The 119,867-nt window shown below is 32.9% G+C and overlaps 10 protein-coding genes across 11 annotated transcripts; 6 read left to right on the plus strand and 4 right to left on the minus strand.

Annotated features, from left to right (window-relative positions):
* Window positions 1-10,901: 10,901 nt before the first annotated feature.
* LOC123921337 (transcription factor HEC2-like) lies at window positions 10,902-11,768 on the plus strand. Its single transcript, XM_045973828.1, has one exon. It carries the CDS (start codon window positions 11,004-11,006, stop codon window positions 11,766-11,768), a length of 765 nt encoding a protein of 254 aa, XP_045829784.1. The 5' UTR covers window positions 10,902-11,003.
* A 9,193-nt stretch (window positions 11,769-20,961) lies between these two features.
* On the plus strand, window positions 20,962-26,119 carry LOC123921339 (heterogeneous nuclear ribonucleoprotein 1-like). 2 transcript variants are annotated; one of them, XM_045973831.1, is made up of 14 exons: window positions 20,962-21,097; window positions 21,297-21,436; window positions 21,726-21,815; window positions 22,267-22,332; window positions 22,437-22,502; window positions 22,646-22,731; window positions 22,874-22,919; window positions 23,132-23,186; window positions 23,864-23,940; window positions 24,058-24,199; window positions 24,315-24,442; window positions 24,511-24,615; window positions 25,082-25,252; window positions 25,841-26,119. In XM_045973831.1, exons 2-14 carry the CDS (start codon window positions 21,416-21,418, stop codon window positions 25,901-25,903), a joined length of 1,116 nt encoding a protein of 371 aa, XP_045829787.1. In that variant the 5' UTR covers window positions 20,962-21,097; window positions 21,297-21,415; the 3' UTR covers window positions 25,904-26,119. The 2 variants fall into 2 exon arrangements, with proteins under 2 accessions (XP_045829787.1, XP_045829788.1); XM_045973832.1 differs by having other exon boundaries at window positions 20,981-21,436.
* A 258-nt stretch (window positions 26,120-26,377) lies between these two features.
* LOC123921338 lies at window positions 26,378-29,056 on the minus strand. Its single transcript, XM_045973830.1, has 4 exons — window positions 27,979-29,056; window positions 27,322-27,664; window positions 27,062-27,143; window positions 26,378-26,797 (listed from the first exon to the last, which is right to left on the minus strand). The coding sequence occupies exons 1-4, from the start codon at window positions 28,667-28,669 to the stop codon at window positions 26,585-26,587; spliced, it is 1,329 nt and encodes a 442-aa protein (XP_045829786.1). The 5' UTR covers window positions 28,670-29,056; the 3' UTR covers window positions 26,378-26,584.
* A 16,101-nt stretch (window positions 29,057-45,157) lies between these two features.
* LOC123921340 (zeaxanthin epoxidase, chloroplastic-like) lies at window positions 45,158-52,072 on the plus strand. The gene is made up of 16 exons (XM_045973833.1): window positions 45,158-46,134; window positions 47,603-47,765; window positions 47,926-48,000; window positions 48,490-48,590; window positions 48,709-48,824; window positions 48,925-49,136; window positions 49,676-49,767; window positions 50,138-50,252; window positions 50,365-50,468; window positions 50,552-50,597; window positions 50,731-50,795; window positions 50,900-50,986; window positions 51,120-51,171; window positions 51,276-51,364; window positions 51,455-51,539; window positions 51,684-52,072. The coding sequence occupies exons 1-16, from the start codon at window positions 45,626-45,628 to the stop codon at window positions 51,765-51,767; spliced, it is 1,995 nt and encodes a 664-aa protein (XP_045829789.1). The 5' UTR covers window positions 45,158-45,625; the 3' UTR covers window positions 51,768-52,072.
* Window positions 52,073-60,161: 8,089 nt separating this feature from the next.
* Window positions 60,162-61,106, minus strand: LOC123922781 (keratin, type II cytoskeletal 2 epidermal-like). Its single transcript, XM_045975471.1, has one exon. The coding sequence runs from the start codon at window positions 61,104-61,106 to the stop codon at window positions 60,162-60,164; it is 945 nt and encodes a 314-aa protein (XP_045831427.1).
* Window positions 61,107-64,124: 3,018 nt separating this feature from the next.
* Window positions 64,125-65,784, minus strand: LOC123921341. The gene has a single exon (XM_045973834.1). It carries the CDS (start codon window positions 65,565-65,567, stop codon window positions 64,362-64,364), a length of 1,206 nt encoding a protein of 401 aa, XP_045829790.1. The 5' UTR covers window positions 65,568-65,784; the 3' UTR covers window positions 64,125-64,361.
* Window positions 65,785-90,133: 24,349 nt separating this feature from the next.
* Window positions 90,134-95,255, plus strand: LOC123924761 (heat shock factor protein HSF24-like). Its single transcript, XM_045977729.1, has 2 exons — window positions 90,134-90,856; window positions 94,494-95,255. Exons 1-2 carry the CDS (start codon window positions 90,653-90,655, stop codon window positions 95,058-95,060), a joined length of 771 nt encoding a protein of 256 aa, XP_045833685.1. The 5' UTR covers window positions 90,134-90,652; the 3' UTR covers window positions 95,061-95,255.
* A 2,323-nt stretch (window positions 95,256-97,578) lies between these two features.
* On the plus strand, window positions 97,579-98,187 carry LOC123922783. Its single transcript, XM_045975472.1, has one exon. The coding sequence runs from the start codon at window positions 97,579-97,581 to the stop codon at window positions 98,185-98,187; it is 609 nt and encodes a 202-aa protein (XP_045831428.1).
* A 900-nt stretch (window positions 98,188-99,087) lies between these two features.
* Window positions 99,088-99,708, plus strand: LOC123922784 (ethylene-responsive transcription factor ERF109-like). Its single transcript, XM_045975473.1, has one exon. The coding sequence runs from the start codon at window positions 99,088-99,090 to the stop codon at window positions 99,706-99,708; it is 621 nt and encodes a 206-aa protein (XP_045831429.1).
* A 1,305-nt stretch (window positions 99,709-101,013) lies between these two features.
* Window positions 101,014-111,612, minus strand: LOC123881579. Its single transcript, XM_045930298.1, has 7 exons — window positions 106,321-111,612; window positions 105,985-106,235; window positions 105,799-105,910; window positions 103,590-103,788; window positions 103,103-103,444; window positions 102,301-103,016; window positions 101,014-102,045 (listed from the first exon to the last, which is right to left on the minus strand). The coding sequence occupies exons 1-7, from the start codon at window positions 111,169-111,171 to the stop codon at window positions 101,392-101,394; spliced, it is 7,125 nt and encodes a 2,374-aa protein (XP_045786254.1). The 5' UTR covers window positions 111,172-111,612; the 3' UTR covers window positions 101,014-101,391.
* Between the last annotated feature and the right edge of the window lie 8,255 nt (window positions 111,613-119,867).

The raw sequence follows: 119,867 nt of genomic DNA on the forward strand, positions 1-119,867 counted from the left end.
TTGTTTTAACATAAAAGTTGTAGATCTTTGTCTTATCTTTTCAACGCAAGGTCACGAGCCTCAATCGGATACTCGTAGCTCTAGTTATGGCATGTAGAGTGAGAATAGGTCAAACTGCTATTTATTCATGAAAGGGTAAATAGGGTTTTACCCCCCCTTCGATTTTTAAAATATAAGCTTCCACTGTGAAATCTAAGCATAGATTCATGACCAGTGTGAAAAATCAAGCGAATTTGTGTATTCTTTTGTAATTTTTGAGGCCGGTTTGAGTGTTTTTTTGTGAAAGCTCCATTGGAGCTTCAATGGTGTGTTCATGGTAAGTCCATTGAAGAAGATGAAGAAATGGAGAGAAAAAATAGTTGTTGATGGTGTATTACTAGATGTGGTAGACATTCAAAATCCAATGGTTACTATTTTGATAAAAGAATCAAAGGTTAAGATTAAATGATTTATTAAGATCTATGGTGGACCACATGTAATGTTGGTCAACTTAATATATTTGGTGTTAATAAATTAACGGAAGGGACCAATGTGGCAAACGTGATATCAATAAGAGATCAATTCGGACCTTTTTTTTTCTCTTTAAAAGACCATTATGAAACTTAAAATGTCTTTAAGGAACCATTTAACTAAATAATCTTTTTTTTCTATGTAAATTTTGTGTGCTTCTGTATCATTAGGCACACCTAGTGCTTAATGATCAATGCATTTCTGATGCATTTTTTTTATCTTTTGCTACGGCAATTATATAATTTCTCCCATCATTCTTAGTGTTTTTAAAGTGTTTTTAAAGTTTAGTTTAGTCTTGCTTTTATTTTGTTTTTGTTACTTATTTCATGAAGGGTAAATAGGGTTTTACCCTCCTGCAAAATAGGCCAGTTTTGCGTTACCCCCTGCAAAATTCTTTTTTGTGATTACCCCCTTGTAAAATGAAAATTCCATCATTTACCCCCCTCAGTCGATAACATGGATGCTGACTAGACAAAATTGATGACGTGGCACGTACAAGTGGAATTAATTTATTTTATATTTATTTTTTTATTGTCAATTCATTAATGAATGTATAATTATTATTTTTTTAATTAAAAAAAAAAAACGATAGTAATTGGGGTTGAATGTTCATCTTCTTCAATATTGCTATAATTTCATCCTTCTCTCTAAAAAAATCAAAAACAACAAAAGTTATTCCGTCTCTAAGAAAAGAAAATCAATCAACACACCAACATACTCAACACCTAAATCTTCATCACTTACTTATTCATCATCTTCAAACTCAAATCTTCATCACTCAAACTCAAATCATCTAAACCTGTCATCTTGAACGAACCAACATAAACCTTCATCGTCACCTTCGCCGAAACCCACAGAAACCTTCATCATCACCTTTGATTTTTGTTTTCAGATCTGGAAAATATTCATTAAACCTAAAGTGCCGGAAAATATTCCTTGTTAACACAAAAAAGTTCATCAAACTGTAGATCTGGAAAATATTCATTAAACTTAAATTAATAACTCAAACCTTCATCCAAGAATTGAAGAGTTTTGGAAAGTTTAAATTTTTTGTTACTTTTGCTTAGTTTTGTATCGTATAGTTGTGGTTATACAAGAGAAATAATTTAGGGTTGTTAATAAGATGTGAAATTTGAGAGAAATTTGGGTAAGAAGATTTTGTTGATTGTGTGGGATTTGATTTGTGATTACACCGAGAAGAAGAAGAACAAGAATGTTTATAAATAAATTCTATTAACAATTTTTTTTAATTTCTTTTTCTTTTTGAAAAATTAATAATTATATTAAGTTATTTATCTACGTGGCACAAAAACTTTAATAAAAAATGAATGAAAAGCCACACATGCATCCCACGTCATCAATTTTGTCCAGTCAACATCCATGTTGTCGACTGAAGGCGGTAAATGATGGAATCTTCATTTTACAGGGGGATAATCACAAAAAAAAAAAATTACAGGGGGTAACACAAAACTGGCTTATTTTGCAGGAGGGTAAAACCCTATTTACCCTTCATGGAATAGGTAACGAAAACAAAATAAAAGCAAGACTAAACTAAACTTTAAAAACACTAAGAATGATGGGAGAAATCATATAATTGCCGTAGCAAAAGATAAAAAAAAAATGCATCAGAAATGCATTGATCATTAAGCACTAGGTGTGCCTAATGGTACAGAAGCACACAAAATTTACATAGAAAAAAAAAAGCTTAATTAGGTAAATGGTTCGTTAAAGACATTTTAGGTTTCACAATGGTCTTTTAAAGAAAAAAAAAAGTCTGAATTGATCCCTTATTGATATCACGTTTGCCACATTGGTCCCTTCCATTAATTTATTAACACCAAATATATTAATTGGACCAACATTACATGTGGTCCACCATAGATCTTAATAAATCATTTAATCTTAACATTTGATTCTTTTATCAAAATAGAAACCATTATATTTTGAATGTCTACCACATTTAGTAATACACCATCAACAACTATTTTTTTCTCTCCATTAAATAAGTAAACAATCCTATAGTTTTTTAGAATTTTCTTTTTAGTCTCTAAATATTTTTTTCGCACTTTTTCGTCCTTGAAGTATTTCATATTATGATTTTTTGTCCTTACTTTTCATTCAACTTGTGTATATCATTCGAAATTTTTTTTAAAAAAAAATATACGGTCATGTTTAGTACATTATATGATTTTCTCTTGCAAAAGTTTAAATTTTTTTAATAAGAGATGAATTAAATATGAATTTTTTAGTTTCTTGCACATAAAAATTCATAAATAATTCATCTTATGTTAAAAAATTCTAAATTTTTATCAAAGATATTCTTATAATATTATAAACATGAATACAAAAAATCATTCAAAAATGTGAAAGTATACAAGAGTTTGATTAAAATTAGGGACCAAAAGTTGTGATAGAAAATTTTCCAGGGATCAAAAAATACGAAAAAATATTTAAGGACTAAAACCGAAATTCTTGAAAGGCTTAAATGGTCTTTTGGTCCCTGTAAGTTGGCGTGTTTTTGTTATTAGTCCTTATATCTTTTTTTTTTAGCAATTCATCCCTGTATGTTAAAATCTTTTGGGTTTAGTCCCTAAAGCTAAAATCCGTAGGAAAATCCACAGGAAAACCTGCGGATTTTCCTTTGAATGTTCCTGCAGATTTAAAATCTGCATGTTTCCTGCAGATTTTTCTACGAATTTTAGCTTTAGGGACTAAAAGCAAACACACGTCAACTTACAGGGATGAATTCCTCAACAGAAAAAAAAGATATAAGGACTAAAAGCAAAATACGCCAATTTACACGAACCAAAATATCATTTAAACCTTCTTAAAAACTATAAGAACCATTTACTTATTTAATCCCTAAATAAGAGAAATGTTATTTGAACATCAATTTTTGGACAACTTTTGACAACATTCTCTCTCATACTCACATTACATTCTTATTCTCTCTCTTCCTTTTTCTCTCTCCATTGCTTTTATCCAATAGGAAATTGGGAAATAAAAAGTGTCCCAAAGTTGTCAACAAATTGATGTTCAAATAACACTCCTCCCTAAATAAATATAATTACCCACACTTTTTTGAAAGACAACATATGTGCACCTTTTCATAACTCAGCCCATACTAAAATCCAGATCAAGTGGGCCGACCCTTTTGGTTAGACCAAATTATACACTCAATTTATCCAATCAACAAGGAAAAATTCTCAACCCACCCATCATGTTTCTCGTTGACCCCCTAGCACGCAAAAAAAAAATTCGGAAAATACATTCCGAAATTTTTCAATGTAATTTTTTTCAGTGTAAATAAATTTACACTAAAAAAATTCAGAAAATGTTTTCCGAATTTTTTTGTGCGAAAAGAGAAATTCAAAGGGTGGGTAGAGAAATTTTCATTAACAAGACTAACTATTTACATACTCAATTCAGTTGTTTATATAAATGTCAATATATGACATCATCAAATTTATTTTTTAATATAGTCTAATTGTTAAAAATTTCACACTAAAAGTGGACAAGTAAAATGAACGGTTTTGGTTCTAATGAATTGAACGGTGCTGCACCGTCAACAAAACTAGTTGAGCTACAAGAAGTTACTACCGCAATAGTGTAAGTGAGAACATGACATTGACACCAACCTTATTTAACATTTACTACTTTATAGTTGACTATAGTACACTGTCAATATCGGTTGAAAATTTACACATTGGATATATTATAGAGTTTAACCGGCAGTTAACATCTAATAAGAAATCATCACTCTTTTCATATAAGTGATTTTAAAATAATCATATATGAGTGGGGTGATGTGTCAAATTGATGAATTTTCATCGGATATTTGTGTAAAACTGTTTTACACTGATCATGCATATCTATTAAATCCTATATTATAAAAAGTACACTTTTATTATTAACTGACTTTCATAGTGATAGATCATAGATGCTTTTTATTTACTACTTTTCTTTTTCATTTTTTATTAATTTTTCTTTTCTAGACATATATAGGGTTTGAAAAAGGTTGCTTTATTAACAATTATGATCATATATAAAAATAATAGCCAAACAACCTGAAATGTTACTTCTTCACTTTATCTTTAGATTTATGCAATTTGTGTGAAAGTAAGTAAAATTGTTGAATCACATTTAATTGCTAGAGATCATATATGAATCAATGTAGTTAAATGCATGAGATGGGACCACTTTCTTGTTCAAATTAAAATATAATAACATCTTATCTTCTTATCTCCTTTCTCTTTTATATCATACAATAATTAGATCAATTTCATCTCAATCTTTGTTTTAAATATGCTACATATAAAACAGAACATTATGTCTATTAGGTTTTCCCCTGTTTTCTAACAGAGCATAATCTTTCTCCCACCTTCCAAATGTGTCCCCACAACATATTACAAGCTAAGATTTTTAGTTTAATTATCTACATAGAGAGACAAGAATCTTGTGAAAGCATGAGAAACCCCAAGATTTGTACTACTAGTAGCAATAGGGTTTTGCATCTTATACAACAATAAATTTCCTCAAATTAGCATATATTTATTAATGGTGTACAGTGTACATATCATTCTTTAATATTAGTTTAAATAATTATTGTTACTATGTTATTGGTACGAATTTCAGTGTTCACCATTCTTTAGCGGTGAATCGCATATTAGTATTTACTGCTGTGAGAGTTTCTCACGATTTTTCAGCGTAATTAATCTCAGCCATTAAATTCAGATCGGACGGTACATATTAAGTACACAGTTAAATAGTTTAATGTGTTGATTCAGATTGGACAGCCCACAGTTGTAAATACCTCACGTTGACTAATTTTTTTTTCTAAAAGTTGTAGAATACATTAGAATAACCTAATTTTCTTTAAACATGATGTTAATTATCGAATCTCTTACCACTTTAATTTAAGTGGTTCAAATATCTTATCATTTAAATCAATAAATTGTAGATATATAAACTTTTTTTATCATCATATATATAATATTATGGTTTAACTACACATTTGGTCTCTTACGTTTATTTTAGGTTTCAATTTGGTCCCTTACGTTTATTTTAGGTTTCAAGTTAGTCCTTTCCGTTAGTTTTGTCACTAACACCGTTTGAACAGTACACGTGTCAGCGTGTCAAAGTGCCACGTGTCAGTCCACGTATGCAAATTGACTGCCACATGTGACAAAATTGACGGAAAGGACTAACTTGAAACCTAAAATAAACGTAAGGGACCAAATTGATACTTTTTAAACGTAAGGGACCAAATTGAAACCTAAAATAAACGTAAGGGACCAAATGTATAGTTAAGCCTAATATTATCTAATTCAAATATCAATGGATTTTGATTAAAAATATAAAAACCATACATCAAACTTGAAGTAGAGTTAATTATATAATATATATGCAAAAACATAATGCTATGTGCCTTCGTGTGTTTAATTTAAGTACATGCATATGCATGAATGCAATATATAGCTTAGATATAAAGTACAAAGAAGATTCGGAGAATTGAAGAAAAAGAAACACGGTGGTTCAGATTGTACTTGGATTGTGTAAAAAAAAAAAAAAGATTGTACTTGGACTGACGAATTATTTATGTTCAAAAAATAATTGAGTTAGCAGTACTGTTGCACACGTTTGTGTAACCAAAAAGCTACTAAAAATGCAAAAGTTTATTACCATTATTTTGTAATTTTCTAACTCTGAATAAGACTGGCAAAACAGTTAGTCGTACCAACAGCACTGACAGTTGTAACATATTTACTCTTTTACTGGATAAGTGAATATATAAAAATAATATTCTTTCGGATTTTGTATATAATAAAAAAAAATTAATTTTTTTGAATAAACAATGTATTTAAACCATACCAAATAATAATATTATTATTTTGAGTTGAATTCAGATTTTGAGGAAGAACTCATGGTGATGGTGAATAAGCGTAAAGAATGCTTAGTGAATGAAGGTGGAGATTAAAATCCGAGGTGGAGATGATGATAAAGGAGATAAGATGTATTTGCAAATACTCTGACATCCAAATCAACATAAGCTTGAAGTGGGTGAGAGAGATTAGAAATAAGACATATTTTACGAGGTTGTGAATAATATTTATACAGACACATAAAATAAGCTATTGACGCAAAAAATAAACTATTGTGTAATAAATGGAGAAATTCTTAGAATTGAGTTTTGAGTCTAACTCATCCTTATAAAACCGGCTTATAAGATGAGGATTGTCTTTACTTTATAAACACTTAGTCATGCTATCTCTCAATCGATGTGAGACTTCTTAACAGAAATTGTTGCGGGCTATTGAGCTATTATAAGTCATATATAGAGGATTTGAGACTTGAGAGAAAGTTCTATTCAGTTTTTGTCTCTACCAAAATAGGCCTAAAATATTACTGAATTGGAGTTTTGACCATTTCAGAACAATTATAATTTGTCATGCACCTTTATTATAAGTGTATAGAAACACTTTTATGGGCACAAATACAATTATGTAAAACTTAGTTCAGCATATTATCCTTTTAGAAGAAGCTTTACTGTGATTAGACACGACACGACATAATTCATCCAAAATTTCAAAACATTAAATTTATAATATTTCTCATCAATATGTTGTTTAATCTCAATTTTTTTATTTAATGTACGACTTTAAATCATATTTGACGTATTAGTAGTAAAACTACAGCTACAGTTAAATTTGTAGCAATTAATATATAGTATATGATGAACAGCAAGCATGCAACATGCAGGCTCCGGTCAGCTGCAATGTAAGGAAAGGAGGGACCGCAGGCATTAACAACTCACCACCACCGCTACTTCCCAATCTACTTCGATAAACGTTCTCTCATGATAGAGTGGCTAGTTGGCTTGCAGTAGTTATTACTCAGGATCCAACTCATTGCACATATTAACTTTCTCATTGTAAGAGTAATCATTGTGTTGCAAGATGTTGTTTGCTTACAAATGTGAAAAACTAAAATCGTTTTTCTTTTGTAAGAAAAATATTTGTTTAGTAGTATGAATTTTGCATGATTAGCTGTATAAATTGAATCATCAACCTTCTTTATTCAATTTATAACTTCACTTAACCATTCCACTAATTATTACAACTAATATTAAAGATATATCAAATTAATAATACTAACTTTATTGTTAAAATTAACCCTACTTAACTAAGACATGAGCTCCCGTAGTTAATGAGCTCTTTTTAGAACACATTGTTTAAAATCTACGAGTTTGATTTCTGGTGAGAATAAGTTTTTAACAGACATTATTTATCTCATGGCTAAACTTTGCATTATCGGAACCTCATTTTTCTAATAAATTTTTTTATCCCTAACTAATTTTTTTCTTTCTCGGAACCATGCATGGCCTGAATGTGAACCAAACATACACTAGTAAGTTGTTTCTAATGTTCTCCTCTATTTATGGTCAAGTAAAAGGGAACAGAGCAAGATCTGTACATTCACAAACAAAAATAATTTAGATTGAGGCAAACACAATTGATAAAATGTAGAAGAGAAAAGATTATTATTTCAATTAATAATGAAAATATTAATTATTTTCTTTGCTTTTTTACTTTTTATTATTTACCAAGACTATTTATCCGTGCATATGCACGGGACACAATTATTCAATCATATAACACGTTCAAATGACACAACTATGATTTTTGTTATTGGTATTAGGTTTTCATTTTTGTACGTAGATGCAGTGCTGTATATGTGTGCCTAAATTTAAATTTGGTTACACTTGTGCTCATCCGAACAAATTAATCAATATCTCAAAAAATTGTTTACACATTGTTGGATATGTCTTGAAATCTCGGTAACAAGAAGTCAAAGTTTTCAAGTTGTTGTTTTTTCCGCCCCAGGCGGAAAGATTTTCGCCCCAGGCGGAAATCTGTGTGCAGGAAAGTAAAAGTTTATGTTTTTCCGCCCCAGGCGGAATTTCCTACACCTCGGGCGGAAATACGTGGATTTGTTATTTTTTGTGAAAAAAAATCTTATCTTAGAGGGCACTCTGACTTGTATTTGTTTTATTTTAAAATAGATTTGTTAATAGTTTTTTGGCATATATTTTTCTATAAATAGGGATCACTTTATTCATAGAAAAATTGAGAGAGAAAAATCATGTAGAGACAAGGATTAGGGTTTGTCACCTCACAAGGGCTAGGGTTTTAGAGAGGAAAAAGAGTTTTCTCTTGGTACAACTCTAGGGTGGGCGAACTATCTTTGTGGTAAACCTTGAGAAATACTTATCAAATTGAGTCTCTTGGCCACAGGAAGAGATTCAGGTTTTTGGTAGGATTAGGATTATTCCTTGTAACCCATTTGGGAATTTCTTTGTAAAGTTACTTTTTGATATAGTGGAACGGAGGGGCTGTTCTCTCCCCCAAACTAGGTCATTATTGGACCGAACTAGGTAAACAAATTATTAACGAATTCACAACACACATAAATATTAGGATGATGTCTCACATAAAAATCTTAAATGTAAAAAATATTTACAAAAATATGTGTGCATATAATAGAATGACTTGAATTCATATTCTTTTTAAGAGGGTAATTAAGCTAGTTATTTACCAAATTTAAAATTATTAAAATAAATGATAGCAACCAATGGTCCACCCTACTAACCGGTTATATACAGTTGATTATTTCTTCTGTCTCAAATCTTTAGTCTTTTTATTATTTTAGTTTTGTCCTAAAACTTTAGTCCTTTTAAGAAACTAATATACATTTAGTGATACTTTACCATTTGTACCCTTAATAAAGTTAAATCATTAATTAAATATATTTTCTCTTACTTAATAAAGTAAGGGTAAAAATGACTTTACTTATCATTTCTTAATCTCCGTACAAAACTCCAAAATGACTAAAATTTTGGGACGAAGGGAGTAATTAACAATTGAATTGATTTGTTATTTAAATTCTTACTTTGAACTATTTTTTTTGTCAGCAGGTTTTAAATTTCACCCATAAGATGAATAAGTGATATGATCGAAATTTGAACTTCAACTTCCTACATATATATATAATATAATGTCTACTAACTGAGTTAAACTCACGTGACACTAATTTGAAACATTTTTATTAGGTTCATCTTCAATATTATGTTTTTATAATCAATATATATTCATATATAGTTAGGTCAATTTGACACTATATCTTATCTTAATCTCATCCTTTTGTGACACTTTCCGTTGGTGACGGAATAGTAACCTAGAAGTTTGTACAGTATTTTTTTTTTTTTAACTCTGACAAATGTCATGTGAGTGTGGGGTCCACTCTACCCTTTTTATAAAACAAAGTAGTAAAATTTCATTACAAAGCAAAGAGTTTTCAGTCAAAAGAAAGAACACATTAACATGTAAATTTTGAAACCTGGTTCATGCACCAGCATTCAACCAATCTTTCTAACCCATCCATTATGTGGTCCCTCTTTTATTGTCAACCATTGATCTTAAATGCTTCTACCTTTGACCTTTTTTTTAGCTATATAGATAGATAGATCAATGGTGGATTTGTAATTAACCCTTCTTAGACGTAACCCCACACATCATGGGCGGTTTTGATCCATCGGTGATAATAATAATTGTTAAATATATTTTTTATAGGATTAGTTTTCACGGTTGTAGGTGGAGAATAATCTAATAAAAATTTACTATAAAGTTTACTATAATTATGATTATGGAGAGAGTAGTCTTAGTGATATAATTTGGGATTCAAGTATTATGATGGATATCTAAAGTTCATTTTATCTATGAATTTTCTTTTACTATTTTGCTAAATCACTTCATTTTTATACCTATATCATGAAATTAATTATATCAAATGGTAAACTAATCGAAGCTCATAAATTCGTTGAATTAAATTTGGTTTAGTGGTGAAAATTTTTGAAAGTATATTAGAGATTCTAGGTTTGACCCTCAAACTGAAATATATCACTCCAAAAGTATAATTCAATAGTATAGATTTAGACAAAAGTTTCACGCATTTACGAAACAACACATTCATTTGTAGTTGTTAAATAAATATCGAACAATCTAAATTTTAAGATCAGATAGATCTTATTGCAATGAACACGGATATATTAAATACATAATGGTCAAAGATATCAACTATATTAACTATAGTAAAACTTATTTCCAATTGTACCCTCCCTAACAAACAAAAACAAGTAACATTTTGTCTACAATAAAACTAATAATAATTTTGGATGACAAGTTGCTATAAAAAGGCCTTCCACTTACACTGAGCCTGCAGGCAGCTATAGATATTGTTGTTGGTCGGTTATCATAATACATAATCTATCTTTCTATCTTCTGCACTCTCACTCACCTCATTCATTCTACACTTATAATATTTTTATTTATATATTCTTTCACTCCCTTATCTTTCTGATCAAACAAACCCTACTTTCACACCCTCCTCTGCACCTCCCTCCCATACTCTGCACCTCCCTTTTCTCACCATCATTCATGGATGTAGACATAGTGAAAACTTCTAGTGATGGTAGCATGGACATGATATCAATGATGATGCAAATGGAAAAGTTTCCTGATCAATTCTCTGAACCTTTTTACAACATTCCCACTACTTACCAAGAAATCATCACCACCAACAATAACACTGTTCCATTATTTAACCAAAATGCACTATCATCTCATTCTCCACAAACTTTGAATAATATTGATCAAAATCTACACTCCAATGTCAACTTCCAACAACATTTGAATATCTCACCATCAACTCTTCAAACCAACTCTTCATCATTTCCTTACTCGAACTACTCGAATTCTTCTGATAAGAAGAATTCGATGGCAGCGATGAGGGAAATGATATTTAGGATAGCCGTGATGCAACCTATACATATTGATCCGGAATCAATTAGGCCACCGAAGAGAAGGAATGTGAAGATATCGAAGGATCCACAAAGCGTAGCAGCGCGACATAGAAGGGAAAGGATAAGTGAGAAGATAAGGATATTGCAAAGATTAGTACCTGGTGGAACAAAAATGGACACTGCTTCTATGTTAGATGAAGCTATACATTATGTGAAGTTTTTGAAGAAACAAGTTCAAACATTGGAACAAGTAGGTGCTAATAATAGATCATCACAATTGTCACATAACATTGGTGGTGGTGTTATGAACAATTTTAATGTGAATTATTCTAGTTTGATGATGAAGGGTTGTCAACCTTTTCAAATGGTGGGGTCTACTTCTAAACAATTGCTTAGCTAGGTTGATGAGAAAATATTTGAAATTAAAATGTATTAAGATTTAAGACATGTGATTTAATTTGCTTAATTGTTAATTTATGATGTAGTGTTAATTATTGGTGCATGGTTTTTTTTTTTCCATGTTTGTGATTGTAATTTCTGATTGATTAAAAGGGAGCAGAAAGAAATGAAGTATAATTGTAATAAGCTATGTTCCACATTTTTATTTCATTGTTTATTTTTAAATTTTAGTTTCATGAGATGGCTACATTGCATTGCACGCATCCACACGTTAATGTAATCAATGAAAGAATGTTATTGTAGTAGTTGTACCAAATATAATAAAATTTTATAAAAAGATCAAGAAAAAAATAATGTTGAAAAATAGTTGAGGTTTTAGACTTTTAGTGCATAAAATAAACAAATAGATGTGTATTTTCTCTAATTTATACAGCTATTAAACACGATGTGTGTTCAAATAATTGGGGTTTTAGACTTTTAGAGTAGTATTTTCTCTAATCTAGCTAGTTCCGGTTGAATTGGAGATGGTCAACACAATCTTCAAAATTATTCTTGTAGCAAGGGGAAAGGGGACCATATATAGTACGTTTTATGAGCGATGAACCTAGGGGTCAGCATTTAGTCAAAAAAAAAAAACCTAGGGGTCAGCATGAACCCGAGACACGACTCGAAACCGATATAACCGACAACACATTGAAGCATTCTGTCGGGTGCGGGTCGGGTCTCGGGTCAACAAATTACGAAAAACCGGACATGAACGGTTGCATACGGGCAGGTGCGGGTCTCTAAAATTCTATCTCTCCATAACCGAAACCGACCGAACAATCATTAGATGCAAATTAATTTTTTTCCTTCTCTCCCTTTCAATCTAATATACTCTTCTCTTTGTTATTTTTATTCATCTTTGATATAAGATAAAAATGCTATATTTTACAAAATTAATAATACGGTGATAAAGAAGGTGGGAAAAATATTCTAATATATATTCTAGATCTATTTTAATTTCTACGTCTCTTCTACTTGATATTTTATTGTCTTTAGATCTACATATTGAAATAAAGTAACTGCATCTAACCCTCTTTGTTTTTTAATTTACTTCGTCTATCTTTTGTTGCATTGTGTACGAGGTATTAAACTATTCGAAAATTAGGAATTTTTGGATAATGGAGGAGTTTTAGATATAAACAAAGTTTCGATCTAAACCGTAATAACCGACTCGTTCAACCCGCCACCCGTATGACCCGAACCCGAACAAACCGAAGATATAGACGGTCGGAATTGGGTCCATATTAAATGGTTGCGGTTTTTATCGATTTAGTGATTTTCGATCAGAACCCGACCGAAACCGACCGATGCTCACGCCTAGATGAACCTTTAGATTGTTTGTATATATGGTCTTTTATGATTACAAGAGAACTATTTCTGTTTGAATATAATGTACTAATAATAAAGAGAAAAATTCGAATAAAAATTATTCTCTATTTAAATTTTAAATAATAATAATAATAGTCATTTTTATAACCAATACTATGTATAAAAAAATTAGCACAATAATAATAGTTATAATAATAATAATAATAATAATAATAATAATAATAATAATAATAATAAAAATGAGCATTTAATTGATCTATTTAATTAAAATTTTGAGGCCTCCATAAATTGGAGGTCCGGTGTGTAGGGCAGCTGCACTTATTTGTGGCCGGCCTTGATGATTATATATGTGCATGTATTTTTATTTTTATTTTATCATTTTTGGTTTGTGTTGAATATCCATTGTGCTCCCTCCTCTTAATTCAAAATTCTATTTTTTTACGGAAGATGTTTAGACTCGTCACACTTTATTGTTGGGAGCATAACCTTTGGTATAAGTGTCAAAGGGGTGGTCGTCTGGAAGGGTATCATCATCCTTTTTTTTTCTTTTTCTTATTCTTCTTCATTGGGTGACGAATGTTCGGATTTTTTTGTAGTACGAGCAACTTGAAGAAGCCTTTAGTAGCGACATTACTTCCTCCATATTTCAGCGTGGGAGGATTGTAAGTTCCATCTATTCTTAGGGTGATTTTCGAGCCTCACAGAACGATCACATACAGGTCAAATTTGTCTACCAATTTGCGAGGAGCTATATGCTCCCGTCAAACTGTATTTTACGTCTGACGCGCCACTAAACTATTCTATATATATTGGCCAGTTTAGACAAAATTGTTTGAATTTTAATTTTTTGGTCTACCAGTTTGCGAGGGGCAAAACCCCTGTCGAATTGCAAAATTTTCAAAAATTTTCGTAGTTGTTTTCCTATGAGTATGCTCCTCGCAAAATGCAATTATCTCCCATCGCTTTGATTTAGGAAGGGTTTAAATGGAAGGGTTTAAAAAGGTCTCCCCGTCTATGCCCCTATTCATATTGAATTCTTTTGTCTAAAACATCCTTTAACAAGTACTTACATGCATGTGAGTAGTGTGTAAACATTCTGAAATCCGCTGTTTTCATTTCGAAATTTTACCCCATATTCTAAATTTTGTTCTATAAAAGAAAAATGGATTCTTTTACAAAAAATTATTTGATTTGGTCGTGGTACGTACGGAGATTTGGGTAAGATATAAACTTATTAATTAGAGTACTAGTACGTATCATCTTCTTGTTAAATTTGATTTGCTTGATCTAATTAAAATAAAGTATTAATGATTTTGGAGCTCGTACGTATGTAATCATAAAAGTCAAATACTAGTGTATTTTAGACATAAAGTTGTAATAAAAGACACTATCCTTTTATTATATATTATCTTCTCTTGTCTCTTTTGCACCAGCTATACAACCCATACTTCTTTAGTTGTTCGATCTTTTGCAAAGGGAGAAGTAGGTTGCCTCCTGCAGCAAGGTCGAATAATTTACGTGTTCATGTTCCAAGGATCATGCCTCAAGAAATATATCAAACCAATATTTTTTAAAAATAAATAAAAAAATTCTTAATGATCAAGCTAAGATAAATAAAGGGTTAAATAAGCTTGTAATATCAATAAATATATCATATTTTGTTTTTGGTCATCTAAATTTTTTTTAGTAAGTTTTGATTCTCTAAATATGTTTTATCGGAATTTTTAATCTCTATTTTTAAGTTAATTCACGTGGACCTTTTATATTTTTTAATGAGAGTTTATATTCATGTTTGTAATATTATAATAATTGTTTAATAGAAATTGAATTATATATAAATTATTAAGCACAAAAAATTTAAAAATACAAAGCACACTTATAAAAATAAATTAAAAACTTTTTTTTTATATAAAATAAATTTTGGATTAGAAAATATTGTCTCAATCCACAATAAAAATCATAAAATTCAAAGCACACTTATAAAAATATTTATATTTACATTCCTCCAAAAGCACTAATTAAACTTGAGACTTTTCAAATCTTTTTGTATCATTAGATCAAGCTTTAGAGTTAGGTCAATTTTTTAATAAATAAATAAATAATTCTCTTAATGATCAAGCTAAGAAAAATAAATGAGATATAGTGAAAATATGTGAGATATGGACAAGGCACAATTGATCTAGATAGTGAATTCGACCCATGTGAGATATTCCACTAGGGTCCCGACACCCCAAAATTGAGATGAGATTTTTAATTGTTTTTATTTATTGGAGAATAAAGACTAAAGAGCAAATACCAATCTACAACCTACAATCATCTGCATGCATTATCTCTACGCATTCTTTGGTGCATTGTATTTGAATCCTACTCTGACAAATTCTTCTTTCTTATCATTCTATTCCAATTCATATAACCATTTTCTATATATAATGTATATATGCCACAACCACCCACTATAATTTTCTTACTAATTAATTAATATTTATTTATTGGATTAAAAGCACAGTATTGTTCTATGTTTCAATGAATACATATCGACATAAAGGTTAAAACGCACCTAACTAAATATAATACATGATGATTTGATTACTTTTGAGGATAATATATGAAAACAACCAACTTTTTAAAAGATATATGATTTAGGTAATTAGATTTTTTTTAGTATATTCAAATTCAAACCGATTTAAATTGAAAAGAGAAAAAATGAAATCTTGAATTTTAGTCAGTGTAATGTTTTTTTCTGGTCATAAAGATGTAATGTTTTTGTTGATTGGTTGATGGCACGAGAAAAGTGATTTTGGCTTTGTTTGATTAAAAAAAATGGAGAATTAACAAGTTAGCCGATAGTTTATTGTTTATGGCCGATGTCTGATAGATTATAGCTAATTAAAATGTTTAGTAAAATTAATAGTTTAACTAGCTGATAATTGTATAATGACATTCTTAATAATAATAAAATTTATGCTGTCAAAAAATTAATAATAATAAAATTTATACCGTATCTCTACTACTAATAATAATATATTAAAATTGATTACCACCAAAGTTACTAATTTATCCTTATTACTTTTAACCACGTTGCAAGTTTTATATCCTTCATTGTAATTTCACTAAAAAAATTTAAAAAAAAAAAAAAAATATATATATATATATATATATATATATATATATATATAGAGAGAGAGAGAGAGAGAGAGAGAGAAAGAATATAAGATAAATAAAAAATAAAGATGATATGCTTAAATATATAAACAAAACAGATTATAGATTGGAACAAAACAGAATAATTTATACTCATAAAAATAACAACAAAACAGATTAATACGATCAACTCAATAATCTATTAAAAGAAAGAAAAAAAGAATAAAAAATGAATTAAAAAAATTATAGAAAAAATAAGATGAATATGCATAAAATTATGAATATATAAATAGAAACAATGTTTTACTATTAACTATTAATAATAATATAATAAAGTTAATTATTATCAAATTTACTAAATTATCCTAAATATTTCTAATCAAATTTCTAATTTTTTATTAAAAAATATACACGGAACTATTATTTGTGATGGATACATAAAAAAATGGATAATTTGTCATTGATAATTATAATCAAATTTATTCATTTAATAAATTTTACAAAAAATAGCACAACTCCTTTTTTCGGGTCTCTTGCTTTTGTGCAAATTTTTATTTTAAAATTTCTTTCTTTATCCTTTTTAAAAGCGTTTCATAGTTTTTAATTCAAAAACATGTTATTTGTCAAAAAAAAAATCAAAAACATGTTATAATTCATTCATATATTTGAGTCTAAACTATGATTGTATGATCATACAATTTTTAAAAGATCAATTTTTAAAAATTATATATTTTCCATATTATAATGAACAATTTTTTTTTGTTATTATATTATAGATAAAAAAAGTTATCACTCATTTTAAGAATTAGTGTGACATTTAAAGTAGATTCTCTTATTACAACACTTGCGTTTGATTCGTAAAGACCGTACAGAACAGCACAAGACAAAACAAGATAATATATAACAGGACAAATCTATATCAGAGAGATATGAGACGATAATATTTTTATATTCAAAAATAAAATGAGTATTTTCGTATTTTTTACAGTTGTACTGTGGACAATAAGTTTTTGTCCTGTCGCTTCCTACCTAATTTGTCCAGTCCCATAGCCATTTTCAAATCAAATAGGGTGTAACAAAAGTTGTTCAGTCCCCTGTTTTTTAGCAGATCAAACACAATAGTTTAACAATATTATATAACAAATTTTTAAATATTTTATTTTAAATAAATTTTCTACCATAATATAATGACAAACTTAAATATCGAATAAAAGTAAATGACCCGTGCAAATGCACGGGTCTTTAAACTAGTTTAAGATAGTAATTTAAATTTATTAATGTAATATATCATTTTTTTGACAAAAATGATTATATCATTCATATATTACTCCCTTCGTTTCAGTTTTTTTAAGAGTCATTTTAGAATAGTAACACTAAATTAACAAAGTGTATTTTTGCACCTTATCTTTCTATTATACCCTAATTTTAATTGAACAATATCAAATGATTTTAAATTTTTCTAAATTTTTTATGGATGATCTATATGATATAAACTTTCAATCCAACAATAAATTTTATAAAATTTATATTCGATAGATCACTTGTCCACGCATTAGCCCTAAATGAGATGTCAATATTTGGTATTTTCATGAATATTTGAAAGTTAGCTCTCAAATTAAAGTGGGCAAAGCCAGAATCTCAGGTGTGAAAGATACAATAGATAATTAGTGGATAGGGTTTTAAATTGCTATTAGCACCCCGTCCCCGAAAAATGCTATTATGTAAAAAATCACATGATAAATGAAAAATCATACATTTAATTTGATGAATATCTCTCTCACACACATGCACACATCACACTCAGACAACAAAATCATAAATGAAAAATCAAATATATGTAAAAAATATTTATTTATATAGACAAAAAGAGGATAAATGTAGCATATTGTAATTCCAGGCAAAAAAAAAAAAATCTCAAATCACATATTTCTAGTAAATGAAAAAGAAGATAGTGAAAAATTCGAGTGAATGATGATCTTCTCTCTAAAGACTAATGATGTCTATAAGTTATGATGTAACCTACTATAGCGATGACAAAATGAAGTGATCTACTATGTTTAGGCCCACCCCACTTTTATATGTCGAAAACAGGTAAATCATGACAAACCTACTTATGAAATAGATTTAAAAATGCCACCGCCTTGCCCCTTGGCGAGGCGACCCATCAAATAAATTTTTACATTTTTATTCAAATGAATCATAAAAGTTCATAATTGTTGTTCTTATGACCAATAAAAAAAACATGGGCTAAATGAAGATGTCGAGTTTAAAACATCAACTCAACCCGTCTAAAATAGTGGGTTAAATGGCCTGACCCATCAGACTAAACCTGTTTTGTCGCCGTTACAAAAATACTAGTAATAAATTTTCAAAAATATAATTTCATGGATAAACAACCATTTTTGTTTCCGCATGTGAAAAACGGTGTATCAAGATTGAAAATACATACTCTATTTTTTTTTTTTTTGGGTAAATAGGTTTTTAACCTCGTGCAAAGTAGGCGAGTTTTGGTTTACCCCCCTACAAATTTTATATTTTTGGATTACCCACCTGTAATGTGAAGATTCTCAGGTTCACTCCCTCATGAAAAACGTTGACCTAAGATTCCCAAAAATGACGAAGTGGCATGGTCAGTCAGGGGGTAACCAAACTCGCTAACATTACAAGGGGCAAAATGACAGAATCTTAAGTCAACATTTTGGTTATTACATCTTTTTTTTTTTACTCATTTAAATTCTCAAATGTATTTTTCAATTTAGTGTAGGCCTGATTGTGCTGTGAGATTTTTATGTCTGGCTGAATCAAGATATGATTTTACATTTACAATTAGGGGTGTACATGGGTTGGGCAAATCCGGTCGACCCGGTCAAACCCACCCAACCCAACCCAAAAAAGTCGGTTGGGTCGGGCAAGTGGGTGGATATGGATTTCAAAAATGAAAAACCCATTAAAAAAATTGGGTTTCGGGTAAAACCGGACCCAACCCAAAAAACCTACTAACCCACTAGTGCTATGTTTCTTGAAATTTTTTTATGAAAATACTAAAGATTTTTTCATTTGATTATTAAATATTTTTTATATTGAAAATGAGTTATATTATTTTTTACGAAAATAAAAATGATTGAATAATTTTTATAAACAAATATGATAACTTGTCGCATTATTTTTTAAAAATTTAAAAAATTTGAATAATTTTCATAAACAAATATAGTGATTCATGGTTTAGTCATTTGATATTAAAAAAAGCAAAAAAATCATTTGGATAACACGCTATCCAGCCCGTAAATTAGTAGATTTACACACAAAAATGGGTGATTATTTTTTATAGTGAAAAAAAGTTACCCTATTTTTCAAGAAGATACATTGATTGAGTTATTTTTTATGAGAAAATATGACGATTCAATATTTAGATATTTAATAAAAAAAATAGAAAAATAATTTGGGTAACCCACAACCCAACCCAATCCAACCCGGAAATTAGTGGATTTACCCAACCCGGCCCAATGTTATAACGGGTTGTTATTTTACTAAACCCAACCCGGAGTACCATATGTGGTTTGGGTTTTGGTTTTGGCCAAACCCAACCCAATCCGGCCCACGTACACCCCTATTTACAATAATGCTACAAATACAAACTTCTCAAAATCACAACAAAAACATGAAACCAAACATCTTATTAGTCTATAAAGTTTAAAAACATCTTATTGGTTGTGCTATGAGATTTTTACGTCTGGCTGAATCAAGATATGATTTTACATTTACAATGATGCTACAAATACAAACTTCTCAAAATCATAACAAAAACATGAAACCAAACATCTTATTAGTCTATAAAGTTTAAAAATAGAAGAGACTTCTAAGATTTGTCAGCAATTTCAATACATCCAAAGACTATAATGACAACACTGTAAAACAACTGTAAAAAATTGGGTTAACATATTTTTTTGTCATCTTAAATATATTAACTTTCATCTTTAGCTTATCTAAAAAATTTCCTTCGAACTTTGATCTCAATAAATTTTTGATTTTTTTAATTTTAGTCCTTGTTTATTTTCAAAAATTCATATAATATGTTCCAAATATCTTTTTTGATGACATATCATTATTAAAACTTTTAAAAAAATATAATATGTATTTTAACAATTTAATCTTTAATTTAAAATTATAAATTAATAAATATTAAAAACTAAATAGCTAATGTTTTAAATTAATAATTTTTTTAAGATCTTTCTTAATATGTCATAAAAAATTACTTGAAAGTTGAAACATATTACATAATCCTTTTTTTTTAAAAAAAATAGACTAAAATTTAAAATAAAGATTTTTAAAGGATTAAAGTCCGAATATTTTTATTTTTTTGAATGCATTCGAAAACATTTCTTTAAAGAATTAAAATTGAAAATATATGTAGAGAAATATTCCATAGAATTAAAATTAAATATTTAGTTGTTCATACACTTGCTAGGGCGGTCAATGTTTGGGCTAGTTTCCATAGATTTAAGATTATTTTATGTATTGAACATTTATTTGTTAATGATATGAATTAAGTTTGTTTGGTTAAAAAAAATAAAAATAAAAAATATATATATATAGAGAAATCGAAAAATAATTCAACTCGGGTTTGCAAAGCCCCGGTTAATTTCTAAGCCGAACCGTTTGGACCGGTTCACTACTAAGCCGAAGTGGATGTGTTGGCACAAAACAAAACCTGTTACCGTGAGACATGCAGAGGGAACGAGAGAGGGAGTGGCATGGAAATAGCGAGCGTGTTCTTCGATTAGGGTTTTGATTTTTCCCCCAATACTAAATCCCAAGGTGAGTGAGTGCGTAATAATCCACTGATTTCATCTCAATTATTGCTTTTTTTTTTTTAATTTAATTTTCTTCTTTGAGTTGCAAATTGAAACGCAGTTGATTTGAAGCCCCCTTCAAAACCTGAAAATTTTCATCTCGTAAATGATGATAATGATGAAGAAAATTGTGTGTGAGATAGAAGTGTTTTTGTTATGTGCAGGGAGCGAGTGTGAGGGATTTAGAGAGAGAGGAGTGGAGAAGAATTCGAGAGAGATTTTTTTCCTATTTATTTTTCAATTTTTAGGGATTGCGTTTCCTTGATCCTTATTCAAATTTTCAATGGAGGAACGAAAGCTTGTGGTTAGTTATATTTATATTAATTAATTTTCCTATCAATTGAATTAATCAAGATATAGAACATCTTGTTTTTATTGTTTAACACACTCCAACACACTCTCTTTTATTGTTTGAAATTCACATGAGTCTCATAAAAAAATGTGGACCCATATAATTTTTATGGGACCCATATAAATTTTAACCAATAGAAGAGAGTGTCTTAGAGTGTGTTTGTTAAAGAGTGTGTTGCTAGCACTCCTCTTTTTAAAAAATACAGATTTAATTTACCTTGTTCATGAAATTTGAACCTTAGGTTTTGGGTATTCCATGGGACGTTGATACTGATGGCTTGAAAGAATATATGAGCAAATTTGGTGAGCTAGAAGATTGTATTGTTATGAAGGTTAGATATTGATTGTTTCTTTTCATGTTTAATTCATGATTTGGTCTAAGGTTCGATCCCTGACAGATACTTATGGAAAAACAACCCCTTAAATGAATCTTAATTACTTCGAGGGAATAGTCTCTGCAATTGCGTGCGGAGGATACCTTGGTTTACCCCAAATACCGTGGAACTACATTTTCATGCTCCATTATTCAAATGGTTCTGCATGGATTTTGGAGAGAATGTGACATGCCTATTCATGTTTCATGGTGCTACACAAACAGAGAAAAGTTTAAAGCTAGAAATAATAGAAAAAGAACAGAAAATAACTAATTGTTGTTTGATTTATGACATTTTCTGTGAAATATATACAACATTGGTTTAGCGATTGTTTTACAATGTTAATTGCCTCTTTATTTTTAAACTTAGTTTTGTGGAGGCACATTTTAATCTATATTTTTTATTTTAGGAACGGTCAACTGGCCGGTCGCGCGGTTTTGGATATGTTACATTTGCATCATTGGATGATGCTAAGGTAACTTCTCTTCACACTCAAAAACATACATAGCTACTATAGCTAGTATATGAGAAGGTAGCTTGAATATGCTTAATCCCAATTTGCGTCACTTGTAAATGCAGAGTGTGCTATCTAGTGAACACAGTCTTGGCAACAGGACGCTGGAAGTCAAAGTGGCCACACCAAAGGTTTTAATGCATGAAATTTTAAATTGTGTTTACTTACTTCTAGTTTAGTTCATGGCTAGTCTACTTTTAAGTTAGATGAGATATGGTGAAGATGTTGTTGATTGTACTACTGATTCTTGGCATGCTTTCGTTTTAAATTGAAGGAGGAGATGAGGGCACCAGTCAAAAAGGTTACCAGAATCTTTGTGGCCAGGATTGCACCATCAGTAACAGAAGAAACTTTTAGGAGGTATATTGAGTATCTTCATTAAAATAATTGGGAGTATTTTCTTCTTTGGGGATATAGTCTCATATAGTCTCTGATGCTAAGATAACGGATGCATTAATTTAACATATTTCTTTTTCTTCCTCTTATTTTGTTTCCCTTGCAGTCATTTTGAGAAATATGGTGAAATAACCGATTTATACATGCCAAAGGTACTTTCCTCACTTTGATGTTCAAACAAGTAAAGTTAAAATGCTGGTGGTATGTATTTATGCATGCCTTGTACATAAACACATAAGTGACATAACATAATGTTAATAGCAGTTGTTAGTTATACAATTGCACTGCATTATTATGCTTGTGTTAATTTTGTTGAAATTTATATATTTTTAATTCTAGATAGTTTATCATTTAATTCCAACAGGATCGAGGATCAAAAACACATCGCGGAATTGGTTTTATAACTTTTGCAAGTGCAGGTTTGACCGTCATTATCTGTCTGTGTTATAACTATCTGCATATTTTAACTTGTGGATTTGTCATAGCTTAATTATCCTTGAATTTTATTTAATTTTGATTTTGAATCATAGATAATTAACTAGTATTAGTTAATTAGTTAACTAGTATTGTGATTATCATTGGCAAAAGACAATTTTGCGACTACTTCTGAGTTCTGTGACATGGCTGCTATGCCTTTTGTCTCTGTCTCTCTATAAATAAAAAAATAAAACAGAGGATGTATCATTAATATTCCAGCAACTATTTTCACTGGACTTGAAATTGATTTTTACCAACAGACACATGTATTTTTTGTTAAAGTTGAATTTTGAACTTTATATTTATTTTATGGGACATATTGTTGCTTTTAGAATTATAAGTACAACTGTACAAGGTACTTTGTCAAATTGTACTCTGTATCGCTCATAAGAGTCAGTTACTTCCCTCTGCATTTGGAATATTTATATTTCATATATAACTTCGCTTCTGATTATTTCAATCTATAAGTTTGCCTATTTATTAAAAGTTATTGGGATAGCTTTCTCTAAGTTTTCTTGACTACAGATGAATTGTAACAGTTCTTGTTTTGTTTTTCATATTTTGCTTTTCCCCCTGTATTAATTTCTGTAAGGCCTATAAGGAAGATATTTGTTTGCAGATTCTGTAGAGAACTTGATGAAAGAAACCCATGAACTGGGAGGTTCTGATGTGGTGGTTGATCGAGCAACACCTAAGGCAAGATTTTTTAGAGCAACTCTATTACAAAATAACAGTTTGATGATGGAAAGATAGACTATTGTACATGCCTTTTCTTATGACTTTTGCAAATAAGATATTATGTCATTTTGGCAGGAAGATGATTTCAAGCCAATTGGCAGAACCAGAACGACACAAGGAGGATATGGTGCATATAATCCATATAGTTCTGCACCAACTAGATATGCAGCACTTGGTGCTCCAACTATGTATGATCATCCTGGTTCAATTTATGGAAGTAAGCATGGAAACATTGATATTAAATTAAAATTATTATGTACCAATTTTTATTTATTTATTATTTATTAATTCTTATAGTTGCTGCATACTGACTGTTTTAAATGGTAAATTAGGGTCAGAACCTGTTCGTGGAATGAGCAAAAAGATTTTTGTTGGTCGTCTTCCCCCGGAGGCAACCACTGAGGATCTTCGCCTGTATTTTGGCAGATTTGGCCATATAATAGATGCTTATATACCTAGGGTAAGATTTCAAATAAAACAAATACAAGTGTTAAAAGCTGGATAACCCATCTGTCTATTTTGATCTAGGATGTCAAGAGATCTGGTCATAGAGGTTTTGGTTTTGTGACTTTTGCGGACGAGGGTGTTGCAGATCGTGTCTCTCGGAGATCTCATGAAATTTGTGGACATCAGGTACTTTAATTTTTTATTTTTTGTTGCTGTGCATTATGACCCTACTTGGATCTATCCTTCCTTTTTTCTCTTTCCCTCATTTGGAAATGAAAATGAAATAAGTCGATGTATTTAAGATTCACAACCCTCCCCCCTCCTTAGTCCTTACCACTTGCAGTGATCTACTTGACATTATATCAGTATGCAGTGATTGCACTGAATCATAACAGACATGTACAGTAGACCTACATGACCTGTTCATGCAGACTCCTTCTGACCTAGCATCATGTCAAAAATGTCCAGTTGAAATCCAATGATGGTTCTGTTTGTTGTGTATACTTGTGTATTTAAGGCTGCATAAATTCATTCTTCTGAAACTTGACTTACCATGTATTCCTTATTTCGTATAAACTTGTGTACAAGAGCGTGTTTGAAATGTATACAAGTGTTTATAAATGATTTTATTTCTTTGCATCATGCTCTGCAGGTTGCCATAGATTCAGCCGCCCCTCTTGATGAGGCAGGGCCCAGTGGGAACACTATGTTGAATAGCATGGATACTCTCAGGGGATATGGCGGACCTGTGAGGCCTTATTTTGATCAAAGTCCTGTGAGGCCACCTTATGGGAGAATGTACGATAACCTGGACTTCGATGATGTGAGTATTAGACTATATAGATTCATTTTTATTATCATTTGCATTGCTGAAAAAATGTGATAAATTGATAGAAAGCTGAAGAAAACTTGAGAGATTTGAGAGAATCTGAAATTTGTACTTTCTGAACTCTGAAGACCTAGCTTGCAACTAATTACATAGCACAGTATTTATAGATTCAAGTTGATGGTTGTAGTTAACATTTAGACTCTGTTACTGACAAATATACTTTTTTTGGTAAACATAATTAAAGAGCAGAAATACAGATTGACAAATATACTTATAATACACTTGAATGATTTTATAATTGGTAAGAAATTGTAAATTAGGTTATTTGTCAAGCATTTGCCCTTTTTTTGGAATCTACTAGACCCTTACTATGTATTGTTTCCTGTTGTACTCATCTTGCAATTAAACTGTAATGCTTGTGTTTTTTTATCATTATTAAAAAGATGGATGATATATATTTTTTGAAGTGTTCCTTGGATGTAAAAGAATGGACAATAAAATATTGGAATACTGAATCTAGTTCCATGCTTCTTGCTTTTGGTTATTATTCTTATTTTTTGTTGCTATTTGTTTATTTTGCAGTGGAGTTATGGAGTTGCTAGTAGAAGACCATCAAGAGCAGATTGGAGATATAGACCATATTAGGAGGGTATGGTTTAATTGGCTGCAATGCATTCCAAACGCTGGGTTCCATGAACTGCTGTGAAGGTCTTCTATTAAGAATGGTTTCAAAAATTTATCAGTACCAAGCTGGATTTTAATTTATACATTGTAAAACCAAATAAATTATTTTTTTGCCCAGCTTTAATCTTGTATTCTTTTATTGGTTTATAAGAATTTTTTGCGGATCCTCTTGCATGTTGTCTTTTTGCCAGTTTAGTAATTATCCAATTTATACTCAAACTAGTATTGTGGTTAGCGACAAACCTTAAGAACTTGTGCAACATAAATTTTTTAAAACGTTATTATTTCCAAAGAAAACCCGCCGTTGCTGGTAGTGGTTAGAGGTACACTTCCCCTACTGCCATCTATGGCAGCACATTGTCAAAAACTACTGCTGATAGACTTGTGTAGCGTGTCTCGATCAACAGGGTGAGTACTTGCACGCTCCAATAAACATGTTTATCCATAAAGGGTGATGTCAAAATATTTATAGAAGAAAGTCCGTCCACATAATTCACTGTGCTTTATATATACAAACAACTCATAACTAGGTACAAAGAATGATGTAATGAGAGCTTTCTAACACATGCCAATTACATCAAATGGCATTAAGACAATGCAGAATATTCTTTTATAACCTGGTCAAAACAACTCTCAATGACTTCAGGCATGTACATGGGAATGGCTGGTGAAGCAGCTGCCTAAAGATCTTATCTGGGCATATTTGGGGAATGAAAATACTTTGCAAATCTTGGAAGCTTGATGGTCCTGTTGTACAGGTGTGATGCTTCTCATACTTTCTGCTTTCAACTGTGCCCTTCTAAGTTTCTTTAGAATTTTATCCATTGTTGAGGATCTCTTCTTTTCCAATTTCATCTGTGTCAAACATTATCATGGTCAGAAAGATATTACAAATGCCCCTGCTGTTGTTATGAACACTCACTGCATTTATATTCTTAGCTTTATAATACTGCAGTAATAATTTGACTGATAATAGGGTGAAACCACCTATTTGTGTCTAATTCTTAGCTTAATCTTGCTCTTAATCATTATATGAATACAAATTTGTGTCTAATTCTGAACACTAGATATCCTTGGTATTATAAATTAAAATAAACACATTGTAATGAATAAAAATACCTCAAGTTTCCTTATTTCAGCTTCTGCCTTTGCTTTCTGCAAATTCTCCCACGCGATGATTTTGGCTTCCTCTCTCTGTAACCTACGCCAAAAAAAAGAAGCTCATGGATGAATGGATAAGTAAACCAATCCCATTATCTGGGGTGAGATTCAGATATCTTGCCAACGATGATATATATAACTGAAAACACAATGGTATGCATTTGCAGCCTCAACTGTAAGAGTTTCAGAGTATAGTATTTGGCATTTATGAGACATACTTGGAAGTGTCCAAAGTTGACTCTTCAATATCCCAACATGAAACTTGAGCATCAACACCACTCTCTCTCATTTCTGTTCTATGCATTGGGACATTTTTTGTCACTTTGGCTCCATGTCTCTTGGATCCCCTAGTAACAGTGGCTTGACTGTCAACTTCCACATCTCTGACTTCTAATTTAGGATAATGGCAATATTCTTGATATATGGCCAAAGTTGCAGCAGACTTTGGAGATAAATCTGCATCATTCTCTGTTTCTGTAGGACTCATTTGAGTACCTTTATCACATCTTGGAACAAGAGACATCTCAGTTTCCTCATTATTCATTCCATCATATTCCTCATCTGTAAATTAAAATAACAGAAAAAAATTTAAATATGTAGATTGTTGGATCTTGGACAGTGTTGTCAAACAGTGTCTATACCATTGCAGAATTTAAACAAATCACTATTGCTTCACAGTACACTATTTAGTACAAAGTGTTGTTAAAAATAGTGATTATAGCACTTGCAATTCTTAAAGGAATTTGTTCAATTTGAACAAATTGCTATTATTTTGCAATTGGCTACATTGATCTCAGATGTCAACATGTAATAGTAGTATATAGATGTCAGCTTGTAAATATATGAAATTTACTTTTGGTAGTATTTATTATTACCTTGAGAAGTAGGAGATGAAGGGTCACACAGCAAATCAGATTCAGAACACATGTGTCCAGTAGACATTGATGAATTCCTTACACCATTCTGGTTGAGCACAGGACTAGAATATTGAATTCCATGGTCAATGTCATAACCAAAAACTGTACCATGTGGGTCATCATCATCATAATGATGAACAGAAACAGCAACAGGTGCCAACACCCCAGTTGAAAAAGGAGAACTAACCATTAAATTCCTCACAACAAAACCTTGTCTAAGTTGTGTACCTGATGGTGAATAATTTGAGTATAGAGCCATTCCAGGAGGAGGAACAATTGGACCACTAATTGATTTGGGTCTACGTTGTTGATGTTGTTGTGTATGTGAAGTTCTTCTGCTATCAGTATATGATGCTGAAACTGGACTACAAATCCATCTTTCAGCTTCATCCCATTTTGAAGGCATTGTTCTTCCACCACTGAATGGTGTTAAACCAGACATAGTGTGTCTTCTGCTGCTGTTGTTGCTGCCTGCATGCTTTGATACTCTCTCTGAGCTCCACCCTTTGTTGTTCTCATACCTTCTTGTTCTGTCCCTATAATATGGTGCTCCTGGACTTGGGAAAGAACCCATGTTGGAGGAAACTGAAGCTGAAACAGAAGCAGAAGAGTCCTTCTTGATGTCACCCAGTGAGTTTGAGAGTTCCATTTGGAGGTTACCAAGCACACAGTAATTTCAGTACTAAAAAGGAAAGCTAGACTTATTTTGGCCCATCTGCTCTTGTTTCTATTTTATTTGAAGAGAGATACTAATAATACATTATGTAACACCTTTCATTTTTTTTAAACTCGGTATCCGACTCAAAAACCCGACTAATCTAAACGATCCAATTTCATTGTCTTCTTATGGTGGTCTCATTTAAAATCAGAGTTTAGCTCTATATGGACTAGCCTATAAAAATGGTACTATGAAGAATTAAACCCGAGACCTTTAAAGAAACACACTCCAAGTTCTCAAATCAACACCACCAAACCAACCACTAGGCTACACATTCCATTTTATTCGTTGAAAAGAGTCTTTTTGAGAGTGGTTTGATGCTTGATATGTAACTTTTTCTTTTTTACTTTTATGTGAGGTTGATATATCATGATGTACTTAAATCTGAAAGATTCGTTTTACCCCCAAAAGGAAAAATGTAAAATTTTGACCAGTCATGGAGCATGACTCAAATTCTCAAACAAAGTTAAGTAGAGTAGTGGTTATGTAAAAAAGTATAAAGTGAAATACTAAGTGATTAATAAATTTCACTAAAAAAAAGAATTGTTTGCGAAAATTTAAGTTTGATTATGTATTAAATAATTTCTTAGCCAGATTTCAATTACATCGCTATCTATTTTTCCAGGACTAAAGAATTAAAAAACAAAAACGAAGTACAGTGCCTAATAGTGAGATTGTACCTAAAGTTAAGACTACAAGAACTAGAAAAACAGCTGGTGCAAAATCATTTTATTATTATTAATCATAGATTCATATGGTTGGTTATAGTAAATTATTCAATATTCATTTATATAAGTTCCCTTACCTCTCAGCAAAAGAAAATTTAAAAAATAATTGTTGATATTTTGTCGTGTTGCTTTGATCGGTGGTCGGTTTAAAGTAACGTTTTGTGTTGGGTTAGGGTGGGGGGACATTCTAAGAATGCGGACATGTTATATATTGAGAGGAGACACATCACGTTAGACCATACCCCAATCAATTATGCATTTTGTTTTAGGATGAGAATGAATACATACATTTGATGAGTAATATTTAGGAAAATTGCCCTGAAATTTTATTAGGTACCCTCAGGATAAAAATGTAAGAGATTGAATCTCTAACTGTCAAGGAGTAATACATATGACCTCAAACGTTCTAGATCATGTTCAAAATTACTCCTTTATAGAGGTTTTTCATGGAAGTCAATGACATACACACCCTTAACATTTGTGGGACAGTTAGATTCATCTCAACGACTATTATCACTTTTAATGACAACTACTGTTAGCTAGCACAGACAGTTATAACTTATAACATTCTTCCCTTATATAAGGGCAAGCTTTGACACAATATATACAATTCAATCATTTTTCACTTTCACTACTTTAATCATATACTGACTCAAACGTTAAAGTATTTACGTGTCTTATAGATATCTTCTCCACCATGAGGCACCATACCTAAAGTCTATCACCAACCATTTCAGATATTAGAATCAGAGTCATCTGATTCTACCTTGCGCAGATAACTAATTATTTAAAATGTTCAAATTTTTACCACTTGAATCATTATTATATTGTTGGTGAAGTGATTTATATATTTTAATTTCTTAAAATTATGATAAGGATATGATGTACAAACTGAAGTGATTGCTCCTATATGTAAATCTTAGTTTGTTTTTGACAGAAAATGTAAATCTTAGTTGAAATTTGTAGTTATTTTCATAACTTATTGGAGTTTTCTAACTTAGACCCTAGTTAGGTCTAAGTTAGCAAGGTGCACCTTTTCAATTGGACCAAAATACCCATTTTTTTTAATTAATTAACCAAAATACCCATCAATGGACGCGGATCCAGTGTCACGCGCGTACCGAAGGACCATGGTTACAGACCGTTGATTTCCATCAGACAGCCAAGATCTGATCTCATCAAGACTGTCTGATCAATCCGACAGCCCAGATCATCCTGATCCATCAGATTCCAGCGGGTGCGCCACACTGGATTACACCCTGGAGAGAGAAAAATTTGCTTTTTAAAAGTAGGACACGTGTCACACAATGGTTGGCTGGGCGTGATTTTTGTTCATTTAATACTTTGAACTCAATTATTTCGTTGTAAATTAATTTTTTATTTTTTATTTTTTATACCAAAATTCATAATTTTTTTTTCTACAAATAGAGACTTGGTTCGTTTGATTTGGACACCGAAAAAAAAAATGCAATTTTTCACTACCTTAATCTCATTTTTTGTCTACTAAATACGTTACTTGTGTGTTGTAATTTAACACGCACCACTCAACCAACTCACTGAAACCATTATACCAGGAAAATAGTAGATAATATTCTGGAACTTTTGGTATATTTTATGAAATTTTTGGAGACCTGAAACTATTTTTAGTTAATTAAATGAGATAAAACGGTAATTAAAAACTAGTGTTTGCTTTTGAAACCATTTTACTGGTAGAATGGTTGCACATAGTTGTATTCTGAAACCATTTTACTGGTAGAATGGTTTCAATGAGTAATTTATTAATTGTGTTTGCTTCTGAAACCATTTATCTGGTACAATGGTTTCAGAGAGTTGTAATCTGAAACCATTTTGCTGGTAGAATGGTTTCAGTAAGTTGATTATTAGTTATTTGCTTCTGAAACCATTTAGCTTGTAGAATGGTTGCACATAGTTGTATTCTGAAACCATTTTACTGGTAGAATGGTTTCAGTGAGTAATTTATTGATTGTGTTTGCTTCTGAAACCATTTATCTGGTACAATGGTTTCAGAGAGTTGTAATCTGAAACCATTTTGCTAGTAGAATGGTTTCAGTGAGTTGATGTAAGGTAGTGAAAAATGAGATTAAGGTAGTGAAAAATTGGGTTTTTTTTTCTGTGTCCAAATCAAACGAACCAAGTCTCTATTTGTAGAGAAAAAAAAATTATGAATTTTGGTATAAAAAAAAAATAAAAAATTAATTTACAACGAAATAATTGAGTTCAAAGTATTAAATGGAAAAAAATCACGCCCAGCCGATCAGACAGCGACACGTGTCCTGCTTTTAAAAAGTAGATTCTTCTCTCTCCAGGGTGTAATCCAGTGTGGTGCATGCGCTGGAATCTGATGGATTCAGATGATCTGGGCTGTCTGATTGATCAGACAGTCTTGATGAGATCAGATCTTGGCTGTCTGATGGAAATCAACGGTTTGTAACCATGGTCCTGCGGTACGCGCGCGACACTGGATCCGCGTCCCTTGATGGTAGTTTGGTTAATTAATTAAAAAGAATGAGTATTTTTGTCCAACTGAAAAGGTGCACCTTGCTAACTTAGACCCAACTGGGTCTAAGTTAGCAGCCCATGATGTACAAACTGAAGTGATTGCTCCTATATGTAAATCTTAGTTTGTTTTTTTGACAGAAAATGTAAATCTTAGTTGAAATTTGTAGTTATTTTCATAACTTATTATATGATTTTAATTATAAAAAAGAAAGGATTAGGATGTGGACAAAAGCACCGTGAGACATATTATTATTCATATATTATAGACTCCCAAGACGACCCACCCTTCCATTTGTCATATCTTATTTAAATTGCAAAATACAAACGTCCTCACATGCAGTGGGCCTCTTAAGCTGAGATTTGGTTAAATTTTACACTTAAATTTGTTTTTCATGTGATAGAAGTTGACATAAAATAGTAAGAGTAAAAATTCGTTCACTTGAAACTCAAAATCATTTGCTTAATAATTATTTGGCTTAAGATTGCATTATTTGCATATATTGAACTTGATTTTTGACTAAAATAATCAAGTTTACTTATTTTTTGGGCAAACACTTTCAGATTACTTAAGACTAATTAATATTTATCCTATGATCCGGAGGAGGTAAGACAAACAAAAATATTTGTTTAATAAGTGTTTGATTGATTAAGCATTTGAAGTATTTGAATACTACTAGTATATCCACCGCAATTATTTATTAATTTTAGTCTAAAATAATGTGTTTTGATCCGTTTCAAAAAATAATGTGTTTTGAAACGTGTGCTAATTTTTTTATAAATGGTCAGTTTTGTCAAACAAAAGGTATACATAAGTGGCAAGTGTTTAAGGTGTTTTGCATATGAATTATATATATATATCTAAAAAAAATTAAAATTGACATATCTAATGTAGCTACAAGTTGGGTGAATTCTAAGGTGTTTTTCAGGTTGAATGATTCAAATTCATTGAAAGGAGTCACTTGCTCCAACTATACTAGGATTTGAAATGCCAAACTATGCAACAAAAAGTATGTACTAGCTTTAATGTTATGCTAAAAAATACAGTTTTGATTTTTTTTATTCTATGTTAAAATTGAGATATTTAATCTCTTGCTTCATTCTACTTTCAATTTTGATGGTGTGTCATATCATTAATGACATAACACTTTAGACTATGCTTATGTAGCTGTGATCTCTTTTTCTTTTTCTTTTTTCAATATCTTAAACCAGATTTATATTTACTTAAATAAAACATAAAAAAATTTAAAAAAAAATTAAAAATTAAATTAACCTTCATCTTCATGAACCCTAATCTAAGTAAATAACTTTTGTACAAAAAAAAGAGAAAAATGATTTTTTTTTTTAAGGAAGAGAAAAATGACATGACATAGAAAAATAGATATTTTTATTAAATGCTAATGCTAATATAAAATTACTTTAAAGTGACAATGCATTAAAAATATTTTGTGACAGTTGACAAAAAAATATATTTTGTCACATAATTTCTCCTCTTATCACTAACTCACACATATCTATCATCGATCTTTCATAGTGGAAGGTCAAATACAAGTGTGTTGGTATAATTGTGCTCATCTAACAGTCAACTGTTAATCTTTTATGGTTAGCAGAATCTGGATCAAAGTCCTAGAATCCATGGATTTTGCGACTTTGCTTACTCTCAAGGATCTGAATCCTAAGTGAAATCTAAAAACAGAGTAAAATCCTTGCAAAATCGCTGTAAAATCTGCGATTTCGTATGGATTCCACCGATTCTGGGCTTTTTTATTTGGGTAATTTTGGAATGGGTAAAGACAACCCATTTCAGTTTTTACTATATATTTGTCATCTTACATATATATTTACTATTATGTGTTGAATCCATCGATTTTCGATTATGCGATCTTGATTTCCCCTTTCGATCCCACAAAATTGATTGAGTAGAATCCTTGGATTTTGGCTGCGATTTACGATTTTTCGATCTTACTATCCTCTATGGATCTAAAGCAAAATCCCGAGTCTTTTACCTTCATATTCTCTAGGTGTGACTTTCCATTGAGATTTATGGAAAAGAACTCATTGTGGTAATCCTCCATAAATATGCTTTTGAACAAAGCTACATTTTCATGACTTAGTAAACTTTTCAAAGGTCCAACCTCTGCCCCAAATTTTGGGTTGAAGAATGTAGCAATAGATATTCTATTTCTCTGTTCACTACAGCCCTGTGCTCTATGCTGGTCTAAACACCATTGCTTATAACCAGTAGTACAAAATTATCATGCTAGTATATTTCATGAAAAATGTACCTTATTAAAATAAAACTTAGCCAAAATTGTTCCTACCAAGAATCAAATTCGGGTTTTCACAGATGATTCGTTCCAGGAGAAACTCATTAAACACTTGAGCCAAATGCCTTAGTTATTAATATACTACATTTTAATAATTATGAACATTGAAAAAAAATTGAGACCTAGCTAAATAATTATTTATTATGTATTAGGTTAATAATTAAATCCGATTAATTAAATTATCTTGAATCAGTTAAATTATATTATTATCCAATAATTTAGTAAATTAATATGAAATAACATTATACAAAAAATAAAACTAAATTAAGATAAAATAAATAAATATTGGTTTATTTAGTTGAAGCATTTTTGCACAAAACATACTCTAATTTTTATTGTATTCTCTAATTATTTTCATTGTAATCAAGAGAAGAGGATTTGATAATTTTTTTTGAGAAAATAGAAAATACACTGACAGTGTAAAATAGATTTACATTGACATGACATCCAATGTCTTGTATTCCGTCAAATCACAAAAATATTTTCAACTTACTTGTATGACATTATAAATTGATGATTTTTTATTGGATAATCGTGTAAAAATATTTTACACGGTAAGTGCATATTCATTAAACTCAATTTTTTTTTCCATTTTATTTCTTCTCATAATAAAACATGTTTATATAATGTTATCAAAATAGTATAGACAGATCCCATCCAAGGAGGGATTAGGCCCTGGAATTTGTGGAACAGAAGTCGGCCCAGCAAAATTTTGTCCCAAAATCATTTAATAGGACACTCCCCCTTTGATGTATCTATATATATAAAGACAGCACCCCCTTTAGCGTTATTTGGTTTAGTATTTTGTAAACAAGACAAGACATCATTTCCATGTGAGGTGGATCATCAACATGATGAAACATGAGTGTACTTTTAGCATCTGGAATTCCTCGGTCACCTCCTGAAATGACCAAACTAACCCTCTCGCTTTCTAGGATGTGATCGCACTTTTCGCACTCTAAGTAGCGAGTGACAATATTTTTAGCTCAAACCCAACGTATGCAAAAAATCATGAAAAAAGGAGTTTGCATTCTAGAAAGCGAACTCAGTTTGCAATTTGCTATCTAGAAAGCGAACTCTCTTTTTCATGATTTTTTTCATCTAGGGGGCGCAAACGTTAAGTTTGAATATAAAATATTGTCAGTCGCTATATAGAGTGCGAACTGAAACACAAACCGTAAATATAACTATACTGAATTGTTAATTTATTCGATATGACCAACTTTACATTTATACTTGCAATAGACATGTATCAAGGCTAGAAGAGTTGATAAGTTTGTCAGAAAATAGAAAATTAGGCGAATGAATGATTCACACTTTAACTTGCGAACTGTGTTTCATTCCAAGTTATTTCATGGGAGATAAGAGAAGGTTGAAAAGAACAAAAAAAAATTATTTTTATAAGGTTCACATCCTATATGATTTTTGTTATTTACGCACTCACTTTCTATGCGGAGGGGTAAATTCAAAATATTATGGGGCACGCATGTATGACAGGGGTGTGAAAAGTAAAACTCATGAAACATATATTGGCCCAATTTCAGTTATAAACATAGGATCGATTAAAAACATCGGTTTAGGTTGGCGTTGGTGGCAAAGGTTATTTGTGTGGGAGGAGTTATTAGCAGAATGTTGTGTTGGATGGATGATATTGTTTTGCAGGATAAAAATTTTGATTTTTTTTTTCCTACGCGAATAGCATCTAGACATCAGGAGACAAAGCAGACTTCGTTTCATCATTTGTCTATATCTCTTTAGATTTTAGCTCCATAAGAAAGACCAAATAATCAACATTTTATAGACCAAATAAAACTTTGTCAATAAAAATTAAAATATTAACTCCATATACATTAAATATGAATTTAAATAGATTCTATTGAAAATATAACAACGGGTAAATCAAATATGAATTTTATGTTTAACGGATAAAAATATAACATGTTTTATGACTTTTAAGAAGAACCTTATTAGACCCACCTACAAGAGAGAAAATGAAATGTAACAAACCTCTCCATAGTGTCTCCAACATTAACAACAAAAGCATTTGGGAGAAAAGTCACAATCCAATCCGTCTATTCCATTAACTTGATGAAGGATGGTTATGGCTGAGGCATCAGAGTGGATAGCATGAAATCCTCACACTTTGCAAACCATCACCAAATATCTCATCCACTTCCTTCATTTCCAATCCAATGGCTTTTCCTAATAAGCTAAGAATTATCATGCCAATTTTTCTCATTTCTGAGAAGTATGTCTCCAAAATATCCCTTCAGATAAATATTGCATATATAGATATTGTTAGTTACCTAGCCTATATTTGGTATCGCGGTGGATAGACCAAAATCACGTCGATCCACCATATAATTTCATATAAACTACACTATGTAGCTTTTAAAAAATCACAGTGGATCACAGAGATTCTGACATATCCACCGTGATACCAATATTATGTTGATTCGAGTAGAATTATATTCTAATCTTGTAAGTAGGGTACGGTGTTCGAGTTCAACTAAACACATAACATTAAGAGTGAAACTATAACGTAGTTAAAAAAAGAAAAAAAGGTACTCGGCTAGTGCAATTGCGGTTGCGACTTTGCAACGTCTCTACGAGACTAAAATTTAACGGGTAAGTGCAATTATGCATGCATCCGTCATTCAATTAACCATGTTCTTTTATGCAATATGACTTAATACTATAAAATAGAAACAGATACTTTCTAAGCTGAAACCTTCTAATAAGCTATTCATCCTCCCTCAATTTTGTAAGTACCTTGATACTATAAAAAAGAAACAGATAACTATATTTTTGCAAAATCTAAAAACAAAAAAAAAAATTATGGGCCCTAAAATATTTGCGGAGATTAAAATTAGATTAAAACCGTGTAAAAAAAAATTATATTAAAACTTATATTTTATATCAGCTGAATTTTTTTTAACAGCGAATATATTATTAACCAGGTCTCTGCACAAGACGAACAGAGATCGGTAAAAAAGTAACTACATAACAGGATGCCGTATATATGCGGAACGCCAAAAATAAACACCAAAACAAACACCACCTAAAGAGGTTCACCTCCTAATCCCAAAATCAGAAAGGCACCCCTCAGATTTCAGGTCACCAAAGACACCAACCCAACCCCAAAGTTGTCACTAGATCAACACTAACTCCTGATCTCGAATCAAAAGTGATCGGCCCATCAGAATTCAAAAAACAGTTCATTCGAGCTAAAAGCTGGTGAGACAACGGTAGAATGAGAACCTAAACAGATAAGTCTCAGCTCGAAGATACCCTATATTTCATACGAATTATAAGGACATGTATACATAGAAGATCATATATCCTTAAAGAAACCCCATTCTTGGCATGCTGTGAACAACTTCTGAAATCCCATTTCTTGATGGTGTCCATCACACCAAGAACAGAATGATCAGTGCTTCCAAAAACACCAACATTGTTTGATGCCATTGCTCTCAAAGTGATCAAAACTTTGCATGCCATCAAACGGGTGGAATATTGTATCTATTTATTTAAGTGGAATGAAGATGCATTATTATGGATCCGTATTTACCGTTGTCAATTATTGACGCAGTTTCATGCTGTAGTGTAGTCAATCATGACCATTTATTTGAGATCGGATGGTTCGGATTTAAAATACAGTCTTATAAAGGAAAATGATTTTAGCCGCCAATCAGAGATCGGACGACCAAGAACAGTTACAAGTAAATCTGATTCTCATTATTATTGATAAGTTTGTTCCTATTTTTCTATTTAATTTTTTTTTGTCACAAGAGAGAAAATATTATTCTATGTAATGATTATGCGCATGGAAAGACAATTAAAAAGTCATAGAATTTCCATGGTGTGCAGAGGGGGTCGTTTGTTGCACTTTTGTTTTGTAGTTCATCTTTTATTGATCTCTGTTTATCTTGTGCAAAGACCTGATTTTTTATTAATAATATGTTTGTCATTAAAAAAAAAAAATTGTCAAAAAACAAGAGGGACAACATGCCCCAAATAACTAGCGAGACAAACGGCCGGAAGCACCTATTTTGAACCCTTTGCTAATTTAAGCGTGTTGTTGCTTAAACTTGTTCTTCTTTTGTGCTCTCCTTTAGCCACGGACTATTTACCACAGTTGGACTATGGATAACCTTTAGATCTAGTTAATGGTAGGATACATAAAAATTCAAACTGGTTGGTTTAGAGTGGTAATGCTTGTGTTGATTGATAGTAGTAAATTAAACTCCATTTCCCATTGTTTTTTGCTTTACAACTTTATCTCAACAAATACATAATTTTCTTAAATAAAATTCAATCAACTTAAACCTCAATTTGCAAAACATAGAATTGGAATAAGGATTTAGTGGAAGAAAAAAATGAGGAGACCTGGAATTGAAGGGTTACAAATAGTTGTTAGATGAGAATGAGTGTAATTTTCCTCAAGTTTTATGGTTTTCCAGGTAGTTTGTAATTAAGGGCTTAGAAACGAATTAGCCACGGTCTAACCATGGTCATTTGTCCGTAGCTAAAAATTCAGACTACTTTTCTCAAATTTTTAGGTATGGTATTCATCTCCGAAAACCTTTAAGGGTCTGTTTGGTAAAAATAAGCTATAAGCTAGCTGATAGCTGAAAAGTTAGCTTATAGCTGATAGCTGAAAAGCTAACTTATTGAAATTAAAGTGTTTGGTAAAATTAGCTTTTAAAGTGGTTATTAAATATAAAATTACATAATTGATAGTGGGTAGTTTATTTTTTAGAGTGGGTAGTTATTAAATTAAAGGGTAAAAATGGAATAAAGTGTAAAAAGCTATAAGCTATAAGCTCAAATACTACTTGAAATAGCATCTGAAAAAAAGCTATAAGCTAGTACAAAAAGCTTGTTACCAAACACCTCTAATTTTTTGAAACAAGCTTATAAGCTCATATAATAAGCTATAAGCTAGCTTATTTGTGTTACCAAACAGAGCCTATGGCACCAGAAAACTTATCAGGATGAACAGGTGTAATTTTAGAAGGTTAAAATGGATATTTTTCATGGTGTGTGAGAGTAGAGGGATAATTGTAACGGTATGAGGATACTTTTTCTGGTAGTTGTAGTGGAGTGAGTACTTGACAATTGGTCTGTATGTTCTATGCTTGCTTAATTTTATTTATGGACTATTTTTTTTCGCGCCTTCTGGAAATTCTCGTTTGTTCCCGAAAATTTTAAAAATACTTCTCTCACTGTCTAAGTAGTGAACTCAGTTCACATCATAGGATGCGAACCTTGTAAAATTTAATATTTTTGTATCTCTCACTCTTTCTTTGTTCCTATTTGATAAGGTTCTATGATGCATACTATTTTTTTCTTTTCTAGATTTTGCGCCACCTAAATTTGGCTGTCTGTGCACTCCTACCTCCTTTATCACTGAATCCTAAAATGCGAAACGATTTTATTTATTTATTTTATATATTTTCAACTTTTTGCTATTTACAAATCGCATCCTACATTGCAAAGGGGATATGATTGGAAGGTCGGGGGTGTGGGATTCAAGGGAGCGAAAACAAGGAATTCAATTTATTTTGCCATTTTCAAAATAAAAATAAAAACGGCCCATTGCTAGCTAAATAGTAAATAATCCAAAAGATATTCTCTCTTCCGATCCGCGTGTTTCTTTTATACCCCTTGAATTTTTAATTTTATTCTTGTAAAAAAATTCGGTTTTTAGAAACCGAATTTTTTCTACAAACCGAATTTTTTTTGCATTGAAAAAAAAATTCGGTTTCTAAAAACCGAATTTTACTCTAAATTTGTACTAAAAAAATTTGGTTTTTGCGAATCGAATTTTTCTCCTAGGACAAAATTAAAATATTAGGAGGTATAAAAGAATCACGGGAATCGGAAGAAAAAACATCAATCCAAAATGAGAAATGTTTGTCGATTGAAGAGATCCATTTCATTTATACTTCTAAGCTACCCTTAAAAAAAACATGAATTTTTCAAAAACACTCTTTATCCCAAAAAAATTAAAATCTTTTTCTAAGCTACCCTCATGCCAAATTACCCGAAGTTTTCTTCAAAAAGATTCAGTATGAATATTGGAAAAAATATGACAATTTTTTACTAAATTAATGACAAATTTTGTCTTTTACTAAATTAATGACAAATTTTGTCTAGTATTAAAAAGCAATTTTTTAACAAAGAAGTCACAAAATTAATTAAGAAACTGCCTGATTTTTCCAAAAATGAAATCTCCGGTATAAATATGAATATTCTAAAACCTTAATTTTTTCACTAAATTAATGTTCAAAAGATCTATTATATGATGTTGTGGTGGCTTATTGGTTTCCTCGTTCCGAAACTCTGGTAATTTTTAGATTTGTTGAAATTAGCGGATTTCGAGGTTTTGAGTTTGTCATCGGTGCTAGTTGATATTTTTATCATTGTTGATTCATACTGTTTTTTTTTTTTATTCTCGTCATTCTCTGGATTGACACTAGACCGACTTACTCGAAAAAGTCATTACTTGTTGCTCTTGTAGGGAGTTATAGGTTCTTGGATTCGTTTTGTTTTTTTTATAAGCAAGGTTAGTTGTTAGTATTACAATGTTATGTCAGTTTTTTCTCCTTTCCCAGGAGTTGAACCCTAAACCTTCTACTCTTTAACCCTAAGCTCAACTAGCTTAATCAGTTGAGCTACTCATCCCACCTCTTGAATTCGTTCCATGTTGATGGCTGCTTCATTCATCGGTTATTATATCCGATTAATGTCAACTAGAGGCTTAACTAATGTTAGGATCTTTAATACTACCTCCGTCCTTAATTATAGACCCCGTTTGACCACTGCACGTACGCCAGTGCACAATTTTGATCACTAATATTTTTAATTGTTATTAGTAAAAAGTATAAAAATTTAATATTTTGAAAATACTCATCAAAACAAATTGAACAAGATCTTATATGCTAATATTTACATTTATATATTATTAAAAAATACGGTCAAAACAAGACAAATAAACAGTACATTTTTGTCAAACAAGATCTTATAATTAGGGATGTAGTACTTAGTGTTCTTTTAACTTAACTAGAACTTTGACCCATGCGGTGCATGGGTCTAATTAGGTGTAATATGTAACAATAAAAAATAAAATACAAAAATTCTAAGAGCATTTTCAATAAGAGTAGTATAGAGAATTTCATGGACTAATTATTCTATATTTGTTTATGTGTTTATTTTATATTTTATATATTTTTTAAATAATTTTGGAACCCCATTGTTTTGTTTACTTATTAAAAAAAAATTGCTGATAACTAAAGGTTAAAAAATTGATGATAATTAAAGGTTAAAAAAAAATTAAAGACATAATCAAGAACATAAACTTAAGTAGACATCCATAAATAAATAAAAATTGTGATTAATTCCGCCGTTCAAATTTATTGAAGACAGGGTTAACATATTAGGATTCCTAAATTCTTTCATAATTGAAGCATATGTTTTAGCGGTCGAAAGGTTTTATTGTAAGTAAGGGATGCAGGTTCGATGACAAATCTGTATTTTTTTAATATAAAGCTGCAATAAAAAGAAAGAGAAAATGAGAGGGGAAAAAATTTGGGGAAAAAATTTGGTTTAGGGTTAGCTTATGTTAGCAAGCTTATAATATAAGAGATTATCGGTTTTTAATTGTTTAAATTGTGCAATGAAAATTGATGGTGCTTAATTGTCGTATGAAATCTTTCCTATGAAAGTTGATGAAGCTTAACACTTTGTGGACATAATTTAAATCACAATTGGTCTGCTAGTGCATATTGTATCAATTGATCATCGGTTAATATTAAATATGCAATGTTAAAATCAAAATAATGAATGTGATTAATGACATGACTATAGTTGTGTTTGATTGTATTGCAAAAAAAATTGATTTAGCAGAATTGAGTTTGATAATAACTTTCCAAATTACACGTGATAATAACTTTCCAAATTTCACATGATAATTATTCTCTAAATTTATGATCCGGTAGAAAAAAAATCATTGATCAGGAAAGATATAAAAATATTTCGTGATGAATAATATAGTCAACAATAATTTTGATATGATATACTTTTAAAATTGATGGTGCTTATCAATTATTGCACATAATTTTAATTACAATTGATATACTTGCCATAGTGGTTGGAAATATTGCCTTGCATTGATGGGTTGCGAGTTCGAATCATAGTCAAGACAAAATTGTATTATTTTTTAATAAAAATTGCAAGATAAAATGGAGGGAAAACAGGAAAAACAAATTAGGGTTTAGAGTTTGCTTGTGTATACAAGTTTATAATATAAAAGAGGGATATTTATACCAAAACTTTTATTTTATAAAGATAAAGATAACGTAAATTAATCCGGTAATTTTGTATTAATTTTTGTAATATTTTTTTTCCAAACAAATTGTATTCTAGAACTAGAATGAAAGGCATTCATAAATTTTGGGGTAGGCGTATAATTGAGATGCATGATGAGGTAAAATTTTCCCTTTTTCTTCTTCTTCAATTGATTTGTTTTTATTCCAAAATTCAACATGACTTGTTTTTTATTCCAACCAAAAAAAGAACAAATAAAATTGAAAGAATGGATAAAAACGTCCTTATCCATATTTAGGCAAAACATCAGAAGCAAGCAAGCCAATGAAATTTGTTATTTTGATTTCGCGGTAGAAATGAATCCTGTTTGGGATTATTCGTACGTGGGTAAGCTTACAACATTCAACCACAAATTTAATGTATGATCACAATTTTAGGTACAAAAATACTATGTGTCTCACACCAACAGCCACTTAAGTTTAATCAACCCTTGATCGTTATCAACGTTGCCGGATGCCGGTGGATATATGCTCTTTCTCACTTACACATTCCACGTCTCTTTATTTACTATCGACATACAATATTTTGTATTTTTAATTGTGAAGCATACACCATTTCTTAGTAAAAAAATTGAGAATAATTTATTCAATAATCAATGAAAATTACCCCTTAAAATAGATGTACATTTGGTATTCACTTGTTACTAATGAAAACTTCACCTTAGAACTAGATTGGTTGCTAGTAGTAAACGCCATTAGTGATACGTCCATCAACAATTTAGAATTTAGCTGTATTATTCATTCGTGTAAACAGCTGTTACGCAATCATCCAAACTTTGAGATAAGTTTTGTAAAGAGACAAGCAAATTTTGTTGCTCATTCTTTAGCAAGAGCGTCAAAATCGTACGCTTGTTCTCAGACTTTTGATTACAGTCTATCTTGTATCACCACTACTTAGATTAATGAAATAATATGAATTTGCTTGTGTCAAAAAAAAAATGAAAACTTCTCCATAATGAAAACTAGTGCCAACATGGAAACGTTCTTGTATCAAATATATTTATACATTTAACCGTCCGGAAACCTAAACAATGTAAGACTTCAAACAAACTCTAACAAGTTGTGTTGTTACTAACACCACAACTACATATTCAATAGTTCACACCTGCATCATAATGACGAGCACCAAATCCAAATTTCGAAAAGGAGAATGAAAACGGCCGCCAACATTGTAACAAATTCACTATCCAAGCTCATTGACCAGCAGTAACTAGTAAGCAATCACAGTTATTTCTAACCAATCAGTCTGAAGCATCGATATGAGGATGATGAAGAACCTGCAAAAACCCTTCAACTCTTCCAAGAAATCAACACATATTCGGCTCAAAATAAAACTAGGACATCAAAACGAAACCATCAAAAGCTACGGCGGTAGACCGATGCAAACAGTTACAACCCCCACTAACCTAGGCAACCCTCAACTCTTCAGCGTTGCGGAGAAGATCTGAACTTGATCCTAAAGAACTAGAAATCCACAAAATTTGATCCATCCATGAACATAGAGGGTATAAGGGTATAAGAGACAGTCGATGCGGTGCGATGGTGGTTAAGTTCACGACCTCTGTTGGAGTTGAGAGAGAGGTGAAGCGGAGGGTGGAGAGATGACCACACCTCGTCGCCTCAACTGCTGACCTTAGCTACATCTTGACAGTGAGACTTTGGATGTGAAAGGGAGGATGGAGAGGCGGTGGTGGTTGAAAACTAAGGTCTTAACCGCTGGCCTTAACTACATATTTTGTACGATGTCAAATATGATGTTGATGTATTTGGTCTAAAAAATGGACTAGATACATTAATTATTCTATGAATTAAAAAATAAAAAATTTGTTATATAAATGACTAGAGAGAGTATTTTGAATTTCTTAATGTATACAAATTTAGGCACGATAGAAAAAACCATAAATAATAGGCTTAATTAGTTAATTGGTCCCTTAAAGACATTTTAGGTTTCACAATGGTCCCTTAAAGAAGAAAAGGTCTGGATTGGTCCCTTAAAGAAAAAAAGGCACAGATTGGTCCCTTAAAGACATATATGTTTGCCATATTGGTCATTTCCGTTAAATTTTAACTCCAAATATAACAAAAAATTCAAATGGTTAAAATTTTAAAAATTAATAAGGTTTTTGGTGAACCACTTACACTTAATGACATCCACAATTCAGTCAACTAAACTAACATTTTTTTGTAAAAAATTGACGAAAAAGACCAATTGAGAAACAAATGTGTCTTTAAGGGACCAATCCGAACCTTTTTTTCTTTAAGAGACCATTGTGAAACCTAAAATATCTTTAAGAGACCAAAAGACTAATTAAGCCTAAATAATATACCTCTAATAATACGTGAACTAGATTACTTCATCAATAGTCAATACAGGGTGAAAGTCCAAATTAGATTTTTCTTTTAAGAGATAAAAGATCAAATTAGATATTTAATTATTAGTTTGAAAATTAGAGCACCAAAGAGAAAAGACTTACATGGGAGATTGATTTGGACATATTGGTGCTGATATTTGTGGCCTGTAACTGCAAACCACCAATTCTATTATCCCTTATTTTATATTAGTGCCATCCCTTGTCAACACCTCAACCTCTAATTCACCCAAAAATTTAAAAAAAAATTAAATTCACCAAAAACTCCTTCAACCTCTAATAATATTTATTCTTTTATTTATTTTACAATAATGATTGTACATCACACATATATTTCTTCTATTTTTCACACTCTTTTTTCTGTTTTTATCTCTTCTTCATTCTTTCTTGAGCATTTGCTAAATTCTTCATCAAACTATTTAATTTATGCAAATCACTCTTTGTGTTTTGATCCTTTGATCAGACACAAAGACACACTTAAAAACTTGAACTTGTCTTTTCTTGTTTTGTGTTGTGTTCTGTTGATTCCTAACCTTTGTGTTTGTTCAACTCAACCATGGCTTCTACTTTGTGTTACAACTCACTAAATCCATCAACAGCATCTTTCTCAAGAACCCATTTCTCAGTTCCAGTTAACAAAGACTTTTCACTGGAAAATTCTTCACCTTTTCATAGCTATGGAAAAAACAGAACAAAAAAACAGAGGAAAAATGTGTTTGTGATGCATGTGAAAGTGAAAGCTACAGTAGCTGAAACTACTACATCATCATCATCTTCAAAACAAGCTGAGAAGAAGAATCTTAGAGTACTTGTAGCAGGTGGTGGAATTGGTGGATTGGTTTTTGCTTTAGCTGCAAAGAGAAAAGGGTTTGATGTGATGGTGTTTGAGAAAGATTTGAGTGCTGTAAGAGGAGAAGGACAATATAGAGGACCAATTCAGATACAGAGTAATGCTTTGGCTGCTTTGGAAGCTATTGATTCAGATGTTGCTGATGAAGTTATGAGAGTTGGTTGCATCACTGGTGATAGAATCAATGGCCTTGTTGATGGTGTTTCTGGTTCTTGGTATGCTGAAATTTAATCCACACAATATATATCTCTTTTCAATTTTGTATTATTTATTTTTATTTGGTATTTTGTGATTTAAGTCTAAATTTGGATTATTTTTTCTTAGGTTACCATAAAATAGTTTGGTTGTTTGGCTTTTTTGGTTGTGTATTAAATAGAGGTCAGTGTAAACATTAGAAGCTTCTAATGATTATATTTATGGTTTAATTAGTCTATTGGTCCCTTAAAGACATTTTAGGTTTCACAATGGTCCCTTAAAGAAAAAAAGGCTCAGATTGGTCCCTTAAAGAAAAAAAGGCCCGGATTGGTCCCTTAAAGACATATATGTTTGTCATATTGGTCCTTTCCGTTAAATTTTAACTCCAAATATAACAAAAAATTCCAATGGTTAAAATTTTAAAAATTAATAAGGTTTTTGGTAGACCACTTACACTTAATGGCATCAACAATCCAGTCAATTAAAACTAACGTTTTTTGTAAAAAATTGACATAAAGGACTAATTGAGAAACGAATGTGTCTTTAAGGGACCAATCCGGACATTTTTTTCTTTAAGGGACCATTGTGAAACCTAAAATGTCTTTAAGGGACCAAAAGACTAATTAAGCCTATATTTATCAAATAGTGGCTACAACGGCGCTATAGTGTAGCAAATTTTGAAAAAATTGCTATTGTTCTGTGATACACTATTTAGTACAAAGTGTTGTCAAATAACGCCTATAGGTGACACAATAGCACTATAGTGTTGCGGAATTTGAACAAATAGCTATTTTCTGCATCCTGCATAGGCAAAGCAAAACTATTTTCAACTATGGGACTTATTAACACACCCCTTCGCGCCCAGCTATGGGTTGCTTATTATTTCTGTGACTTATGATGTGGATGTTGTGATAGGAGCTGGATTAGATTGTATTTCTTCTAGGGAATAATTTGCAGCCTGGGGCATCGGTATAAATGGTGGATGAGCCAATCAGAAACCTGATAGAAGGCGGTCTAGCGGATCATGGAGGAGGCTCTCGTTCCATCTTAGATTTTTATATTGGGCCTGACTCTTTATAAAAATATATTCAGGCCATGTGGCAACCGATGTCTGACTTCTTAACATGGACAATTGGTTTTGATACCTGTTTGCCATGATTGGCTGGCATGGCTTCATAGATGATAGCTGATACTATACACTTTGTGTGGTTCGAAACGTTTGGTTAATCTGAAACTTTGAAATCTAACAGCAGCAGATGAATAGTTCAGAGTTGTCATTGCATGGAAATTTTTTACGATTACCATTTTAGCAATGTTTGTGTTAGTGATCCTAGTTAAAATTCTCATCAGATTGGTTACACTTAGAAAGTACATCTGCCATTCTTTATCAAACAACGATGTTGTTTCAATAATTTCGAAGTTGTCTACAATTTCCTTTACTGGATGTTAATATTTGGTACCACGAATTAATGTCTAATTTGTTATCAGGTACGTTAAATTTGATACATTCACTCCTGCAGTGGAACGTGGGCTTCCTGTCACACGAGTCATTAGTCGAATGGTTTTGCAAGGGATCCTTGCTCGTGCAGTTGGGGAAGATATCGTTTTGAATGCCAGTAATGTCGTTAATTTTGTGGATGATGGAAACAAGGTAACTACAAAAGAATGCTTTATGTTGAAGATTCTCCTCATATGTATATTCTGAAGCTTTTATTTCATTCTTCCTGTATATGCATCGGTAGACTAAAATAAGATTACACATCATTTGATTTAAAATATGTTACTCTTTTAATCGAGCATGCGAATTTCAGGTAACAGTAGAGCTTGAGAATGGTCAAAAATACGAAGGAGATCTATTGGTTGGAGCAGATGGTATATGGTCCAAGGTATTGTAAGCTTTTCATTGACTCCGATCGTATTCATTAGCCAATACTTTTTCTGATATTAAAGTAAATGTAATACATAGCATAAGACGTTACATTGGAGCTCGCATTTGTTTGACTTGTTCTTCTGTTTCAAAACTCTTTTATGTTATTCTACTGTTAGTGGGATGTCTATATAATCATGAATTCTGCACTTAGGGTCGGTTTATATTGACGTATTCGAACTTATCTACTGACATAAGCACTTGTGAGACTGTGAAGGAGAGCTTATGAAAACAGATTATGACATGTTCATAAGTTGTTTTCAGCTCATTTTCATAAGCTCTCTAAGATATCTTATGAAAACATCTTATAGCTTACATGAAAACATTCTGACTTTATTTTATCTTTTGCTATATAAACATCTTATACATAAGGACTTATATAATAAATACTTAATTAAGCTATTTATCAAAACAAAACCTTAATGTTATTGTATTCTTTTGTGAATAGGTAAGGACACAGTTATTTGGACAAACAGAAGCTGTTTACTCCGGCTATACTTGTTATACCGGTATTGCAGATTTCGTGCCTGCTGACATTGAATCTGTTGGGTATGTTGACCATATAGTTTTGTATCCGTATTTATCAGTTTTCTTTTACCTGTATTATATTTTTGTTAATATCACTTATATCATGTCTAGAAGCTTACTTAAACTTTTCTTTGGGAAGGTATCGAGTATTCTTGGGACACAAACAATACTTTGTATCTTCAGATGTTGGAGCTGGAAAGATGCAATGGTATGCATTTCACAAAGAAGCTCCCGGTGGTGCTGATGTACCGAATGGTATGCATTTGTTAGAATTGCAGCATTTCCATCCTTTGCTACATGGGAAGAAGCTAAACCAAACCATCATATTAATCTCTTAATTCGTTATGCATTGTAGGAAAAAAGGAAAGGTTGCTCAAAATATTTAAGGGTTGGTGTGATAATGCAGTAGATCTAATACTTGCTACAGATGAAGAGGCCATTCTGCGTAGAGACATCTATGACAGGATACCTACATTTAATTGGGGAAAGGGCCGTGTGACTTTGCTTGGTGATTCCGTCCATGCCATGCAGCCAAATATGGGCCAAGGAGGATGCATGGCCATTGAGGTATATATTTCTCTTATTTGTTCTCTTTGTCTCTTGATCATGTCGTTTTTAATACGGATTTTTTTATTGTTCATTGATTAGTTTCAGTAATATCCTATATTTTCAGACCTAATATACATATCAAGTTGTTCCTGATTCTGTGGACTTCGGTATTTCAAGGCTTTTCTTTCTCTTAACTTTTTTTCCTTTAATTTTTCAATCATTCTTTTCTTGGCTAGGCTGTTCAAACATACAACTTCTTTCAATATATCTGATGGATACAGAGCTTTTTTATTAAAGTAACACTAATGATCGTTTTACAACTGTCTCCGAGAGGATTTGAATTTTGTCCATTTATGTTACAAGGTCAAACTCTTACTAGTGAGCTGACATCTCATGAACGATGGATACACAGCGCTCACTGAAACATTCATAAAATTAAATTGTTTTCTGCATTTTGACCTAAGAGAAGATGGAGATCAACAAAGTCAAACTAGTTCGCAATCAAACACTGAGGTGAAATCGCTTCCTAATTAAAGTTTATTTTATCATTATTACAGGATAGTTATCAACTAGCATCGGAGTTGGACAATGCATGGGAACAAAGTATTAAATCAAGGAGCCCAATTAAGGTTGATTCAGCCCTAAGGAGGTAACATACCATATGCTTTTCAAATATGCTAACCATTGAAATAGTGATTTTGTTGACTTGATTTGAATCGAGAGATGCTTTCACATCCTATGTATCAACGACACTTTAGATTGAAGCCATGTTTGGTGTCCAACACGACACCGCCACATGTGATTACTTTCAATTACTTCCATTTTTTCAATTTATTACCGGCGTTGATGTGTTAGCGTCGTGTCTGGTGTCCATGTCTCTTTCAGTACGTCATAGTTCACATTAACTATGGTCCAATAGTTAAACTAGCATTATTTTCGAATAGGTTGATTTAATATTCTCTTTGGTGAGGTTACTAATGGTGCCTAACTTTGTTTCCCTTTTCCGTGAATGCTTACAGCTATGAAAATGAAAGAAAACTACGAGTTGCGGTTATTCATGGGATGGCTAGAATGGCAGCTCTGATGGCTTCCACTTACAAGGCATATCTTGGGGTTGGTCTTGGTCCTTTGGAGGTAGGAACTTAATTTTTTTACAAATATATTAGAAGATGAAGAATATAGTGAATTTGACTCTTAAAATTGACACGCTTCCGAAATATTCACTGTTTCCTTTCTTTCTCTGTAGTTTTTGACCAACTTTCGTATACCTCATCCTGGAAGAGTTGGAGGGAGGTTTTTTGTCGACATTTTGATGCCGTCTATGTTGAACTGGATCTTAGGTGGAAATAGGTAATGTGAAGATAAATATTTCGCATAATAAAATATAAAGTTGTGCAATTTTATTAACATGAAAGTAAATGCTACTTTTGCAGTGACAAACTTGAAGGCAGACCACTAAGTTGCAGGATCTCAGACAAAGTACGTTGCTCAAATATAGTTTACTTTTATACTTTGCTGTCGAGAAAAAATTGTATCTGGTAATTTATATGGTTATTTCTATTAGATTTGTCGTGATCTTAATGCTAATAGGCTGTTATTTATTGCAACGCAGGCAAATGGACAATTGCGCCAATGGTTTGAAGATGATGATGCACTTGAGCGTGCTATTAATGGAGAGTATGTCACTGACTAAAATATGTTTGAGTATCATCCTTTACATATTTTTAACCATAACTTAGGTAAACTAATGTATATATCTATCATTCTTGTTTGAATTATAGGTGGTTTTTATTACCATGTGGAGATCAAACAGGTCTTTCAAAACCGATACGTTTAACGCAAAATGAGATGAAACCCTTCATAATTGGGTAGGTGTACTTACGTTGCAGTGATCTTAATTTTTGGTCACCATTTAGTGTGCATTGTTCCATTCACAATTGTTGTGACATATATCTAACTTTCGCTTTCATCTCAGTTTCTGATATATTTATGTAATTGCAGGAGCGCAGTGCAAGATGATCAAGGTAGCTCAATTACAATTGATTCGCCCGAGGTAGAACAGTTTATCTCCACCTGAATTAAACTCGGTTCCATGCTTAATTTTATGTCAACATCATGCAAAATGATCAATAATATCTCTCTCTCTCTTTCTCTAAGGTTTCTCCAACGCATGCTCGGATTTACTATAAGGATGGAGCCTTCTTCGTAACTGATATGCGGAGTGAACATGGCACTTGGATCGTCGAGTAAGTAAAATAAATGGAAGCTACTATAGTTTACTTATAGAGTTTTAATTCTTGAAAAGGTATTTAATATCATTTATCATTATGTTTCAGTATTGAAGGAAAGCGATATCGGGTACCTCCAAATTACCCTGCTCGTGTCCGTCCATTTGATGTACTTGTGTTTGGTTCTGATAAGGTAGGTCACGATCCCTTTAGAAGTCCGTAAAAGTAGAATCACTTTTCACATTAGACATATGCTGTGAAGCACAAACACAGACACAGGACACGACACTGGTAATCAATTGTGCATTACTTAGTGTAACATCGACATTTTTTGCAGGTTTCATTTCGAGTTAAGGTGAAAAGTGCTGCTCCAAGCATCTCTAAGAAGGAAGAAGAGACACAAGTTTTGCAAGGAGTATGATTGATTATGTTCAATTACATTATTTAAGTTACACAAAAGTTACACAGCACAAATTTGAAGTTGTAGAAATTTACAAAGTTACACACCTATATGGAATTTTAAGGGAAATTATTGAGTAGAAATTGTTTCCTATAAGAACTCCATTCAATTATAATATGACTCATAAACTTGTACATGTTGAATGGAGTGACCATGGAAGGCAGTGTATGTATGTAGCCAAGAATTTCTCAGACTTATAATTGTGATTTACAAAATAGAAATGTATATTTTTCAATGTAAAAAGAGTAAATTCAATTGTCTGCAAACTTCTTTCTCACTCTTTGGATATATTCTCTGTTTACCGGGTAGGCTTAACAACTTATTGGTGCAATGTGTTAAAGTGACATATTTTGGGAGAGAGGGAGTAACGGTTACAGGTACTTTCGGCTTGGAAGACCTTATTCTTGCATTTGTAGTTTTTTTTTTTTTTTGTAAATTCTCGTTGTCCTACGTCGATGACTAGGCAATAGTCTAAGTGTCAATATTCTAAGTATTGAGTCAAGTGTGAAGGCAAAATTTTTATGTTTTTGCATGCGCGCCTAACATCTTTATGTAGTTTTGTAGGCGAAACCTTAATAGGCCGTACTCTTCCTGCTACTGAAATATACCTCAAAATTAAAAGAAAAAACTCTAGCTCAGTAAAAGATCCTTAATAGGCGAGCGAAGACGGCGGTTGCAACCTCTAAAAAAAATTGTCATTTCATATTTTAGGGGTCTTTTTAACTACTATTCTCCTAATTTGAAGTCACATGCATTGAACAACATTTCTCTATGTTTTGTTCTATCTCATCTTCGTTATTATGTTTTGTTGAATTCATTGGTTAAGTTAGGATGAAGTTTAAGATGAATTGATGTAGGGTCCTTCTTCTCTACCTTTTTTGTTAGATTTGGATTGATGAATGATTCTAGCTTATGTTTAATGCTATTTCATGATTGACATATCACTGTTTGATAGATCATAGGCATGATTCTTACTTGAGAAACGAATTAGAATTCATGTGAATCATGTTCACTATAGAGACAAAAATTGGTTTATTTGCATGAAAAAATGAGGTATTAAGCAATGTAACTTAATATTTCGTCCGGCTTTTATAATTAAAAACATGTCAATTTAACTCGGTTGGTATGAACATTGCATTTTATATATAGAAGCTGGAATTATAAGAAAATAATATAAAAACCAAGTTTCCAAGACTAGGCTTGCAATGCAATGCAATGCATGAGAAAGAGACCACTTTTGACATCCATGCTTCACCACCACAGTGAATGGCCATCTCCATCACATTATTATTACTGGCATTAATAAATTTCTTGATCAACGGCTGTGATGAGAATAGAGAAAAGTCTAGATGCAGCACCCTGGACACAAAGATGGAAGATCAGAGAAGCCCATAATATTGTGATTAGTTAGTATTAAATGCAATGCAATGCAATGGAAGGGAGAAGGGATGGATGAACATGACTGACCTTGGATTACTGACCAAGATTCACGGTTGGGGTTCACCAGCATTTATTGTCATCTCTATACAACTACTAACCAAGCATGGGATAATCGGAGTTCAAACTCCAGTTCTCTGTATATATAATGCAATGTCTTGCCAACGAAAATTTTACTTTTGGACAAATTTACATTGAGAACATTTTTAATGGTTTTTGTTTAAGAACTTATTTGAATTTTATATACTACGTACGTATTAATAACTACTCTTGTCATATCCCGTTATCATAGTTCAGTAAATAGGAATATTACATTTTATATATAAGAGTTGAAATTTAAACCGAAAATCTCCCATTTATTCACCTCAAGAGATGAATTTCTAGCTATTAAACTACTTGGAAAAAAATCGTGTATTAATAATAACATGATACATTATTAGGTAATGAAAAATTAATAATAATATTGTACATTATTACGGTAAAGTTTCTTCAATAGAGAAAAAATAAGTTCGTTCTTAAATTTATACATTCAATAAAGCTCTAATAAAACATTATTTTTAATATGCATAAAAATAAATCCAATAACAGTTAAATTAAGACAATCCTTAGAACTACACATATATATTGAATTCAGCTTTATGGAATGTTTTGATAGGTGTCAAGCTCACAAGCGCTCATAGCAAATCCTTACTGGACAAAATGCCAAAAACTTTACTTCTTCTAGCCACATATTTGAATGTTGTTTCCCCCTTTCATATCCTTGCTTGTTGGGCTAAAAAACACAAGTTCAATCCTATTCGGCTCAGTCCAACAAACCCAAACAAAAGAGAAAAAAGAAATCGCTAGGCAGAAAATATCAGGTCGCGTCACTTTCATATGTCTCTCTCAAAGCAAAATATTGCGGGCACTACTCTGATGGAGCTACTCTGTTATTTTTCTGTTTTGTTGACTGAATTTCAAAATTCAATTTCTCCCCCTCTTTATCAATATCAAAACTCACTTTCTTGATTCCTTCGAACTTCTCTCTCCAGGAATCAACCCTCTTGGATGGCACAAGCCAGAATCTCCAAAGATTCCAAATTGCTTCTTCATCTGTTATTTCATGATTTAATTTCATCATCTTATTTATATGAAATGTTTAACTTTCTGTCTATGTTTGCAAATTAGGTTCTCTTCTTGATCGAATCCTCCGACCTGTATCAAGACTCATCCCACAGGTAATTTCAGTTTCGTTCATTTTCCAAATCCCTAACTTTCTTCAATCACAATTCTAATCTTCTATTTGTTTCCTACTTCTTTTTTTATTCTCTCATTAGAGGCAAAATTTTCATTCATGAAACCACGAATGAAGGAACGAGTTCTCGCATGACACAATAAGTATGACACAATAAGTGAGAGAGATCCAAAATATATTTCACTTTCTTGCTTTTATTTTCTAATAATTTCTAGTTTTTTCCCTCACTCTTTATCCACCAATAACTATTGATTTTGTTTCCCCACATGTTCCAGAAATGCTTTATGAAGTAAATATTTAGCAACACTTTGTGCCCAATTCACTCTTTAGTAAAATTTTACTTTTTTTTTTTAAAAAAAAAAAACAATTTAGTTATAATTTATTTATTTTAACATACACGAACACACGCACGCACACAGACACAGACTAAGTAAAAAAAAAAATTGATGCACCTAAAATTTTAGTGTCTTATGCAATCGTTGCTTTCGAACATTTTCCGGAATCATTGATCGCCTGAAATGGAGTTGGCCACAGTGAAGTTACTAGCCTGATTATAATTCAACAAATGGTAGCCTGGCCATTTCACTCAATGTTCTATATTTGCTCTTGGTCCACAATTATTATATTATATTCTGCATAATACAATGTATCTAAATATTCGAGAGACCCTTCCCACTTTAACCACCCTTGCGGGATCACCACATCACTTATTGCATGAAAACTACTCTTGAATATTGCTTCCATGTGTTGGCGCAGCTGAAGCTTTAGGTTTCGATCACTTTGGCCTGCACAGGCCTAGCAAGCAAGCAGGCAATCAAGGAAACACGCGCGCGCTGCACTGTCACTTTGGCCAAGCCAATGAGCACAGTTTCTGCAGGATCTACAATCCTTGTTGCTGCAACAATGGTGAATGAATGGAAAGAAAGAAAAGCACTTGCTTAACAGAGGAAGAAGAAGAAGATGATTAGGAAAAATAGAATCAGTTTTATTCATCCACAATGGGGAAAAGTAGTTGAGTTACAATCACTAATCATGAGCCAATTATTTATACTAGATCATCACAATGGTTGATGATTCTCTTAGGCCCTAACCAACTAACAACTTCCTAACTGACTCTAATACACTCTAACAACCTAGGTAAAACAAAACTAACTGAATCTAACAAACTCTATTAACAAACTTCACTAACAAACTAACTAACTTGCTTAAGAAGCAATTAGTTACACTTCCACTTTTGCTAGCTTGCACACCAAGTCAGCTTATGCACAATATGAATTAGCCATCTAGAGTCCTCTTAGATTCAACACACCCCCTTAATTCATGTTGTCCACTGTCTCAATTCCCATTTCACTTCTCAATTTTTCAAACACCTGCACTGTTACAGCCTTGGTTAACAAGTCTGCAACTTGCTCATCACTTCTGCAGTGCATTAGGGCCAGGTTACCATTGCTTACCTGCTCTCTTAAGTAATGGAACCTTAGCTCTATATGCTTGCTTCTTCCATGAGCAATAGGGTTCTTTGCAAGATTGATAGCAGACACATTATCAATCTTCAAAGTAACAGTTTCACACCTGTCCTAACTGATTTCCTCAATTAGGTTTTTCAACCAAATAGCTTGACAAGTGCTGAGTGATGCTGCTATGTATTCAGCCTCACATGAGGATAAGGCCACTACAGGTTCCTTCTTTGAACACCATGATATTGGTGATCCACCATAGAAAAACATATAACCAGCAGTTGATTTTCTATCTTCATGATCACCACACCAATTTGAATCTGTATAGCCCACTAGTTTGCATTCTTTGTCTCTGTCACTTGCAGGGAACATAACACCATAGTTTATAGTCCCTTTCACATATCTAAGTATCCTTTTTACTGCAATCAAGTGTGAACCTTTAGGCCTTTCCATGAACCTGCTAGCAATCCCTACACTGTAAGCCAAGTCTGGCCTTGTATTGAACAAATACCTCAGAGAACCAATCAGCTTTCTATAGAATGTAGGGTCTACATCCTCTTCTTCTGCACACTTAGTTAGCTGTGACCTTGGCTCAGCAGGTGACAATGCAACATTGCATTTGTCCATCTCAAACTTCTTCAAAATCTCTGATGCATATCTAGTTTGGTGCATTAAGATTCCTTGCTCATTCCTCAGAAACTCAATGCCTAGAAAATATGTCATGAGGCCTAAATCTGTCATTTCAAACTCTTCCTTCAAGTCACCCTTGAACTCACTAATATAAGATTCATTGCTTCCTGTGATAAGCAAATCATCTACATATAGACAAATTATAATAACTCCTTTTGCAGCATCTTTCTTGACATACACTCCATGTTCTGTGACACATTTCTTAAACCCTATTTCATTTAAGAACTTGTCAATCCTTTTGTTCCAGGCTCTTGGAGCTTGCTTCAGACCATAGAGTGCTTTCTTAAGCTTGTACACCTTAAGCTCTTGACCTTTCACTTCATAACCAGGTGGCTGGGCAACATACACTTCCTCTTCTATAGGACCATTCAGAAAGGCTGACTTCACATCCATTTGATACATTGGCCAATCATTTAGGTTAGCAAGAGCAGTTACTAACCTAATTGTTTCCATTCTAGTAACAGGTGCAAACACTTCATCATAGTCAATACCTTCTTTCTGAAGAAATCCCTTTGCCACTTGTCTTGCTTTGTATCTGGTTATTTCACCCTTTGAGTTCACTTTCAGCTTGTAAACCCACTTCACATCTATTGCTTTCTTTCTCTGTGGAAGATCCACCAGCTCCCATGTTTGATTGCTTTCAATTGAATCCAATTCTTCTTTCATAGCACCTCTCCACTTTTCACTTTGTAGAGCACTATGCACATCAATTGGTTCAGATTCAGCCATGAATGCTAAATGGATCAACTCACCATCACTGTTCACTTGACCATCTGAGTTCATTTCACACTCTTGTAATCTTGCTGGTAGAACTCTAGGCCTATTTGATCTTCTCACCTCAGGCACTGGCTGATTTACTTGTTCTTCACTAACTTCTTCAATCATCACACTAGTTGACTTCTTTCTGTCATTAGTGTTCCAGTCCCATTCCTTAAGTTCATCAATTATTACATCTCTACTGATCACCACATTGTTGTTGATTGGATCATAGAGTTTGTAACCTCCAGTTGAGTGATAACCAACCAATATCATCATTGTTGACTTATCATCCAGCTTCTTCCTCAATTGATCTGGTGTGTGTTTGAAAACTAGTGAACCAAACACTCTCATATGATTCACATTTGGCTTGTGTCCTGACCAACATTCTTCTGGTGTGATACCCTTCAATCTCTTTGTAGGGCACCTGTTCAATGTATAAGTAGCAGTAGAAACTGCTTCACCCCATAACTCCTTAGGTAAATGCTTTCCCTTCAACATACACCTCACCATATCCATAATTGTTCTATTTTTTCTTTCAGCAGTCCCATTTTGCTGTGGAGTATATGGTGGGACTATGTCATGCACAATGCCTTCACTGTCACAGAATTTTGCAAATTCATGTGATACATACTCTCCACTAGAGCTGTCAAAATGGGCTAGCCCGAATGGGCCGGCCCGCTAAGCCCGATTTTTTCCCGGGCTCGGGCCTTGAAAATCCTAGCCCGAATTATTTCCGGGTTTTTTAGCCCGGCCCGACAAAGCCCGATTAAAATATGGGCTAGCCCGAATGGGCCGCGGGCGGCCCGCAAGCCCGAAAAAATTAAAATTAAAAATAAAATATAAATATAAATAATTTGTTTCGGATGATTTGAAATTAGTTTGTAATATAAATTATAAAATACCGTCCGCTACTTAAGTAGCAGGAGTAAAAATAGGGCACCCAAGAAACTCGTAGGTAGCAGATGAGTAAAAATAGGACGCGCGAGAAACTCGTACGTAGGGGATGAATAAAAATAGGGCGCGCGAGAAACTCATACGTAGCGGATGAGTAAAAATAGGGCGCGCGAGAAAGTCGTAGGTAGCGGATGAGTAAAAATATGACGCGCGAGAAACTCGTAAGTAGCGGATGCGTAAAAATAGGGCGCGAGAAACTCGTAGGTAGTGGATGAGTAAAAATAGGACGCGCGAAAAACTCGTACGTAGGGGATGAATAAAAATAGGGCGCGCGAGAAACTCGTACGTAGCGGATGAGTAAAAATAGGGCGCGCGAGAAAGTCGTAGGTAGCGGATGAGTAAAAATATGACGCGCGAGAAACTCGTAAGTAGCGGATGCGTAAAAATAGGGCGCGAGAAACTCGTAGGTAGTGGATGAGTAAAAATAGGGCGTGAGAAACTCGTACATAGTGGATGAATAAAAATAGGGCGCGCGAGAAACTCGTAGTAGCGGATGAGTAAAAATAGGGCACGCGAGAAAGTCCTAGGTAGCGGATGAGTAAAAATATGACGCGCGAAAAACTCGTAAGTAGCGGATGCGTAAAAATAGGGCGCGAGAAACTCGTAGGTAGTGGATGAGTAAAAATAGGGCGCGCGCGAATTATATAATATTTATAGCGGATGAGTAAAAAATAGGACGCGCGAGAATTATTAATGCTATTTATATAGTTGAGTTTGAGCACTAAAAGTAAAAAAAAAAAAAAAAAAAAAGATAAACCGGGCCGCCCGAAAGCCCGACTACCCGTACCGGGCCGGGCTCGGGCACTAATTTTGGTAGCCCGTTTTTTATCCGGGCTTTTTAGCCCGGCCCGACGAAGCCCGAAGCCCGACCGGGCCGGGCCGAAATTGGCCGGGCCGCCCGTTTTGACAGCTCTACTCTCCACCCCCATCTGTTCTTAGGGTTTTGAGCCTCTTACCACTTTGTCTTTCAACTGTAGCTTTAAATTTCTTAAAAATTTCAAACACATCACTTTTCTTACTTATCAAGTAAGTCCATAGTTTTCTGCTAAAGTCATCTATGAAACTTACAAAGTACCTGTTACCTCCAATTGAATTCACTTGCATTGGACCACATACATCTGAATACACCACTTCAAGTACACTATTGGTTTTACTTGCTGTATGCTTGCTGAAGCTCCCTCTGTGCTGCTTTGACTGCACACACTCTTCACAGACCTCTTCAGGCACTTGCAGGCTTGGCAAGCCTGTCACCATCTTTGATTTTTGCAGTAAGCTGAGGTCCTTGAAATTCAAGTGCCCCATTCTATAGTGCCATCTCCATTCTTCTCTGCTTGATGCAGTCATCAAGCACTTGTGATTCATAACATTGAGCCCAATCTTGAATGTCCTATTCTTTGACATTTCAGTTTTTAACATCAAGTTACCTTTAGTGTTGTACACTTTCAGCAACCTATTCTCCATTACAATTCTGTAATCTTTCTCTAGCAATTGGCCTATACTGAGTAGATTACATTTCATACCTGGTATGTACAATACACCAGAAATCACTGAACACTTGCCATCCTTTCTTTTGATGGTTACATCACCAATAGCTTGTACTGCAAGGCTGCTATTGTCTGCAAACTTAACATTGTGATTCTGAGTAGCCTTTAGGCTTGTGAACCAATCTTTCCTCCCTGTCATGTGTGTTGTACATCCAGTGTCAAGATACCACTTCTCTTGAAGGTCACTTTCATCTTTTGTAGTTACAAGAAGCATAACTGAGCCTTCATCATCATCATCATCATCATTTCTAGCCATTTTGGCTTCAGCATCACTTGATTCCTATCTGAATCTACATTCATCTGCAAAATGACCATAATTTTGGCAATTATAGCATTGAATGTGTTTCTTATCAAACTTGCCTCTTCCACCTCTGCCACCTCTTCCACCTCTTCCACCTCTTCCACCTCTTCCACCTCCATTGTAACCACCTCTACCACCATTGAACTGTTTCTTCTGATTTCCACCTCCTTTGGTATCTTGACTCTCTTTTCCATTTCCATTCTGATAACTATCTTTTCCCTTATTGCCTTGCCATTTTCCCTTTCCTTTCTTATTCTTGTTACCCTGCTGAACTTGTAATGCTACCTCACCATTGGATTTATCAGAATTTCTCTGATTCATCCTTTGCTCATGTGCTTCTAAAGACCCTTGCAGTTCCTCAACCTTGATACTGTCAAGATCCTTAGACTCTTCTATAGCAGCTACCACATAGTCAAACTTAGGAGTTAAAGATCTCAATATCTTTTCTACTCTCATTGTACCAGACACAATTTCTCCACAAGCTTTCATTTCATTAACTAATTTTGCAATTTTAGTGAAGAATTCACTTACAGTTTCTTTCTCTTCCATTTGTAGTTGTGCAAACTTGCTTCTTAGGGTTTGTAGCTTCACTTTCTTCACCTTCTGATCTCCAGCATAAGCTGTAGCCAAGATATCCCAAGCTTGCTTAGCTGATTCACAGTCTCCAACCTTTTCAAAGATATCAGGGCTTACACTTTGATGAATTATGAACAATGCCTTGTAGTCTTTCTTCTTCAATTCTTTGTGTTGTGTTCTTTGAACCTCTGTTGCACCTTCTGTAAGTGGTTCCACACCACTAATCACTTGTTCCATCACATCTTGATAATTGAACAGAACTTTCATCTGTTTGCTCCAATTATCATAATTCTTTCCATCCAAAACTGGAAGATTCGCAGGGAATTGACCATTGTTAAAGGTTGCCATGGTTAAAGCACGAACCAGGCTCTTGATGCCAGATGTTGGCGCAGCTGAAGCTTTAGGTTTCGATCACTTTGGCCTGCACAGGCCTAGCAAGCAAGCAGGCAATCAAGGAAACACGCGCGCGCTGCACTGTCACTTTGGCCAAGCCAATGAGCACAGTTTCTGCAGGATCTACAATCCTTGTTGCTGCAACAATGGTGAATGAATGGAAAGAAAGAAAAGCACTTGCTTAACAGAGGAAGAAGAAGAAGATGATTAGGAAAAATAGAATCAGTTTTATTCATCCACAATGGGGAAAAGTAGTTGAGTTACAATCACTAATCATGAGCCAATTATTTATACTAGATCATCACAATGGTTGATGATTCTCTTAGGCCCTAACCAACTAACAACTTCCTAACTGACTCTAATACACTCTAACAACCTAGGTAAAACAAAACTAACTGAATCTAACAAACTCTATTAACAAACTTCACTAACAAACTAACTAACTTGCTTAAGAAGCAATTAGTTACACTTCCACTTTTGCTAGCTTGCACACCAAGTCAACTTATACACAATATGAATTAGCCATCTAGAGTCCTCTTAGATTCAACACCATGGCCTACCGAGGAACGTTGAGGTTGAATTAATTGAGTGTAAAAGATCAGTATCTGCAAATATATTGCAAAATTGAAATGAGAAACCAAACATTTTTCCTTGGTATCCTCTTTGAACAGTGATTGTATTCTTTTGCTCTCGAACACTGCAAAATTGAAATGAGAAACCAAACTAATTTTACATTCTCTATAAAATTGTCGATTGGTGTTTGCACATAAACTATCCTGGTAACCAAAAATCCCAACTCTATAGAACACTAAGAAGTCATAGTCTGATTTTAGTGCTACTGCTTGGTCATTTTCTGGACCAGTAGTGTTCTTAAAAGAAATGTCTTGTGTTATGAACCTTTCACAATTGGCAGCTTTATAAATTAAATAAAACAAGTATTCCTTCCAGTCACTGATTGAGTACCACCTGTACTATTACCCAACAGTGGGTCTAGTACTATTTGTACTCCTTCTTGTTCTCGCTTCGAGAACTTTTATTATATATACATACTTTTGCAGTTCAAAAAAAAAAACTATTATAAGTAAAAAATTATTTTTTAAGTTCATTGAAAAACTTGTCGGATACATTTGTTTTCCAATGAACTTAAAAAGTGATTTCTTACTTATAATAGTGACGCTAGGGAGTAAAAATTAATCAGAATTGGGTAATAATATATGCATTAAAAAACACATGAGATTCAAACTTTGAGATTAACATCAATTTGAATCTAACGATACATCTTTCTAGTAAAAAAAGAAAGAAAAAAAGAGAAGCACCCATATAATTTTGATAATAGTTTTATGGTATATTCTATGATAACTTTTGATTTTAAAATAAATTTTAATATTAAGATTATAAGAGTGCAAGCACATACACATATTAAGTGGAAAAAAAATTGGTGGCCTATATGGCCGGATCTCTTGAACACCCTCCAGAACCCTACTAATTTATGTAAAATCTACGTAATTTAGTGAAATTTATTTTTAAAATAGTTGAATGCATATAATTCTTACGTGTAAAAAATTGAACTCAACCAATCGTTAGATGGTTCAGTGGTGATTGGCGCTGAACTTGGTAGGGAGGATCGCGATTCGATCCCCCGCAACTGCGATCGGGAGGAGGCTGAAATCACTTGATGCCAGAACTGACCCCGAACCAGATTCAACTGGTGGTGAAAAAAAAAATGAACTCATATCCTCTATAATTGTTTTATGGTAGACAATGATATTTTAATTTTTATTTGTTTATCCGTCTCTCTATATCTCTTTAAATCAATGTCAACACGGAGCGACCACAGACAATAAACAACACAAATCAACTTGAATCAACAAAATAGCATTTTAAGATGAAAAAGGAACATAAAATGCGTACCTTAAACAGAGTCGTCATTCACACCACCAATGAACCACTTACAACCGAATAATGAAGAGGAAACTCATTCTTTTTCCGGTCTATCACTCTCTTTTGTTCGCATTTTGTTTCTGTCACAACATGAGTGAAGTATTTTTTTTGACTTAGCTTAAAAAATTCAACCTAATTTTAAAACCAAGTAAAATTGTAAAATACAGGCATCTCAATAACATGATTTCTTCATACACCTTCGTTCTAATGGAACCAGCCAGGGTTAAGATGAGCTTCCCCTAGCCATGACGTGGTACCTCTCTTTCCTAGCTACTTTCCAAACTTCACTTCAAAACGGATACCCCGTGCAAAATGTAACCATATTTCAAGTCAAACACAAACCTATGTATATAGACCACACATAGTTGCTATTTTCATTACTACAAATGTCTCTATAAATACTCCCTCCGGTCCTTTTTATAAGAAACACTTTGAAAAAATTATACATACCAAGGAAACACATTTAACATAGTTATTTTCATTTAATACTCTTATAAATTTAAATTTATTTCATGTATACCCTTATTTAATTACTTTTAATTCAACGAACTTACTTATTTTTAAATTCTCACTCATAATAAATAAGGGCATAAGTGAAATTGAACATTTAAACCATTTGAAAATTGGTCAAAGTTTCTTATAAAAAGGACCAAATTTTTTTCTCAAAGTGTTCCTTATAAAAAGGACCGGAGGGAGTATGTTCATACACACGTGCACTTGTTTCTTTAAGATTACGGTTCTATTTCCCACAACTGCAATCAAAAGGGGCTGAAACCACTTTATGGCAGAACTGACCTTCGAACCAAATTAAACTAATTGTGAAAGCAAAATAAAAAAATGCAAATCCAACTATCAAAAAAAAATAATTTGACATCAAAACAAGCGCAACAAGCGCACACATATAGAGAAGTGCACATTAATATTGATTGTTTTATTTCTTTATTTATCATAAAATTAAAATTATGCAGACAGGATAAAATCTATAAAAAAAATAAATAAAAAAAAAAAAAAGCTCTTGAACACTACACTCTCTACAAACCTAAAATCTATAATTTGTTCACTTAATTTCATGTTACAATGCATTTTCCCAATTCCTAATTGCTTAACCCAAGAGGCCATGAAAATATCAAATACAAACCTCAATTTCCTCAATATGTTTTTCTTAGTAAAAAAATAAACAAATGGTTTAGCTTATACTACTGCTAATTAGTAAAACAAAGTACTACAAATGAAAATAAAATTTCTATCCAAATACAGTACAAGTTTTATTTATGACCGAGAAACCGATTCCACCAGTTTCTCAATACTATGAACCAGTTCAGGTGAAAGTTTCTTAACCGGTTTCTTAACCTTCTTCTCGGGTCGAAAATCAAATCCCAAAGCATCCGAAACCTCTTCGGAGCTCCACCCAGATTTCCTAAGAGAATCCGAAAATCTATCCACTTTCAATAAAAGAGCATCCAACACCGCTTGATTATCCAACATAACCATATCACCGTCAAAAAAACCCGAACCCGAAACTTCCACCATTTCGCTTATATCCGGTTCGCTCCACCCACCTTCTCTTAAAACCGACCCGATCTCTTCAACGTATTCATCGACCCATTTCGGTGCTTCAAATTCAAATTTCTGAATATCAAAAAACTTCTCCGGTGACTCTGTACGTGACGATGAACTTTTCCTCCGGCGACCCACGGCGGCGTCACTCCAAAATTCCACCCATCTCGGCGTCCTCCCTCCGGCGTCGAGACTCCTCCTCGTGAAATTAACTTCTGAACAAACAGCGGTGACAGTTTTCTCGGTGACGGATCTTTGTTTCTTGAGAACTACAGGACCCGGGAAATTTTCGGAGCTCCGAATCGGTGATTCGCGTTGAAAAAAATCTGATAAATCGAATCCACAACAGAAGATTCGATTCTCGTCGACGTAAAAAACAGGGTTACCGGCGAGAGAAGGATTACAAGGTATATAGCAATGGTTGAAAATTGGAATCAAGAGTGGTGCTTTTTTTAGAGCGGTTCTTGCAACCCGTAAAGCTTTTTCCGGGTCGGTGGGTTTTGGGCCCCAACACCGGGCCCACAGAGTGTTTCTCGCGATTTGAAATGAAATTGCCGCCATGGGAAGATCCAGTGAAGCTCTAAGATGAAGGCGAGTTCCGGTGGCACGCCAGTCTGGGAATCCGGCTCCGATGGGTAAACCGGCGGCCAGTATGGCTCGGAGGTCTGGTGGGAAGACGAAGCCGAATTCGGCTTCTATACGAGCGAATTCGGCGTCGGAGAGACCTTGTTGAAGTTGAATCCCTGAATTGCGGAGGTTTGTTATGATTTTATCGGCGAGGGGTGAGAATGAAAGAAGGCCATTACGTATGGTGGGGGTGGTAGCGGTGGAGATTGAAGCGGCTCTAACAGAGAGTCGCTTCAGACCGGCTAAGTGAGCTGGGTTTAGACCGATCATTCTACGGTCTATATCAACCATTTTAAAAGTAATGTGTGGTTTTTTCAGTTTAGTTTTTGTTAGTGTTTTATAAGTAGAGTGAGTAAGATAATTGAGTTATGAAGAGAAAGGTTGGTTATTTATAGAAGTAGTAAGCTAAAAATGGATCACATTATGGGATCTATGTAAAGGTAAGATATTGGATTTTCTTGTTTTCCCATGTTGCCCCTATTAGTTTAGTCAATATTACTAGTAGTATATTGTTTCAAATTGGATACAACTAGCTAGTATTATTATATGATGATGATGGTGATGATAACTAAACTATCAACGGTTCAATGTTGAGGTGTCCCTATCTTTTTTTAGTATTTGAGTAAGTTTAAAAAATAGTAGGTTTGAATTTACTATATTTGGATGTGTTAATTATTTTGAATCTTTTTATTTGTTGAGGTGTCCCTATATTTTAAAAAAATAGGTTTGAATTTGTGAAAAATGGGATATTTGATATTACAAAAGCTAAGCTAAGCTATCATGTGGTGCAATCAATATTTGCATGTGTTAATTATTTTGAATCATTCCATTAATTCTATTGATGTTTTGGCCAACTTTTGTAGGAGTATCTTGATTATTGACAATTGACAATGTATGACATGAATGTGGCCCAAAAGTAATCGTGCATTTGTTTGAAAGGGATTATTATTATTGAAGGCTAGCTAAGCACACAAACACAGTCATAATGGCACATTATTGTTGTCCTAATGCTAGGTAAAACGCCAACAATTTTTACTCCAATTTTCAGCTCATGCAATTACTAAGTTAGATGATACAATTCTTGAATTCGCCACATAAATCTGTACACACTTAATTTCTGGTTACCAGGAACATGTTCCACTATTGTATTTGTAGTTTGTCTGAACAAGATTAAACAAGATTTATCCTAACAATATTAAACAAAAAATACTGTTGGTGTTACTTCTTTCACAAGTAAGTTACCTCTCAATCTGCTTAAGCCCATTTATACACATAGGTGAGAGGTTGACATCATGCACCTTCTTATATTAATGCAACGGTTCACTCAAAAAAGTAAACAATGCATTTGTATTTGGTGGTTGGGGAGCAATAATCTCCCACTGTTTATATAGAAGTTTTTTTTTTTTTTTTATATATAAAAGTGTTTTTTGAAATTCTAGAACTCAAGTACTTAATTTCCCTGTATTTTAACTACTTTTTTATACTCAAATTGCATATTAATAACGGTTACTTCTGAGTCAGAGCACGTGGCCACAGACTGATAATATCCTCTTATAGGAGGAAGTATAGAAAACCCAACTCTCATTAGCTACTATAGTTAGTGCCACTGCCATGTGATGTTGGATTGAAATTTTGGATCAGTTTTGTTTTGTGGTACAAATTAAATACTACTAGTATTGATATTTATCGTGACTGTGTCGGTAAAGATAGAATTAAAGTTCAATGATTAACCAATAAATGAATTGGTAAGTGATAAGAATTTTGATTCCTTTAAACATGCAGATGTTGAATTTATAACTTACCGTATGTGATTAGAGTAAAAAGTTCAATGATTATATCATAGTTATTTCAATGAAGATTTTTAATCAAGCGATATTGTACCTAAAAAAAATGAAGATTGTTAAGAACTTTTTTTCAACAGTTTGTTGAGTGACATAACGAGTGAGTATATGTAGATTTAAATAACCGCAAAAAATAATCGCAAATCGCAAAACCGATAAAAAAAATCGAAAACCTCAGAAAACTGAATATTTTTGGATGTGTTTGGATGTGTTTGGATGTCCTTTTATGGAAACCGCTGGATCGAATCGGATTTTGGATTGATTTTTCAAAACCGATCCAAACCGAACCAAACCGTATACATAATTTTTAATAGTTATTTAACTTTTTATTAGTATGATATATTGCATTATCATATTAATTGTTGGTTTTTAATTTTCTCAATAATACTTATTAGTTCAATTTCATCTATTTTTTTTACTATTTCATAGGTTTTAAATATATTTGATAATTGCCATTGCAAAATATTAATTTTTAACATATTATGTGTTATATTTTACATCAAATATATTATTTTACCATGTATTTATAATATTAATATTTAATTAAATAAAATTTAATTTGTAATTTGGATATCCAAAAACCGATCCAAATTAAACCGCACAAAATTGGATCAAATTTTTTTAATTAGCCATCCAAAACCGAACCGCAAGTAATTTTAACTTTGGATCGGATGGATTTTTACCATAAAACCGATCCAAACCGAACTGCGAGCACCTATACAAGTCCTTAATATCTAGTTTTAAAAATTAAATTTGAGAACATAGGTAAAATATAGAGAAATTGGTTTTTTTACTTAATTTGAAAATAATTTTGATTAATCTTCAAAAATAGATTTTATACTTTTTTATTTTATTTTAACTCTTAACACAACTGTTCATCACACATTCACACTAACCACCTTTAATCACATATTCAACCACATTCGATCACTATTTTGATCAGCTTCGACCACCACTCTATCACTACTTTGAGCATCATCGACCATCACTCTTATCAAGTAAAGAGAGTAAAAAAATGGTAACTAAAAAAGTAAAATTAATAAGTTAAGATAATAAGTTAAGACAGTAAAAAGTCTTAGAAAAAGTTTATTAAAAAAAATGAAAAGTTGAGTTAGTAATTCGATGAAGAAGATTCAATACATTTCTGATTTTCTACTGATATTCATAATATGTCAACTTTCTGTTTATCAACTTAGCTAGTCATGCGCTCTTCTTCCTTTTTGAAAAATCTTACCTTTTGTTGGACTTTTTGGAGCTTTTGTTTGGCCCACTTTTCACACTTCCTTGTCAAGAAAAGCTCTTCTTTTGGAACCACCGTTTCTATATTTGTTTTCTTATTGTTTTTTTCTTGGAAAGAAGACTTTCATTGATTTCATCGGTTTTTAGCCAACCACTCTTACTTTCTGCTACAGAATCCATGTGCATATTTAGGAGTGAAATAACAACTTCCACCATGAATTTGTACGCGTTAATCAAATTTGTCCCTAAATTATTCAAAATAGTTAAAACGTATCTAAATTTGTGAAAGTTATATTAAATTAGTCTCTCCATCAATTTGACTCTCAATGGTGCTGACACGTCTTTTCCATGTTGTCACCCGGTGTCCAGGGGTCCTTCCATGTCACCAACCACGTGTTCAGGGACTATTTTGATTGATTTTGTAATTCAGACGTCAACAAATTTCACTTTTCACAACGGTTCAAATGTAACTATTTTATGTCTAATTTGACGTGATAATCTTAAATCCTAGTTAGTCTCTATATAATTTCTTACACACCAAGTTGAGTTGTCTTCTAAACATGCACAAAAAAAGTAACTATTTAATGTCCAACTTGGTGTGATAATCTTTAAATCCTAGTTAGTCTATATAACGTGGGCCGGATTTGTCTAATTCATCTGCAATATTTAGTATCATAATGAATAATATATCAAAATTACAGTAGCTCAATATGATTTTGACAAGTGACAAATTTACCCTCATACGAATCATGTTTTTTTATTTGTATGTTTTTTGGTTACCAAATCATGCCTTAGAACTAGAAAAGGGTAAGGAGACATATGTCCACGAAGGAGCAGCAAAATCTGGAATCACACAAGTTTACAACAGCAATATATCACTTTAATTTCGGATTTGTCATTACTTTGGTACTGTTTTATTCTCCTTTATTGGCTATCAAATCCAGTGAAATTAAATAATTAACATAAAGAAAACAAAGTTGTGAAAAGTAAAAAACACAAGTACAGAACTTTAACAACATCCAGACACTTTGCAGTTTGCAGAACATCAAAGTAACTGTTGGAACAAGAGCAGAATATTGTGTGAATTGAAAATAAAATGTTGGAGTCCCACATCGGGTAATAGCTAGAACATATTAGTATGTATTATAGTATTATATACTAATGTGTATTTTGAGTATAAATATAATAATAGGAAGAGTAGTAGAAAAAGTCAAACATGTGTTCCTATTAAGAAGCATCAGTTATTTTCCTGTGCCATATAAGTGATAAATCTTTTAAGAAATAACCCTAATTAATGATAACACCACATTAGAGTGGCGGCTCACAAAAGAAAAAAGGGAAGTACCAACCGTTCCTTGTTACACAGAGTTCGCCACATGAACACAAGATTAGTCACATTGAAAAAGGGTATTCAGCTAGTTTTGGCAAATTTTGGTTGTGCACTCACAATATATCAATCACTAGTGGAAAGCTTAACATGGAAAATGGGTAGATTGTAGAGAAAACCTCAAAAACCAAAGTTGCCTAATCAATTTCGATCATGCTCAGCCAGTGAGGTTGGTATACTCATTTTCATCTTTTATACGGTTTGGATAATGGCATTAGTTAAGAAACCGAATGTTGCGCTCATGCTTTATATCATTCGGATCATATATAGACTAATTGAATATATGTCATTATTTCATAGATTTTTGCTAATTGATTTATGATTACCTTTTATCATTTGTTTTTATCAAGTGATAGTATCAGATAGTTTGTGTGGTTCATAAACCGTGAATTATATGACTAAATGGATTGTGAAGAAATAGACTATAAGCTTTTATTTCCTATCAACAACTAAGTGGACTAGATTTTGTCTAATTCTTTATTGTGTTAACCAGTAAGGTTGTTGATAATTTACACAAGTAATAATCAGACCTTTTCATATTACTACTTGTATTAGTATTAATTTGTCTTAAGAGTGATCAAAGTATCACAGTTCCTTCAAGTTAAGAATGGTCATAGTACCATAATCCCTTTGATTTAAGAATGGTCCAAGTACCATAAGAGAGTGGTCTCAGTACCATATTAGAATGGTCATAATATCATATTAGAATGGACTTAAAACCATAGCGCAATGGTTTTTAGTACCATAATTGAGGGTGTAGTTCTTGTCCGATATCTACAGTGCAGTATTTATCGGTATCAGTAGAGAACTGGACTGTTTTATCCTGGAGACTTCGTGGTTGATCGTCTGCCTTGCACAATTTTGGGCAGTGCCGCGAAACGTCTTAAAGAAAGCGTATTCACCCGCGACTCAGTCCAGTAATCTCTTCGGTGGCTGAAAATTATTTTTAAAGATTTTGAACTTCGGAAACAACAATTTTAAGACGTTTCTTTTCTGCCATGTCTACCGAAGAAATTACTGGCTCACATTATAGAACAAACCGTTTTGGTTTGATGTAAATCACTTCAAATATTGGCAACAATAAAAAATATGGTTTTATAATAACAAAAGAGTTGCTACTTTTGAAGAATGTGATTCCAATTTTACTTTAAAATTGAAAATGCTATAAGGATAAAATGGCTCAACGATATTCCCTCGAATTTCTGATAACATGTCTTCGTTTTGAAGAAGAAGCTAGAAAGCAAAATCAGAAAAATGAAGTGCTTGTTGTCTTGAACAACTACACTAGAAAGAAATTCACAGGTCTGAAACCAACTGGAAAATTATTCAAAAATCAGATACACAATGTGAATTAAAACTCTATTAGAAACAGAAAAAATCATCACTTTTACTGATGACTGTTCAAGTTATATTTTCATACATCTTATGAAAATAAAAATGATAATTGATAATTTTGACACGTTCCAATTATATGGAACTAAATTGAAAAGTAATTCAATGAGAAAATAAATAATTTTGATAGAGGCACAAAAATATGATTCCCACATTTTTAATGAGTATGAAATTATCATGAAACAACTGCACTTTACTCTTTTGAGATGAACGGTAAAGCGAAAAAATATAGAACATTTACCGAGCCAGTTGTTACAGTCATGCTTAATTTTGGCGTTGCATCTCATTATATTAGTGTGAGAAATTTTATTAATTGATTGTTTTGTGTAAAGTAGAGTGCCTAAGCACAAGAACAAAATTTCTACTTATGAAATTTTGAAGAAAAGACAATCTAATTTGTCTTATTTTAGAACTTGGGTTTATCTGGCCTATGTTCAAATTCCAGAAACCAAGAGAGTTAAACTCACTAGTAGAGCCTATGAAAATATACTCATTGAGTATATAATTAACCGTAAAGCTTATAGGTTTTATGACCTAAACGCTAAAATGATCATAGAATCAAACTATGTTGATTTCTATGAAAATGAATTTCTCTTTAAATTGAGAAATAGTGGGGGCACTAGTGGGGGTATTGCGACTGATCACATTTCAGTGATCAGAAGCAGTGATGAGAACATCGAACTAGATGTTATGGAACCTCGGAGAGGTAAGATAGCAATAGTTGCTAAAGAGTGTGAACCTAGTTACATGGTTTATACAATCGAAGAGAATCTAACTAGCTTTCAAGTCTTCCTTGAAGGGTTATATATGGCAAGAGGCCATAAAAGAGAAGATAGATTCTTTAGGATCTAACAATACAAAACATTTGAAAGAATTGCTTCCTGAGTACAAATAAATGAATTTTGAAAAAGAATCTAAAACCTTATGAAACTTTTGATAAATACAAGGCTCACCTTGTAGCCATTGGTTTTAGATAAAGGAAAAAATATATAGATTTCTTCAACACTTTTTCTCCTATATAAGAATGACATCCATAATGGTACTAAAATTTCTTGATGTTATTTATAACTGAATAGTACACCAAATGGATGTCAAAACTGGTTTTCCTTTGTTTTTACGATGACTGGAAGAAGAAATTTATTTGGAACAACCTGAATATTTTGTAACTCATGGGTGGCAAGAAAACTAAAGTCTATAAGGTATATAGTACTTTGTATGGTCTTAAATTAGCCATAAGAAATGTCATGAAGAATTTGACAATTTGATGATATCAAATGAATTAAAAGTGAATGAAGTGACAAATGTATTTACCATAAACTAGTAAATAGCATTTGCATTATCATATGTCTCTATGTAATTGATTTACATGTTAGAGCAAACATTCATGTTGTGAATGGAGTGAAATCATTGTTGTCTAACAACTTTGATAAGAAGGAGTTCGAAAAGGTAGATGTAATCTTAGTTATTAAGATTATTAACTCATAATGAGAATTCCTTTAAATCAATCTCACTATGTTGAGAAGATCTTTAAGAAGTACAAGTAAACGTACTTGCACACCTTACGATCCAAGTGTAAACTTATTTAAGAGCACTGGTGAATGTGTTAAACAAATTGAGTATGAGAGCATCATTGACAGCCTTTGGTATGTCACTGATTGTATTAGACCCGACATTGCATATGTCGTGGTACTGTTGTGAAGGTTTATTAGTAAACCTAATAAAGAGCATTGATATGCTATTGAGAGGTTCATGAAATACCTGACAAGGGTCATGAATCTCATATTACATCAGCAGAGATTTTCTGTTGTATTTGAAGGATACAGTGATGTAGATTAGAATATATTATCATATGATTCTAAAACTACTAGTAACTATATATTTAATATAGTAGATAAATTGTATCTTGGAAACAGACTATGTTGGCTCAGTCCACTATGAAGTCTGAAATGATAGCATTAGCGACTGCTAGTGAAGAAGCAAGATGATTAAGATACTTGCTAGCTGAGATTGCCTTATGGAATAATCTATGCCAGATGTGTTGATCCATTGCGATAGTACCGCGGCTATTGCATAAATTGAGAATCGTTATTATAACGGTAAGAGACGTCAAATAAGAAGAAAGCACAGCATAGAGAGAAAGTTACTCTCTAAGAGAGCTGTAAGAATGGGTCATGTACACACTGATGAAAGTTTAGCAGATCCTTTGACGAAAGGAATAGCTAAAAATGAAGTCCATAATACATCAAAGAAGATGAGACTAATGCCTATGAATTGCTCATAATGGTAACCCAACCTAAAAGACTGGAGATCCCAAGAATTAGGTTCCAATGGGTAAACAACAAGTTGTGAGTGGTAGGAAATGATCATGCAAGTTAAGAAGCATGAATCCTGAAGCAGAAGTGAAAGGATGAGATAATAGAAACTCTTAATGAGATCTATACTCTGATATGAGTGGAGTACCAAGCTTCAGGAGTACTCCAGATAGACTCACCTATATGAATATGGAACTGAGGCCGGTTCCTATGGAGTTTTGGGGCGAACTCCTAGAGCGTTCATGAAACCGGGATAGTCGTGCAAGGCCATTAAAGCACGGGCTTTTAAGATACACCTTAAGAGAGGTTGTGTGCGGGTTTGAGAAAAATCTGAGATAGAGTTCAAGACAAGCGTCACTCTTGTTAAATCGGGCTCTTACTTGCTATGTGAAGGTTCAAGACAAGCGTCACCTTTGCTTATGCACAATCTTATAGAAGCGTTCTACGCTATTTTGGAATTTTCTTTTAAATTCAAGTGGGGGATTGTTGGAACAAGAGCAGAATATTGTGTGAATTGAAAATAAAATGTTGGAGTCCCACATCGGGTAATAGCTAGAACATATTAGTATGTATTATAGTATTATATACTAATGTGTATTTTGAGTATAAATATAATAATAGGAAGAGTAGTAGAAAAAGTCAAACATGTGTTCCTATTAAGAAGCATCAGTTATTTTCCTGTGCCATATAAGTGATAAATCTTTTAAGAAATAACCCTAATTAATGATAACACCACATTAGAGTGGCGGCTCACAAAAGAAAAAAGGGAAGTACCAACCGTTCCTTGTTACACAGAGTTCGCCACATGAACACAAGATTAGTCACATTGAAAAAGGGTATTCAGCTAGTTTTGGCAAATTTTGGTTGTGCACTCACAATATATCAATCACTAGTGGAAAGCTTAACATGGAAAATGGGTAGATTGTAGAGAAAACCTCAAAAACCAAAGTTGCCTAATCAATTTCGATCATGCTCAGCCAGTGAGGTTGGTATACTCATTTTCATCTTTTATACGGTTTGGATAATGGCATTAGTTAAGAAACCGAATGTTGCGCTCATGCTTTATATCATTCGGATCATATATAGACTAATTGAATATATGTCATTATTTCATAGATTTTTGCTAATTGATTTATGATTACCTTTTATCATTTGTTTTTATCAAGTGATAGTATCAGATAGTTTGTGTGGTTCATAAACCGTGAATTATATGACTAAATGGATTGTGAAGAAATAGACTATAAGCTTTTATTTCCTATCAACAACTAAGTGGACTAGATTTTGTCTAATTCTTTATTGTGTTAACCAGTAAGGTTGTTGATAATTTACACAAGTAATAATCAGACCTTTTCATATTACTACTTGTATTAGTATTAATTTGTCTTAAGAGTGATCAAAGTATCACAGTTCCTTCAAGTTAAGAATGGTCATAGTATCATAATCCCTTTGATTTAAGAATGGTTCAAGTACCATAAGAGAGTGGTCTCAGTACCATATTAGAATGGTCATAATATCATATTAGAATGGACTTAAAACCATAGCGCAATGGTTTTTAGTACCATAATTGAGGGTGTAGTTCTTGTCCGATATCTACAGTGCAGTATTTATCGGTATCAGTAGAGAACTGGGCTGTTTTATCCTGGAGACTTCGTGGTTGATCGTCTGCCTTGCACAATTTTGGGCAGTGCCGCGAAACGTCTTAAAGAAAGCGTATTCACCCGTGACTCAGTCCAGTAATCTCTTCGGTGGCTGAAAATTATTTTTAAAGATTTTGAACTTCGGAAACAACAGTAACAAAGCCGCATGGAATGATCTAGTCTTTTAATCTAAGCTCTCCTTATGAGCTAAACTCGAAACAACTAGCTCATAATTTTATTTTTTTTTTTGAAGTTATGCCTAATGTTATTTAGTAAGAATAATATATAAACAAAAAAGAGAAGAATCCACCAAAATGGGAAATTTGACTGATTAGATTTTAGCTTACCATATAATGTAAACAATATAATGTAACAATAAAAAATCAAAAAAAAAAAATATAATGTAACAACAATAAGCATTTTCCGTCATTTATACCCCACATTAATCCCCTTACACCACCCCACACACACACACCCCAGTTATCAAAATCATATTTTACAAGTCTCGGTTGTAAAAATTAATTTCTTTCTAAACTTAAAGAGTGTGTTTGGATGGGGGAATTTTTTGAGGTAAAGTAATGTTTTGAGAAAATTCAAATGATTTGAGATAAATTCCATTGTTTGGATGAAAATTTGAAGAATTTTCAAAATGATGGAAATTTATGAAGTATTTTGTTCAAGTTAAATTTAGAGAATTTCAAAATGACACCTAAAACCAAAGAATTTGAAATTTCTTCTTCTCTATAAACTTTTAAAAATTACTAATTGATCGTAAAACCTAAAATTAGCCGAAAAACCTAAAATCGACGATAAACGCTAAATCGGCCGAAAATCCAAAAAATCGGCAGAAAAAATCTACAGTCGGCCAAAAGCTCAAAAATAGACTATAAACTCTAAAATCGGCCGAAAACCCAAAAAATTGGCAGAAAAACCTAAAATCGGCCAAAATTCCAAAAATCGACTATAAGCCCTAATATCGGCTGAAAACCCAAAAAATTGGCCGAAAAACCAAAAATCGACCGAAAACCCAAAAAATTGGCCGAAAACCTAAAATCGACGAAAATCCAAAAAATCGGCCGGCAACCCGAAAAATCGGCAGAAAAACCGAAAATCGTCCAAAATTCCAAAAATCGACTATAAACCCTAGAATCGGCTGAAAACCTAAAACATCGGCCGAAAAACCAAAAATCGACCGAAAACCCAAAAAATCGGCCGAAAACCTAAAATCGGGCGGCAAACCGAAAAATCGGCAGAAAAACCTAAAATCGGAAAAAATTCCAAAAATCAACTATAAACCCTAAAATCGGCCGAAAAACCAAAAATCGACCGAAAACCCAAAATCGGCAGAAAAACCTAAAATCGGCCAAAATCCAAAAAATCGACTATAAACCTTAAAATCGGCCGGCAACCCGAAAAATCGGCAGAAAAACCTAAAATCGGCAAAAAATTTAAAATCGACTATAAACCCTAAAATCGGTTGAAAACCCAAAAAATCGGCCGAAAAACCAAAAATCGACCGAAAACCCAAAAAATCGGCCAAAATCCAAAAAATCGACTATAAACCTTAAAATCGGCCGGCAACCAGAAAAATCGGCAGAAAAACCTAAAATCGGCCAAAATTCCAAAAATCGAATATAAACCCTAAAATCGGCCGAAATCCAAAAAATCGGCCGAAAAACCAAAAATCGACCGAAAACCCAAAATCGGCCAACATCCAAAAAATCGGCCGAAGAATCTAAAATCGTCCCTAAACCCAAAAAACTCGGCCGAAAACCTAAAATCGACCCAAAATCTTGATATCGGCTATAAACCCCAAAATCGGCCGAAACACCTAAAATTGACTATAAACCCATTTTTCGGCCGATATTAGGGTTTATAGTCGATTTTTGGGTTTTTCGGTCTTTTTTTCATTTTTCGGTCGATTTTAGGGTTTATAGTTGTTTTTTGGAATTTTGGCCGATTTTAGGTTTTCGACCGATTTTTTGGGTTTTCAGCCGATTTTTGGAATTTTGGACGATTTTAAGTTTTTCTGCCGATTTTTCGGGTTGCCGGCCGATTTTAGGGTTTATAGTCGAATTTTTGGATTTTGGCTGATTTTAGGTTTTTCTGCCGATTTTTTTGGATTTTCGACGATTTTAGGTTTTCGGCCATTTTTTTGGGTTTTCGGTCGATTTTTGGTTTTTCCGCCGATTTTTTGGGTTTTCAGCCGATATTAGGGCTTATAGTCGATTTTTGGAATTTTGGCCGATTTTAGGTTTTCGGTCGATTTTTGGTTTTTCCGCCGATTTTTTGGGTTTTCAGCCGATATTAGGGCTTATAGTCGATTTTTGGAATTTTGGCCGATTTTAGGTTTTTCTACCGATTTTTTGGGTTTTCGGCCGATTTTAGAGTTTATAGTCGGTTTTAGGGCTTTTGGTCGATTTCAGGTTTTTCAGCCGATTTATGGTTTTTGACCGATTTTAGGTTTTTTCGCCGATTTTTTTTCGGTTTTTCGGCCAATTTTTGGGTTTATGGTTGATTTTATTAAAATAAATAAAATTAAATGAAGGAAATTCAATTACATTATCCAAACAAAGAATTTTACAATTGATGGAATTTCAACACTTTATCCAAACACTGAAATTTAAAAATCAAGGGAATTCAATTGAATCAATTGAATTGCCTAGTATTTAAAATCGCTTGAATTTCTAGAATCCCTCATCCAAACACACTATAAATGTATTTTTCAAATTATTAAATATTTTTCTTTTAAAAAAGTATCCCAAATAATACTATAATAATTTGTTAAAGTGTAATTTTGTAAAAAAAAAAAAAAAAAAAAAGGTGCATAAGGGCCAAAACAGCAACAATGCAGCCCACATTTTAGCAAGTCAAGCTAACTCCTTTTTTGCTCTTAGATTGAGGACTATCCATCTGCAATAGCCCATTGTCTACAACTTGACTAATATATATATATATATATATATATATATATATATATATTACGATAGCAGATTTAATTTATTTTATTAATCGATAAGGACTCAATACAAGTAGGTAGTAATTCACTGTAAAACAAAATAAAAAGTAAGCCGTAACTCAAACAAACAACGACTAGAACAAGAAATAACCGCTCTAGCAAGCGTATGAGCAATCATATTCGCTTGTCGTTTAATAAACTTAATCTCAAAGTTGGAATGAAAAGACAACAAACACTTTATTGTAAAAATTAAAGAAATAAACTAGGACACTCCAACACCTCTGTGATGAATAGCATCAGCTACAATCTCAGAATCGGTTTTAAAGATGACATTTGTGATACCTGTGTGCGTTAATTCTTGTACAACATCAACCAAGGAAATAGCTTTCCCTTCTATGATAAAAAAAATTCCATGGATCCAAAGAGGTTCCGGCCAACACAAATTCTCCCATAAAATTACAAACACACCATCCACACTCGTTTTAACCAAAATTATGATGGAAGCAGGGCCTTTATCGAAAAGCTTCATCGCTCGGATTTGTGTTGTGGCTATAGCCCTGCCCTAAACACTATTATTCTGATATCGTCGATCTGGCCATATGGCCCATAGTGATGATAAATAGAGAGAAACATCTAACTTCCCTCCTCCATATTAGACCATGCCAAGAGCACGCATCTACATTGCATTTATATCGCTCTTGTGTCTGGTTAGTCCACAACAGAGGCTGCACATTAATCACAAGATGCTGCTGTCGCATAAGCTGGACCATATGCCAATCATTCTAGATCACCACATATGCATAAAGCTCTATGGCCAAGTCGTGGACCCGGCTCCTTTTCATTCCACACTACATTGTTACGGTTATGCCCAGGTTGTGTGGACTCTTACTCTATTTTAAAACTTATAAAAGATTTTACTTTTGTACATATTATTTTAAACGTCAAAAAATTATTAGAGGTAGGGAACCTGTGGGGAGGTAGGAGGAGTAAGTGCTAGCTTTATCCCAAAAAGACTTTTATTGAGAAAAAAAGAAATTTTTGTGAGAGTAAATTTTAATATGTACCACTTTATCAAGTGATTCATGGTGGACCAGTCATGAATAACATTATAATGAATGCGAATTATACAAAATTTGTCGTTAGATTAAAAGTTTAGATCATATAGATCATCCATAAAAAAATTTAAAAAAATTGAAATTCATTTAATATGTTATTGAGACTCATCGGCATTTACTTTTTGAATTTATAAAATTGCTTAATATACATGGTTTTATATGGTTCAACTAATAGTCCATTGTCTCAATTACTAATCTATTTGGTCAAAAAAAAAATCATTTATCTAAGAAACAGTATGACTGGATCAAGGGACAACAGTGTTCGATAAGGATTTAATTGATATGCACCGACGGTATAAAATAATTTTACACTGTCAACTAATACCAACTATGTTTTCCACCGCATCGCCCCACTTCAACCCACTTTCTTGACATGACATGACATGACAAAATAATGATTATTTATTGTACGATCGTGTAAAACTATTTTACACCGTCAATGCATATCAATTAAACTCGTTTGAAAATATTAAATTAAATAATATCCAAATTAGAAGAACAAATCAATTGTCAAGTATTATTTGTTTACATTGAATTTTAACATTGACAGTCCCATCAGTTTTCTTGTTTGTCCATCTGTTTTTTAGATTTATTTGAATTGTTATAGTTGGTCTCTCCACTAATTAATACTAGCTCCATCTTGAGGGTTTAATATAGTTCAACAGATTTGAATTTAAGTGTTAAACGAGTTAAAAATTTGAAATTATAATTTGGTGAAAAATAAAATATTAACATTAACATTTAATTATTAATTTTAGCTTTATAAAAAAAATAGCTTCACCTCCACTCCTAACACAGTAACACCAGACTAAACCCTTTTAATCCGTGATATACACGGTATATATATTATTTTGGTCCATTTATATTTTGATCTATATGGTTTAACTTTGTGGTTATTCACAATTTAGTCCGTGTAATTACGAGTATATTTGTTTATATAAATAAAGTATCACTATAATTTGACCAAGTCATTGCTGATTTGCATCAATTTTGAATTAATTAATGAGTTTTTTTTACAGAAATTTTTATTTAATTATTTAATGAGTTATGAAGTTGTTTTTTTAAGTATTATTTTTTTTTTGTTGAAAATTTAAGTATTCTTTTAGTGCTTACAAGATACAACGTAAAATTATCAACAATATAGTATATTTTTTTAGGAAAAAAATATTATTTTAAGGTATCTAGATCAACTCCTATAAAATATACCAACACTAGGAGGAATCAGTCCAACATATTACAACCCTTCAACTTGATTCGTTTAATATATGGGTTTATCTAGAGAGGATTAAATGGGTTGGACCAACCCGTATACTCAATATATCTCAAATTTTATATTTTAAGTTCTTCTAAAAAATTTAAGGAAGTTTTGGTCCATAAAATATTTTCAATCATGATTTTTATTCCTCCTTTTAAGTTAACTCGTGAAGTGTACTCTTCAAAATTTTGAATGAGTTTTTCATTCATGTGTAAATGATAAAAATTTCTTCCACAAAAATTTAGAATTTTTTAACAAAAGTTGAATTAATTTGAAATTTTAAGCACCAACAACTAAAAAATTCTTATTTAATTTATCACTTGTTAAAAAATTCTAAATTTTCCAAAAAACATTTATATAATGTACTAAATATGATAACAAATATTACTCAAACCTCTCACCACTAGTCAAATCTAGTGGCTTAAATTTGTTGAAATATTTCAGAAAGACTAAAAGTAAAATTTAAAATATTTATAAGGACAAAAAATATATTTACCATGAAATATTATTATTATTATTAATTAAAGTTATGAAACGCGCACCGGATCTTTTTTTTTTTTTTTGAAGACAACTCGCACCGGATCCTTGATATGCCATTGGCTACAATTTTTATTTTTGGTAATATTGGTTACAAAATTTTGAATCCTTAGAAAAATTGGCGACGTGGTTTTTTTTAATGGCGACCGTTTTTTTTGTCAAAACAATTTAAGGCGACCGATATGCATTTAAGTTTATCTTTCTTTTTTTGACAAAAGAGAAAATGATATTCATTCATTACAATAATCGATAAAGTACATTAGATGTAAATACAAATTCAGCACTGCTAAAAACAAAAATGATTAAACTGCGAACAAACTCACAGCATCCAAGTAAATAGCATAAAATGACATAATGCCTACAAATAATATGATAAAATTAAAGACACTTGAATGTTTATGCTTCCGGATCTGCAACGTTGATGTCCAAATCATTTATTTAATCTGCAATTGATTGAAGTTGGTTTTTCAATATGAACTGAACGAAATACCGCAACAAGACAGGAAATCAGCAACAAGACGGGAATTCAACAACGACATACCAAGACGACGAATAACACAACGCCACACTCTGACGACGACAATACAAATACAAAAAAAAAACTACAAAACTCAATCTATGTTGGAACAAGAGCATAATATTGTGTGAATTGAAAATAAAATGTTGGAGTCCCACATCGGGTAATAGAACATATTAGTATGTATTATAGTATTATATACTAATGTGTATTTTGAGTATAAATATAATAATAGGAAGAGCAGTAGAAAAAGTCAAACATGTGTTCCTATTAAGAAGCATCAGTTATTTTTCTGTGTTATATAAGTGATAAATCTTTTTAGAAATAACCCTAATAAAAAATAACACCACTTTAGAGTGCCGGCGCAAAGCAGTAACCGTTTCAAGAGAGGGTATGAGGTCAATGGAAAATGCAGCAGAGGAAAAAACGCATACATGAAAGGAATTCTTTGAATGGCTCCTAGCTGCAATTATTTTGCATGTAACTTACTAGGTACCCTTGGTCCTTTTAATTCTTTTCATTCGTGCATCAAGTTAAAAGTGAGTAACAATGTCTTTTCTCTAACATGACATATTCATGAATTTGATAGCTAATTCTAATTGAAACTCATTTGGTTTATAGAGTTTATAACCATGTATAAATGTTATAAGGAATTGTGAGGGCTCCGACTTATGTCTACTTGTTCTATCAGTTGGAAAATATGTGGTAATGTAAAATCTCAAGTTTCTAGTATAGAACATAAGTCTGTCTTGTATCTTACAATGAATGAATTAGATTTGTTAGAATTGTGTCATGTTAAAATTAGAATAAACGAACTTGACAGTATAGACACATTAATTTGTTTCCTATTTGGTCATGTAATTTAAGAGTTGCGTTAGGCTTTGTTTCTATTTGTTTAGAGAAGAACAAATCTTTACTTTGTTAACCACAAGGTTGTTGCTACTTTACAACAATAAGTATTAGACCTTTTTATACTAGTATTAATATTAGTATTATTATTGTGTTTTAAGAATGGTCATAGCGCTATATTCCCTATGATTTGAATGATCTTAGTTACCATATAAGAATGGTCTCGGTACCATATTAGAACGGTCATAGTACGGTATTAGAATGAACTTAAAACCATAGCGCAATGGTTTTAGTACCATATTTGAGGGTGTAATTCTTGCCCGATATTATCGGTATCAGTAGAGAACTGGGCTGTTTTATCCTGGAGACTTCGTGGTTGATTGTCTGCCTTGCACAATTTTGGGCAGTGCCGCGAAACGTCTTAAAAAAAGCGTATTCACCCGCGACTCAGTCCAGTAATCTCTTCGGTGGCTGAAAATTATTTTTAAAGATTTTGAACTTCGGAAACAACAATCTATGTGAAAATCACTTATTTAAATTAAAAATGGGAAAAAAAGATGCTGAGTAATGATTTTAGGGCAAAATGACCTAAAACCACCCCTCATCATAGAGGGGGAAGAAAAAAACTCAAAAAGAATAAAAACTAAGGCCGAGAGGCACAACAAAGAGAGAGGAGCATAAGTTGATCTTATGTTGTTAATATTTTGGAGAGATTAAAATTGAATATTCAGGTCCTACTATATAACCAATGGAATATGAACAAATTTTGTATGGGTTAAAATAAAGCACAAAAGACAAAAATCAAAAAGTTGGTACACAAAAACATTAAAATTATATATATATATATATATATATATATATATATATATATATATATATATATATATATATATATATATGAAGTATTTCTGTAGAAACTAAAAAACTATGAAAATAAATTTAAATCTAAATTAAAAAGTCTACATCATCAAGTATATGATGTCAATTTTGAAAAGGACGAGGATTTGTATATTGTTGAGATATGATATATGGCACTATCAATTGTTTGACACACGAACTACTTGGAGCTAGTCAACAATTATGGGTGGAGTGTCTAGAACGATGCTTATCAATCAAAGAACTAATAAGTTTATGATAACTGATGTATATATCGAATTTATTCACACTATATTCAACGAGCAAGGTGTATGTCATCAATTAATATTTCAACATATATAATTTTTTTTGTTGACAATGTTCAACATATATAATCAGCACTTTGTAGGATAGACAACATTAGATTAGAGCCGTACCATAATAATCTATGGATGGTTTTTGTCTACTTAGTGATGACTATATATATAGTCTATAATTCTGCATTCTAAAGCAACTAAACAACATAAAACAATGATGATAATATTGAATTTCTTTGTAGATAAGTGGCATATAATTAAGCAGAAAAAGCAATAAATCATTTGGCTAAGATTCTAGGCAAAATCAGGATTTGGAGAAAACAGAGAAAAGAATTTAGAAATTTGAATTAGAGTAAATTCATATGAGAAGATATTGATAGAAGATATGTAAAATCCTTAACTCTGAGAACTAAAAGACAGATTCAAGTGTTCGAAAGAATTTAAGTTCGATTTCTAGTGAAAAATTTTTTAGCCAAACTTTTTTAAACTCGTAGCCGAACTCTAGATTACTGGATCCCTTTCTATGAGAACTAAAGAGTTATAAAAAAAATATGTAAAATCTTTATAAGGTGTTGATCATAACTGGGTCAGAGATTTAGTGACAGAGTGAAGCGAAAGTTTTCAGAGTGTGAGAATAAGTGTTATAGATATTTGTTCATAGTTATAAATGTATCCAAATAGATATTCAGGTCCTACTATATAACCAAATATGTTGTTATATAGTAGGACCTGAATAAGTGTTATAGTTATAAATGTATTCGGAAAAAGTATATTTATATCATTTATTTACTTTAAAATTATAATAATGGTCGTCTCTATTTATTTTGGTAAATGAAGAGAATTCATACTCGTATTATATCTATACTATAGTACAATAAAAATATTAATATATTGGGTTCGAACAGGTTCAATTTTCAATGATCCCATTTGAACCATCTTAATTCGATTATAATAAATTGTTGGAACTCTCTCCCTCCCTCACTCCCTACATCATTGGGTTTCGGGAAGTTAGTAACTTTTGTACACCCCTAATATTTGGCATAAAACAACCACATAAGTTATTTAGAAATCTTAACACAATTTATCTATCTCTCTCAAATGTGAATTCAACTCATTAATGTGGGTATGCTCCCCTCAAACAAAAGTCTTTTCATCAACAAACACTTTCACCGTTGTTGGCACAACATCAATTTACACACCATCTGACAACCATTGTAAAAAAAGAATTACAAGAGTCAGTCAAACAATATTAGTGTTTTGGGCACCACATCTTAACTCAAAATCTTTAGAAATTTTAACCACTTTACGGAATCGTCGGTAGGGATGTCAACGGGGCGAGGATTGAGCGGGCCTGCAGATCCCCACCATCTAAAATGTTCTTCATCCTCATTCCCCGCTTCATTAATTTAAGTATTCTTTCTCTATTTTCATCCCTGCGGAGCTCCACAGTTCTCACGGGGATCCATCAACCTTAAAAAATTATCAAATTTATATTATTTCCAATCAAACTAGTCGTAAAAAAACATATTTTAATTATATAAAAAATAAAAAATTAATATATTATTGTGAGTCTTGTAACACTAATAAAATCATATATATATAACCAAATTTATACATATATTTTGTGAAAATATCATTAAAAATAATATTTAAAGTACTTAAAAATATATTTATAAATGTTATGTTAATAAAATTTTCGAGGATGGAACATCGGCGTGTCGGAGGATAAAATCTCGTCTCCATCTCCAAACTTCTCCATCTTTGAATCCCCGAACAAACAACAGTGCAAAAATTTCCATTTACAAATTAAATTAATATCTTATTCGTCACGTTATAATTAGATGACATGTACACCATATACCCTAATTTTAATCATGCAATAAAAGATAAGAAGCATTTCAGGATAAGTATAGTTGTTTAGAGGATATAATTAAGAACAATTTTTTTCATCTCTCCTTGCAGGATCATATTCCAGATAGATGGCAGTGGCAGCCTGACCTGGATACAGACTATACTATATGTGGTGCATATCAGTTCTTAACGGCTCAGGATGCGGTTACTTTGGATGTTGCGGCAGACCTTATTTGGCACTCTCAAGTTCCTTTGAAGGTTTCCATTATCACATTGCGACTCTAGCTGGATAGGTTACCTTCTAGGTGTGGAGTGATCGAGTCGACTCAGCATGTGTTTCTATCTTGCAACACTTTTGGTTCTTTTTTGTCTCTTGTCAGCTCATGGATTGGCTCCTCTTTGGTGACTGCTCAGACTATTTCAGATCGCTTTGTTCAGTTTACTAGTTCAGCAGGGGGTTCTCGTGCACGGCGCTCATTCATGCAACTCATATGGTTTGCTTGTGTGTGGGTTGTGTGGACTGAACGAAATCATAGATTGTTCATATGCTTGGCAAATTCAGTACATCATATGTTGGACAAGATCAAGTCTTTCTCTTATAGGTGGTTGAAAGCGACGAGTAATACTTTACCTTTGAACTGTCATAATTGGTGGTCTAATCATCTGCTTTGTTTGAGCCTTGTAAAGTTTTCTTTATGGTTTTGTTTTTTGTATTTTGAACTTTCTTGTAACTTTGTAGTCTCCTTTGGCACACCTTGTGCTGAGAAAATTATTTTTTCTATATACATATCTTATTTTGGCTTGTTCAAAAAAAAATTATTTTGATAATAGGATACGAACAATTTTAATTTGTTGCGCCAATTTTTAAATATATTTTTATTAAATTATCTTAAAATAGTTGGTAAAAGAAATTTACTTTTTTACTTTTCTTTATTAATTTAAAATAGATTACTTTTTATTATAAAGAAAAAAAAATAGATAACTTTCTTTATGGAATTTAAAATAGATAATTATTCAAAACATGAAATATATATATATATGGGGAGGGATCAAATTACACCGGTGTAACATTTGAGTAATGTTACACCGCTCAATAACGCTTCAACGAATACAAATTTTACAAAATCCACCGTTGGATTGAAAGTTTATATCATTTAGATCATCCATGTTCAATTTTACAAAATTTTAAAATCGTTTGATATGTTATTGAGACCGATCAAGATTAACGCTTTATGTATTTTTATTGAATACCGTTAAGTTTGATCAATCTCAATAATATATCAAATGATTTTAGATTTTTATAGAATTGAACATGAATGATCTATATGATATAAACTTTCAATCCAACGGTGAATTTTGTAAAATTTGTATTCGTTGAAGCGTTATTGAGCGGTATAACATTACTCAAATGTTACACCGATGTAATTTGATCTTTCCCCTATATATATATATATATATATATATATATATATATATATATATATATTACGAAATCCAATAAACTACCGGGCTTATGAATGACACTATTAATTTTTAAAAAATCCGAATATATAAAAAATAATAATAATATTAACCTTCCAATTTTTACCAGAAAGAAACCTATAAAATCGTTTCTTCCAAAATCAAACATAGATTCAGATAATTTATTTAAAATTAATCAAAATGCAATAACTGAACCTAGCACATGGTGTAACCAAGGCTGATAAGAAAAAAAATTAGAAAAATACAAATGCCGCCTTATTTAATTTATTTATTTTGCATTTTTGCTAATGAAATGCCGCCTTATTTATCTAGTCGAGAAGAAGCCGCCTACATATTAATCATTTAGAAGTACCCTAATTAAAAATTTCTCCCTCCATTTCAAATTATTTGACGTTTTAGAAAAAAAAAAAAAAATATATATATATATTTTTACACCTTATTTTCCTATTATACCCTTATTTTAATTCATTAATATATTTGTTTTTGCACACACTTTCTCTTTCCAATAAATTTAATATGTTATGTACGAAAAAAATAAAAAAATTTAGTTTTTCAAATATATATTAAATCTTTATCAGTTTCAACAACTAATCTTAAATATTTGGAATTTACATGAGGGTATAATAGACAAAATATAACCTTAAATTATCAAAACGACAAGTAATTTAAAAAAAATAAAAAATTTTAAAACGTCAAGTAATTTAAAACGGATGGAGTATTTTTTAAAACTATATTTTTCGTAAAAGTTAATTGTATTAATAAACTATTCTATTTTGTGTACACTGTGGAAGTAAAAAAATGACACAACGAAGAAAAACTTATAGTTTTAATATAATATTAATTCCTATAATTATAGTATTTTTTTTAATTTCGATCCATGTAATATTTGAATTTAGTCACTGCAAATTAAAAATATACTCCCTCCGTCCCAAAACTTTAGTCTTTTTGGAGTTTTGCACGGAGATTAAGAAATGATAAAAAATGATAAGTAAAGTCTTGTTTATCCTTACCTTATGAAGAAAGAGAAAATATATTTAATTAATGTTTTGACTTTAGTAAGGGTACAAATGGTAAAGTATCACTAAATATGCATTGGTTTTTTAAAATGACTAAAGTTTTGAGACAAAAGTAAAAAGTTAAAAAGACTAAAGATTTGGGACGGAGGGAGTATATAATTTTAATTTCTAAAAATACCTTCGCGTGGTGATGGTAGCTCTGCAAGTGCACAGAATCGCAATCAAGTAATAAAGTGATAAGTTATTGTTCTCCACAGGAATTGTGTCAAAGTTACTAGTTTCGCTTAGGAATTAGGATAATTTGTCTTCGCTTTGGTGTTTGGAGATAGTTGTGCTGATAAAATAAATTGCAGGAAAATAAATGACTGAAAGAATAAATAAAAGGTAGATAAAAGTGTGTGTGTGTCCACGTAGGGTGGTTAATTGTGGTCGAATCCCTCCCTTACTCCTGCTTGGTGGTTAATTCTCTTGTTCCCCTCTATCAGGATTAGTCTTCTAAAATAAGTTCGGAAGCACTCGTTCTCTATTTCTATTACAAACTGTTCAGAGCCTAGTTTAGGTTGCCCTATTCTGCTTAAATATCATAGCCCCAGCCGGTTCCACTTTTTCGTTACAAACTTTGGTATCATTACCTTTAAGGCTCAATGTGTCACAAGCTGTCACGTGTGCCTAAACTAGTCCTAACTCTGTCTCAGATAGAATTTATCGTTCTAAACTAAGCTTTTAATCTTATACTAAGACCTCAAATACTGAATTTAATGGTCTCATGTTGGATCTTAGCACACCATCCTTCGTTCAGGATAACTAGCTTCGTTTTCTATCTGATATCCACTAGCTCCTTAGATTTCATTCTAATGTGATCAGTATTAAAATAAATATAAAATCAGATGATAAAAGAGTTTGAAAGTATAAACAATTGAATTTATATCCAAATTATACAAAACCAAGCATTCGTAAGGGAGTTCAACGACTCCACCTAACCTAAGAAAAATAAATTACAAAGACATAAAAGAAAGGAACCTTAATGACCTTGGAGTTGCTTGGCCTCCTTGCCTCCTCCTTAGAGTTCTCCTAACTCTCTTTTGAATATCACTATTGTTGAGTGATTTCTAAATGAATAATAGTGAAGGAGGAAGACTCTATTTATAGTTTTTCATCTGAGTTTGGGCTTTTTCTGCGGGTCCATCGCACCCATCGTGGCAACGATGGCATGTAATTTTGCCTATCGTGGCCACGATGGATCATATCGTGGTACGATGGAAGATCTTCTCCACATTTTTTGCTTTCTTCAACCGCCTTTCATCGTGGTAAAGATTTGTTGCAGATTTTCTTTATTTAAACCGTCTTCTCATCACGCCACACTGGGATCTCATCGTAGGTACAATGACTGTTTACTACATTTTTGCCATTTTTTGATGCTTTTTCCAGTTTTATTGTTTTTGGGCCAAGTAACTTCACTTTTCCAAGTATTTGCTTGCTTTTGGGCTTCAATTGCTATTAAAACTACCCTAAATTACTACTAAAAATATCATATAATTGATTGTCATCATATGGCATCACGTGACATAATTATATTGATCACATATAAAATTAAAATTGTCAATTTTAAATTTACAGAGACCGGAACTAAACAAAAAAAACTTACCGAAAGTAAAACAAAAATACTACTCCCTCCGTTTCAAATTATTATCCCTTTTTTTTTCCAAATTATAAGGAAAAAAAACATTTTCAATTTTTTTTTTTCTTTAATCTCATAAAATTAAATATAAATTGCATTTAATTTTCTATCTCCCATTTTCTCAATAAATAATGAATAAGAAGTTTTTTTTCATATTTGAACCAAAAGAGTTTTCCTATTTAAACATACACCGAAACCTATAGGCGCAAAGCACAGAAACTACCCCAAAAAACAATGTGGTCAATTTTTTTTCATTTTATTTTCCATGATGAAACAGTCAAATATCTATTTGACATAAAAGATGCGGTCAATCGATATTTAATAAATGTCCAAAAGAAAATATTTTTTGACTAAATCCAAAAGAAAATATATGTTAATTTCTTTAGTTATTAGCATCTATTTAATATCCAAACCAAAAGAAATTTAGTAATTTTATTCCTTTGATTCAATGTTAGATGTGAAGGCAAGAATCTGTGAAAGTGGGTTCCTTTTATTTCATTTTGTCTCATCATGATATTTATATATTTTTCTAGACCTTAGTGCATCTCAATATTTCTAGAACACACGTCACTTTAGAAAATGGGGGTTGGCTTAGTTTTTTTCTTCTCATATAGTATATTTATTTATTATTTTATTATAAATAGAAGAGTCCCGTGCAAGAATTTTAGATTCCAGAAGCATAGTTTTATAAATTTATCACTCTATTGACCTTTCCTTTCTCTTTGTTCTCTCTTTAGAAGTTATGGTATTTTTTGTCAATTTTATTCATTTCAATAAGCTTTGGATTCATGGATTTTAATCAATCCAATAACAATAAACCTTCTTTTTGCTCCTCTTTTCATTCTCATTTTTTTCTCTTTGGTTTTTATTGTTGGGATTGGGAATTCTTAACAGCTCTTCTTCTTTTCAGTTTTTTTTCTTCCTAAGCTTTTTCAATTCTTTGTTACCATATTACATATACCCTTTTCTTTATTTTTCTTTTAATAAGAAAAAAATAGATATATACACATAGTTACACACCCTTTTTCTTTTATTTTAACCTTGTATAAATACATCAAAGTTTATAAAGAAAAATAAATTTTTATTTATTTAGTAGATAATTTGTGAATTAGGTGAAGGGTAGATCGGGAAGAAAAAATGTCGCAACGGTCGGCGCCGGCGCCGTTTTTGAGCAAGACATATGAGATGGTGGATGATCCTCTCACTGATGATGTGATTTCTTGGAGTGAAAATGGTAACACTTTTGTTGTGTTGAAACATGCTGAATTTGCTAGGGATTTGCTTCCAAAGTATTTTAAGCACAACAATTTCTCAAGCTTTGTTCGCCAACTCAACACCTATGTAAGTTTCTTTGTTTCTTCCATTACTTTTTTTTGTTTTTTCTATTCTCATATATTTGTTTGAATCAATTATTGTGTTTTTTTAATATATTTAGCCAATTTTTCATGCCATACCAATAATTTTAAAATATCATATGATCTAGTTTTTTTTATTAGATGTTTGTATAAAACCGAGTAGAGAATTATTTTAGATTGTTCATGTGAGCATATAATTTAGTTGATAGGAACATCATATATTATATGTATATAGGTCGTGTTTGTATCCAAAATTTTATTTATTTTAAGGGTGAATTTTTTTGCCTTTTTTATTTAAAAAAAAATATATTTAATTGATAGTAGTTGTATTCATGGTGGATCATTTAAGAACGGATTAGATTAAAGTCCATTATTAAATAAAAATTATGTTTTGTAAATTGGGATTGATTGCTTAGGAGGTTGATAGATAGAGCGTTTTGTGGTGTTTGCGTAATTGATTAATTAGTATTAAATTAAACGGATAAGAATTTAGATCATTTTATTAATTACCATATGAGTTGGTGGATTTTGTTTGAATGTGAGGTTGAAATATTACGTGGAACTTTTAATTCAAGGATCATCATTTTGGCTTGTATATAGGTTGAATAAAATGAGTAGGTTTTACACTACGTGGGATAAAAATAGAATTGGTTGCTTTGAATTTGTCTCTTGTTTGTTGAAATATCATTATTTGAGAAATGTTCTTGAATCCTTTTCACACCAAATGTTTTGCTATTTCTTGGAAATTTACTTCACATTTGTGTGCTTCAAACAAAAAATATTGTAAAATAAATGTAAGAAAAAAATTTAATATACTTGATGCATTATGCATATGAGTCAATGATCCAAGTTTTCAAAAAAAAATTATATTTAACTTTTTTTATATCAGATACATGAACTCAACTTTTTTTATATTTAAGACAAAATTTTAATTAAATATATTAATTTTTGTTGAGTCAATTTTTTCGTATATTTGACGGAAATAAATATTAAAAGCGAAAATAATATACAGTGTAAATTAATTTTACATTATCGTTCAATAGTAACCATATATTTGATTTTTATTAAATGTGGTAACATATGCATTAAACTCATATTAAAATGTTCTATTACTTTGTTTACCAAAAAAAAATGTTCTATTACTTTTATGTGTGGTAAAAAACACGTGTTGGTTAGTGCTATAGAGCTTTTGTTAGGTGGCCATATTGAAAGATTTTCTATGCTCCACCTTCCTGATTTCTTCCCTCATTTCTCACACTTTTCTTCTTTCTGTCTTTTTATTAGTACAGTAGTATACTTTTCTTTTTTTCATTCATCTCTTCTCTAGATTTGATTAAAAAAATGTTGATAAAAAATGTCAAATACTAGTATTAGATTCAAAAAAATACTCCTCTATAGTTTTGCTAAAAAAGAAAAAACTCTATCTCCATAGTCTTCCTCAAAAGAAATACTTCCCTCGTTTCAAATTACTGTTCGTTTTAGAAAAAATACAAAAAATTAAGAAAATGTATTTTTGTACTTTATCTTCCTATTATACCCTTATTTTAATTCATCAATAAATTTTTATTTTTTTTTACACACTTTCTCTATCCAATAAATTTAATATATTATTTATAAAAAAATTAATATGTTATGTACCAAAAATAATTTAAAAAAAAACTTTATTTTTTTAAATATATATTAAATTTTTTACGGTTTCAACAACTACTTCAAAATATTTGGAATTTATATCAGGGTATAATAAACAAAATATAACCTTAAATTACCAAAACGACAAGCAATTTGAAATAATTTTTTTTAAGTAATTTGAAATGGATGGAGTTATATAATCTATAATATTAGTCTTGTTTGATTGTGTTGTGGAGTAGTATTTGTTTTGTACGTATGAACGGGCTTGGTAGTCAAAATCTTCAATCACAAAACTAGCTTCTCTTTTTTTTGACCAAATAATTTATTTATTGTTTTGACCAAATTAAATAATTTAGCCTTGTTTGATTGTCTTGTATATTCGTATAAACGGGAAATGGAGGAAGGGGTAGTTGTGCAACACCACTGTCCACTCTACCAACTCATCCCAACCGTTGTTCAATTTTTTATTCACAAAAACAATGTCTTAATACAATAATACTATGATATTGTCAAAAAAAAAAACAATACTATGACTTCTTCTTTTTTTTGTCATGTACTATGACTTTTTTTATCACCAAATATAATACTCTGAATTTAGATTTTGTTAGTCGATGTTTGATACATCATTCCTTTGAATATAATAAATATTTGATTTATGAAATCTTTTCTGCATTTTCTTTTGTCACTTTATTTTGGCAAAGAAAACCTATTTTTGGTTAGTTTTTGGATTTCTTTAATTAATTTTTATCCACTTAGTTAATGCTTTATAATTATTCGAAGACCATATGCCTTGTTAGTCTCCTTTTGAATAGGGATGACAATTTGACTCATATCTAGTGGACATCCGAAAAAAATACTCATAACGAGTATGGTAAAAACCCACATTTTGAGTACGGGCATGGGTATGGGTAATTACCTGCAAAAATGAACAGGTATGGGTGCGGGTACGGGTACCTTAGTACCCACCCCGCCCCATACCCGCATAATATATATTTATTCATTTCATATATATTATTTTGTATAAATTATATATGTATATCAATTTTAAAAAATACAATACTATTAAACTATTACACATTTTTAATAAAAAAAAGTTTATTTATAACATAATACAAACACCATTTGAATATGTCAACAAAGATATTAACTTTAACATGAGGTTAGTAAAAAAAATTTTATAATTTTGATGAGTCAACATTAAAATCTTTTTTAAAAAATTAATTATATTAAAACCATATGATATTTTATAATTGATCAATTTATTTTTAATAAAATTGCGGGTAACGGGTACGGGTATGGGTACCTAGGTACCCATAGGGTATGGAAACGGGTACAAAAATTGTTACCCACGCAGGTATGGGGATGAATACGGGTATTTTTCAAACTGCGGGTATGGGGATTGGTACTATAGTACCCTACCCATACCCTACTCATTGTCATCCCTATTTTTGAATTAATTAATTAATTAATTGAAATATTGTATTGTCTCGTAAGTGTAGCTCAAATGATAGCTACCAGGGATATTATCGAAGTTGCCCGAATTCCATATTCTAGGATACTTGAGAAAAAAAAATAGAACATTGTATTGATTAAATATTCAATAACTTTATTAAGAAAGGATGGGGCTTTTTGTTATGAAAAAAAATGTTTTTAATTGTTAATCTTTCTTTACATTTTTTTGCATTTATTCTTCCTTTACATTTTTCTTTTTGACCGCATTATTCTTCCTTACATTAAATTATATTAACTTGTTAGTCATTAGCTTTTTCAGAGAAAATGCTATTTTTTTTTCTTCTTCCTCGCTGGACAAAAAAAATAATGACTTTATTATTTCAACATTAACATAATGCAATTGTATATGTTTATTTTATTTTTTTTTTGTCTCTTTTCAACATTTTAATGTATATTGACATATTTTTTAGGTTAAAAAAGTATTTCTCTAAAGAAAAAATTGTTAGTTTTGAAAATGCTAATTTTGAATTTCAATTTCTCAGGGGTTTCGAAAAATTGTTCCTGACAAATGGGAATTCGCCAACGAGAATTTCAAGCGAGGACAAAGGGAGCTATTGGCAACAATCAAGCGCCGGAAGACCCTATCACCGATGATTGGAAGACCCATTGGCGTCGGACTGAACTCAACGTCAAACTCTGGTGGCGAAGACTTGGGTTCAACTTCAACTGGATCGGTGGAACGAAATACCTATTTCGCTGACCTATCAAGCGAGAACGAGAAACTAAAAAAGGACAACGAGAAATTGAGCGTTGAATTGGCACTTGCGAAGAAGCAGTGCGACGAGTTGGTAGCTTTTCTTCAAAATGTTACTAATGTATCGCCCGACCAAATTAACCGCATCATTCGGCAAGGAACAAGTGGGTCCAGCCTTGATGGGGTGCATTTCTATGAAGACTTGAATGCGGCACCGGTAGGTGAAGGTAAATGTGAGGGTTTGAAACTATTTGGTGTTAAGATTGACATGGCTAATGCTAAGGGTGATTGTCGCAAGAGAGGGCATGAAGACTCAATTGGTAGTGCCAACAAGAAGTTGAAAACTGTTGTTTAGGACATATGATAAGGTTGTTTCAGTATTTTTAAGAACTTTTAGTTTGAACAATTGGTCAATATTGATGCAAAGATAGTAGTTGTTAACTGGATATTTTGTAGTTTGGTTTTTGGTGGTACATTTTAAAAATGTATGACTTTTATACAGCTATGAATGGATCCTTTTATGGATCTGCTTATAGGAATTATTTTCTTAGTTTGTGTAGCAATAAAGGCAATATTGCTTTGGCAGCATGGTAGGCTAAGCCACCATGAAAACTCAAGACAACATGAAAGCTCACTCAAATTTGAGGCTTCTCTGAAATGACGCCAAAATTATGTAAAAATCGTTCTTTAGGCCTTCTGAGTTGCTTCCGGTCCCCAAAAACCTCAAAATATCTTTAATTTAGACCCAGATGCGTTTGTATCTTAGAATTCGAAAAAGACTGATGGAAAAAAATCGGATCGAAATTTCAAAAATAAAGAGACCGAACATGCCCAACACCCAACCAGTAGAAAGTGACACCTGCTCTCTAAGCCAAACAATAGGAATGAATACACTAAAGCAAGACACACACATATCTAAATCGAAAGCTGTCAATGTCATTATGGATTCACATCAACTAGATGATCTCTAGATGAGATCAGTGACTATAACTATGAAGCTAGTACAAAACTATGAACCTTTTACTTCATTCCTTCAAAATGTGCATAAAAGTGCACTTCGGAACCTATGTTCTGAAATTGTTCTATTTCATAGCCTACAATACAATCTAAAACATTCTTAAGGATAATTTGGTCAGAACAGGGGGCATGGAAGTTATACGGGGCCAGAAGAGCAAAATTCAAATTGAAGGATAATTTGGTCAGAACAGGGGGCATGGAAGTTATACGGGGCCAGAAGAGCAAAATTCAAATTATGTGAATGTGAGTTTGCAACTTTAAGCTCAATAATATTTAACTTTATTTTCCATAAATTTGTTATTTTAATGGGCTCTAAACCAAACTTCTCTTTCAAATTATTGATAATTTCTTTTCGCACTTCTTAAATTTTCTCACGTGTCTTGCTAAATTATTAAAATATTTATGATCATTACTTAAGCAGCAAACTCAATTTGCTAGATGCACAGAGGATGGGGAAAAAAATATTAAAATTCAACAATGTTTTAAGATTTCACGCTTCCCAGAAACTCCCTAAGAAAATTTAAATTTTTTTTGTCATTTGCTACTTATGTAGTGACCGGCTTTGGTATATAAAATAAAGGAAAAAATATAATTTACATTGCAACTTTAAATTTAGTAGGAATAAGAATAACTCAATATATGTATATATACGTACATCAAAAGCAAAATTACATTAGATAAAAAAAAAGTACAATTAAAAACACCAATAAAACCTATCTACAAAATCATTTCAAAAGTCCTAACCAAAAGAATGGGGGAGGTGATGACAAGTATTGTTGGTTATTCATAATCATATTTTGTTGACTTATGAGTTGATTAAGGGTTACAGTAGAAAAGGGGGAACCCCTAGATGCATGATGCAACTTGATATTCAAAAAGCGTATGACACTATTGATTGGAAAGCTATGGAATGTGTGTTGAATGAAGTTGGTTTCCCGAAACAATTCACTAGTTGGATCATGTTAGCTGTGACTTCTGTCTCTTACAGGTTTAACATCAATGGGAACTACACCACCATTATGAAAGCTAATCGTGGCCTTCGGCAAGGGGACCCTATCTCACCCCTTTTATTTGTCATCATGATGGAGTATTTGAATCGGTGCTTTCAAAGAATGCAAAAAAATCACAACTTCAATTTTCATGCCAAGTGTGAGAAACTTGGCCTAACCAACCTATGCTTTGCTGATGATCTCTTATTATTTGCCAGAGGTGATAAAGTATCTGTAGCTATTATGATGGAAGCCTTTGACAAGTTCTCTAAGTCGACCGGTCTCAAAGTCAACCCGACCAAGTGTTGCATCTTTTTTGGTGGTGTAGATCAAAGTACTAAGGATGATATCAAAAGACTCACTCATTTTGAAGAAGGAAAACTCCCGTTCAGATACCTTGGAATTCCAATGACATGTAAGAAGTTAGCTATACATAACTACATGGACCTGATCGATAGAATTATTGGGCGCATCACTCATTGGAGTTCTAAACTCCTAAGCTATGCAGGGAGAATTCAGCTGCTAAAAAGTGTGATTTTTTCTATGACGAATTTTTGGTTGTTGTGCCTACCTTTCCCCAAAACAGTGATTCGTAAGATTAATTCCATTTGTCGAACTTTCTTTTGGACTGGTAGTATAGAGAAGAGCCGTAAAGCCCCTATTGCTTGGAAATATGTGTGTCAATCTAAGCGTAATGGTGGTCTGAATTTCATTGATCTTGAGGTTTGGAATCGTGTTTCCTTGCTGAAGCTGCTTTGGAACCTGTGTGGCAAATCAGATAGCCTTTGGGAGAAATGGGTCCATGCGTACTACATTAAAAAACAACACATCATGGAGGCTTGTATTCCGCAGTCTGCCTAATGGATAATGAAGGCTATTATGCAGCAACGAGTGAGTATTCACCAGAATCAGGTGTGGAAAGAGATGATGAATGCCCAAAAGTTTAGTATGAAGAAGATGTACCTGGCTATTCATGAGAGATCTCAAAGTGTTGCTTGGAGAACCTTGTTCTATGGAAACGTGGCCCGTCCTAGAGCTATTGTCAACCTTTGGCTTGCTTGTAATGAGAGGTTGGCTACCCGTGACAGATTACATAAATATGGCTTAATCGACACAACCCGTTGTTGCTTTTGCAATGCTGATGAAACGCAGCAACACCTTCTCTTTAATTGCAATGAAACAAGGGGTATTTGGAGAAAAATTCTTGAGTGGATGCAAGTTGATCATTATCCTTTTGGCTGGTGTCAAGAAGTGAAATGGATTATGCAGCAGACTAAAGGAAAAGGAGGTCGTGCTAAGATCCTGAAATTGGCCTTTACTGAAAGTGTTTATGAGATTTGGAGGTATAGAAATGATGTTACCTTTGATAATGCTACCCATAACAAGCATACCGTAGAGAAAATAATTGATACTATTGTTTATAGAGGTTGGACTAATAGGAACTTAAGAACACACCTAGCTAAACTCTTGATGTAAATAGGCTTTCTCTGGTTGTGTTTGTCATTTTTTTGATACTTTGGGCTGGATCCTAGCGAACGCCTTGTACCTATGATTTTTGAATTAATCAAAGTATTTTTTGGTTCAAAAAAAAAGACCAATAAAATATTCAAATTTAATTCAAATTAAAAAACCAATTAAAAAGTACAATTAAAAAAAAAAAGACTAATTAAAAAGTACAATGCGAAAAGACCGATCGAATTAGACTCGATTCATTTAAGATATTTATTCAAATTTGATCCGTCCAAAAATATTTGATGAAATTGCAATTAAAAAGGCCAATAAAATATTTGAATGGGACTAAAATGGCCAATTACCACTTTTTGCAAATACTAAAAAAAAAAAAAACTCTAAGGCATAGGCTTGGTATATAATACTCACATACTTATATCTTAAGCAAGAACATATTTTTTTCATAAAAAATAAAATAAGTCACAACCATTATATCTTAAGCAAGAACATATTTACATCAAGAGTTTAGCCACGTGTAAACCTCACACTAAGCCACAACAACCAATACAAAAACCTTAATTCAAGAGACAACTTCACTCTTGACTGACTAAATGACGCCACATGTCCTCTGTTTCCCTGCAAAGCAGCAAACCCTCCCCACAGTCCCACGTAGCTTACAATGCTCCTCCCTTTCCAAACGTTCGGGGTTTCACATTCCCTCCACGTGTCAATCATCGCTCTCATCACAAAATATCACAAACTGTCTTTCACTAACACCTAGCTTCCACGTCATAAGACCCATACCACATTAAAAAAACCCAAAAATAAAACAACACAGCTATATATATACTTCGAACTTCATTCACCTGGATTCTCTCGCTCTCACTCACTTCAGATAAGTGAAGCGAGCGAGAAACAAAAAAAAATATGGATGTTCCTATTTGGAATGATAACATTGTTGCAACACCACTATTGCCAAATAAAGAAGAAGAAAACTCTATCATAGTATCTACTCTCGTTAACGTTCTTTCCTCGTCCAACTCCAACAACAATGTTGTTGTTCCAGTTCCAGTTCCTGTTCCTGTTCATGATAAAGAAGCAGCCACGTCATCATATACAAGTGGGTCCCTTTCTCTCTTGTCTTACGAGAATCTTTACGATGTTAACACGTGTAATGCATGTAAAATCAACGGTTGTCTAGGTTGCAGATTATTTATTGAAAAGGATAAAGAAAGTGAAAAGAAGAAAAAGAAATACAGAGGAGTGAGACAGAGAGCATGGGGAAAATGGGTGGCTGAGATTAGAGACCCAAAAAGAGCAACACGTGTATGGCTAGGAACATTTCAAACTGCTGAGAATGCTGCAAGAGCTTATGATCAAGCGGCTATTAAGTATCATGGAGTTAGAGCTAAACTCAATTTTGATTTCTCTGATTATAATGATTTAGTTGCTACTCTTGATGATGAGAAGAAGAAGAAGCTAGGTGCAAATGTTGAAGAAAGAAAAACTAACATAATATCTTTTGGGTCTACAAGTGAACAAGACTAGAGAGGATTAACATCCTAAGAATAAACCGAATGCAATTTTGATCTTTATTAGTTACAAGTTGAGTAGATAACAAAGCTAGCTCAATTTGTTACTTAATTTAAGTCAAAATTTCAAACTATCCATTTCTATTTTCAATTTTGTAGTAGAAAGTATTGAAAACTTCTTTTAAGTTTTCTAACATTCTATTCCCTTTATTCCATTGGTTAGTTTTGAGTTTTGACAGTTTGAGACTACTGAACCAATTTGCAGAAGTATTTTATTCTTATTTACTTTTTTTTTTTTAATTTCTATCAAGTTTAATGCAACTTCAATTACTATGTTGTCGATATTACTCTTATTTATTGCATAGAAAGAAATAATGATAGATGATACTCTTATAATATAGAAAAGGTAAACTTTGTGGTCTTCATATATGATACTATTTAGTTAGATAGTATTTTGAATTTAAATTCATTAAATTTTAATTAAAGGTACCGGTACTCAATTAAACTCGGGTTAAATGATAGATGTTTTAAACTCGGGTCTTCATATATGATACTTATTTTGGTTAAATGATAGATGTAAAAGAAAACTAAGAGTACATTTAATCTACTAAAAAAAAAAAAAAATTGGACAAAACAACTCCAATTAGATTTGACAAACTCTCTGTTGTTTTGTCATATGTGGTTATGTTCTGTATTGTGATACGCCCAATGCTAAGAAAAATGATTATTTGCACTACGTAGGAATATTTGTGTTACAACTATCAATGGATACCAACATAAGCTGGTCAGAAGATTTTTTAAGCAAAAAATCCACAATTCAATCTCTAATACTAGTATTGATTGATGAATAGAGCAATTTCAATTGGGAAATTCAAAAATAGAGCAAAAAGTTCCGTCTGTTACAAGTAACAACAACCATGGCACCACCTGATTACCTACCACCACACACTCAAACTCAATATGCAAGAATAAAGAAAAAGAAAGACAAGAATTGAAGCTGCAGCTCACATGTGATTGGGGATGTCAAATGGTTCATTAGATACAAATTCAATAGCCAGTCATCTACCATATTATTTTCTATATTTAATAATTTAAAGTAAAAAATAATATGCAATTTGAAGAACCATTCATTGGACCCTTTCTCACATTTGCCATATTACTGTATTAGAGAGAACAGTAATGCCCTTGAGAGGTTAAAGGAAGAACTATTACTAATTAACCAAAAATTGTGACAAAAAGGTTGAAGACAGAATTTCTGACCATCAGAAAATAACCATGATCTGGGTATATTTGTGTGCAAAACTAGAAAAGAAAACCAACATTTCTCAAAATTTGATACTTTCTTATAATTATGGAAAGAATATATGAAGACAACTAATGATTCTGATACACAAAACCCAATAAATAGAGGTTTTTAATTTACTGTCAAGAAAACAAAGGAAGATTGTCCAAGCCTGATTGCTATTGCAAAATGACGGTCGCAACAATGACAGTGCTATCAAACCCTTTCACGGCCTTTCATCAGGAAGACCGGTAGAGAATCCGTTGTAGCCAGTAAAAATCTTAATCTAACACTCAATCTGCCCTAAACCCAAGTAGAAGCTAATCAAAATTTTATTTCCACCGGAACAATAATTAACAACAAAAGCCTTCCATGTATTTTAGTTTCCGCATCTAGCAGTTATTGCTTGTGCACACCTTATGAAACTGTTGATGACCCGCTAATAGTCTGCTTAGCCACGTAAATTTGCTTGACCTTTGACGAGGAAAAGTTCTTATCTCCACCAATAGATTGGTTTCTTCCATGGTATCTTCGATGGGACCATTCACCGCCAGAATTATTTCTCTGAGAAACACCACCTCCTCTCTGATAATTAGTATGTCCTGAGGAATGATCATAATGCTGCTGCTGGTTATTTTGTTGTGAGGGCTGAGTCCTATAGCCAGAACTTGTACTCTGGTTATTACTTTTGCTGCTATTTCCATTCTGAACATCAGCTTTGGCAGCGGCATCTGTAATAGTTTTCTCAGATTGACTCTTATTAACACCACCCTTGGACGAAGTCTTAGACGCAGTGGAGTTTGATGCGTCCACTAATCCAAGTTCATCAGGTAACTGGTTGACATTTACATCAGTGGCTCTAGGAAAATTCCTATCACTGTCAGAAGATGTTGAAGTTCGAGAACTGGTAAACCTTTTGACATTTAATGGCTGGTCAGCCGAAGGGCCATGGCTCATCTGGGAAGTTTGAACTCCTTCTTGCTGATGCAATGGCATTGATAGAGGAATGGATGAAAGTGGTGCATTAGGAACAGGTGGCCATCTAGCTTGCACTGACATCTCATTAGAATGCTGGCACAAAGTTCACACATTTGTTAGCTACTATTACACAAGAAAAAATACATCTTGAACAGATAAATTAAAATAAAGCAGAAGAAACAAGTGGCTTTTAGCATCTTTTGGAGTAAAAGAAACTAAAAATTACTCCTTGACAAATTCTAAGCAAGAACAACTATGTTATCCCCAGCAATGCAATACTGTACAAAAATCATAGAACTTTTTGTATGACAATTGCAGAAATAAACCCCACAACAGATCAATCTTTACCTGAAAAGGAGAAACATCATACATAGCGACTGGAGATGCCATTGGCAGAAGTGGCGAACCAGGAGCAAGATGTTGGATTTGAGAAGGCATGTTAGCGGGATTCCGCTGTGAAGATGCCATATTCATATCCCCTTCACTAGTCCCTGCTGCAGAAGTTGTAGGAATGTGTTTCCAATCAGGCTGTTTTCCAGAGGGGATATAAGTGGTGCCCATGAAACTCAAGCCAACTTGACCAAATTGTCCGACAGGTGCAAAATGGTTATAAACAACCATGTGTGGAGGCCCTTGGACTCCTGGAATGCCTCCAGGAGGACCAATAAAAGGTCCTGTAAATCCTGTTGGAGGACCATAAAAGGATTCCACGCCAGAATGACCCTGTTGCCAGCTCCCAATTGGCCTTGATGCTGGTGCAGTACTCTTTTGAGACTGCGACTGTGTTGTAGATGCAGACTCATCATGTGGTCCAAAAGCAAACACGGGACCACCCATCATAGGATTCACTTCATAGAAAGGAAAATGAGATGGTGGGCCAGAAGGAAAATGAGGAGGGACAGCGGGAAAATGTGAGATCATTTGACCAGAAGAATTTTGTGTATTTGGTAAGGCAGGCCACAGAGAAATTGGTGGAGTCTCAACAGATAAGTCAGCAGGAAGAGACACACTTAGAGGCTCCTCGGATCTAGATTGACTTGCTGATTGCTTCTCGCAACCAACCCCTGCCAAAGTAATTAACATCATCAGCATATGCGCGAAGAAACAAAAAAACTATAACTGATGTCTTAAAGAAGGGGAAAAGAACCACCTGCTGCTACCCTATCAGTATCTGCAGCTACAAAACTTTTAGCATCTGAAACTGAGACAGAACAAGTACCCAATCTATTTCCAACAATCTCATCACTACCAATGGCAGCAACAGCAACAGCAGAAGCAGCCGCTTCAGCTTGAGCTTCCACATCACAATCTTCTAAATGGCCATGAGATTCATTACCATGTTTCGATTTCTCAAAGAAAAGACTGCAATTGTTGTCAGATCCAGCAAGGTTGTGGGATATTTGCATGTCAGACCTAGATGATCGACGGGGCCCGATGCCATGAGACACAACACGGCTGCTAGGAGGAAGAACAGTCGGAGATGTCACTGCCCCTGAGAACAAAAAGAAAAATCCTTCATAAGTAGGGAAACTTAACATCCATAAATATTACTTCAAACTGCAAGGAAGTAGCCTTTCAATGTTATTATGACCAAATAATTGACTAAACAAATCCCAATGCAAAATTTATTTTCTAACCAAATTGAATTTTCTCTCCAGCAAGCAAGGAATTTATTGGACTGGCAGCAGATGAGAATGTTTTCTCTTTTGTCAAAATGGATGGGGCTGGCAAGCTGGATTCAGTAACAGCACCTGTCATATTGCCACTAGAAGTATGCGGATCAAACTGCTGAGGCTTCATAGCCTCATCGAGTTGTGTCTGTGTCAGCGCCATGACCTGTCATGCAATTTTTAGATTCTCATCTCAAGTATTAAACAAACAATAAAATAGTTATGTTGATATTTCAAGATTCACATCTTTAGATTATTGCAATTTTGATCCCCAAACATTTCCACCCCCAAAAAAAAAAAATCAAAAACACTTTATTGATCTTGGAATGACATGACTTCCTACAGAAATAATTACTAGTTTAAATGGCAGTGAGGAAAATCCCCTATGGAGATAAACCGTGAATCCCAGATTTCTAGGAGATCAGTAAGGGTTTGTTTAGTACTCGATAGGAGATCACATCTTTAGATTATTGCCATTTTGACCCCCAAACATCCCCCCCTCAAAAAAAGCAAAAACAGTTGATTGATCTTGGAATGGCAGTGTTGGATGTGATAGTATAAGACCACATTATACAAGGCCTAGTTGTTAAAGCCAGATAAAATTTTAAGGCTTAAATATGCAAAAGGTCCCTGCACTTACGGGTCATTTGAGTTTTAGTCCCTGCATTTTAAAATCCTTTTATTTTGCCACTGCACTTTCATTTTACTTTAAAAATGGTCCCTGAATCCATTTTTTGTTGAAGTGGCACATTTTTTCATGATGTGTCAATTTTATTTTACTTTTAAAAAATTACTTATTTAAGGGTATTTTGATCGATTCACTGCAAAATTAAATGAGTCATCAACTCTAAAGTCCAGTCAATAGTAACAGATCAGCAAAAATGTGTCATTTCAACAAAAAAAAAAAGGTCTGGGGACCATTTTTAAAGTAAAATGAAAGTGCAGTGGCAAAATGAAATATTTTTAAAACGCAGGGACTAAAACTCAAATGACTCGTAAGTGCAGGGACCTTTTGCATATTTAACCCAAATTTTAATATTGTGCAATGTTTATCTTGACAACGTAAAATATAACAGGTTGTATGATAGTAATAGTACTATCCTATGGTTAGTTATGCACTTCATAATATTAGACAGGATAAAACGCAACAATTTCTACAAAAACATAGGTTACTTGAAATTCACTATATCTATCATTTTTTTAATGTTATGCTAATTTTATTGATATAAAAATCCCAAAGGCAAAAAATAAAAAAGTTATAACAGGTTGTATGATAGTACTATCCTATGGTTAGTTATGCACTTCATAATAATAGACAGGATAAAAAGCAACAATTTCTACAAAAACATAGGTTACTTGAAATTCACTATATCTATCAATTTTTTAATGTTATGCTAATTTTATAGATATAAAAATCCCAAGGGAAAAAATAAAAACTTATAACCGCTATGTACGTTCAATATTACTTAAAACAAATCTGCATAGTGCATATAGAGTTAAACAACACTGATGAAAACCTATATTTTAATTTCTAGTAACAGCTGTCAGTGGTGTCATAAATCTCTATGTGGTTTAATATCATATTCACGTGTATAATATTAATAAGTACTATTTTTACAAAATATTGACATTTGTAGGTTTTACCCTACCCCGAACTGAACATGTCACTTAAGTTTACCACTACAAAAGCATTAGAGTTGAGTGCACCAAGTGAGATCTGAATCACCGACACTTGAGGTTAAGGGTGTCAATTCGAATTGAGCAGGCCCATTTAGGCTAGCAATCATATATTGTGCCAATTAAAGGTACCCCTAGCTAACAGTGACGAAAACATAGCTTGGGTTGACAATATTCAGACTGATCAATTGGCCAATAGTAAGTCTCAAAATAGTAATTCTAAATAATTAATTTGATTAAAGTTTTTATCAATTAAATTAATTGCATCAAAAAAATCAAATTAATTGTTAGTTTGAAGCTTAAACTAGATTGATATTTGTAGCGTTGTAATTGAAATGGTTTTTACATTAGTTTATAGATTAAAACCCAAGCTGAATCATTATGTATGAGGGGTTTGATGTGCATTGAAGTATAAAGCAAAAGCACAAGCGATTATGAGAAATTATGGCATTTTCATTGCCATTGTTATCTTAAAAAGGGAGGAGGTGTGAGTTCAAACCTGCTGACTAATTTGCACATTGCCCCAAGTGCCCAAAGATGTCTGAACATTTTCATGAACCTTGTTCTTGCTTTCACGGCCAGAAACTGATGGGACACTTGTATTAAGTGACCTGTAAAATGAAAAATGAGATTGATTTTCTTGTACAGTAACAGCAAACGTGAAAAATTACAAGACTGCAACTACCTGTTACTCTGTGATCTTAGATCAGGCTGGGCATCAATCTTCAAAGGAGGCGTGCCTATAGGAGGTAATGCCTGGGACAGTAAGTTTGAATTATATCCAGATGACGAATCACTCTTTGTCATCCCATGCCCATCGGCAGCAGCAAAATCAGCACCACTACTGTTAGACACTTCTCCGGTAGAAATGGATCCTTTGCTTGAATTGGCCATGGTCACAGTACTTTGTGTAGTGGAACGGGTTTTCCGTGGCACCTAGTATGAAACAAAAATGCATACATAAATTATGCACTATAAAATAAGGTTACGCAAATAGATAGGATCTGAGAAGGTTATATACCTTTGCAACACGGGACTTAGCCTTGATTTCCTTCTCTCTTTGTTCTCGCCGATCATTTATCATTTGCCTCTTTGACCTGACTTCTATGAAGTCATCTTCATCACTTGGAGCTTCAATTCCAGGTTGCTCAAACACACGTATAATTCCGCTTTGCAATGGAGCATCGACATCTTCCTCAGAACACAAGTTTCTTTTGAGATTACTCTGCCCAGAATATGAAATGCCCTGAGCCTTTGTTGATTCTTTTCCTTCAACCTTCTCAGCCCTACTACCAGAATCCATGCCATGTGAATTTTCTCCAACTGATTCTACTGTCTGTTTCCCCAATTTATTGATGTAAGACTTCCTGGATCCAGTTCTTCCAGACATGCCTATTCCCCTTCCATTGAAATTTGACTTATTATCCAACTCAAACTGATCAGTTGACACAGAACTAGAAGCCTGCCTCTTCTCAGCACTTTCCCGAACTCGAAACTCAGTGCGCTGTGTATTCCTATTAGGCCTCCTCAAAAATCCTCTGGAGTCTGCTCGATTAACCCTCGGAGCTGGACCTGGACCTGATGATTTTAAGCTTGAATTTTTTACTGTATAAACATATCTCTGTCCTCTACCACCAGATGCAGGAAAGCGTGTTCTGGAATCCATTAAATCTTTCTCTTCTGAAACTGAACGAAGAGATGCATCTTTGATATGAGGCTGAACTTCAGAGTGTTTAGCATTGGATGAAGTACTGCTAATCTTTCCAACTATATTTTGGTTCCCTCGCTTGTCTAATTGGAAACTAGAAGCAGTCCTTGTGCTATTATTAACATCACGGGGAGGAGCATTAATATGTCCCTGCTTTATTCCAGCCAAATTTTCTGCATTCTCACTTGGCAGGGAACCATGAGATAAGCTTCTTGAACTACCTGGTTGGCCAAGAACAGACTGATGCCTGACATCTTTCTTAATAAATGAGTCAGAAGATTCTGGAGCACTTTGAACTGGCATTTGACTTCCAGAGTTATGATTGAAAGGGAAACCAGAGGGGATATTGGGCTGAACATATGACATTGATTGAGGACCTAGAGGCATCATCCCCTGTGATACGGGAGATGAATACCTAAGCTGGCCAAATTGAAATAAGGGAGGCTGTGATGGGTGCATGTGACTGAGCGGTGCTCCAACATGTGGATGCAGATGCAGTGGCATCTGTATAGAACCTATCTGTATGGCTGGTACTGGAGAGGGTATCAATGATGGACCAGAGAAAAGACCAAATTGAAGCTTAATAGGTAACTCAGCTTGACCGGGAGCAGATGACGTAACAATTTGACACGAAGATGTGTACTGTGGGCCAATAATAACTGAAGATGGTGTACTATGATTGGAAGACAAGCCATTAGAAGCTTCCACATTACCTAGACTCTCAGATGCCACATTAGGAGTTGGCTTTTCTGATTCATGGAATACACTAGAAGAACTATTGAGATTCACGCGAGAGTTGTCATCAACAGGTTGAAGGGGTTTGCAATCATTATCAAAAGGTACTTCTGGAGTCACGTTTGAAGCTTGTTGTACCCTTTCAAACTCCTCATTGGGCATTCCAACCTGAACACCCTCATCGAATCCTAATACAAGGTTATCCATCAAGTGTGGCAATCCCTTTTCCTGCAAATGCATATTTTCAAAATCCTGGTGGAGGCCAGCATTATCATCTCCTTCATGCACTTCGTCTTCTTCACGATAATCTTCATCTTCATCATATTCCTCTTGTTCCTGGAACTGCTCATTATTCTCAGTAGCCCATTCATCATCATCACCACTAGAGACGGCACGAGAAGTAACTACATTCTCTGTATCAGCTACGGCAGGTGCTGCAATGGTATCATTATCTGGAGCTGAGACAAGGCAATTTTTGTTTTCTTCAGAAGTCAATATCGCAGAAGAATCTCCAGAGTCATCAAGGTCGTCATGAGAGAGATGTGTTGGTGAACTAGGGGGGCTTGAGACAGAGAGTGAAGACTGAGAATCACACCTTGGTGTGGCCTCCACTTTGTGCTCCTCGTTCTCAGCAACCTCTTGGAGAGGATCAACTATTTCAGGTTGACCATGATTCCCATTGTCATAACCAGTTGGCACGGTAGATTCACCCCTTGCTGCCTGATTATACGGTATCTCATTTTCTAGGAAAGCAGAAGAAGCAGGGTGTTCATTTCCATTTCTGTAAGTTCTGTGAACTGAGGCAAGCGGAGGGGGGAGTACACGAGGCTGCCTGACAGAATACCGTGATCTCCCCAAGGCATAAGATCCATCTGATTCAGAGTTCTGGTACGGACGGTCAGCGAATGGAGGAAATGCATTGCCACGGGGACGGTTCGGTGACCAACCATCAAATCTTTCAACAAAATTTTCACTAAAATCAGAATGCATCTCTGTATTTCTCCCAACATGATCTCCATCTGCAGGTTGATTCCACCTGGGGGCTTTAACATGAGCATATTCATCTAAATGAGACTCTGAAATTCCTCCTTTATAGTAATTCCTTGAAGGGATTAATCCAGCACCACTGTTATATTCTTTCCTCATAAATGGCTTTCCAACAATGGATGAGTCTCTACGGGGACTGTTGTGACTATTATCCTGGTCCTGTGGATAGAATGCTGGGCCACTCCAGTTCTCATATCCATCTCGTCTCCATGAATTAACTGGTTTACCTCTATCCACGAAGGTGGAAGACAAATCTCTAGAAAAATGAGACCTAGATCCCATCTCCAATGGCCTATTCACACTCGATGAATCAGAAGATGCCGAAGTTAATATCCTGTCAACCATTCTTTCACTATCCTCCCAGTCACCTACATCTGTAGATCTGGATGCATCTCTTTCATTCACATTTCCAGGCATTTTCTCGTCCACAACAACTGGAACATTATTGTTACCTTTGACTGCTTCAGCCTGCCTCCTAGCAATCTTTTGTTCCAATTCTATAAGTTTTTGTTTAGCGGCTTGTTTCCTCCTCTCCTCTTCTAAAAGCATTCTTTGTCTCTCTTCTTCCCTCGCTAGCCTCTGCTCTTCCGCCTTCCGCAAAGCTTCAATCTTATCTTGTTCTGCCCTCCATGCTGCCTCTCTTGCTTCTTCTTCCAACCTCCTTTGTCTCTCTTCCTGTTCTCTAGCTAGTCTTAATCGTTCCTCCTCTTCTCTGCGAGCAAACTCCACGGCCCTCTCTTGCTCTTCAATGACTCTCTGCCGCTCCTGTTCTTGCATCCTCTGAACCCTTTCAAGCTCAGCCTCAAAAGATTCTCTAACAGGATCATGGAAATCAGTTTGCTTGAGAACATCCTTCTTCTTCTTCACCACCCCAACAAGACCTGTTGAAAAAATATCCTTCCCATCAAAAGCAGAAGCTCCGAAATCTTCGCCGTAAGTCTTTTCAATCTTTGATAAATTGCGTTTTTCTCTGCCAAAATTAAGCAAAGGGTCAGTAACAGGAAGCCCTTTACCACCCACAGAAAATGAAGACTTCGACACCAAGCTCTGAGAGGAATCCACTCTATTCCTGTTATATTGATGATCGCCACCAACATGACGATTATCACTCATTCCATTACGTTCACCATATGATTGCGCCATATTATTCCAAGGCTGTTTCACACCTTGACCATACCCTACATCCCTCCTTCCAGAATCATCATGAACAACATCTCTAGAAGGGGACGAATTATACTTGGTATCTTTCCCTACATCTCTATTTCCACTGGACGGCCTTGCACCAACAACACCATTCCTCTCACTCCCAACATCTTTCACACTAAACCCATCTTTCGACGAATTCCTCCACGAAGTGGAACTGGAGGAATTCCCTTCCCTTCCGGGCATTCTATCATAAGGGTCCACCTTAGGAACTTCACTGGAGGAAACCTTTCCAGCTTCATTGCCCCGCAGCTGTCCCCTCTTATCAAAACCACTACCATACTTCTGTGGCACAATGCCAACACGAGGCATATCAAAATCCCAAAAAGCATCACTTTTTGAAAATCCATGATCCCTCCCCTCTCTACTCCTCTCAGTGAAACCATGACCAGTATCACGCTCATCATCAGCCCAATCAAATCTAGGATTCAACCTTACCAGCGGTAAAGGACCAGGAAAAAACTCATCCTGATTCGCCCCACGAGACCCACTAAAACCTCTATTCTCACGGCTGTTATCAACTGGAAAATTCTCAGTGCGAGGAACATTGAACCGAGAATTGACATTAACATGTGAAAGAGTATTAGCATTTGCATTACCATTAGTATCAGCATCCACATCCTTACCCTTCTTCTGCTCAACAGATACATTCTCATTAGCAAAATTCTTAGGCTTCTGATTCGAATTCTCTTGAATCTTCTGATTCTGACTAGGAGCAGGTGCAGGAGGCACCAAAGTCGCACGCAATGAAGGAAAATCCTCTCCTCTCAACACCGCCGACGAAACAACAGGAGGAGCAGCCGGTTTGCTAACATACCTCGGCACATCCTCCTGAAAATTTGGTTCTTTCTCTTGCACAACCACAGCAGCAGGCTTCGTCCAACCCATACCCGACGACGAAGGTCTCGAACCACTTCCAGAACCAGCTCCTCCAGCCTGACCACCACCCGATCCAAGCGAATCAAACCGTTCATGCTCTTTCCGCAGTGAAGGAAGATTCAAGGGGGGTGGAACAGCAAGCTTCGTCCCAACTTTCTGCGAACTGCGAGGTCTGGAAAGAAGCGCCATACCACCACCGACAGGTCTCGCCGGCGTTCGGTTTGATCCCGAAGCGGTAGAGTTTTGTCCATAAGACTTGTTGAGATTCACAGACACATATTTGGTGCCGGAATTTGCCATCGCAGTCGCACCGCAAGTGTAAATCGCCAAAGCATGAAAACCCTAACTCTTATAATTTGATCTGAATAATCGTGAAAAGATTGAATTGAATCCCTTAACCCTAACCCTAATAAAGATGATCGAAATGAATGCTTCAAGTTTGATCGATCGATGGATCGATCGATCTCGGTTTTGTTTATTGTTCAATTAGGGTTTGAATTGAAAGGGGGGGTGTAGCTCCGGGGGGTGTAAAATAGAGAGTGGCGGTGGTTAGAAGCGCGGCGAATGGGAGAAGCCCTACGTCTGATGATGTGTTTTAGAGAGAAGAGAGAGAAAAAAAATTGATGTTAACGATGAACGAACGAGCTGAACAAGTACTGACTACTAAACTAAGGAAAAGCTTTTCTTGTCTTTCATGTTTGAACCCCCTATGTTTCTAGATATTTATGTTTTTGCCACACTGTCCTTTCACTTGCTAATAAAATCATTAATTTAATTTATGAGTTTAATTATTTTGCACTGTCGGTGTAAAATAACTTTACACTGATGGTGCATATAAATTAAATTCTTAATTTATATATATACTGACATTGTATAAACTTATTTTACACGTGCGTCAAATAATATATCAACACATCATGTAAGAGTTTTTTTTTTAAACAATTATGTATGGTGTTTAAATGTGTCACATTTATTAAATAATGTAGCAACACATTATCGGATGCATGTGTAAAAAAATTTTACACTGACCGTAAATAATACAAATTAAATTGTAAAATTATAGTCTATATTATCAAAATGTTCCACCACCAACACTCTCCCTCACCTCCCTCAATTCCAACCGTTCCTTTACCTTGTAGATATCCAAATTGGTGGTGCACTAGCCCCTCACGGCCGCACCACCTTTTGTCCTGCGCTGGAGCAGCTTCTCCATTTTGGGTTGTCCCTCCATTCTTTGTATCTCGTCTTTTTTATTTATTATATTTCCTCTTTTGTTTAAAAAAAAAAACTAATTAATGGCTGGAATTTCACATTGAATAAATGAGAGTATCAGAGTTTGAAATTCAATCTTGCATATTACATACAATATTTCTATCAACTGAGTTATGCTTACGGGGACATATTTTTTATTTTATATTAAATAAGTTATTGAAAACTATCAGTATTTTAAATTTTTATTTTAGTATCTTTAAGATATTTTGATATTCAAATATTTTATGTTGTGATTTTTTCTTACTTTCAAATTAATTCATGTGTATTTTATAAATTTTGAATTATCTTTTACAATCGTGTTTATAGAAATCTCTCTTGCATTGAAGCAGCCAATTTTACATCGTTGAAATCTTTCCATACCGAAAGTGAGAGACAATGAATTTCACTCATATTCAGGTAGGAAGTGTTTTGAAGGGGTATTAGTTGACATGGTAATAGAAAATTGCAGCATCAATAGAAATATCCCTTTGTATAATTAAAAAATAAAATTGAAGTATTCATACTTTTATCAAGCACTTTTTTATCTCATATCAAATAGCATGTCCAATTTAATAAAATGTTAAATTAAATAGAGGCATACAGTAGACTTAATAGAATATTAAATTTTTTATGTGATTGCTAAAATATGTTCTAATGCCATAAATTAAAGAATTAAAGATAAGAACTTTATTTTTATCACAAACAAAAAATAAGAATTAAGAATTTTATCTTTATAAAGGAAAAAAAATATAAGAATTTTATGGTGAAAGCACATGCTATGTATGAGTTTGTATTAAAATTTGTTGGTATATATAATATAATTTTGTGTTACAACTAGTTATTTGTAGGAGTTTGTATTAAAATTATAAAAATAAAAATAACTAGTTGTAACACAAAATTATATTATATATTATGGGTCTGTTTTAATTAGTTTATTTTTGAGCTTTAACTAAAATAACTTATGCAAATAAATAAGTTTTTATGTATTATTATAAATTTGTTAAGGTAGTTTATGAAAAAATAACTTATAAAAATACAGTTTTCGTTAGTAGAAACTTATAAATTAACATAAAATCATATTTATTATGTAATCAAAAAGAAAAAATAAAATCATATTTATTTGCACATACTATAACGCCGAATTACCAAGCAAGAGTAGAGGAGAGATTCGAAAGCACTTAACTTGTTCTATAAACCTAACTCTTTTATCTTTTATTTTTTGAATTTGTCTCAAAACCATTTTAAAATCAAAGCGAATGCAAAACTATCCAAATTCCTAAAAGAGATTGGTCGACTTGGCACGATCCCTATAGATATGAACTCATTCTAGATACCTAAAATGTGAATTTGTACTCGACGATAGACTGATCCACTTGTCAGACAGCAGTCACATGTCGATAAACTAATTTCAACTTATTTCCACAAGATTTGTAGGGTAACTTATTGAAATAATTTATATAAATTTTATTTGGTTTGGTTTTATCTTATGTTATAGAAATATTTTATAAGCAATACTCATATAATAAACGTTTAATCAAGATGTTTATCTAAATATGATCAAATGTTTATTATAATACCAACTGTCTTTGGGAGTGACGGAGCCATGAATTTTCCTTAGTGTGTGGGCACCCATTTTATATTTTCATATGCATCCAGTGTTTAAGGATTAGAAATTGACGAGTGCTCTGAACTTGACTTTCTTTTGAAAAAAAAATCCATTTCTTTTTTTACCAAATTAAAACTATGTTCAAATGATACACATACATACACTATATATAGAACTCAAATCATATGCAATAATCCCAATAAAGCAATATCAAACCCTAACAATGAAATACTAAATTGATAGTAAATGATTAAATAGAGGGACTATATTGATAGTAAGTTGTTGTTATAATATAAAGACTTAATTGATATTCAATGGTTAAATATAAGGACAATTTTCCAGTTTAATAGAATCGAGAACCTTAACCTTAGAAATCTTTAATAAAAACTTAATTGGTTTTTTTTTAAGTAATTGAGTTTTTAATTAAAAAAATTTAAAGTGGATTATGCGATTCTTAATATTCAACTTCAGGTGTGGTGGTGGTTTAGAGTGAAATTTTAAGGACTTCGTTTGTAGTTTTTATATGTGGTATTCAAACTCCTTAATTTGTTTGGGGGCTACGTAATGTGCTTCTCTTTTTTGCACCATGCTTTTTGGCTTGGTGATTTTGTTGTAATTTGATTTTACTTAACTTCTTCATTGTGCACACATTATACTAATGTAGAGCGTTTTATTTTTGTTAATATAATTGGTTCCTTGGTTGCTTAAAAAAATAGAGTCAAGAACCTTTTTAAAATATTAGTAATAATCTTTAAGACTTATTTAAGAGCATCATACAAAATTAGAAACTAATTTGGTAGTTTATTGAAATACGGATCCTATTTTTTACTTAGAATTAAAAAATAAATGGATTTGTTGAATTGTATTTAAATAAAATAAATCTTTTAAGTGTTTTTTATATATGTGACGTGTGTGGGTTGTGTGTGATAGGTTACTTTGAATTGGTAATTAGTGAATGTAAAAGACTAGTTAAAATATTAACACCTCATAATATACTATAGCAGAACTAGTACAAGTATATAAACAAATTTTTCAAAAAAAATTGTGCAGGCAGGTGCCCACCCAACCTACCTTCGTCCCTGTTTGGGAGTAGGGGTGGCAAAATGGGCATCCCTAGGGACGAATTGAGGGTGGGGGCAGTGGGGTCGGCTGACCCTACTTGCTTTTGTATTTTAAGTTAATATTTATATATTTATGCAATGTCGCTACAAAAAAATCTTCATTTACAAACAAAATTTAAAATTACTTATTGGCAGCAAATTCTGCCACAAAGTTATTGGCAAAAAAATCCGCCACAAAATAATAAAATTCCACCAATAACTTTATCAATAAATTTAAAATAAATAAAAAAATATAATATACATATTGGCGGATTTATCCGCCAGAAAGTACAAAATTGAAAAGAAAAAAAATGGAAAACATTTGTGGTGGAATTTGTCCGCCAGTAAATGTTCAATGTCAGAGACTCAGAGCACGTGAAACTTCTCTTTTTCTTCATTTAGTATCATTACTTTACCCACACCAAACCACACACACCTTTTTACTTCTATCTCTAAAAAACCACATAAGTTCTTCTTCTCCCTCAAACCTCCAAAACTGTCAACCTTCTTTTTTCCACAATTAATGGCTGAAGGGTATGCGAATGAAGGTCAATGCAACAATGAAATTTGGTTTTGTTATTTATTTTTCGAATTTTTTACAAAAATGTTTAATGTTTCTTTGTTTTTGTTAAGAACAAGGAATATATAGATGGTTTCAACCTTAAAATGAATGTTGAATAAGGATTTGTGATTGTTGTTGTGATCTGTTTCAACCTTAAAATGACTTTTATGCATTCTTCTTCTTCTTCTTCTTCTATGCAAGCAATTTGGGTTTTTTTTCCATTATTTTTTATTTATTCTCCTTGTGCACAGGCAGCTATTTGTTTCTTTTTCCTGTTTCTTGCGTTTTTCTGTTTTGTTCCTTTTGAGATGTGCCTTGTTTTTTCCTTCCCTGTTTCAGATTAGCATTTCAGTTTAGCAGGTTTTGTTTATTGTATTGCAACTTTGAATTACTAATAAAATTTGCTTATAATTACTAATAAAATTTGATTGATTAACCAAAAACAAATCTAGACTTGCTTATAAAAAAATATAGACTTTCATTTATTAAATTCTTTTAGTTAATTAATGTAATTTTAAAAACAAAAAAAAAAATGTTTTTTTTTTAAAACGAGATAAAAAATTGCGATAATTATAAAATTGAGATAAAAAATATAATTATTATAAAAACAAAAAAATGGAATTAATTAATATTCTAGACATTTGTTTTTTTTTAAAATTGAAAAGTTACTGGTGGATGTTTCCGCCACTAACTATAAGTTCGGACACACACTTCTGCAACTTTTAAGACGAATTTACTGGATGAATATTCCGCCACTAAATTTAGTGGCATACGATTTATTGGCAGACCTGTCCTACCAGTAAATTATCACATAGTGGCAGAAAAAAGTACTTTGTGAGGGATATTTTTCGTCAGTAAAACCTATTTTTCTTGTAGTGTGTGACTCCACTTATAAAATTATTAATTAGTGTTTTAAGAGTATTGATTAAGAAACCAAAAGAAATAACTTTGTATAAAAAAAGTGCTGTAATTATTACATTGATATAAATTACAACTTATAGTTGTTTTTTATATTATAATATTGACCTTAATTATTAAAATTTTTGAATCCTCCCTGGGCAGCCCTTTCCGTTTAAGCATGTCCAAAAGTGAGGAAGGACAGGCCAACTTAGGTGTCTGAGTTTAAAATCTAAGCTCTGCTCTGTTTTTGATGAGTTGGTTCGCAAAACAATTTTTTTTCTAGTGGTATATTACTACATGATTTATAATTTTTCAAACAAAAAATATTTTTCAACGACGCATAACAAAGAGTGACTAAAAAATTAACAAACTTAAACCATGTAATAAAATAATGATTAATAATTTAACATGACATATAAATTGCTTTATGTAACTGTTCTGGTAAAAAACATAGGGGGTTTGTATTATTCAAGATTGATAATTGATACAAGTATGATTAGAGGAAAAATTGATTAAGTTTACAAGAATGAAAGAATTGTCTCTTTACAAGAATGAAAGTATGGTGGTTCTTCAGCATGACCGTCCCCTATTCTCTTGAAGAAGATCCTATTTATAGACAAAATATCTCCTTCTTGTTGCTTGATAACCGCCTTGCTTGGAGAGGAATTCATGGGTAGTGGGCGGTTACTTTTCCTTCTTCTCCAAACTTCTTCCTTCTTCTCCAAGCTTCTTCCTTCTTCTCCAAGTTAATTTCTTCCTTCTTCTCCAAGACATGGTGGATCATGCTTATCATGTGTTTTTCATGGTTGTTTTCACGCTTCTCCTTTAGATGCTCCCATTGGGCTTTTTCGTATTGGGCCTTAACAAATCAAACCCTGGTCCATGGCCCGGTACACAGCCCCCCAAGCACGAGGCTTCAAGAAGGCGAAGTGCTTTTGAATGAAGTAACCTGGCGATTATTATGCCTCGGCGTTGTTCTATGTCGCCTATTTGTTGCTGACTTATATTCTTCGTTTGCTTGTCGCCTTTTCCTTCCTTTTGTTGTTGATATTTCTTAGCTAATTTGTACGCCCTTCTATGACTTTTGAATATCTTGATGCACGCCATTTGTGGCTTTGAATATTGTTGTCATTGTTTCTTGGCGACTTTGAGCAAGTTGGCAAGTCGCCCTTCCTCTTTTTTCATTGTATTTGCATTTTCAAGCTAGCGTTGTCACCAATCTCGCCTCTTCGTCTTTCGCGGTTCGCCTTTCCTTCTTGAAAACAAATTGAAACTTTGTGGCTAGTAACTTCTGCTTCTTTGTTGTAGTTGATTTTCGTACTGTCAGGCTTGCACGCCTTATTTGGTAACTGTTGTTTCTTGGCGATTTAGAAAGAATTGGCGCTGCTCGGATTCGCCCTTCCACTATACTTTGTGTCTGGTGTTGAAAATAATCTCGCCTTTGAAAATTTTTAACTTTGCACCTGCAATATCTTTAGCTCTTTAAATATAATTATATATCATTTGTGAATAACTTTATACCTGTTGCCTTTTTGGCGATTGTAGCTGGTATGGCGATATGTCGCCTTGTTTCGCTGCATGACGAACGATTTGGTTGTGTCCTTCTTGCTTTTAGAATCTTATGACTTGACGTTATGGTGAATCGCCTTGCTTTGGTTGTGTGTAAGCTTCTTCTGGCGGTGTTGGTAATCTCGCCTTTCTTTGCTGTATATTTTTCTGACGCACCCAACTCGTAAGACTTACAGGTAACGCCAAGGCCTCGCAACCTTGTTTAATTTTTCTTTTTCTGACGTACCCAACTCGTAAGACTTACAGGTAACGCCAAGGCCTTGCAACCTTGTTTAATTTTTCTTTTTCTGACGTACCCAACTCGTAAGACTTACAGGTAACGCCAAGGCCTTGCAACCTTGTTTTAATTTTTCTTTTTCTGACGTACCCAACTCGTAAGACTTACAGGTAACGCCAAGGCCTTGCAACCTTGTTTAATTTTTCTTTTTCTGACGTACCAAACTCGTAAGACTTACAGGTAACGCCAAGGCCTTGCAACCTTGTTTTAATTTTTCTTTTTCTGACGTACCCAACTCGTAAGACTTACAGGTAATGCCAAGGCCTTGCAGCCTTGTTTTAATTTTTCTTTTTCTGACGTACCCAACTCGTAAGACTTACAGGTAACGCCAAGGCCTTGCAACCTTGTTTAATTTTTCTTTTTCTGACGTACCCAACTCGTAAGACTTACAGGTAACGCCAAGGCCTTGCAACCTTGTTTAATTTTTCTTTTTCTGACGTACCCAACTCGTAAGACTTACAGGTAACGCCAAGGCCTTGCAACTTTGTTTAATTTTTCTTTTTCTGACGTACCCAACTCGTAAGACTTACAGGTAACGCCAAGGCCTTGCAACCTTGTTTAATTTTTCTTTTTCTGACGTACCCAACTCTAAGACTTACAGGTAACGCCAAGGCCTTGCAACCTTGTTTTAATTTTTCTTTTTCTGACGTACCCAACTCGTAAGACTTACAGGTAACGCCAAGGCCTTGCAACCTTGTTTAATTTTTCTTTTTCTGACGTACCCAACTCGTAAGACTTACAGGTAACGCCAAGGCCTTGCAACCTTGTTTAATTTTTCTTTTTCTGACGTACCCAACTCGTAAGACTTACAGGTAACGCCAAGGCCTTGCAACCTTGTTTAATTTTTTTTTTTCTGACGTACCCAACTCGTAAGACTTACAGGTAACGCCAAGGCCTTGCAACCTTGTTTAATTTTTCTTTTTCTGACGTACCCAACTCGTAAGACTTACAGGTAACGCCAATGCCTTGCAACCTTGTTTAATTTTTCTTTTTCTGACGTACCCAACTCGTAAGACTTACAGGTAACGCCAAGGCCTTGCAACCTTGTTTTAATTTTTCTTTTTCTGACGTACCCAACTCGTAAGACTTACAGGTAACGCCAAGGCCTTGCAACCTTGTTTAATTTTTCTTTTTCTGACGTACCCAACTCGTAAGACTTACAGGTAACGCCAAGGCCTTGCAACCTTGTTTAATTTTTCTTTTTCTGACGTACCCAACTCGTAAGACTTACAGGTAACGCCAAGGCCTTGCAACCTTGTTTTAATTTTTCTTTTTCTGACGTACCAAACTCGTAAGACTTACAGGTAACGCCAAGGCCTTGCAACCTTGTTTAATTTTTCTTTTTCTGACGTACCCAACTCGTAAGACTTACAGGTAACGCCAAGGCCTTGCAACCTTGTTTAATTTTTCTTTTTCTGACGTACCCAACTCGTAAGACTTACAGGTAACGCCAAGGCCTTGCAACCTTGTTTAATTTTTCTTTTTCTGACGTACCCAACTCGTAAGACTTACAGGTAACGCCAAGGCCTTGCAACCTTGTTTAATTTTTCTTTTTCTGACGTACCCAACTCGTAAGACTTACAGGTAACGCCAAGGCCTTGCAACCTTGTTTTATGGTTCAGCGCTCACATCTGAGTTGATCTTTAATAAAGATTCAGAGCTCAAGTTTGAGATAACCATTTTTGTTGGTTCAGAGCCCGTAGCTTAATCATGATTACTGCAAATAAGCTT

This window comes from Trifolium pratense, linkage group LG4 (assembly GCF_020283565.1).
Source record: "Trifolium pratense cultivar HEN17-A07 linkage group LG4, ARS_RC_1.1, whole genome shotgun sequence".
In the NCBI taxonomy this organism is placed as follows: domain Eukaryota; kingdom Viridiplantae; phylum Streptophyta; class Magnoliopsida; order Fabales; family Fabaceae; genus Trifolium; species Trifolium pratense.

What these genes read in the sequence shown, in the direction of transcription:
- LOC123922781 (XM_045975471.1), bottom strand. Translation starts at nt 61,106, where the DNA reads ATGGCAACCTTTAACAATGGTCAATTCCCTGCGAATCTTCCAGTTTTG.
- LOC123881579 (XM_045930298.1), bottom strand. Translation starts at nt 111,171, where the DNA reads ATGGCAAATTCCGGCACCAAATATGTGTCTGTGAATCTCAACAAGTCT. An exon ending in CTAAGATCACAGAGTAACAG is followed by an intron (nt 105,911 to 105,984) that starts GTAGTTGCAGTC and finishes TTCATTTTACAG; the next exon opens with GTCACTTAATACAAGTGTCC. An exon ending in ATGTGCAAATTAGTCAGCAG is followed by an intron (nt 103,789 to 105,798) that starts GTTTGAACTCAC and finishes ATTGCATGACAG; the next exon opens with GTCATGGCGCTGACACAGAC.
- LOC123921337 (XM_045973828.1), top strand. Translation starts at nt 11,004, where the DNA reads ATGGATGTAGACATAGTGAAAACTTCTAGTGATGGTAGCATGGACATG.
- LOC123921339 (XM_045973831.1), top strand. Translation starts at nt 21,416, where the DNA reads ATGGAGGAACGAAAGCTTGTG. An exon ending in TCAAAGTGGCCACACCAAAG is followed by an intron (nt 22,503 to 22,645) that starts GTTTTAATGCAT and finishes TTTAAATTGAAG; the next exon opens with GAGGAGATGAGGGCACCAGT. An exon ending in TTGATCGAGCAACACCTAAG is followed by an intron (nt 23,941 to 24,057) that starts GCAAGATTTTTT and finishes TCATTTTGGCAG; the next exon opens with GAAGATGATTTCAAGCCAAT.
- LOC123924761 (XM_045977729.1), top strand. Translation starts at nt 90,653, where the DNA reads ATGTCGCAACGGTCGGCGCCGGCGCCGTTTTTGAGCAAGACATATGAG. An exon ending in TTCGCCAACTCAACACCTAT is followed by an intron (nt 90,857 to 94,493) that starts GTAAGTTTCTTT and finishes TCAATTTCTCAG; the next exon opens with GGGTTTCGAAAAATTGTTCC.
- LOC123921340 (XM_045973833.1), top strand. Translation starts at nt 45,626, where the DNA reads ATGGCTTCTACTTTGTGTTACAACTCACTAAATCCATCAACAGCATCT. An exon ending in GATGGTGTTTCTGGTTCTTG is followed by an intron (nt 46,135 to 47,602) that starts GTATGCTGAAAT and finishes ATTTGTTATCAG; the next exon opens with GTACGTTAAATTTGATACAT. An exon ending in TGGATCTTAGGTGGAAATAG is followed by an intron (nt 50,469 to 50,551) that starts GTAATGTGAAGA and finishes CTACTTTTGCAG; the next exon opens with TGACAAACTTGAAGGCAGAC.
- LOC123921338 (XM_045973830.1), bottom strand. Translation starts at nt 28,669, where the DNA reads ATGGAACTCTCAAACTCACTGGGTGACATCAAGAAGGACTCTTCTGCT. An exon ending in TTCATCTCCTACTTCTCAAG is followed by an intron (nt 27,665 to 27,978) that starts GTAATAATAAAT and finishes TTTAATTTACAG; the next exon opens with ATGAGGAATATGATGGAATG. An exon ending in TCAACTTTGGACACTTCCAA is followed by an intron (nt 27,144 to 27,321) that starts GTATGTCTCATA and finishes TTTTTGGCGTAG; the next exon opens with GTTACAGAGAGAGGAAGCCA.
- LOC123922783 (XM_045975472.1), top strand. Translation starts at nt 97,579, where the DNA reads ATGAAGGCTATTATGCAGCAACGAGTGAGTATTCACCAGAATCAGGTG.
- LOC123921341 (XM_045973834.1), bottom strand. Translation starts at nt 65,567, where the DNA reads ATGGTTGATATAGACCGTAGAATGATCGGTCTAAACCCAGCTCACTTA.
- LOC123922784 (XM_045975473.1), top strand. Translation starts at nt 99,088, where the DNA reads ATGGATGTTCCTATTTGGAATGATAACATTGTTGCAACACCACTATTG.